Source organism: Rattus rattus, chromosome 17 (assembly GCF_011064425.1).
Source record: "Rattus rattus isolate New Zealand chromosome 17, Rrattus_CSIRO_v1, whole genome shotgun sequence".
In the NCBI taxonomy this organism is placed as follows: domain Eukaryota; kingdom Metazoa; phylum Chordata; class Mammalia; order Rodentia; family Muridae; genus Rattus; species Rattus rattus.
Window position 1 is genome coordinate 26,982,925 of NC_046170.1, and position 131,411 is coordinate 27,114,335.

At 40.8% G+C, this 131,411-nt stretch overlaps 2 protein-coding genes across 2 annotated transcripts in view; one reads left to right on the forward strand and one right to left on the reverse strand.

The window, feature by feature from the left end:
- Positions 1 to 34,553: 34,553 nt before the first annotated feature.
- Nfat5 (nuclear factor of activated T cells 5) lies at positions 34,554 to 115,740 on the forward strand. The gene is made up of 16 exons (XM_032888079.1): positions 34,554 to 34,975; positions 36,648 to 36,701; positions 67,502 to 67,627; positions 81,280 to 81,835; positions 87,322 to 87,514; positions 90,002 to 90,192; positions 94,188 to 94,360; positions 95,895 to 96,029; positions 96,150 to 96,202; positions 98,435 to 98,567; positions 101,827 to 101,907; positions 106,796 to 106,944; positions 107,953 to 110,461; positions 111,518 to 111,761; positions 112,340 to 114,886; positions 115,003 to 115,740. Exons 1-14 carry the CDS (start codon positions 34,903 to 34,905, stop codon positions 111,751 to 111,753), a joined length of 4,662 nt encoding a protein of 1,553 aa, XP_032743970.1. The 5' UTR covers positions 34,554 to 34,902; the 3' UTR covers positions 111,754 to 111,761; positions 112,340 to 114,886; positions 115,003 to 115,740.
- A 14,512-nt stretch (positions 115,741 to 130,252) lies between these two features.
- The window catches only part of Nqo1 (NAD(P)H quinone dehydrogenase 1), a 16,044-nt gene continuing 14,885 nt past the window's right edge, over positions 130,253 to 131,411 (reverse strand). The window contains exon 6 of the mRNA XM_032887917.1: positions 130,253 to 131,092. Within this exon, the coding sequence (XP_032743808.1) occupies positions 130,787 to 131,092 (306 nt within the window). The 3' untranslated portion in view covers positions 130,253 to 130,786. The remainder of the gene's footprint in view (positions 131,093 to 131,411) is intronic.

The window sequence follows — 131,411 nt, forward strand, 5'->3', positions numbered from 1 at the left end:
GAATTTGGGAAGTAGAGACAGGATGGGGGGGCGGGATCGGGAGTTCAAGGTCATCCTTAGATGTGTAGTGAGTTCAGGGCTAGGCTGGGCTGTATAAAACCTTGTATTTTTCTTAAAGGATTAACAAAGCAGCAAACGTGAGCTGTGCATGTAATTGAAAGTGCTCGTTATTAAAGAAAATGCAGATTAGTCATGGCACACAAGCCTGTCTCAGCTTTTCAGAGGCAGAGTCAGGCAGATCTGTGAGTTCAAAGTCTACACACTAAGTTTCAGGCTAGCCAGAGTTACCTAGTGAGACCTTGTCTCAAAGGAAAACAAAAAAAAGAAGAAGAGAGCAAAGGAAAAGACCGGCATGCACTTCGCATATGTTATTTAGATCAACATATTCCAAAGGTTTTCACCGCATCACAATCTATCAACATAAGATGTTCAGTGATATACTTCCTTGTTTGTGCGTCTCAGGTGTGAGATATGTCAGATGCTCAATAACCACGCAGGCTGACGGTTCCCTGGCAGACGGTACAAGTCACTTCGTTTCCTATCTTCTCTTAGTGTTTGCTTGAGTTAAAACCTACGGATGCGTCAGAAAATATCCTTTGGAAAAGACAGCTTTTAGGAGCTACAGTGGCATCCGATGTGATTGTGAGCGCCTATGACTCCATCCCTGGGGAAGCGGAGACAGGAGGGACAGGAGGCGGGAGATGAAGGTCATCCTTAGCTCCAGAGTGAGATCTAGGCCAGTGTGCTACCCCTGTGACCCCCTCCCCCATAACAGTCTACAAAAATCTGTCTGATTTCAAAGGTAATAATATATTTGGTTTCTGTTGGGTGTTTTCTGGGTATTTCCCTGCTCAAGGATATGGCTAGCCACTTCCTGTAGTAGTGGACAAAAATTGGGCATACATAATTCATACTTCTTTATAACTATTCCTTTCATTTTACGATACATTGTGAATGAAGAAAACACCGGTAAAAATGTCAGAGTCAAATTTGAGCCTCTACAGCAGGCGTTCTCAATCTACCGGATGCCTCAACCCTTTAATACTGTTCCTCAGGTTGTGGTGACCCCCTCAACCATGAAATTATCTTCATTGCTACTTCATATCTGTAATTTTGCTGCTGTTCTAAATCACAATGCAAATATCTGTGTTTTCTGATGGTTTTAGGCAACGCCAAAGGGTTGTGGCCCACAGGTTGAGAACCACTGCTCTACAGGAAGCCAAATGTATTCAAATACCTGTTCCCCAGGGGCAGAGTATAATCTTTCCATCCCCCATTGCTCAGATGTAGAAACTGAAGCTCTAGGTTAAGGAGAAAGACTGAATTCTTGGGTTGGGGGTGTAGTTCAGCTGGTAGGCTATGCACGAAGCCCTGGTTTCCTTTGCTAGCACTGCATAAAACCAGGTGTGGAGACGGGTGGAGATGTAGGCCTGTAATCCCAGCCCCCAGAGGTAGAAGCAGGAGGATCAGAAGATCAAGGTCTCTCTGGCTACACAGTGAGTTCAAGGCTAGCCTGGGATACACCAGAACCTGTCTCAAAAGGGGAGAGAAATTAATTCTTGCAAAGTTGGGACTCCATCCAGATCTGATTTTAGCCCCTAAGGCGTTCATTTTTACCATATGGTCTCCTTCTGCAGGGAGGCAGAGAGAGGAGCCAAGATATGCCAAGGAAACACTTTACAAATTAACTTTTGCAGTAGGAGACTCAGGAAATTGGGACTTTCTCTCTCCATAATTTTGCCTAACAACCTCCACAATCACACAGGTGAATCTTTTCTCTCTGGAACCACACGGTTCCTGGGACACAGTCCTTCTCTTCCGATATATATATTTCTTGGTAGGTTGCTTCTCTCAGACTTCTAAGAAAGATTCCCTAAGAAATCTTGAGGACCAGCACACCTGGTATTCACGCCAAATGACCTCTCTCTCTCTCTCTCTCTCTCTCTCTCTCTCTCTCTCCCTCCCTCCCTCTCTCTCTCTCTCCCTCCCTCCCTCCCTCCCTCCCTCCTTCCCTTCCTTCCTTCCTTCCTTCCTTCCTTCCTTCCTTCCTTCCTTCCTTTTTCTCCCCTAAGACAGGATTTCTCTACCTTGGCTGTCTTGGGACTCACTCTGTAGACAAGGCTAGTCTTGAACTCAGAGTTCTGCCTTCATCTGTCTCTCCAGTGCTGTGATTAAAGGTGTGCTCCCCCAGGTCTGACTCATCAGATCGTTTCTTGTTCTGTGCTTTGGAAGATGTTTATCAGCATCCTTGACCTCTGTCTGACGGGTGTCAGAGCAATGTCCCCCCCACACCCCCACCAGGCCAGTTTTGGTTTGGCATTCAAAACTGCAGTTATTGCCAAATGTTCCCTGTGGGGGGCACCCCCTCTAGTAGGGAAGCACTAGTTTTATATAGAAGATACAGGAGACATTTTGGTTTCATTTGCTTGAGATAGGTCTAGCTGTGTACCCATGGCTGGCCAAGTTCTCTGTGTAGCTCAGGGTAGCCTTGTACTTGTAGCAATTCTGCATTGCTAAGTATTAGGACCCAGTCTTTTCTAAACTAGTTATTTGATACTATGCAGGAACGAGACAGGACAATCCCTCCCCATAAGAGATTGCATTGCACACGACTTAGAGCCCATTCCTTCCGTCATTGCGTGTGGGTGTCTGTGCATAGATCTTCCGGGACTGGAGTTACAGCTGCCATGTGGGTACTAGGAATGGAACCTGAGTCCTCTGAGTACCTTGAACCACTGAGCCATCTCTCCAGCCCACTTGGTTTAATCTATCTATCTATCTATATCTATCTATCTATCTATCTATCTATCTATCTATCTATCTATCTATCTATCTAGATATAGGCTCTTTCTTTGAGACCTTGGCTAGCCTAGAACTCCACAAAAATCCTCCTGCCTCACAGGCAGAAACCAACATACCTAGCTTCCACTTTAAAATAGCACTGCAACACAATGAACCCCCCACACACACACACACACATGCACACACTCACTCACACCCCTCCTTAGGTTTCTTTCTTTCTCCCAGATGAAGATCTATCTTTGGAATCCGAAAGAACAAATTCTTTCTTGCTCAACATGCGGACTTTCTAAACTGAATTTTACACCTGGAAACTCCTTCCTCTGATTCAGAAAATAAATCTCCAACATAAACAGAACTGGTCAAATTCCGCTGAATTCAGTCCGGGTTGGCTTTGTAGATACTTGTCTCTCACCCCAAGCCTTTAATCTCCCATTTCCTCACCTTTAAACGGGAGCGATGATACCACCAACTTCAAAGAGGAGTCTTTTAAGGATTAAGTGAGATTATCCATGGAGATTCCTGGCACATATTAGAAGACAATAAAAAGACTTAAGCAGGATTTAAGAGATGGCTCAGCATATAGAGGTACCTGCTGCACAAACCTGGCCACCTAGGTTCGATCCCCGGAACCTGCATAAAGGTGGAAGAGAACTCATCCCACCAAGCTGTCTTCTGACTTTGACACATATGTAGTGGTACACCACCCCATCACACATTAAATAATAGTGAACAAATATTTAAGCTCTGTAGTACAGTTTTCTTTTTCTGGAGTGTGTGTGTGTGTGTGTGTGTGTGTGTGTGTGTGTGTGTGTGTGTGCACGCACGTACATGCACACAAGTGTAACCTTTTGGAGTGCGCTGCCTACATCTGGTTTGGGGAGGGCATGGTCAGAATTTCAGGTTTCTGCAGCAAATGTCTTTACCCACTGAGCCATCTCGTTGGCCCCAGTGTAGTGAAATAGTAATTTGAGAACCTAGCGGGTGAGTATATTTGAGTTTGCCCCACAAAATTCTTTCATCTTGACTGTGTTTAAAATTTTTTATCGTCATCCAACTCTGAGACCGAAAATCTTAATTTTACATTAATTGATACCACGATTTTTATACAAGAATGAATGGGGCAACTATTCAGGAAAGTTAGGTATGAGTGAAACACATTGTATCAAGCTTAAATGTGGACGCTGAGCCAGGTCTGGTGCCTCATCATTGAAATCCCATCTGGTCAGGGGCGGAGGCAGGAAGGCCAGGAGTTCAAGGACATCCTTGACTATATAGGGAGTTCAAGACCAGCTTGGACTACCTGAGACCCAGTCTCAAGAACAAACAAACAACAAAACCCCCTAACAAACAAAAAGTGTAATCTAGGCTTGAGATATGTCATTCAGATCTTTCCTCTTTGAGCGGGGAAACTTTTGTCCAGAACGCATGTGTGTGCTGGGAACAACCTTGAAGTTTTGTTTCGCCATCTGGTCTCAGCATCTGAACCACTATGTGTGAAGATAGCATGCTATGAAATGATTTGGTGAAGGGTTTTTTTTTTTTTTTTTAAGTTTAAAATATACGGTTTGTTTGCAAAGCTGCTTTGAAACAGTTGGCACAAACAGCTGTCTTAAAGTCAAATGCAGACACCTGACTTGCTATCCTTTCTCAACGGGTTTTCGAGTGTGACATTTGGATGCAACAGCTCTCTTTTGGGTGCTCAACTTCCTGGACTGGAAGATGGGGTTGAGCCTATCCCGCGTGAATGTCCAATAAGAACACATAGAGGAAGTTCATGATGTAGAGCGTGACTCAGGCAGCAGGAACCCTTGGAGTAGCCCGGGCACTATCCAGTTTACAATTCTCCTGGTGGGTTCAGAGGTGAGGGATTTTTTTTTTTTTTTTTTTTTTTTTTGATAGGGAGGGTGCTTGTTTGTTTGTCTGGGGGCGGTTCAGTTGAGAAGGTCACAACAGGGCCTAATATCCTGAACTGCCAACCAGCCTGAGGTGGAAACCTTGGACTATTGTCCCTGCTTCCTCCCATTCACTGCCCCTACAAGTGATGGCTGGCTTTATGATTCACCGAGAACCCTCCCCCAAAATTCACTTGGACCCTTTAAGGTGTGAAAATTCCATTCCTGGCAAGCGGTTCACATTTCCTTGAGGAGAGGCCCGAGTGTTATTTTGTGTTGTGAGTTTTGTATTGGTTGAGTTCCGAGGACTCAGTAGGTGTGCCCATCACACGGGTTTGCTGTAACATTTTACAAAATACCAGGGACGGTAAGATGGCTCACAGGTAAAGGCTCTTGCCACCAAGCCTGATGGCCTGAACCCAATTCTTTGAACCTCAATTTAAAGAAAAAAGAAACTAAAAAGAGAAAGAAAGAAAAGAAAGAAAAAGGAAGAATATGACTGTTCATAGTTTGGTGGAGGAAACAGTTTATTATAGATAAAAGGAGCATAGTCAGGGGCAGGGACATCTGGGAGTGAGACCAGAGTGAATATGACACATAGCCAGGCCTTGTGAGGAGATGGGGCATCAGAGAGGGTGAGAGCCAGATCGAAAAGCCAGGAAGGTGAAGGGGAAAAAGGACCAGCATAGCCAAAATGGCTGGATTATATAGGGAAGAGCATTGGGAGGAGGGCAGTACAACCTCTGGGCTGGAGAATTTTAAGGTAGAGAATAGGGTATGCCAGCCACACCCTGTAACAGATAGGGACTGAAGGATGCTGGGAGAGCCTGGCAGCTCTATCGGCTTTGAATTGTTAAATACATACTTCAGTTAGCCTTTTGTCCGGGTTTGAGACCTGACTGAAGCCACATAATAAAAGAGAACTGCTTCCTGCAAGCTGTCCTCTGACCTTTACGTATGCACCTGGGCACACCCTTGTGTTTCCTGATATCTACGTAGTATACCCCTCCCACCCGACGCCTGTGGCAACCTAAAACACATCTAGAATCACATTGATTATTTTCAAGGCAATCACGGCTACTGCCTGCACCTCTTGGCTTAGACTAGAGGAAGAGCGGAAGGCTGACTCTAGTTTGCAAGAGCCTTGTGCCAAGCAAAGGAGTCCCCTACCTCCACGCCCCATCCCAGATTCAGCCCTTCCCAGTATCTAATACGCAGAGTGCATACTGGCCTCTACTCCCCTGCCCCCTAAGCCTGGGGCATCCTGGGAACAGCGTGGACTTTCTGTTTCCTAGCTGTGACTTTGGACTGGTTCCTGAATAGCTCAGTCTTAGTTTCCGCATTTGCTTGCAATACCGTTTTTATACCATTGTTAGATGGGTTTAATGAGGTCTATTATTCTTTATATTCTTATTACATTTACTTATGTACGAGTTTAGGGGCAGAATAGCAAAGCGGAAAGGAGAGGGGTTTTTGTTTAGTTTTGTTTTGTCCTGGTAAGGTTTATTTATTTATGTATTTTATGTATATGGGTGTTTTGTCCCCATGTCCATCTGCACAGCAGAAGAGGGTTTCTGAGCCCAGGGGACTTCGGTCACAGAGAGATGGTTGTGAACCTCTGTGTGGGTGCTGGGAGTCGAAACTGCAGTGTCTGGAAGAGCAGTCACTGCTCACGGCTGCTAAGCCATCTCTCCAGCCACCACAGTGGAGAGTTTTTTAACTTGAGTTTTTTTTAAACTTTAAGCCAAGTGTGGTGGTCTGCTCCTTTAATCCCAGCACTGAGGAAGCAGAAGCACAAGGTCTTTGTAAGTCGGAGTCCAGCCTGGACTCCATAGAAAGTTCCAGTAAATTCTCCTAACCATTGAGCCATCTCTCGAGCCCTTATAAGCACTGCTTATTCGTTTGTATTTTTCTTTCAAAATATTTATTATTTATAATTATATCTGTAATAGCAATACAAAATAACACACCGCACACATGCATACACGCACACATGCACACACATACACACGCGCACACACACACACGCACCCCAATTATACTCTTCATTGCTCCTGGATCCTCTATGTTCATATCTTACATTACATTTGTCAAAACAAAGAAGCCGGCTAAACAAAGCTCATCTATCATCCTAGCACGTAGAAGGATTTCAAGTTCAAGGCCAGCTTAGGCTACCCGGGGAGACCCAACCAACCGACCAAACGGCAACAGAAACAAAAACAACAAAAATAAACAAAACTATACTAAAAAAAACAATAGAGTATATTTTTTTTATTCTTTTTTTCGGAGCTGAGGACCGAACCCAGGGCCTTGCGCTTGCTAGGCAAGCGCTCTACCACTGAGCCAAATCCCCAACCCCAGAGTATATTATTAATCTAATTGAAAATGTCATTGGTTCTTTCCACTAATACCATTTTTCTATTCCTGTGTACCACATTGCATGGGGATCTACTCTGTGTGTGTGTGTGTGTGTGTGTGTGTGTGTAATATATTAAATAATCTATCATATACCATTTTGTTCCCAAAAGGTAAGAAAAGAAACCAGGAGGTTCGAGGATGACCCTGATTTATATAGCTTTGCAACTTTTACTGTAATAGTCAGAACAACATAATCCTATGAGTAAAACAAATTGGGAGGTCAGTCATGTGGCCCCTACCCGCAATCCCGACATTTGAGATCTGGAGACAGAAGGATCAGGGATTGAAAGTTACGATTGGCCAAATGAGATCCTGTCTCAAAAGCAAAATAATAACAAACCGGTGACCAAGGGAAGAGAGCTCTCTCCCAACCAGTTCCAGCGCTTTTCAGAGAGGAAAGGTTATGGAATTTATGCCAGTGTGCAAAAGCGATTTTTTTTTTTTTTTAAAGCCAGCTTTTTCTGTGTAGGCCTGGCTGTTCTGGAACTTGATCTGTAAACAAGGCTGGCATGGAGATCTGCCTGTCTCTGTCTCCCAAGTGCTAGGATTAAAGGCATGTGCCACCACTGCCAGGCTCAGAGGTGATTTTAAAAGAGGATACTTACAATATTAAAATAGATACTGTAGCACCAACAAGGCCCCGTTGGCCTCATTAAGCTAAAAACCTAACCACATCTTCCAACTGGGGACTCCTGACTACCACAGCCACTGGGGATGGAGGTATTTGGGGATCTGGAAGGTCTTTTCCATTCCTCTCCGCTGGCATTCATCCTTGTTAGAGGCTTAGAGGGAGGCTTGAGGGCGTTGGGGAAGTGGGGGTTGGGGAGGAGAGATATCCAAATCTTTTAAGATGCAGCAGATGATAAGTTCTGATTCGTGCTCTCTGTTACTTGTGACCTGCAGCCCTCTGTTGTGGAAGATAGGATCTGAGGCTAGGCTCTGATTTTAACTCGCTGTGTTAGTCTGAAGTTCATGGCACTTTGCCCACACTGTGCCACTTGAGCGAGCTTTAGATAGCAGGGTCTGAGAAGGATAATTACCCTACAAAACCCAGTCTACCGTGCTCGGGGCTGCAGCACATCGAGGTCATGACCTTAGCATATGTGAGGTCTTGTTCAAGCTCCAGCACCAAAACTACACACACACACACACACACACACACACACACACACACACACACACACACACATATCCCTCCAGCCCACCTTCGTTTCCCAAAAGGAACCTGACATCTGACTTCCTTTCCCCGGACTATTGACCTGGTCCTGTTTATTCGGAATTCAGTCAGTGGCAGGCAGGCTTTCTGCCTGTGTTTGGCTAAGAGAGATTATGTTGTCATATCCTCAGGGAAGCTTTCCTCATCTGCCCCTGAAATGGTCATGTGAGACCCTTGGTAAATGTTTTCAAATATCCCTTGTGTTTCGTTTACAGGGGAGAGACTATTGTCTCTTCTGAAGCACTTACTGTTATTTTCTGTCTTTGCTCGTGGGTCTCGATGAAGCCAGTTTTGTACTCCTGGGACTCTTTGGCCAAGTCTGAACAGATTTTTGGTTGTCACAACCAAAATCCAGTTCATTCAGGTTCAGTTCCCAGCACCCAAATTGAGTAGCTCACAACCATCTGTAACTTAAGCTCCTGGAGATCCTCTGTCCTCTTCTGCTAATGCACACCACACACACACACACACACACACACACACACACACACACACACACACACACACACACACACATTAAAATAATATCCGGCAGTGGTGGTACATGCCTTTAATCCCAGCACCAGGGAGGCAAAGGCAGGAAGATCTCTGTGACGTCCAGGCCAGCCCAGTATATAGAGCAAGTTCCAAGATAACCAAGGCCACACAAATAAACAAAACAAAATAAAAAAAAAACAAAAACAAAAACAAAAAAATGTTTTAAAAAGCTATAATTTTGAAAGCTGGTGAGATGGCTCAGTGGGTAAAAGGTACTAGCAAGGAGCAGGCAAATCATCGATTTGAATTTGATCCCTGGGACCCACCTGGTGGAGCGAGAGAACTGATTCCCACAAGTTATCCCCTGTCCTCAACTCAAAAGCGATGGCATGCACATACACACATGCATACCAGCATACAACCAACCAATCAGTCAATCAATAAAGTAAATGTGCGTGCATGTGCACACGTACACACACACACACACACACACACACACACATCTATAGTTTTGAGAAATTCTCTTGAGGATCTTGAAGCTTTGAAGGACAGGTCTAGCTCTGTTTTGTTTAACATAAACTACAGGTGTCTCCTAGCATCTACCACAGAAAAAGCATTTGGTAAGGGACAGAGAAATGACACTTGTGTATAATAAAAACCTGTCCATCAGGGACTTTGATGGCATTGAACTGAATGCCCCTCCCCAAATCTACCTTTTTTTTGAGAGTGTCCCTGTGTAGCCCAGGCTGTCCTCAAGCCCACAGCTCTATGCTGTAGACCACAGAGTGCTGTACCAGTCGAAGTTTGTTGTTTCTCAAGTGCAGTGCTGAACCAGAGCTCAGCATACAGTAAGTAAAGATCCAGGGTGCATGAAGAACTTGTGGATGTCTGAGTGGACACATCCAGTCGCCCAGTCTTTCATCCATCTTTGATCCAAATGGACTCTCATGTAAACAGACAAACAAACACTTCAGCACTGGTCTTTGGAAACCAGCTTCAGTTTTACCACTGCCCAGCTAAGTGATTTTATGAATTTGACAAGTCTTTTTCTGGACCTGAATGCAGTTAGGGAAATATGTATCCAGTCACCAGTTCCCCTATGACAACACAACAAAGACAGACAAGGAGAGAGAAATGACTAACGCCATGCTAGCCAGTAGCTGGTAGTGAGTTCATGGAAGAGCGATGCTACGTCTTTCGGAAGAGTTTAGCATTCACTATCCTGTCCCATATACTGTACCCATATTAAAATAACACCGTGGGAGTTTTTGTCTACATACACAGGCACGGTTCTGCAGCCTGGTTTTTAGTCTACTACACAGAGAGAGGTAATCTGTATGACAGCTTTCAAGCTTTCATTCGAATTGGATAGGATCATTTTGAAATGTTCCTAGCGTAAACAACGCCTCGGGCCTCGGTGACCATCTCTGCTCTTTAGGCTCCTCTCCAACTCCTCTCTAGTGGACTGCTAGGTCATGACGCACATGTAACTTTAATTCCACCGTTTCCTGCTGAAATCATACTCTAATATATCCCAGTTAGAGGAGTGAGCTCCAATGGCTTCTAAGCTTTCTCTGCACAGTGTTAAAAGGCAATCCTTGTGGAACACCAGAGGCTAACTTTAAGCTCTTGGCTTACACCTAGTCTGCAGACACTGCAGTCTCAGACACAGCAGAAACGGCTACTGTCCAGGGTTACCTGTTCCCAGCTCTTCCCTCTCCCAGGTCCCTGGGAGGAGAAAACTTTATAAAAGCATCAGATCAGATGTTCATTTAATCCTCTAAGTAATGAAGTGAATCAAAGATTTTGGCCAGTGGAAAACTCCAGTTATTCGGTTTCAGTAAAATAAATCTGTCACCAGACTTGGAAATCCAAACTTCTCTCAGATAGCTACAAAAGTAAAAAGGTTTCCATGTTATACACACTTCTTCCGACTTCCCCCATGTGACTGGTGTGCGATCATTTTACCCATTCACACCTGCTCTTGGCCAGCTTTATCCACTCAAAGAGTAAGACCACACACGGTAAGAGGAACCCTATGTAATTCCAGTCATTACCTCATTTTGAATTTTAAATATGCCAGTCCTCGTGAGCAGGAACCACAACTCATTGCTTCAGAATGTGAACACGTGGAGGAAAATGTATATTCTATTTCTTGGGACTGAAAGATACAATAGACTTGACATCCTGGCCGTGACTCATGGCCACATGATCTGAATCTCATGAGAGGATTCTAGCTCATTTGTCAGGGGGGAAGAACATTGTTAGGATGGTAATCTATTTAGGTCAGGGAATGGCGACACATGCCATTAATCCCAGCTCTTGGAGGCTGAAGCAGGTGGATTTCTGTGGGTTAAGACTAACCTGGTCTACATAGTGAGTTATAGGTCAGCCAGAGCTACACAGTGAGACTGACCTTGTCTCAAAACAAAACAGCAAACTATCTAATCTATCTATCTATCTATCTATCTATCTATCTATCTATCTATCTATCTATCTATCTATCTCCTCTCTAATCTATCTTCTATCCTTCTATCTTCTATCAATCAATCACCTATCTAATCTATCAATCATCTGTTATCTCTCTCAACTTTCTATCTATCCACCCATCACCTATCCATATTCTATTCACCCACTTTATTGATGGTATCACTCCATTAGTGGGTGCGGGGGGGGGCGTCCTAGACTGCTTACAAAGCAGAAGATGAACAGGCCACAGTGTCCCCTACTCTCATCTCCTTGTGTGCAGACACAATGTGACCATCTACTCTAAGCTCCAGCATTCATCACATCCCTGTCGTGAGGCACTGTGCTCCCAAGTTCAGGCCCCGGTAAATCTTTTCTCCTTTTTGTCAGAGCCGTTAGTCGTAGCTAGAGGAAATGTAATGCACTGACTTCACGGCCTTGTTTGTTTTTTAAAAAACCCTTCTTGGTGGTGGTTGTTTGGACGGACAGTGATGGGTAGTGTGTTTAGCTATGTGGCGTATTGACCCTACCTCGTTTATATCGGAAGACCAGCCAGGTGTGGTGGCTCACAGGAAATGAGAACAGGAAGCCTGGACCTCATACCCCGAATGAGATTATTAAATGAGATGTCAGCATGGCAGGAACACTAGGAAGTCTGTCTGTGCCTCCCTCCTCCCCTCCTGCCACTGAGACCAGTGCAACTGTAGCTCTAACTGCTTATCACGTGACCTTGAGTCATATGCCTGGCCCCTTTGAACCCCCCTTTCTTGTATTTAGGATGCAGATCTCTCTCCCTCCCTCCCTCCCTCCCCCCCCTCCCCTTCTCCCTCCTTCCCTCTCCCTCTCTTCCAATATAATCTTTAAAAAGTAGAAGCATGCAAGTATGCAATATTTCTATCAAATCTGGGTAGCGGGGCAGGGGGAAGACTTGTTTCTCAGTATACTTGAAATAGTTCTCTTCTAAAATAAAAAGAACAGAAAAAACATTACTTAAGGTGAATAAGAGGGCCAGGCGCCTTTGTAAGGATTGGTGTACCATGACCTCTAGCTTATGACCTCTGTGCCATTTCTCTCCTTGGCTAGTTTTGTCTTTTGATCCACCGGCTCACCAAACTGCGTAGTCCACGTTGGATAGTGTGGTTTAATTGGTCTCTAGGGCCTAGAGTGCAAACAGGTAGGCTTTTGCCCTATGCCTTTTTCCTTAAAAAAACAAAACCAAAACCAAAACCCAAAAAACAAACAAAAACAAACTGGGTGTGCTGGGAAGGTGGTAGAGGCAAGCCCAGGTTGAACCCTGAGGCTGAATTTTAAAAAAAGAAAGAAAATTGTATGTGGATTTAATGTGGATTTAGATTAATGTGATGATAATCTCTAATCCAACAGACGGGGCAAGTAAAGCTGCAAATGACAGCAAAAGCATCTCAAACAGGCGTATGACAGAATTTTACCTGGAGAGCTCGGGCCTCTGGGAAGTGTGTCACATTCCGGGCACTGTATGAGGGACTTTTTCTGTTGCTATGACTAAGACCTGCAAAAAACAACTTAAAAGAGGGCTCGCTTGGCTTTGAGGGTGCAGACCACCACGGTGGGTTAGGCACAGCTCTGGGTTCCGTTCGCAGCCAGGCAGCACGACCATGAAGCTACTTTTTGTCGTCTCAGCAGGGGCAAGAAGCCGAGAAAAGAGAAACGATGGAATTTTGCTACTGTCTCCTTTTCCCCTGTCGAATCCGTCTGGGCCCCCAAATAGCGTTCAGGCTAGTCTTTCCCCCTTAGTCAGTCCTCTCTGGAAAGCCTTCACAGACTCGCCCTAAGGTTGCCTCATCCACACCACAGGGGCTGTCTAATCCAATCCGTTTGACAATTGCAACAAGCTCTCCCAGATGCAAATGGACTCAGGTTTAAACCATGCCATCATCTCCCGTTCCCTTTTCCAGTTTCTATATTACACATGACGCTGCAGTAAGCACGTCATCCTGTTCGCGTGGGTGAGAGTTCCTCAGGCCCAGAAATAGACCTGCCGGGTGAAGGAGATAGGCATTTCCAATTTTCCCTGCCACTCACAAATCTCTAGGAAAAGGTGGCTCCTTCGGTTCTTAAAGGTACCACGGCTGTAGTAGTAGTCACATGCGAGATTCCCTATTTACAATTCTTCGAGCATCAAGAATGTATGAACCCGCCTGGAGAAACGGCTCAGCTTTTCCAAAGGACCTGAGTTCGACTCCCAGAATCCAGATGGCTACTCCAGGGAATCTGATGCCACGGTCCTTTGGTCAACTTGGGCACCAGGCATGCATGTCATTTATAGACCACACATGTAGGCAAAATAACCACACATATACAATGATCAATAAATCTTTAAATAGATATATATTTCATATATATATATGAAAGTTTACATTTCTTTTTCTTTCCCCTTATTTTCATTATTGATTTTTTGAGGCAGGATCATGCCACGTTCCAACGTTTTTCTAGGCTATTCTTGAACTTAGTGGTCCTCCTGCCTCAGACTTCCAAGTAGATGAGATTACGCACGCATGTCACTCACTACGTGAAGATCTTGTTTGTCCTTTACACAAAAGATTTATTTTTTTTATTTATGTGTACCTGTATGTGTGCCTGTATGTGTATACCACACGTCTGTGGGTGTCCTTTCAAGCCTGAAGAGGAAGTCAGATGCTCTGGAGATGGAGTTCAGCTGGTCGCTCGCTCGCACCTGAGTTGGTGCTGGAAACTATTCTTGGGTCCTCTGGAAGAGCAGGAAATAATCTTTTTTTTTTTTTTTTTTTTTGTTTTTTTTTTTTGGAGCTGGGGTCCGAACCCAGGGCCTTTCGCTTCCTAGGCAAGCACTCTACCACTGAGCTAAATCCCCAACCCCAGCAGGAAATAATCTTAACTGTGAAACCATCTCTCCAGTCCGAGTCTTCTCATTTTGACAGACGATTTCCATCAACATGAAGACTCAGCTGGTGCAAGCCTGAAGACCTGAGTTCAGACCCAGGGGGCCAGAAGGTAAGGAGAACCAGGTGCCTTCAGGTATGCCCTGGCCCATACCTGTGCACATATAGGCACACATACATTAAATAAAAACCGTAAGAAAAAATAAAAACGGTGTGCATCTAGAGCATTAATCTTTTGTTGGATAAATGAGCTGCAAACGTCAAGCGCATAGGTTAAGTGCTGACAGTTTCTGTGATATCTTTTGTACCGTACATTTTGTGTCTGTATTGTCTTCCGGATGGAGGCATGTTCTTGTATGTGTGCATGCGTGCGGGTGTGCGTGTGTGCATGTGTGTGCGTGTATGTGAGCACGAGTATGTGGGTGAACTGTGTGCTTGTACCAGAGGCCAGAAGTCAACTTGGATGCTGTTCCCCAGGAGACATCTTGTTTCCTGAAACGGGGCCTCTCATTGAAGCCTAATGTTTACCAATTAGCTTAGGCTGTCTGGCAGATGAACCTCTGGGATCCTCCTGTGACCCCCTCCACAGAGCTGGGATTAGGAGGACATGCCTACAAAGGCTTCATGCCTTCAGGCCTGGCTTAAAAAAAAAAAAAGAAAGAAAGAAAGAAAGAAACAAAATAATAACAACCAACAAAAACACATGAGTTCTAGGGCTCAAACTAGGGTCCCAAGGTCGTAATGCTCGCACAGCAAGCGCTCTACGGACCGAGACTTCTGAACACAGATATTCCTAATTTAATGCAGTCAAATCGTTTTCATTGGGTCTGTATTCTTTTTCTTTGAGTCATAGATGGCTCAGGCTGACCTCAAACCTGCTGTGGAGCCAAAGACGAACTTTCCAGTATCACAGCGAGTGGTGTGGAGGATGGATCAGAGGAAGCTCTGGGCGCGCGAGGCGAGCACTTTGCCGACAAGGGTATGCACGAAGTCACTGCTGCTCAAAGTATTTTTCTCTAATCGGATTTCTTTTTTTATCTACAAGTAAGAAACTAATTCATCTAATTTAATTTATTTTTGTTGTTTAAAAGGCTAATAGTTCCAGAACCCCCGCGTTTTTCATCTTTCCCCATTGATTTACAGGGCCATTTCTGTTTTATGGCAGGTTCCCATGTGTATTTAACCTGTCTCTGGCCTATCTGCTCTTTGGGTTATTTGTCTGCCCCTCAACAAATAACTCATTAAAAGAAATAAGACGGTGTATGTGTGTATATGGGGGGTGGGCTGGAGGGAGAGGAGGAGGGAGAAGCTCAATCAGGATGTAAATAAATAACATAATAAAAAATGAAATAAGACTATATGATAACAACATTTAGCTGATGGATGAAATTTTCTCCCACCCCTCAGAATTTTTCTAGCTATTTTTGGTCAATTCATATGAAATTTTTTTTTTTTTTTTTTTCCCGGAGCTGGGGACCGAACCCAGGGCCTTGCGCTTCCTAGGCAAGCGCTCTGCCACTGAGCTACATCCCCAACCCCAATTCATATGAAATTTAAGATTAGTTATCAAGAACTATAAAAGTGCCTTGGGAGTCTCTGCAGTAAAGAGCACCACTGTTCTTCCGGATGACTCCAGGTTTGATTCCAAACGCCCAGACTGTAGCTCACCACTGCAGTTCCAGGGGATCTGACGCCCACTTTTGACCTCCACAGGCACCAGTCACACCCGTGACACACAAGCATACATGCCGCAAAATACCCGTACTAATAAAAATTTTGAAGTGGTTGAGTCCCTTCGGGAGCTGGGCGCAGTGTGGACTGCCTATTACCTCAGCATTTGGGAGGCCAAGGCAGGAAAATCAAGGCCACTTTTGACTCCTTGGCAAAGTCAGTGCTACTGAAACTTTGTCCCTATGTCCATTGGCACTTGTGATGATATTGCAATCCAGTTTTTTTACATTTTGAAAAATTACTTATTTTAAAAGAACTGGGTGGTGGTGGTGCACACCTAGTACCCGGGCACTCTGGAGACAGAGGCATCTGGATCTTCAAGTTTGAGGCCAGCCTGCTCTACAGAGCAAGTTCCAGGATAGCCAGGGCTACACAGAGCAACCTTGTCTCTAAAAACCAAACTAAACCAAACCAACAAAAACAAAAACAAACCCACACAAAACATCATCTTCTCTATTTTTTTTGTTTTTGCCTTTCAAGACAGTAATTTTTGTTGATGTTCTTGTTGTTTGTGGGTTCATCTTTAACTACAAACCCAACACTTACTTTATAAATTCAGGTCACTCTAAGTCTCCACACATGAAAAGTTATATATGACGACGAAATCAGAGAATCAGTCCTCTTTCATCTTGACCCTAGGACAAGCTTTTAGGACGATCCAAGCGTTTGTTTCTATAGGATTTTTATTTGACGATCAGTTTTGCTGAATGCTTTCAGATCACTAAATTCTGCATGGTTTGGATTTGTTTAGCCAGCACAGGGTCTCCCTGTAAATCTGTGGTTCTCAACCTTCCTAATGCTGAGACCCTTTAATACGTGTTCCTCACGTTGTGGTGAACTCCCCCAGCATAAAATTATTATTGTTGCTACTTCCTAACTGTACATTTACTAGTATTAAGAATCGTAATATAAATATCTGTGTTTTCCCAATGGTCTTAGTTGGCCCCTGTAAAAGGGATGTTAGACTCCCAAATGGGGTCTCCACCCACAGGTTGAGAACCACTGCCATAAAGCCAACCTTGAACTTACAGAGGTCTCCCTGCCTTCCTTCTGAGTGCTGGAAAGACAGGTGTATGCCACCACACCTGGCCTTTAAATCATAAAGTTACTTTTTATGATAAAAGTATGGATATCTAGGCTAATCAGAGAACCTGTGTCTTAAAAAATAAAAAAGGTATGTATGTCTGTATGAATATGTCTGTCTGTCTGTATATATGTGCATTTATGTATGTGTGCATGCATACACGCATATATTATGTATGTAGCATGCATATATGCATGTATTATGTACGTGTGTGTGCATGCATGTATGTGTGTATTATTATGTGTGTGTGCATGTATGTATGTATTATGTATGTATGCATGCTTTGAGGCAGGGTCCCATGCATCCAAGCCTGACCTCAAACGCACCATATAGTACAGGAGGGCTTTGCCTACACCTCCCAGACACTAGCATTATTATTTAAGATTTATTTATTTATTTATTTATTTATTTATTATATATAAGTACACGATAGCTGTCTTCAGACACACCAGAAGAGGACATCAGATCCCATCACAGATGGTTGTGAGCCACCATGTGGCTGCTGGGATTTGAACTCAGGACCTCTGGAAAAGCAGTCAGTGCTCTTAATTACTGAGCCATCTCTCCAGCCCCCCACCCCCACCCCCTCGCACATTATCGTTTAAAACATTCCTGGTTTTAAGCAGGCTGGGGATTAAACCTAGGGCCTTCTGAATGCCAGGTAAGCCCTGTCACGTCTGAGTGGCACTCCCAGCCCACCTTGTTAAATCCTTATATTTAGGATTGCGGATATGCTTTTCAATCTTTTGCTAATCTGGGTGTAAGGAAAGGCTGGAATTGTCAATACTTCAACAATAGCAGCACCTGGAGACACCTGTGCCACAGAATTACACTTTCCTGAGAGCTTTCTCACAATTTAGCTTTTTTTTTATTTCCCTCCTTAAGACAGAAAGTCCTGTTATTAAAGCCACTTCTTAGAGGAGGGGATTGGATTTCAGAGTGATGGAGAGATTTGGGGATCGGAGGGGTAACTCAGGGGAAGTAACCTGAGTGGTAACAGATTGCCAGTGTTCAGAGGACGAGGGCAGAGCTTGGTCCTGACACTGAGAGGAGAGAAAGACAGGAGAGGAAGAGAGGGGCTCAAAACTCAGAGGTTTGCCTTTTTCACCACACAGTTTCGATGTATGAGACAGGGTCTTATTCTGGACCTTAGATGCTGGCTTCTTCCAGTGGCAGCTCCAAACGATACTTAACGGCTCGAACTTTCTTGCTGGTGAACTGTGCTCTGCTGACTTCCTCTTAGGCATCCTGTGCTGGTCTGAGTCGGCTACCAAGAGGTAGGGTAGCATCTAAGTTAGCATGAAGTTCTGTGTTCTATGATTTTTTTTTTTTTTTTTTTTTTTTTTTTTAAGTTTTAGCATCAGCGTTTCCGCAATGCTCTGTGGAGAGCTCCCATTTCCAGGTGCTGTGCTATGGAAATAACATTGTTAACTCTGGGTTCTGCTGAGTAAGCCTTGGAACCTGCAAGCCTAATGCATTTTAGGTCCAAACAGCAGCAAAGCTGTGTTGCAAGCTTGCTCCATCCCCATTATTGCATGTGCTGTCCCATCAAGCCTGTGTCTCCTATGCATCCCTGAATGGCCCAGAACTTCCTTGTACGGACTTCCTTCTCTCTGCCTTGTAATTGCTGGGATTGCAGGAACCATTAAGATTAAGCCTGCCTTTCCCGCGTTTCCTATGCATGAGTGTGTGTGTGTGTGTGTGTGTGTGTGTGTGTGTGTGTGTGTTACTAGGATTGAACCCAGGACCCCATACATGCTAAGAAAGTTCTACAAATAATAATAATTTTGATACTATTATTATTAAAATAATAATAAAACATTTATTTTGAGGTAGGTTTCTCATGTATCTCAAGCTGGCCTCAAACTCACTATGTGTGGAAGGCTAGCCTTGAACTAGTGATCCTTTTGCCTTCGCTTCACAAGTGCCAAGATTACAAGCAAAGGCCACCAAGCTTGTGTGTGTAGTTTGGGGGTCAAGCTTCGTGCCTGCCAGGCAAGCACTACTAATTGAGCTATAGCCCAGCTCCTCTTTGGCATTGGGCTTAGCTCTGTAGCCTTCCTATTTCATCTACACACACACACACACACACACACACACACACACACACACCACACACTCACTCACACACATGTACACACACACTCTCATCACTCTCTCTCTCTCTCACACACACACACACTCTCACTCACACACACACACACACTCTCACACACTCACACACACTCACACACACACACACACACACTCACACACACACACACACACACACACACCCACACACACACACACACACACACACACACCACACACACACCACACACACACACTCTCTCACACACACACACACACACTCACACACACACACACACACACACACACACACACACACACACACACACACACACACACACACACACACACACACACACACACACACACACACACACACACACACACACACACACACACACACACACACACACACACACACACACACACACACACACACACACACACATCATACAGACCTGCCAAGGAAGTGGTGTTTAAAAGACCATAAGTACAGATTTAGCTGCAAAGGTGTTCATTCCAGTGGGGTTTACAAAGCAGGTGGTTTGTCGTCATTGTTTGCTTTTGAGTCAGGGACTTTGTGGTGGTTTGAAGTTGTTTGGCCCAGGAAGAGGTACTATTGGGAGCCTCGGCCTTGTTGCCGTAGGTTCATTGTGGCTTTGAGACCCTCCTCCTAGCTGGCTGGAAACAAGATATAAATCTCTCAGCTCCTCCTGCACCATGCCTGCCTGGATGCTACCATGCCTTGATGATAATGGGCTGAACCTCTGGACCTGTAAGCCAACCCCAGTTAAATGTTGTTCTTATAAGAGTTGCCTTATTCACAGCGGTAAGACCCTAACTAAGAGAGCCTCCCTGTGTTCCTTAGCTGGCCTGGAACTCGTTATGTAGACAAGGGTGGCTTTGAACTCACTAAGATCTGCCTGCCTCTGGCTCCCGAATGTTGGGATTAAAGATGTGCAACACTATGCCTAGCTACCTGTCGCTCTTAATTTTTGTTATCACTTGACAATTTCATATACACATATAATATAGGGTCACCGTAATCCCTCTGATCCCACACTCCCACTCCTCCGAACATCTCCCCACACGTTCCCCCCAGCTACTGTTCCACACATCCAGACTTTTATGAAACACTGGTGAACGGCGTGTCACCTGCTGCACTCTGTCGATCTGGGGAGCAGAGAAGAGAAGAAAATGGTTGTGTCCGGAATTTAATTTAGACATAGAAAAACTTCCTGCAGGTAAGACTTTTAATCCATTAAAATAGGAAAGGAAATCACAAGGCGGACTCAGCTGGGCAGTATGAAAGGAACAATAGTGGAGGGGATTTGGAGGTGGAGAATAAGGTTTGCTACCCCGGTGGCTACCCCGGATACAAACTGCCTCGGTATTGACTGAGAGGCAGCCAGTTAACACACACATGAAGACAGGGTTCTGAGGGGAGGAAAGAAATAGAAACTCAGATTTCAATCGTTCATTCATTCATTATTCACGCGTTATCGATTGCTCGTTACAAATCCAGCGCTGTGCAAGGTGTCTGGCTTTGCCTTGACAAGTTGACAGCGCAGTCAGGAGACATGAAACCGGGATACGGAAATCTCTTCAGAAGCCAAGAGTGCCTTCCCCCATAGGTGGAACCCGGCCGTCTGGGACTGAGGAAAATAAACTTCCTGAATCCTGAAGATTGGAGCTTTAAAACTAAAGGAACGGACTTGTGGCCCAGCGGATGGTTCATCGGGGTTACAGCGCTGACGACCTGAGTTCAAGACCCACGTGGTGAATGGTGAAAGCTGACAACCACAGAACTGCCCTCTGACATCACACAACTGCACAGACAGTCGCAGACTAAATAAATAAAAATGTCGTCATCTTTAAAAAAGAGAGGGCTTGGAGAGATGGCTTAGTGGTTAAAAGCACTGGTTAGTCTTTCAGAGGTCCTGAGTTCAATTCCCTACACTAACTCCAGATCCAGTAGATCCGACACCCTCACACAGACATACATGCAGACAAACACCACTATACATTAAACAAAAGTAATGAATTCTTTCAAAAAGAAAAGATGAAAGAGACATACGCACAGGCAGAAACCCATACACATAAAATAATAATAAAAAGTTTAGGGGCTTGAGAGATTGATCAGTGATTAAGAGAATTTGTTATTCTTCCAGGGGTTCTGGGTTTAGCACCTTTATGGTAGCTCACAACCATCTAGAACTCCATTCCGAGGGACCCAACCCTCTCTTCTGACCTCCAAGGGCACCAGGCATACACATGGTACACATATATACGTGTAAGTAAAAACACATACACATAAAATAAATCTTTAATTTTCAAGATGAAAGAAAGGAAGCAGGCATGAAAACACGTTTAATCCTGGTACTCAGAAGGCAGAGGCAGAAGATTCTCTGTGAATTCAAGGCTGCATAGTGAGCTCCAGGACAGCCATGACCAGCTAGAGAGACCCTTTCTCACTAGGAAAGAAAAGAGGGGTGGCTGGAGAGGTGCCTGAGTTATCAGAACTCAGGCTGCTCTTCCAGAAGACCCTAGTTTGATTTCCAGCACCCACACATTTCCTCACAACCTTTTACATAACTCCAGTTCCAGGAGCTCTGATGTCTCCTAGCTTCTAAAGGCACCAGGCACATATGTGACGTTCAGAAATATACATGCAGGCAAAATACCCATACACATCTGTGTTTTAAATTTTTAGAAAAAAGACTAGGGTGGTGGCTCTGCTGTTAAAATGCCTACTGTGCAAGCATGGGGAATCAGAGTTCAAATCCCCAGAACCCATCTAAATGCCAGGTACACATGGTAGTTTATCTGTGATACCAGTCTGAGAAGGTGGAATTTCCAGGGATCTTCTCTTACCTTTCCCTTCTTCCCCAGCAAGCTGGCTACTCAGAGTAGTCAAGAACCTTGAAGGAGGATTACCAGGATCGGTGTTGGGCCACTATATCTGTGCACCTGCATGTGCATCTGCAAGCACACACACACACACACACACACACACACACACACACACACACACACACACAGGAAAGCTCCCACACATGCAAGCTTGTATATATACCTATATGCACATCACACACATGAAATATATACATTCATGCATATCACACACATGAAATATATACATTCATGCATATCACACACACACACACACACACACACACACACACACACACAAATGTACACATGAAAAGAAAAAAAAAGATTTTTAGCCAAGCAAGGTGGTATACACAGTTGATCCCAGTACTTGGGGGACAGAAGCAGGCAGATCTCTGTGAGTTTGAGGTCAGCCTGTTGGGGAATTGGGAGGTGTGGTTTAATTATAGAGCACTTGCCCACTGTCTGCATGACATTCATTTTATTCTGAGTGAGTGAGTGAGCAAGTAATGGAGTAAGCAAGAGAGAGAGAGAGAGAGAGAGAGAGAGAGAGAGAGAGAGAGAGAGAGAGAGAGAGTTAAAATAAAATGAAAACAAGACTATAATCACCAAAATTCAGGAAGGAAGGTACCTCTTATTACTATGCGGCTTTGGCTGAGAGTACAACCATCTACTCAACATCTGTTTTCCCACCTCCTCGCCAACTAATTCCCCATTTTGTTTAGAGCTTGATGCATACTCCTCCCCCCAGCTCCCAGCCATCCTTTTTAGCTGGAATGACTAAATCCTGGCCAATGAGACCGAAATTGAAGTCACTGTGTAGAGCTGTCCCCTTTGTCCCTTGTTCTTTCTGCCTCCTCTTGTCTAGACTGCAGACAGGTGCCCAGAGGCAACAACTGTCTTCTTATGGAAAGAAGGCTGCTTCTAAAGGTGGCACCAGAGAATGCCTGTGTCGGATGGCGTGGTGGAGTTGTGAGACAAATTCTAGACTTGCATGAGAAAAATACAAACCTGTGAGCCACTGGTGTTTGTAATTTACAGCCAAACACAACCCCTGTCTGATAATCTAACCTGCTCACTTCTTTCGTAGAAGAGACCGACCTGATCAAGTTCCATAAACCTCTGGGCAGACTGCATCAAGTTAAGGGGTTTTTGGCTTTTGTTTTGGGGGATATTTGTTGTTGTTGCTGCTGTTTGTTTTGTTTTCCAATCATAGTGCACATACCTGCAATTTCAGCTCTTAGGAAGTGCAGAGGAAGAAAGATCAGGACTTCAAGTCATGCTTGGCTACATCAGGAGTCCAGCCAGGGCTACAGGAGAGCCTGTCTCAACCTCTCTCTGGAAAGAGAAACCCTATGAAAGCAAAGGTACCTGCTCTACGGCTGCTCAGGGCCCTGAGGAGCGAGTTGTAGTGTGCGTGCTGGGCACCTCAGTTTTGTGACATACTGTAATGAAGAGGGAACGGCCATGAGTTGAGGTGTAGAAAAAGAGGAGAATTCTCAAAGTGGTCGGGATTTTCCTGGAATAAAGTTTAATCGTCCTTTCTCTTTTTATACCGGGCTTACATCATGTCTCATGGTGTCAAATGCGTGATGGGGACAGACAATTCTTCAAGGTTAATGATATGGTGATGATATCACTGTAAAGCAAAGTTAGTGCGGGCCACCTTGGCCAGCCATGTTGGTCCCAGCCGGTGTGGGATGGTCTTATGTTTCCTAAGAGCCTATAAATGATTACGTGTTCTAGAAGGTTCAAAATAAAGCAGTGAGCTACTGAGTATGTAACAGAAATCATTCCAACTCTAGGAGTTGACGCTGGGTAACGATGGTTCCAACCTTGAAGGCCCTGAAGGGTTTGGGGTTGACCTGTTCTTTTTTTTTTTTTTCTTTTTCTTTTTCTTTTTTTTGGAGCTGGGGACCGAACCCAGGGCCTTACGGTTGCCTCGGTTGACCTGTTCTTAAGGACAGTGCAGGTGACAACGTGCTCTTTCTCCCAGAGGGAACTTACTGGAGTCACTGTCTCCATGGATCTCTCTTACTCTTTCTTCATTTCTTTTTCCTTTGGTCTGAAGATTGATTCTAGGCCTCACATAGGATAAGCCTAATGTTCCCCTCAGAATTCTCCCCCCCACTTTTTAAAATACCACTCTTGGGTATTTTGGGCTGGGGAAGGAGTTTTCTCAGCAGAATGCTGCCCTAGCATGCACAAAGGCTGTGTGTTCAACAAACCCACATAAAGTGTCATTTCAGGACATGGAGGATCATTAGTTCAAGGTCATCCTTGGCTACACAGTGAATTTGGCTAGCCTGTGCTACTGTGTTTTGCTACTCAAAACAAAACAAAGTTTTAATAGGGACATAGCTCATAGAGATGCTCTGTTCATTCCTCACAACTTTACTTCAGCAGCTCTGGGCTGAGTTCATGGTTTCTCGGCACGTTTTGCACCGTTCTATATACACCAATTCTTGGTCCAGGCTTCCGGAGTCAACCTTAGGTTCACTATTGCCTGGCTTCCCTCGAGGGCTTGCACACTTGTAGATTCTTTTAGAAGCCACCACGGCCCTCTTTTCTTCCTACTGTCTTTCTAACCCTACTTTCCCCAAGACTCATTGGTCTTTAGAATTCCTGTACTTTTTAGGCCCATTCACCTATTAAGAAAAATGGGCATGGGCTGGAGAGGTGGTTCAGTGGTTAAGAGCACTGACTGCTCTTCCAGAGGTCCTGAGTTCAAATCCCAGCAACCACATGGTGGTTCATAGCCATCTGTAATGAGATCTGATGCCCTCTTCTGGTGTGTCTGAAGTGTACTCATATACATAAAAATAAATAAATAAATCTTTAAAAGAAAAATGGGCATGGAGTGGCTTAAACATTAATGCAGGAGTCAGCCTGGTCCAAACACTGGGCGTGCATGTCTGAATATTCTTCTTCCTTATCATCCTATTTCACTTCCTGACTTGCAGCCAGCCATGTTTACTTGGGTTTCCTACTGGTGAGCAGTAGGTCCAAGATCTCTTCTCTTCCCTTTAGTCTTTATCCTCCCAGATAACAAAAGTCTCTTGTAGGAGTCTCCTTCCTTGTTTGCTTTTCTGCTCATTTTCCCGGTAGGGGTGGGAGGTAGGTTAAGCTACTGGATTCCACTGAAGAGAACCCTTAGTTTCTCAGACTTTCTCCCCTCCTTCCCTCTCTCAGCTCATGGGCAGTTACTGGATTATTTCAATATTACTTCTATAATGTCTTGCATATAAAATTTCTTTTTCCCTTCTTTACTCCAGAACCCCATTGGCTCATTTTAAGCCTGAAACTTTGTCCTATAGGGTTACCGCTATTACTTTTTAAAAATGTAACTGTGACCAGTCACTGGTCTCTTGAAAAACCTTCAGGGGCTTCCCCACAGCTTCTAGGATAAGAAACAAAATCCTTGACATGGTGTTCAAGTCTTCTCCTCAGGATCTTTCTCATCTCCTTGCCTTCTTCCAGTCTGGCAATTTCTTACCCAATAGAAATTCATTCTCTCTCTCTCTCTCTCTCTCTCTCTCTCTCTCTCTCTCTCTCTCTCTCTCTCTCTCTCCCCTTCCAAGTCCCCTTACCCCCACCCCGCACACACAGGTCTCATATATCACAGCTAGTCTCAAACTCGACGAGTTCATCAAGGTTGGCCCTGACCTTTCGACGTGATTATGGCTGACCACTTTCCCCAGTTTGGGAGGTGTAGGGATAGAGCCTCTCGGTTTGTGAATGCTAAGCCAGCTCTCTACCAACTGAGCTACATCCCCTGAGCCCGGTACTAAATTCTGGCCAAAATGTCAGCAGATGGCTAGTAGAGGACTTATTTTATTCTGTCAGGGTTCTGAAGCCATGTGCTCACCATAATCTATTTAAGGAAGGGGTTGTCTGACATTACTATTATTATTATTATTATTATTATTATTATTATTATTATTATTTTGATGCTGAGTTTGTCCCAGGACTTCAAGTATGCTAGGCATGTACTCTTCCACTGAGCCCCTCGACCTCACCACCACGATTCACCTATTTTCCTCATCTGAAGGGCGTATGTATGTATGCTGCTATGCCAGCAATTTGAGCCCAGTCTTACTGAAATCCATTAGACAGAACAATTAACATTCTCGAAAGCCAGGCCTGGTAGCTCATACCTATAATCCTAGCATTTTTGAGGCTGAGCGAGAAAGAGGATTTTGTCAAGTTTAAGGCCAGCCTGGGCTAACAATAAGACCTTGTCTCAAGAAAAAAAAAATAATGTGTGTGTGTGTGTGTGTGGTGTGTGTGTGTGTGTGTGTGTGTGTGTGTGTGTGTGTGTTGGCTCAGCAGGTAAATAGAGGTCCTTGCCACACAGACCTGACAACTTGAGTTCAATCTTGAGAGCCCATAAGAAGGTGAAAGGAGAGAACTGACTCCAAAAAATCGTCTTCCTGTGCCATAGCATGTGGGCACATACAAATGTGTGGGGGACGATTGCACGCGCACATGCACACGCACATGCACATGCACACACACACACACAAATAAAATGACTGAGTGTGTTGGCACATGTCTTTAATGCCAGCACTTGGGGAGCAGAGAAAGATGAAGCTCTGTGACATTAAGGCCAGCCTGGTCTACATAGTGAGTTCCAGGTTAGCCAAAGACAACCCTGCCTCAAAAACCAAAATGAATACATAAAAATGCTTTAAATGTTGAAGAGCTCAGGATGGATTTACACAGGATATTTTACTTTAGCTAAACTTTGAGTGCAAAGGGAATTTTTTTTTTTATAGTGGGAGAAAGTGAATTAATGGATAAACAAAGATTCCAGTTTCCTGTTTTATAAGGGAATTCTGCACAATTAACAGATCTCTTGTGAATCTCTTCCCATGTTTGGGGCAGTCTCGGTTTTTTAATTTTTTTACTCAGCCAAAACAAATGCCTCTGAGGCAGAATACGTCATTTCTAAAGTAAGTCCAGTTTATCCAATAACTTCAACTCAGCCCTTAAATTGGGGCTTAGTTGTGGATGACCAGTTCAACTATTTTATCGTTGCATCCTTAACCTGAGCTTTTAGCCCATAATCCTCAGTAAACTGAAACAAAGACACCTGTTGTTTTTCCAACCATCCGCTGACAAAGTCCACTGAAGCTCAGGCATTTCTTTGAATATTTGCATCCACACATCATAGCTCTGGTGCATTACGTTGCCAACAGGAGTGTGCAGGGACTTTGCCCTGCACAAACCTCGCCTTTTCCCACCTCCTTAGAAAGATGCTGTTGGAACGAAGAGATGTGGCTATGCTCGGCGAGAGAGTAGGAGAAGAAACAATGTGGTGTGCAGAGTCCACATTCTTTCCTTTATCCCTTTCTCAAATGGATAGAAAAGCAAACAGATAATTTATTTGCAGATGCCCGTAAGGATTCTTTTCCTGGTACTTATCACAGCATCCGGGTTTGTTTACCGAGTAAACGTCCGGGCTAAGTTTGCTTCTTAGATCTGTCCTCTCCCACCCTGCTATGGCCCTGATAACCCTCCATTTGTGGAACAAAGAGAATAGATTTGGTTCATGTAGAAGAGTTTTTTGTTTTTTTTTTTTTAATATATGTATTTTCTGGATTATATGTCTTTCTCGCAGAAAACTTATGAAGGCTCAACTTTTTTTTTTTTCTTTTCTTTTCTTTTTTTCAGAGCTGGGGACCGAACCCAGGTCCTTTTGCTTGCTAGGCAAGCGCTTTACCACTGAGCTAAATCCCCAACCCCTGTTTGTTTTTAATAAGTTCTTTTCTATCAGAAAAAGATTTATTGTCCTTTTAACCTTTGTTTCTTTCTTTCTTTTTTTTTCTTTCTTTTTTTCAGGAGCTGGGGACCGAACCCGGGGACCGAACCCAGGGCCTTGCGCTTGCTAGGCAAGCGCTCTACCACTGAGCTAAATCCCCAACTCCTTAACCTTTGTTTCTTTTTTTTTTTTTTTTTTTTTTTTTTGTTCTTTTTTTTCGGAGCTGGGGACCGAACCCCGGGCCTTGCGCTTCCTAGGCAAGCGCCCTACCACCGAGCTAAATCCCCAGCCCCTAACCTTTGTTTCTTAAGGGAAGGATGCGTGTATGTACTGAATGAAAAGAAAAGGAAAGAAGGAAGGAAGGAAGGAAAGGGAAGGAGGACATGACTGTACCTAGTTATGGGGGAGAAGATGACTAATTATATATAAAAAGAGAGAGCATAACCAGACGCAGAGACATCAGAGAGAATCTAAAGTGAGCATGACCCTGAGCCCGGTCACTGAGGTGATAGGGGCGCCCGGCTGGGGTGGGGTTCGGGGGGTGGGGCAGATGATGGAGAGGCCAGGAGGGAAAAAGAGCAAACGGGACAGCGGAGCCAAAATGGCTGGATTATATGGGGTAAAGCAGCCCAGTCAGTGCGATGTTGAGTTCAGGGTAGGGGCAGGGTACGCCCCCTACGTAGGGACTGAGGGATGCTGGGAGAACCTAGAGGGTGTGTCGGCTTTGATTTGTTAAAAGAGCACCTGACTTAGCCATTTGCCCTGGGTTTGAGACCTAACAGGGAAAAAGGTTGTAAAAAAAAAAATCACATGCCAGTTTAGAGAGCTGACAAGTTCCCTGAAGTAAACTAGTGGACCTCTGGATAAAACTCATAGTATAAAGGTCAAGAGGAAAAATAGGAAATTGTAAAACCTCAACGAGTTCGTAAGCTTGGTCAAACTATTGTCACTGCTAGCTAGAAGCGGGTACTAGCTAGATTCAGTAATTAGAGGTGGAAAGGCCTTTTCAAAGCCAGTAGTAGGACTAGCAGGCAGTTTGCATATGTTTGACTAGCCTAGAGTTGGGAGGATTTAAAGACATTACTTCCTTTCTTGGTTTAATGGGTCCAGGAGTTTATACTTTCTCATTGAAATTTCTTCCCACTAATCCATCCTTTGTATTGCTAGAGCACTTACTCTTTTTCTCATTGTTCACTTGTCTTTTAGATTCAAGTTGATTGAATTGGATCTCCAGACTCAGAATTAGTCTACTCTAATAGGGCAATACCGCAGGGCAACATGAACAAGGATAGCCCCTACTACAACCCAACATAAGGTCATAAAATTACTTAAAAAATTATAATTTTTTTGCCTTTTTTTGGTAGCTAAATTACACAGGTCCCAAGCGTTAACTTTTTAGAATTATTACTATGTTTTATTTTGAGGCAGGGTCTCACTGTGTATCCTTGGTAGGGCTAAATGTAAATCCAGCTGGCCTTGAACTCGTGGAGACCTGTCTGCCTCTGCCTCTTGAGTGCTGGGAATAAAGGCTTGTGCCACCGCATCTAGCAAAGTTTATTTTATTATTAGTTGTAAGTGTGTAAGGCATCCCTGCGTTTGTTTACATTTGCTTTTGGATACACTTGCACACCAATGTGTGTGTGCTGGCCAGAGATTGGCCTTTTGGATTCTTCTGTTGCATCCCACCGTATTTTTGAGATAGGGTCTCTCAGTGATGTGAGAGCTCACCTTCTTAGCCAGACTGTTGGCCGGTGCATTCTGCAGATCTTTCTGTGTCTGCCACTCAGCACTTCGGTCACTCACACGCATGGTGTTCAGTCTTCAACAGGGCTGTTGAGGATCTGAGCTCAAGCCCTCATGCTTACTTTAGCAACCGTTTCACTCACCGAGACCTCTATTCCCTACCCCTAAACCTCAAGGTTGTAGGTGACGACCTTGTGAGTCACTGTCAAAAGGCTGAACATCCCGGCACAATCTTGAGAGACTTAACTGCCTCTAAAAAAGGCATCAGGTCTAAACTAACTTGGACAAACAAGAAACAGAGGTATTTTATAGAATTAAACGTCTGGTTATAATAAGACAAAGGCACTTTGGAAGATAGGGGAATATTCTAGACCTGATGTAAATAGTACAGTCTAATTTCGCCTTCAGGAATATTTGCTAGAACATGTTTTCAGTGTGATACTGATACATAAACATAACCAAATATAAATTTAATTAGAATTTCAGCACAATGAGGTCATCGCCATTTCCCACCGCTATGGACTCTCTTTTATTATAAAGGACTGTTCCCAGGGCGGGGCCAAAAGAATCTGCAGTCCAAACTTTCTTTGGCCGATTACTTAAATCGCTCTGGAAATTTTCCTTTCAGGTTTTGTGTTTGTTTAGCCAGATTCCTTACAATATATGTGTGACTAAAATCATTTTAACAGCCTTAATTGTATTACAAGGGCAATGGTTCTGTAGGTCTTGTGACAACACATTCTTCTGTATGAGTTCATTTAATTTCTTTTCAGCGGTTGATATTTGAGACTCTTTCATTTACAGTAGATCCGGCTACCACTGTTCATAACAGTGCCTAAGCAGGTCCAGGAGGGGTTAAAGAACGCTGATATAAAAACTGCCACTCTGTTATGTAATCTGTACAACTTGGAGTTGAATCTGGGCTCTGGTGAGATTATCAAATGACTAGGGAATACGGTATTTGATTGGGAAGTAATATAAAACAACCATGCACACTGCTACATCTGTATATCTGTCCCATGAACCTATTGTGATCTTTTTATTTTACAAGAAGCAATCTCCGAATTTAGGATGTTTAAATGATTTAATTTTTGTCGTTCTTCCTTGTCTTCCCTATTTTATGAAGAAGTACTGGCAGTGGGCTGTGTCTAAAATGTGTCATTACAAGAATTACAGAGAAAGGGAACGGAATTGAGACATTCATGAACACACAGGAGAGTACCATGAGAATGAGAAACCACATTTAACTTACAAAGTATATAATGATCAAAAAAAGGGGGTTTTTTGGGGGGAGGGGAAAGAAGGTCTCAATACATAGTCTTGGCTGGCTTAGAACTCACAGAGATCTGCTTGCCTTACCTCTCAAGTATAGGGGGTCAAATGTATAAACCATTTCATCAAGCTGCTTTTGATTTGTAGTGAAGCACGGTTTCATGTAGCTCAGTGTGGTCTTGAACTCCCAAGCATTGGGTCTTGTCTCCCAAGCATTGGGGTGACAGCATATACCTCCATATCTAACTGGGTTTTTGTCTTCTCCTCCTCCTCTTCCTTCTTTCTTTTTTCTTTCTTTCTCCCTTCTCTTCCTCTTCTTCCTCCTCCTCCTCTTCCTCCTTCTCATGCAACCCCCCTTCTTCTTGATACAGGGTCCCATGTACTTGATTCTCCTGCTTTCACCTCCTGAGTGTTGGGGTTACAGACCCGTACCCTGCATTCAGGTCATATCTACTTACTCACTTGTGACTGGAGCTCCTGAATTCTAGGTTAGTGTCACACCGGGCACATAACCAAGGGTGATCTCGAACCTCTGCTCTTCTTGCCTCTACTGAGGTCGTGACACTAACCTATCATCACTTAAGTGTTTGTAGAGCTGGCAACTGAAACCAGGGCTTCATCCATGCCGGGCAAACACTTTACTGAGCCACAGGAGCCTTTCGTTGTTTTGCTTTTGAGACAGAATCTCTTTACATAGCTCAGGCTGGCCTCGAACTCACTGCATAGCCCGAGCCATCTTTGAAAACTTGTCCATGTTCTTGCTTAGCATTCATTACAGGCGTGAGTCACCAATCTTGGCTCATTAAGTCACGGAGTTTGAAAAGAATAAAATGAAAATCTAGTTTTTTTGTTTGTTTGCTTGCTTTTTGTTGTTCTTTGAGGCAAGGTCTCAAACTGTAATCCAAACGTAACCTCCAGTTCACGCTGATTCTCTTGCTTTAGGTGTTTATGCTGTATATGGGCCAGCATGTTTGGTGTAAATCTAGGTTTCTATGTTGCTGCAAATCATGGACATAAAAAAAAAATTCTCCTTCTAAATAGTTTTTCAGGGCCGGTGAGATGCTCAATGATCCTTGAAACTCAATGTAAAGGTAGAAGGAGAGAAGTCATCTCGCAAAGTTTTCCTCTGACTCAAAATGTGCACCAGGGCACATCTGCCCACACTAGGTTTATGAGCATACAGTAGTACATACAATCTAAAGATTCAATTGAAACAGTTCTCTGAAGGATGTTTCTGTGGAAGGTGGGGCAGTGGATTTTCATTCATTTCCTTATAGCAAATGTTTGCTGTGCATGGTGGCTCATGTGTATAATCTCAGCAATCAGAGGCTGAGACAGGAGGATCACTGGATGTTTGAGGATAACCTGATCTACATACTGAATGGTAGGCCAACCTAGGCAACAGAGAGACTCTGAGTCAAAATTTTACACAGAGAGGGAGGGGGAAGCGAAGCGGAGGGGGAGGGAGAGGGAGGGGGAATTTAATGCAGGGCCTGCTGGAGTGGTAGGTGCTGGGCCTATAGAATGTCAGTCTTGAGAATTAACTGTCAAAGCCAAGTCACACTTAGTCACGCTTTGGAGGATCCCTCTTCTTTTTGCTATTCTCTAAGCAGAGGAAATCTGATCAACAAGAAAGCATAATGGAAAAATTCAGTAAAGGTCAGAGAAGAGCTGAGGGAAAGGGGAAGAGGCCTTGTCCCTTCTTGACTTGTTAAGTAGGGTCAGAAAGGGGATTTCCTAGACCCTAAGTGTGTTTCAATTTCATAGGTTTGGCGAAAGGAATATGCTCAGCCACTCGCCCCGCTTCCTCAGTACCAAGGCTCAGCCTGGTACACTGTAATTTCCTCTTCATGTATTATGTAGTGACTAATGGAAGGGCTAGGTCACCAACCAGTGTTGTACTCCAACTCAAAGCTATAGGATTTCAATTGTCCTTAGTGTAGTTGGGCAATAGGAGGCTTGAATCTTCTCTTATCAAATGAGGAGGACTCTTAGCAGTTATGAAGGGACTTCCCTTGGGACTTGTTACAACAGAGTACAGTGGCCATAGAAATTTGAGGGTAGTTTCCTGTTTTGCTCTGCTATGTCTTGGGGTGGCTCTAAAAACCTTTCTTCCCTTGGACAGATGAAAATGCTCACAGGGTTCGTTGTTAATTACCATTAAGAATTCGCTGAAGATGATTGGGCAACCTGTATCAGATGTTCAGATGAAAGGATAGGTGGCTGCTGATGACACAGATGTAAATTCTAGGTCTGCAGGTTAAGCTCTGTCAAGGGCCCACCCCAGGGATGCCTGCACTGGGGCCTCTCTTGCTCAGAGACTCTTCCCCAATACCAGCATTCTGAGTCCAGGTGAAGTGCCCAAATTTACAGAGTCAAAACTTTGTGAAAGATTTATAAATCCGCAGGGTTTTAGGATTCGTGACTAGCTTTGTAGACCCATTACTATAAATCAAGGCATCCCGAATACCTCAAAAACACTGCCCATGTGGCTGCTGGCATCAAAAATCCCACTTAAAATTAAAAATTATTTTCCAAGATGCACACCCTGTGCTCCAATTGATATTTTAATAACTCGATTAAAAATTTCCCAGAAGTCTATTAGAGTCAGGAAACAGTCTGTGGTGTAGGTGAGGATTTGTTTTTGCAACGGAAACTTTTAGCCCCCATGAACAGAGCAGCCAAAAAAACTCATTTACATGTTTTTCCTCCATTCTCCTTTAGTACAGTGCAAAATGAAAACCTGTTTGGAAGAATATGTTTGCTTCTCTCTCTCTCTCTCTCTCTCTCTCTCTCTCTCACACACACACACACACACACACACACACACACACACACACACACACAGAGCCAGGTGGATGCACATGATCCAATTTTCAAATTGTCTTTTGTTTTCCACTCCGGAGTAAATTCGGGCATTCATTATCAGAAACATCATTATATGTAAAATAAAAAAATTAAAGCCAGGCATGGTGGTATGCTCCTGTAATCCCAGCATTCGGAAGGCTGAGTCAGGGGAATTGTCCTAAATTTGAGGCCAATCTAAATCTACCTGGTGAATTGCAGGCCAGCTAGACCTACATCACAAAATCTCGTGTCTAAATAAATAAATACAGTTGCCATGAATGTGGTGTGGGTAACCTGGCAAGCACATCTCTGAGTCTGAGGCCAGCCTGATCTACGTAGTGAGCTCCAAGCCAGAGAGGGCCAACAAAAATAAACAAAAAACACGAACAAGAACAACAAAAAAATTCACAAACAAAACTCAGTAACTCCTGGTGGGGGGTTGGTGGGGGATATTAGAGCATGGTTTGCCCTTTGTTAATTAAAAAGTGAGTCTGATAGTCCTTGGCCAGCTCACTGCAGAAACTGCTATGAAAATCCCCGAAGGGCTGGGTTGCTGTCCAAGCCATGGAACTCTATTCCCCTGTGCGAGCTCAAGCGTGCGGGCTTCGATGGCTGCAAGTCTCTGGAGGTCTTTGCCGCTCCTTGCAGACATCTAGGTCCCCCAGGGTCTGTGTCCTCCTAAGTACAGCACGGTGTAGGGCCGGCCGCCTCAGGCTCGCCGCCACCAGGTCGTGGCAAAACTCTTTTCCCTTCTCAGGGCCCCAGAAGCCAGGCCGCCTCCCTCCTCCCTCCCTGCTGGCGGGGCCCTTTCCCAGCCCGGGATCAGCAGCAGCCGCGGCAGCGACGGCAGGAAGCGAAGCCCTTGTTGATGCTGTTCTGTGGCGCGCCTGTCCGCCCTCCGTCGGCCACCAGGCTCTTCCGGGCTCCCGGACCTCCCCCCTCCGCGCGTGCGCAGTGCCTCACGAGGGGGCGGGGCTCAGATTCCTGTCAGCGGCGGCGGCGGTGGCGGCGGCCGTCAGTGTTCGCTGAGGAGAAGCCCGAAACGGACCGGTTGGCTCTCCCTCTCCCCTTCCCCGTCCGAACCTTCTTCTCTGTGGACTCACGGAGAGTCAGTTTTCCACTCCGCAGAGCTGTTCTCCACTCCGAAGCCCTTCTCGTCGCTCGGCCGGGTGGGAAGTGACTGCCCTCGAGGAGGAGGAGGAGGCAGCGGCTGCCGCCCTCGTCTCACCGCCCCCGGTTCGGTGCCCGCGGATCCCGGAGAGGAGGTGCCGCCGCCACCGCCGCTCCCCCCCTCCCGCTGCCCTCGGGCCGGGCTGGGTCGAGCTGCGATGCCCTCGGACTTCATCTCATTGCTCAGCGCGGACCTAGACCTGGAATCGCCCAAGTCCCTGTACTCGCGAGGTGAGTCAGATGGGGGGTGGGGGGTGGGGCGTGGGGGCGGGGAGCGCGAGCGCGCCGAGTCCCGGGGGGTCCCCGTCGGGGCCGGGTTCTGGCGAGGTTGCCCCTCACGAGAGTCCTGGGCCGGCCGCGAGGGCCAGAGATGATCTCGGAGCTGCGGAGCGGCGCCCCCTCCCCAGCGCAGCGCAGGGTGGCAGGGGGCTCAGGTTCCTCGCTCCCCCGAGTCCTCTGCGGCCCCAGAGGTTCGCAACCTGCCGGTCGGCGGATCCGGACTCCACCACCCTCGGCGGACTGCCGGTCCAGTCCTCCCCCGGCAAGGGAATCACCCCACTGGTCCCGCTCCTGGAGCCGCCCGGGGGGGTCGGGGCGCCGCGGCTCATGTCCCCCCGACTCTCCTCCTTGGCAAAGTTGCCCCACGCCGGGCTGCGTGGCCCCAAGGGGCTTCCGAGCTCAGGGTCACCATTTTTTTCTCCCTTTGGTCTTGTTTGTGCGCGGTCGTCCTACCCCCCCCCCTCCCCGGCCTAGTCCACTCCCTCCCCATGTCGGGACGGCCCCCCTCGGCCAGGCGTTCTTCCTTTCCTCGTCATCTTCTTGCCTGGAAAAGGCCCCGATCTTCTTTCTCTCTTTCCACCTCCGTGACATTCTAATTACTTCTCCTTTTTTTTTTTACAAAGATAGGGATGCCCTCCCTGGATTACTTGTATACCTCTCCCTGGAGTACCAGGCTCAGTCCTGCCCTTTAAGAAAAATTCTCTTCTTTGCTGTTCAAGAGCTTCGTGCAGAGAGAAGGCAATGAACAGAGATTCCCATTAAAAACTACTTTGGCCAAGGCCTGCAGGGGATTCCCAGCATCTAAAACATTAATACTTGAGGTGATCTCTGCTGGGGTTAAATTCCTATACTGGACACCACAAGAATGTGTCAGAACAGGTTTCCTTTGCAAGGGGTATCAAATCAAAAACACCCCCATCTGTGCTCATTGCTACTTCTTATACCAGCGAGAGAAGGCAAAAGACCGTTCTTTTATATTTTTTAAAACTATATCATGGTGAACCCTTTCCCCGAGAAATCCATCATTTCTCCTATTTTTGGTTTTACCAGAAAATTTCATCTCTTCGGGGTGGAGGAGGACTTCAGCCTGGCATTAGTGTATTTATATTAAGTGAATCAGAGGGATATGGTTTACCCTGGAAGGTGCCAGACTTTATAGACTTTTGAATTTGTACACAGAGTCCTATTTAGTAACTGTTAGGCCATTGTCTGTTGCTTTGATGACTTTAGATGGCAGTCACTATCCTGTAGACGTTTTTCAGATATTACCTGAAGTTTAGAAATATTGAAGTTTGAAGTGTCATAAGGAAGAGAAAATATCAAGAGATGATCCTTAGAATAGGGCTAATGCACAATTGGATGCTAAAAATAGTCAAGACAGTAATACCATTTGGGCAGTAATCATCAGATAATTTTCCATGAAACAAATGCTTTATCAAAATCTAAGTTTAGCTTTAGAGACCAGTGTAGAAGCAGCCCAACCTTCCTTTTGCAGAGAACAGACTAAACTAATATGGGCTTAGGCTCTTAAAAATACATAATAGTTATGTAAGAGATGTATGCTATCCTTGGCATTTTTTCTCATTCAGCATAAAAAGTACTTAATGCTTTTTGTGTTTTTCAGATTCTCTGAAGTTACACCCATCACAGAATTTTCATAGAGCTGGACTATTGGAAGGTCAGCAAAGTGGCATTGTACAGCATATTGTGTTAGTGTGCAAAGGCTCTCTCTGATGAAGTGGAAGTGGGAAAGTGGGAAACTTTGCAGACTCACACAATGTAGGTTTTTTGCTAAGGAGCCTGATCCTTCTTTTAGAGCAGCTAAATGTTTCAGTGGATTTCATTGCTGTGCTTGAATTGCTTGTAGGCCGTTGTATCTGCTTTGAGAGGCCTTGGGAAAACCCCTTAGGGTCATTTAAAATTATGTGTTGGGTGTTCTACTTTATAGTATTTCCGTTAAATTGTTCTTAAACACAAACTAAATTTGAAAAGATTGAAACATAAGGATGATAAATTAATAAATACAGCAGTGACACCAAACACATACTTAGTTTGAAAATTCCAAACAGAAAACTTTTGGATGTTGTAAATTTCAAAACAATATATAATGTATTTACCAAGTATTGATGTTATTTCTATTTCATTATATGTAAGGATAAGAAAAGTTACATATAGGAATGGTGCTTAGAAAAAAAAAGGCCCCAGGAAAGTTCTGGGAAAGTTAATAGGACATGTACCTTAAATAGCTGACAATTGCTTAAAAAAAAACAAACAAACCATTTTTTCATTGTAATAAATATTTTAATTCTGCATTGTTTCGATAGATTTATTTTTTAGACTTTACATTTTGAGTTTTAGGGACTTGGTATTAGTTATCAAGGATAGTCATTTAATTTCTCCATTGTATAGAGCTGAGAAACAAGCTGAAAGTAAGAGGCGTGGGGGGAAAGTTCAGCAACATCAGCAGAAACAATGCTTTCTGTGTTATAGTCAGTACTCCTTACACAAAGCCAAGCGCTACTGTGAAATATATGTATCCAGTGACATAACAAGTACTTTATGATCTCTTTGGAAAAGGCTTTAAATATTTTCATAGGACTTCAATATAGCTTTTTTTTCTCCCTTAGAGGTAGGTAGACCTGTAGATACAGTGGAGGAAGTGGGTGTTGTAATTCAGCTTAGGTTTGAATACCAGTTTAGCAACTTCTTCAGTGCTGTGACCTGAGGCAAGTGATTTTACTATTCTAAACTTCATTATTGTTTCTACAAAAGTAGGTATCTCCTTAATGAGCTAATGTGTATTAAAATGCCTAGTTACAGTGTTTGGCTTTATTTATTTATTACTATATTATTGGGCAGATAAGGGATTTACTTATTTACGTATTTTTGGGTTTTGAGACAGGGTTTTACTGTGCATCTCTGACCTGGAACTCCTTATATACCAAACTGGTCTGGAACATAGATCTGCCTGCCTCCTCTTTGAATGCTGAGATTTAGGGGTGTGCTACAATGCCCAGCAGTATTGGGGATTTAACCTGGGGTTTTCAAGAATGGGGCAACTGAGCCTTGGCAGGGGGGTATCATAATCAGATTATCAGGAAGTAGAAAGATACTGAAAATGTGCTATTTAAGAAGGTATTTTATAAATGTAAGGGTTTTTTTTGTTTTTGAGGTTTATTTTTGAGTGTGTGAGTGTTCTGCTTGCCTATATGTCTGTGTAGCATGTGTGTATCTTGTGCTCACAGAGCCCAGAAAGATCTGTGTTGGATCCTCAGAGACTGGAGTTACAGATGGTTATGAGCTGTCATGTATGTACTGGGAATCAAGCTTAAGTTGTCATGTATGTACTGGGAATCAAGCTTAGGTCCTCGAGAAGAGTAGCCAGTGCTCTTAACTACTGAGTCATCTCTCCAGTCCCCTAAAAGTTATTTTTTTTTAACTTTAGCATCAGCTATATTGTTTTAGCAATATGATTTAGAACATATAAAACATCCTCAAACATTTACCAGTTATATTTGTACAGAGAGAGAGAGAGAGAGAGAGAGAGAGAGAGAGAATATATATTAGTATGACGATACTTTTTTAAAAAGTACAATCCAAATAGAAGAGGCATTTTTAGAAGTTTTTTTTATTTTTGTTTTTCAAGACTAATATTTTTGTTATTGCTGTTTGTGGCTATTTTGTTTTGTTCTGTTTGAGACAATCTCACTAGGTGGCCCCTGTTGTCCTAGAACTCACTCTGTAGACTAAGCTGACCTCAAATTCATAGAGATCCACCAGCCTCTGTCTCCCAAGTGCTGGATTAAAGGCATGTAGAAGTATTTCTTTTTTTTTTTTTTTTTTTTTTTGGTTCTTTTTTTTTTTGAGCTGGGGATCAACAGGGCCTTGTGCTTCCTAGGCAAGCGCTCTACCACTGAGCTAAATCCCAACCCTCAAGTATTTCTTATTGAGGGAGATTTTTAGGTTTTGTTCTTATTGTTTATGATGATATGAGACCATATATGTCTGCACTGTTCTATCTTTCCTGGGGAATATCATAATCAGATTATAAGGCAAGATGAAAAAAGGAAAAATGTGTTAATTATTTAAGGAGGTAGGCTTTTTTGTTTTTTTGTTTTTTGTTTTGTTTTGTTTTTGAGACAGGTTTCTCTCTGTAGCCCTGGCTGTTTTAGAATTCATGCCATAGACCAGGCTGGCCTGGAACTCAGAGAGTTCTGTCTCTGCCTTCCAAATGCTAGGGTTGCTGCCACTGTGCCTGCCGTTGCTGCTGCTGCCACCTGATCACTGTCCAACCTTAAGAGATATTTTTAATGAGTTTATAGAAATACAACCATTTAATATGCATATTACATGCATGTACCTATGTGTTAATTTTTAACTTCAGTTGAGAAGATATCTTAGAAAGATCACCCTTTTACAGATAATATTTCATTAACAGCTATATATATTGGATTTTTGACTCAATACATCATGAATTTGATTGTTTAATATTTTAAACAATATTTAACATTTATATTGCCCATCGTTAACTTTAACTTTTTTTTTAATCATCTTTTTTTTTTTTTTTTTTTATCATCTTTTTCTTTTTTTTTTTTTTTTTTTCTTTTTTTCGGGGCTGGGGCCCGAACCCAGGGCCTTCCGCTTGCTAGGTAAGCGCTCTACCACTGAGCTAAATCCCCAACCCAACTTTAACTTTTAATTTAGAAACTTTACATTTATTTGTGTATGTACACGTATATACATGCACTGCCATAGAGGACAATTGTAGGTAATTCTCTCCACTATATGAAATTTTAATTTAACTCGTCTGGCCTTGTGACAGGTACCTTTACCTATAGAGCTATCTTGGCCTGTGAGAAATATATCTTAAATAATGTATAAAAGCAGAGACAACAGAATGCCAGGTCTTGTATGCCCGTTGCCAGGCTTTAACAGTTTTCAGTGTCTTCTTTTTACCTTCTATTTCCCAAATGTACTTTAAAATAAGTGGGTTATTTTAAAATAAATGCCAAATATTGTAATCATTTCATATATAAATACTTCAACATTACGGTGAGTTCTTCCTTTTTAAAAGGTTTTGTTTATTAGTAACATAAAAGATAACAATGTGTATGATTGTCTTGCCTGAGTTTCCACATGGTGTGTGTAGTACTCTCACAGGCAGGATGCGGGCAGCATGAGGAATCCAACCCAGCCCTCTGCAGGAAGAGCAAGTGCTCTTATCCTCAGAGCCTTCTCTCCAACTCCAAGGTTTTATTTATTTTTAAAACATTTTTACTTAAGTGTGCACGAGTAAGCAGATGTACTCGTGGGTCCCTAAGGAGACCAGAAGAGGGCATCACATCTCCTGGAGCTAGAGTTAGAGTTAATCGTGAGCCATGTGAGGTACATGTGTTGTGGATACAAACTCTGCTCCTTTGGAAGAACAGCCAGTACTTCCAGCTGCCGAGCTAGCTCCAACCTCATGGCGACTTTTCTTTTCTCTTTTTTTCTTCTTCCCCCTCTTTTTTACTTTCTTACTCCTCTTTCTTCCTCTTCCTTCCTTTCCCCCTCCTCTTCTTCCTCTTCTTCTTCCTTCTTTGTTGTTTTTTTTTAAAATGGGGGGGTTGTTTTTGTTTTTTTAAAGATTTATTCATTTATTATATATGAGTACACTGTAGCTGTCTTCAGACACACCAGAGGAGGGCATGGGATCCCGTTACAGATGGTTCTGAGCCACTTTGTGGTTGCTGGGAATTGAACTCAGGACCTCTGGAAGAGCAGTCAGTGCTCTTAACCACTGAGCCATCTCTCCGGCCCTAAAATAGGGTTTTACCATGTAGTCTTGGCTGGCCTGGAATTTACTATGTAGACCAAACTGGCTTTGAACTCAAGATACTGGCCTGCTTCTGCCTCCTGAGTGCTGGCCTTAAAGGTATACTCTACCAGCGTTGGCTTCTTGTGTTAATGATTTTGTTTTGGTTTGATTTTTCCAGACAAGGTTTCTCTGTATGGCCTTGGCTGTCCAGGAACTGACTCTGTAGCACAGAGTTCAAGTCTTGCCTTGAACACACAGAGATTTACCTGCCTCTGTCTTGAAATGCTTAGAGGCATGAGCTGCCACCACCCAGCTTTTTATTAATTTTTGAAATACTCTGTTTTATTCTAAGAAATGTATATTCTAGTTCACTTCATTCTTTTGATTCTCCTTTGCTGTCTTTGCAAGATGGACTATTAGGAGGCTGTTGATTCTGGTGTATAAGTATCTTGTAATCTGCACTAAAATTGCAGTCCAAGCAGGCAAGGTGGGTGAGGCAGGAAGGTTGCAGAGATGGAAACAAAGCTAGTGGGCTCCAGGCTGCAGAGTGTGAAATTGTATTAAAAAATATGGTGAGAAAAAAATTGTTGAGCATAAATCTCTGCAGAGTGCTGCATGTTAACAGCTTACCACTGAATTTTTTAAAAACATTTACTTATTTTATATTGTGTAGGCATGTGTTCTATAGTACCTATGTGGGGTTCAGAGAACAGTTTTCATAAATCAGTTCTTGGCTCTCTACCATGTGATTCTAGGGAATCACATCAAGTTGACAGGTTTGGTGGCAAGTGCCTTTACCTGCTAAGCCATTTGCTGGCCCCATGATTCACTGAATTCTTTCTCTGTGTGTGTGCATGTATGTGTATGTATGCATGCATGTGTGTATCTCTGTATAAAGTCCAGAAGTCAGTCTATCCCTACTTTCACTGAACCTAAAATTAACTAGTTTGGCTAGGCCTCTCTGTGCTGAGATTATACACACAGGTAATTTTTTAAGTGGGTGCTAGGTCTTTAAACTTAGGTCTTTATGCTTACATAAAAAGCACTCTTCTTGTAGAGCCAATTCCCTAGCCACCAAACCCACTCATGTTCATTTATTTCTCTCTATAAAATTTCTTTTTAGATTTAATTTGTTTTTATCTTATATGAATGGGTGTTTTGCCTGCATGAATGTCTTGTTCATCACATACATGTAGTGCATGAAGCAGCCAGAGGAGGGTATTGGATCCTCCTCTGGAGCTGGAGTTAGAGATGGCTGTTAGCCACCATATGGTTGCTGGGAATTGAACCTGAGTTTTCTGGAAGAACAGCCAGTAGTACTCTTAACTACTGAGGTTTCTACTCCAGCCTTTCTTTTTGGAGACATGGTCTCATAGCCAAGATTATCTTTGAACTTTTGGTCTTCCTGTCTCATCCTTTTGAGTGCTGAATCCCAATGGACTAGTGGCTTATAGAAGTTGAGATGTTAAGTAACAAGGCCAACCTAAACAACTTCATGAGACATTGTCTCAAATAAAAGTCTGAGAGATGGGGTTGGGGATTTAGCTCAGTGGTAGAGCACTTGCTAGGGCCCTGGGTTCGGTCCCCAGCTCTGGGAAAAAAAAAAAAAAAAAAGAGTCTTGAGAGATGAGCTGGGAGTATACCATTAGTACAGTGTTTTTAAGGCTGTAGGTTTAATGCTCAGTACAAACAAACACCTAAGAAATGAAAGTAAACAGATTAAGAAAGAGGTAAAGGTGGGTGTGATGGCCCACACCTTTGATCCCAGCACTTGGGAGGCTGAGACGAGAGGATCTCTGTAAGTTTGATATCAGCTTGTCTATAGAGTTCCAGGACAGCCAGGGCTGTGGAGAGCAACCCTGTCTCAAAAAACAAACAAACAAAAATAAATAAATAAACAAACAATGAGGTTTTCCTAGTTATATAGTAGAATGGGAAATAATAGAATAAGAAAGGTAGGGATGTATGAAAAATAGAAGTCAGGCTTAGGAGTGAAAAGTAGGAAGGGAAATAAGCAGAAGCTATCTCCTATAGAGACATTCAGGAATGGGAGATGCTTAAGGCACTTGAGTTCTCTCTGTCTGTCTGTCTGTCTCTGTCTCTATCTGCCCCCCCCTCTCTGTTTCACTTTAATTTTATTATTGTCTTCGTGTACGAAGTGTATGGATGCATTGCTCATGGAGACTGGGATACAATTTTCTGGAGTTGACTCTCTTTCCACCTTGGGTTCCAGGGATGGAGCCCACATCACCAAGCTGTTAGTCTTGCTGAGCCAGGGCACTCGATTTCTTTGGCAGAACTTTGACAGCATCATAGGATCTGTTTTTGCTGCTTCTTATTTCTGCTGGTATGTGTCAGAGACAAAATGAAATTGAGAAGAGATGGGCAACAGAATAGAAGCCTCAAAAATTAGTTCTTTCTCTTGCTGGGTTTGCTGGGTCTTTTATTTGTTTCCTGAACCTTCCTGAAAGTTCTCTGAACTCTATTAGAATATTTCAGTTCTAACGCTAGTGTGGCCCTGAGAACCCACCTGAGGGAAATCACAGCGGTTTTCTTCACTATTTCATTTAGGGTACTCTCTTTGGAGCTAAGTTACTTCTCCTTTTCATAAAGGTAAAACAGTATGAAGGGTTTTTGTTTGAAGCAGGATATCTTATAGTCCAGGTTTGATTTGAACTTGTTATGTAGTTGAAGATGACTTTGAACTAACTCTCATTCTCTTGTCTCTACCTCCCAAGTTCTGGGGTTATAGGCTTCTCCCCCAACCCCAGCTACTTTTATGTAGTGCTGGGGAACAAACTCAGAGCCCCATGCAAGCTAAGCACACATTGTACCAACTAGCCTAAATTTTCAGCACAGAATCTGAGTTCTTTGGCTCCTAGTTTTTTTTTTTTTTTTTTTTTTTTTTTTTTTTTGGAGCTGGGGATCAGACCCTTGGGGCCTTCCTTCCCAGGCGGCTCTACCACTGAGCTAAATCCCAACTCCAGTTCTTTGGCTCCTTACATGTGTACTTAAAGTCTTTTGCTTAACTGTATGTAGAAAATTCTGATTTTGAAGAAAATAGAAATTTGATTCATCTATGAATGTCTATCTATGTATCAATCTACCTATCTGTCTATTTATTTTGAGACAGGGTCTCTACATAGCTATGGCTATCTTGGTACTCAACAGCCTTGCCTTAATTCACTGAGATCTAACTGCCTCTGCCTCCCAAGTGCTAGAATTAAAGGAATGCACTCCCATGCCTGTCCATAGAGGCTTTATTACACAAGTATGTTTGTCTTAAAGTTTCATTACGGGCTGGAGAGATGGCTCAGTGGTTAAGGCACTGGCTGCTCTTCAGAGGTCCTGAGTTCAAATCCCAGCAACCACATGGTGGCTCCAGCCATCTGTGGTGAGATCTGATGCCCTCTTCTGGTCTGAAGACAGCTACAATGTACTTACAAATAAATAAATCTTAAAAAAAAAAAAAAAAAAAAATTTAAAGTTTCATTACAGTCATCTCTAAAATTAATAAGATAGGACATGTTTAAGTGTGCCCTGTGGCAGTGGCTGTAAACCAAATGTAGGCTTAAGCTAGCAAGTTGCTGTTCTTTACAATGGGTAATGGCGAGAAGTCTTGGACTATGTTGTTTCTATTTACATTAACTAATTGTTTATATATGTGGGCAGGTGTGCCACAGAATACATGTATGGAAGTAAGAAAGTAACCTGAAGAAACTTACTTGATATTTTATGTTGCTTCATATTGAACCAAAGTCCTCATGTTTGAATGCTCAGTATATACTCTACCACTGAGCTGCACCCTAGGAATTAATCCTTTTAAAAATAAAATGTCAGTCAAATGAAGCAAGCGTTTATCAATACGGAATGAGTAAAGTCTGACTGTTTATTTCGTTGATTAGGGCAACTATTTCTATATAGTAAAGCAAAATCCTACTGGTACTAGTCAGTGCACTTTTTATTTAGGGACACGCTGGCTTTAGTATTAATAAACTACTTATATTTAAGAGCATACTGATGCTCTTGCTTTTCCCCTCTTCTCCCTTTGTCCCCATTCCCTTCCTCCCTCCCCCCTCTCTCTCCACATACTCATGGCCAGCCTCTACTTTTTACTTTCTCTCTCTCTGCCTTTCTCTGCCCCTAGTACCCTCTTAACTCCCTTCCCCATATCCTGAATAAACTCTATTCTATACTTAAAAAAAAGAGCATTCTGATTTTAATAATGTTATTAATAATTAATACATACATGTGAGATGTTCTGCATCATTAACATTGGGAAATAATTTAAACCACCAGAAACAACTTTTACTTCCAAGGATGGCTGTGATCAAAAAGATGAGCCAAGCATTGTGGTACATACTTGTAGTCCCAGTTACACAGGAGATTGAGGTAGGAGGAATTTGGCTATTTCCTCAAAAAGTTAAACATGTTGGGCTGGAGAGGTGTCTTAGTGGTTAAGAGCACTCACTGGCTGCTCTTTCAGAAGACTTGGGTTTGTTTCCCAGCACTGACAAGGCAGCTCACTACCATCTGTAACTCCAGTTAAGGGCATTTGAGACCCTCTTCTGGCCTCCAGGGGTACCAAGTACACGTGTAGTGCAAGCGTGTAGGCAAAACACTCATACATGTGAAGTAAGAATACATCTTTTTGTTTTGTTTTGTTTTTTTGTTTTTCAAGACAGGGTTTCTCTGTGTAACTCTGGCTGTCCTAGAACTTGTTTTGTAGACCAGGACAGAAGAGACGTTCAGAGGATCAGGAAATTAAATAGAAACATGCAGCAAAGGAGCATGGGGAACTGGGATAGCCATTAGAAAGTCCCAGACTCCAGGGAAGTGAGAGGCTTCAGGAGCCAATGGTGATGACTTTAGCTGAAATACCCAACAAAGGGGAGATCCAACCTGTAGAAACCACCTCCAGTAGATAGGCACGTCCTCACAGTAGAGGGATGGGGCCACCCATGCATCTCAAAATTTTTAACCCAGAAATGTTCCTGTCTAGGAAAGACAGGGACAAAAAAATTGAACAGAGACTGAAGGAAAGGCCATCCAGAGACCACCCTACCTAGGGATCCATCCCATATGTAGACACCAAACCCCTACACTATTGCTGATATGGCTGTTCCCTAAGAGTTTCTACCAGCACCTGACAATACAGATGCAGATATTTAACAGCCAACCATCGCTGAGCCCGGGGATCCCAATGGAAGAGGTAGGGGAAGGAATGAAGGAGCTGAAGGGGATTGTAACCCCATAAGAAGAACAATATCAGCTAACTGAACCACCCAGAGCTCCCAGGGACTAAACCACCAACCAAAGAGTACATATGGAGGAAACCCAGGACTCCAGATACATATGTAGCAGAGGATGGCCTTATCTGACATCAATGGGAGGGGAGGGAGGCTTGATGCACCAGCATAGGGGGATGCTAGAGGGGTGAGGCAGGAATGGGTGAATAGGTGGAGGAGCACCCTCATAGAGGCAAAGTGGGGTCAAGGAGGATAGGATGGGAGAGTTGGTGGAGGGGTAACTGGGAAGGGAGATATCATTTGAAAGGTAACTAGAAAGGGGGATATCATTTGAAATGTAAATGAATAAAGTGACTAATAAAAAATCCCCCTAAATAGGTAAATTTGTATCGTATATGAATTATATCACTGCACACATTAGAGTGTGGGAATGTAGACTGATGCAGCTGCTATGTACAACCTACAGTTCAACAGGTTAAGCATCATTCTCAGACAATTCATCTATTCTACTTGTGGTTACATATATGAGAACAGGGATTAAAATAATAGCTAAAATTTATAATAGGTAAAGGATGAAAAGGATGGGAATGTAGCTCAGTGGTAGAGTGCCTGTCAAGCAGACACGAGCCTCTAGTTCATTCACTCACACAGAAGGCCTGGCAGGAGTAGCACATAACCTGTAATCTCAGTAGCTAGAAAATGAATATGAGTTTGAAGCCAATCTGTACTACACAACGAGACTGGCTCAAAATTGAAAATAAAGATGGAAACAACTGATATCTGTGAATACATGTAAGGGCTAAACAAAGTATGTTCCATGAGAGAATAGTAGAGTATTATTCACCCTAAAATAAAGGAAATTTTGATTCTTCCCACAGTGTTTATTAACTTTGAAAACATACAAAGTAAGCCAGTAATGGCTTATGTGTATAAATCCAGCACTTAGGAGGTGGACACAGAAAGAGGGTCAGAAATTCAAGGTTAGCTTTGGATACATAGTGAATTTAGGGGTAGGCTGGGCTACCAGAGATCTTGCCCCAGAAAACCAAAACAAACAGAAACCATAAAGTGAAACAAACCAAACAAAAAGAGACAAAGTATAGCTAAAAGTTACATTTGCATATTAGTGTGAGTTACTTAATGCCATTGAATTGTGCACTTAAAAATGGCTGATAATATAAATTTAATACATATTTTTTACCATAAAAATGTTCATAATCTTTAAGCTTTGAGACATGCTGATCCATCCATCCATCCATCCATCCATCCATCCATCCATCCTTCCTTCCTTCCTTCCTTCCTTCCTTCCTTCCTTCCTTCCTTTCTTTCTTTCTTTCTTTCTTTCTTTCTTTCTCTCTTTCTTTTGAGACTTAGTTTCAGGTAGCTCAGGCTGATCTCAGATTCACTATTTATGAGGATGACTTTAAGCTTTTGGTCCTCCTGAGTCTTGCCTTCTCACTTCTGGGGCTGCAGGCATGAGCCTTGGTTCCTGTACTACATACTTGATAATCAGAACTAAAGTTTGAGAAGCCAGATAGATGTCTTCATGAAAAATCTATGAGTAGGTATATTAGCCTCATTTAGATGGGATAAAGTAATGTTTTTCACCATCTTGTGGTTGATTCATTTTGTTGATTTGTAGAATGCAAATGTTTATATTTATAATAGCAGGAGGATTGCTGTTATCTAATAAATGTCACAGAACTGTGGCAGTGAGCCGGAAAGAAGAAAAGCTACATTAGTGAAGTGAGACATACTTTTGTAGCTATGGAAACGTCAAGCTCTACTGAATCAAAAGGGTGTTCCTGTGCTTGTATTTATATTATTAATTAGACATTGATGTGGTTAATAAGGACCTTGGATAATTGTTAAATTAAATTGAGCTATAATTATATTCATTGAAGGTCTTGGTTAAAGGGCACTACTGTTGGGTGGTTTAATGTTTGTTTTATATGAACAGTAAAATAATTTTCATTAATTTCTATGAGATAATTTTATATGAGGCTTATATGAGTTTTTGTGTTTTTCAGAGACAAGGCCCCAATTTTTAACTCAGGCTGGCCTCTTAACTCATGGTTAAGTCTCCTGAGTACTAAGTTTACAAGCTTGTGCTATTATGTCTGACATAATTTTTTTATATTATGCTAATACCTATAGATATTTTTAAATGAATGTATTTTGCTCTGAGCATTTCAAAGAAAAGTTGATATATTCAAAGGAAATACAATTTGGAGGGTAAGTTATTTTTAGTTAATATTTTTTAACAGAAAAGCCTTTCAAAATTTTAAACTATAAGTAAAGCTATTTTCTGATGATTCCGTTTTTTTTTTTATGCACATTGCTATTTTGTTTGTATGTATATCTGTGTGAGAGTGTTGGATCTCCTGAAACTGGAGTTACAGACAGTTGTGAGTTGCCGCATAGATGCTGGGAATTGAACCAGGGTCTGTTGGAAGAGAAGCCAGTGCTTTTAGCTTCTGAGCCATCTCTCCAGCCTCCAAATTAAAGTTTTAAATGCTGTTATGTGAGTGCTTGGATTTGAACCTTAAATGTGCTAGGCAAATGCTTCTACCACTTATGTTCTCAGCCCCAAGAACATTTTTGTGTGGGGGGCAGAGTATTGCTAGGAATTGAACTTAGGACTTTTCATTTCTATTTCTTGGTACTGGGGGCTGAATTTAGGGCCTCGTGCCTTCTAAGCAGGCTGTCTATCTCTGAGCTATATCTTACCCAGTCCTGCTTTGTTTTTTTTTTTTTTGTTTTGTTTTTTTTTTTTTTTGAGACTGTCCTCCTGCTTCAGCTTCTTAAGTTTTCCATTTTATTTTATTGCAGAAAGATTATGTGAAAATTATAAAGTAGGAGAGACAATATGTAATCCTATCACACAGAAATAACCATTGTTAACATTTTTATGTGATAGTTCATTTTATTCCGTTCTCTTATTTCTGCTCATTAATGGCTGTATACTGATTTAATCTTAAATAACTGAATTCTAAAAGCTTTTTTCCCCCCTTCTTTGTATATTCGAACATCTTCTAGGTTATTAAGGGAGTATAACTTAACTGTACTTTTTACTAAAAGGAAGATATTTATTATAGATCTTTAGATGTGCTGGGCATGCTAGCATATACCTTTAATCCTAGCATTTGGGAGGCAGAGGCAGGCAGATCTCTGAGTTTGAGGCTAGCCTTGTCTATAAAGCAATTGTAGGCCAGCAAGGGTTACATATTGAGAGCCCCGTCTCAATACAAAACAAAACAACCTTTAGACAATGTGAAGATACTAAGAAAAAGGTAAAAAATCTCTTCTCAAATATATTCTTTGGGGGTTGGGGATTTAGCTCAGTGGTAGAGCGCTTGCCTAGCAAGCGCAAGGCCCTGGGTTCGGTCCCCAGCTCCGAAAAAAAGAAAAAAGAAAAAAATATATTCTGTGTGTGTGTGTGTGTGTGTGTGTGTGTGTGTGTGTGTGTGTTATATAAATAGGATTCTTGTTTTATTTTCGAGACAGGATCTCATATTGTCCTGGCTGGCTTGTAATTCACTGTGTAGACCAGGTTGAACTTGAAATTTTAGTGACTCTCCTGACTCTGCCTCCCAAATTACATGTATGTGTGGGAGGTGGAGATATGTGAATGTGTGTACAGGTGTCACTGGGGTCCAGTAGAGAAATTCAGATTCCCTAGGACTGGAGTTAACATGGTTATGAGACACCCAACCAGGGTATTGGGAACTGAAGTTGGTTCTCTGGTAGAGCTGTACATGGTTCAAGTACTCTTTTTTTTTTTTTTTTGGTTCAAGTACTCTTAACCTGGGAGTCATCTTTCCATCCCTAGGGGTTTTTTTGTAATAATTTTACACTGTTTATAGCCCACTTAACTAAACAGAATGTTACAGAGTGGAGATTTGATGTGGTCCAAATCTGTGTTTCTAATGACTGCATTCTATCATGATATGTTTGAGTCATTATTTAACACTCTTGCATTGATGACATTTACATTTAGGGTGTTTCCAGTTCTTTTTATAAACAGTGCTGTAGAGAGCAGTTTTACATGTGTATTTAACTGTATTTTCTCCTTAATTTAACTTTATAAATGGCTAGATCTGGTGGCATAGGTTTGAAATACAGCTGCTCAGGAGACTGAAGGATTAGGATTTAAAGTTGAAAGCCAGCCTGGCCTAACAGTGAGTTCCCTGAGAACCTCAGCTATTGAGTGAGACCATTCAACAAAAAAAAAAAGGGGAGGGGGAGACAATTCCAGGTTCAATAAATACTTTTCTAGTTATATTTTTGCCCAAACCAAACTAATTCTAGATTTTTGATATAATTTGAACATTGTATATGTGTACTTCCTAAATATGAATGCATGAAATAACTGACAAATGTTATTTTTTTAGATCCAATTGATAAGATATAATTGCCCACTTAAACATACAAAGCCTGGTACCATCCATCCCTTAGGAACATTGATAACCTGTAAATACACAGAGCGAGATCTTTATGTCTGCCTCCATTGTCCTGCCACAGCTTCTCTCCTCCTCCCTCTCCTCTCCTTCTTTCCGTTCCAGTCTCCTCCTCTTCCTTCAAACTTCTCTCCCACCCATCCTTCCTTCTCCTCCAATGACAAGGCTCCTATCCTGTACCTGCCCCTCACCTGTATTTTACAATTTCAGTGGGGAGAAGTTTCTGGTGAAGTCACCTGATTCCTGAGTATGTGACTAGGCAGCTGTTCTTGGGGCAGTGGAATTTTATTGATCAACTTTTAAACGTGATCTGTTCTAGTTGTCTCTTCCCATGTTATAGTAAACTACCTGAGGAGGTAGCTGAAATGAAATGACCTTGGCCAAATAGATACCTTGACTCACCACTGTATTGTAGGCACAGCTCCTGGGAACTACTGTGAGTGCTTAGCCCTGACCTATGTGCCACCTCTCCTTTCACTTATTATCCTGAGACAGTCTTAGTGGATTGTCCAGGCTCTTCTAGAACTCACGCTGTGACCCAATCAGGCCTTAAACTTTTGAATACTCCTGTTTCCACCACTAAAGTATCCAGTATTCTAGTAATGCCACCAGTAAATCTGAGAATACAAGACTGGTTTGATCCTAAAACTGGTTAGTATGTAGAATTAGAGGTAAGCTGATAGAAGTTCATTATTGGAAGAAAATGCACCTTTAAATTCTATGTATGGGTGTTTTGCCTGCATGTGAGTCTGTGCACTGTATACTGTATATATATGGTGCCTGCAAGAGTCCAGAAGAAGGCTTCAGATCCTCTGGAACTAGAGTTACAGATGACTATAAGCCACCAGGGTGCTGGGAATTGAACCCAGGTCCTCTGGAAAAACAATTAAGTACTCTTAATTACTGAGCCATCTTTCCAATCGTTAAAACACTTTATATAGATTACGTTTTGTATAGTGAAAGAACACATACTTTCCAACCTTCATGATTCATGCCTATACTCCCAGCAGAGGCAGGAAAATCAGGAGTTCAAGGTTTACCTCAATTACATAGTCAGTTTAAGAGCAGCAGGAGTTGTATGAGATTTTGTCACCAAAAAATGCTCTGAAAAGTAAAATCATTATTGTTGTTATTGTTATCATTATTATTATGTGTATGACGGCAGGAAGAACCTGTGTCATGGCACACATTTGGAAGTCAGATGACAATGTTTTGAAATCAGTTCTTCCCTTCTTTTATTTGACATCTGGAGATCAAACTGAAGTCAGAAATTTTTATTGTTCCCTAGTCCCTTATTAGAACCATTTTTTTCCTTTCTAGATGCTGATTTTAGCTATAATTAATGGGGTACTGAATTTACTTCAGTCTTCCTAGTTGTTCATTAACCTATTTGTACTTGACTACTTTAGCAAGTTCACAGAAATTTATCACTTGTTAGTTGAAACTGCCAGGAGCTGGAATTTGGTTTCTAGTGTATCTGCCAAATTAGTTGATTTTGATTTGAGGAAAGTTACTTTGTATTAACAAGTAGGATTGTTTAGATTAAGATTTCTTAAACTTTTCTACTTATAACTTCGTAGGCTTGAGAAAGTTTTACATGACTTTATACATATATGAAGTCAATATACAGAGCTAACATTTACTGATAATAAATAATAGATTTATCTTTTTTTTTAAAGATTTATTTATTTATTATAGATGAGTACACTGTAGCTGTCTTCAGACGGGCCAGAAGAGGGCATCAGATTCCATTAGAGATGGTTGTGAGCCACCATGTGGTTGCTGGGATTTGAACTCAGGACCTCTGGAAGAGCAGTCAGTGCTCTTAACCGCTGAGCCATCTCTCCAGCCCCTAGATTTCTTTTAAAAACTATTTGGTATATGTCTTATAATTTTACTGTTTATTAAAGACAAAAGCAAATTTGCATACTAATGAGATGAATGTTATTGTCTTTACCTAAGAGTTAAATTTTGGCTGAATTTTGATACCGCAGGGTGTAGAACCCATTCAGTGTTTTTCATAGCTGATTGATATTTTGATTTTGTAATCTTTTTTTTTTTTTTTTTCCGGAGCTGGGGACCGAACCCAGGGCCTTGCGGTTACTAGGCAAGCGCTCTACCACTGAGCTAAATCCCCAACCCCTGATTTTGTAATCTTTAATGCTGAGAATTTACCTTGGCATAATACATAGTACAAAATAGTAAAACTATGTTTATAAACATTTCAAAAATTGTTGGAAATTGTCTTAATCTCAAGCCACGTCTAAAGTCTTTTAATGACTATTAAAATGATGCTCAAAAATTTAATTTTGGGGAAATATAGTTAACACCTCTTTTTTTTTCCTCTTAAGATTTATTTATTTGGTTGGTTGGCTGGTTTGGGTTTTTTGTTTTGTTTTGTTTTGGTTTTGGTTTTTTTTTTTTTTTTTTGAGACAGGGTTTCTCTGTGTAGTCCTGGCTGTTCTGGAACTTTCCAGGTAGATCAGGCTGGCCTTGAACTCAGAGGTCTACTAGTCTCCGCCTCCCTAATGCTGTGCTTCCATGCCCAGCATTTTTATCTTTTTGTTGTTTTGTTAAAATTTAAAATTTTTAATTTTATTTATGTGTGTATGTTTGTCTGTCTGTGGGTATGTGCACATGTATATATATGTCTATAGAGGCCAGAGAAGACAGATCCTTCTGGAACTGGAATAATAGGCTTGACATAGGTGCTGGCAACCAAACTCCAGACCTCTGGAAGAGCAGTGCATACTATCTTTCCAGCCCCAAGGACACTTCTTTGTTATTGATGTGTATGTGTCTGTGTGAATGAATATTCATATGTGTGTGCAAGTGCCAATGGGGACCAAAAGAGGGTGCTAGCTTTAGAGTGATCCTTTACAGCTGGAATTATAGACAGTTGTGAGCCACCCAACATGGGTTCTGGGAACTGAATTCTAGTCCTTTGCAGAGCAGCAAGTGGACTTAACAGCTGAGTAGTTTCTCCAGCCCCAGGTTTTTGTTTTTTTTTTTAATTTAAAAAATTGAATTAACAAATACTGGATTTTCTATAAGTCTCTTTACCATCTACATGTACATACTTTTTCAAAAAAGTATTCTTAAACATATCCTTCTTTAATATATTTTAAAACAAATCTAGACTGGAATGGTAGTACACACCTTTACCACCTTTAGGCACAGCACTTTGGAGGCAGAGACAGGAAGATCCCTGTGAATGTGAGTGGGGTCAGCCTGGTCTGCAAAGCCAGTTCTAGGCTAACCAGAGCTACATAGTAAGATCCTGACATGCCTCAGTGGTTAAGAGCACTGACTGCTCTTCCAGAGGTCCTGAGTTCAAATCCCACAACCACATGGTGGCTCACAACCATCTATAGTGCGATCTGATGCCCTCTTCTGGTATGTGTGAAGACAGCTACATTGTACTTACATATAATAAAAGAAAGAAAGAAAAGAAAGAAAAAAGAAAAGAGCTGAATGGTAGAAGCAGAGGCAGGTGGATCTCTGAGTTCAAGACCAGCCTAGTCTATAAAGCAAGTTATAGGACTACATAGAGAAGCTATGTCTTGAAAAACAAAATGGGAAAAACAAAGAATCAGTGAATGAATGAAAAGGAAAAAGAAAAAAATGTAACTTCCTATAAGATTATTTACTGAATCTCCCCCTTCTTCTCCCCTCTCTCCTTCCCCTTCCACACACAAACACACTATATAGTGTAAAAACTTGCACAGCATATATGAAGTTCTGAGTTTACACTTAGTTAACAAGAGGCAGACAGGACAGATAACTTACCTGTGCTAAATAAGCCTTTATGAAGAGTTCTGACAAGAAGCTCCTGAGGGAAAGTAGAAAAATTCGAGATCAATAGTATTTGGTGGGGCAATAGAGCTGATAAAAGGAATAACAAAAGATAGGGCAGGGCTAGTGGCACAGTATTGCTCTAATCCAGACTCTGCTGGAGTTAGAGGCATGAGAATCCCAAGTTTAATAGTCACATGGTCTATAGATAGAGTTAGCAAGGACAACACACACACACACACACACACACACACACACACACACACACACACACACACACACGGGGGGGGTGCGGTCAGACAGACAGACAGACACAGATCTTGGAATATATCTTTGTGATAGAATACTTGCCTAGCATGTACAAGGTGCTAAATTCAACCCTTAGTGTCTGCAGACAGATAAGCAAATATAAGAAAGTTTTGGCACCCAAGGCAAAAACAAGGATTTGGGATTTAGAGTTGGTGCTTCTCTTGAATTTAAAGGGACGGGTAATGTCATGCATGGATATGCTCACCTTTAATCCCACTGAGGCAGGTGGATCTCTGTGAGTTTGAGGCTAGCCTGGTCTACATAGTGAGTTAGATCAACCAATGTATGGATGATAAAGAGATAGAGATGAGGATAAAGAAGTTTGAGAATTCGTGACCATGGAAAAATGAACTTCCAAGAGTGACAGACACATGGGAGTGGCTTTCAAAGAACCATTGTGAGGAATCGTTAGGAAAGATGACAGGATGACAAGGAATACATTTTTATGTAAGGCTTCTAGGTTGCTTGGAGGAAGGTTATGAGTTCATAGACGTTCTAGTCTGTAATCTTTGATTTCCTGCATCAAAACCTGAAGCTGTGGATTTAGGAATGTTGAAGATGAGTGCTTAGTTTTTCAGGATTGGGCATTATTAACAGGATGAAAAGCAGTATGGACAGAGTAAAGGAGTGTACTTCAGGACACAAGCTTCATTTCATTGTATCCTCAGTTGTTGCCTTCTTTCCCACATTTCTCTACCTCCTTCCCTTTTCCTGTAATGGGGACCGGTTCCGGTTTTGCTTTGCTTTTTTGCAACATTCTCATGACCTTGAGTTCGTGATCCTTGTGCTTTACAACTTCACTATGTTGGCCACTATCCTCAGTTATATATTCTTTTGGAATGAACCAGGCTTCATGCACGTTAAACAAGCACTCTCCCAACTGAGCTGCATTGCCAGCCTGCCTCCCCATCCCTTTCTTCCATCCATCTCCTTTTTGACAGTATTCCCGCTGTAGGCTAAGGTGGCTTCAGAATCAGAAGTTCTCTTGCCTTATTCCTACATCTTGAGAGTAACAGCCGTGATCTACAGTTCTCTTCTGACCACTGATTTTTCTCCCACTTTGAGACTTAATTCATTTTTAATATAATTTACAAATTGCCCTATGAACACTGTTGTTTCCTGTGAAAGGTAATGCTGCTGATCACGCAAGATTTTTCTATGATTATCACTGTTCCTGGACACCTTTTGTTGTGTGTCCTACATTCCTTCTGCTGTTGTACTTTCCAGTGTGTGGTGCTAACTTTTGCTTTTAGCTTTATTTAGGGAAGACCATACATAAGTCAGATAAATTGTATGTTAATAGATAAGACCACACCTAGATCGTTTTTTGATATATTATGGTTTCATGTTTAAGATTTGGAGTTAGAACAGATCTGAATTCAAATTGTTCATCTGTATTTTTAGTTGTATAAATCTAAACTTAAATTTTCTAGTTTAAAGAACATTTAAAGCCTAAGACCTATTTCATTGGGAGAATGTTTATAACTAAGACAAAATAACTGATTTTAAAAGTTTTATTGGACCCACAAAATAGCTCAGCAGGTAAAGACATTTTCTGGGCAGTCCTGGTAATAAGCTCTGGGGCCCATCTAAAGGGGAAAGGAGAGCTGACTCTATAGAGATGTCCTCTGACCTTACGTGTAGTGTGAGCTTGTGTACCACCAGTGCACACTTCATGCATACACCTGTAAAAGTAATAATAATAGCAATAATAATGTTTTATTTAGCTAATTAAAATCCTTCATGGCATAGTTGAATTATTTCTCTAGATTAAGGGAAGAGGACTCTTCACTCTTGTCTTTTATTTAATAAACCTCCATAGATTAAATATTGTGACTATTACAAACAATGTATTTTTTTGGATATGATGATCTATCCGTAATCCCAGCATAAGGCTAGCATCATCTACATATGTAACCAAACCCTTTCACAAGCAAAACTAAATGAACACCATTTATTCAAAGAATATTTAATGATAGAAGAAAATGTTCCTGATTAAATAAGTTTTTAGAAGGAAGATATGAAACTGACTCTGGGCTGCAGTTGTAGTTCAGCATAGAGTTCATTCCCTTGCATAGAATGTGTGAAGACAAACAGAAAACTTAGAATGCTATTTTTATTTTATTTTTCCTTTAAAAAATTATTCATTTATTTTTAATCATGGGTTGGGTGGAGCAATGATGTGAATGCTGGGAATTGAACTACGTTCTCTGAAAAGCAATACATTATTCTAACTGTGGAACTATCTTTCCTGTTAATTAATTTTTTAGACGTGCTTATTTTATGCATATGAATGTTTGCCTTCATGTTTATATATGTGCATGGTGCCTATAGAGGTCAGAAGAGTGTCAGATTCCCTGGATTTGGAGTTTTGATGTTTGTGAGCCGCCATGTTGATCCTGGGATCCAAACCAAGTTCCTTCCAAAAGCAGCAAATGATCTTAACCACCAACCCACCTTTCCAGCTTTGTTTCTCTAAACAAAACAAAAGAAACAAAAAGACCACTAAAAAATTAGCTAAAAAGTTAGAATTCCCAATCCTTGGAAGTTTCTTACACTTAATTTTTTAAAAACCTTTTACTTCGTGTACATATACTGTGTGTATATATGTACATGTATCTCTGTGCATGTAGGACCCAAACTCTGCTCCTCTGAAAGAAAAGTAAGTGCCCTTGACCATTGACCCATTGCTCCAGCCCATTTTAAAAAGATGTATATATTTGTTTAATGTGTATGGGTGTTTTGTGCACACATCAGAAGAAGGCATTGGATTCCATGGGACTACAGTTATAGATGTTATGAGTGTCCATGTGGGCACTAAGAATTTAACTCCGAATCTCTGGAAGAGTAATCTGGTGCTCTTAACCTCCGAGCCATCCCTCTACACCCCTGTAACCATGCACACACCTGCGCCAGTTGTGTGGATGTCAGAAGTTGATACTGGAAACTCTCCTGATCCCTTACCAGTGAACCTTCATTAATTTGTCTGTTTATTCTGAGGACTAAACCCAAGGCCTTGAACATAATGCTAGACAGGTTTTCCTGTGGGATCTATACCCTCAGTTCAGAATGTTGATTTATTATTTCATTCTTTTTTATAGTTGAGTAATTGAGTCATATGAACCTTACCATTTGTTTTGTTGGTATTTGAGTTCCTTTCCTTTGGCTATTGTAAATAATGCTGCTAACCATATGCTTTGAACATGTGTGTACATGTATTTGGGGGCAGGGGGAAGCAGTGCCAAGTATTGAATCTCGGGCCTAGCACCTGTTAGACCAAGTTCTTTACCACTGAGCCACTGAGCTATAGCCCTATCCCTTCTATTTTTTGATGGACTCTTACTAAGTTTTCCAGACAGGTCCTGAATTTGTTATCTTCCTCTTTGGGCTCCTTAGCAGCTGGTATTTTAGACCTGAGCCACCAGACCTAGCTAATTTGAGTACCAAATTTTAATGTTCTTATGTATAAAAAGGGTTTTGTTTTAACTTTTGAAACAGGGTGTCATATATCCTAGGATGAAACTGTCAGTGCACCCAGAGATTACCTTGAACTCCTGATCCTTCTGCCTCTGCTTCCCAAATTCTGAGCTCTGAGCAACCACACTTACTTAGCTTAAAATAAAAAGCCGTCATTAAAATCTTCAAACTCAAGAACCTGATAAGTCTCTGAAAGTTTATTCAGTTTTTAAAAAACAGGAAGCATTTTGTTCTTGTGTTAAAGATAATAGAAACACTTACAGCCCACGGCTATCATAGGCAGTATCTTTTGAGTTTTGCCTATGGCAAAAGGTGTTTAATCAAGAAAATTAAGACCACTCATTTATTCTCTTAGTCTTTAAGCTTGAAAACTTTCTTTAGGGAAGAGATCTTTTGTCTTTCTTTCTCCTATTCCACAAAAAATACCTCAATCTTGTAACCCTGGTGCAGGATTGAAAACTCAGGTGCAAAATGGGCACTAACTGTGTAATACAACTCATTGGGATTGTCTGAGTGGTACTTTTTGCACCTGAACATTCTTTTTTTTTTTTTTTTTTTTTTTTGCACCTGAACATTCTTAAGGGATCAGACAGCTGTCTATGTTTGATTCGGTCAGATCTTGTGGTTTTTTTCAAAAGAGGCCAAAAGTCTGTATTTTTATGTAAAATCTAGTTGTTTGGTATTAACATTTGACAAATAGGCCAAGAGGAACAGTCCTTTTTTAATTAATTTTATTTTTGTGTAAATTGTATGCATGTGGGTGCAGTTTACGTGTGTATGTGAAGATGTGCTTGGCCAAGCCTGAGATTCACATCTGGTACTAATTGTCTATAGCTTTCCACCTTCTTTTTTGAAGTTTCTTTCTGGACCTGGTACTCACCAATTCATTTTGACTGGCTAGCTAGCAAGTCTAGCTAGGAAATCTAGGACCTATAGTGAGCTGTGTTTTAACATGAAATCACAATCATTTGGAATGGACAGAAGATACTAGTTTTACAGTAAAAGAGAATGTCTAAACAGTATCTCAGTAACTACTTATTGCATACCCTTTAGGGGCAGGAACTACAGCTGCCATTTGTTCTAGAAGCTGCATAGTAATAGTTTGGGGTGTCTTTTACATCACTGCTAGCTCTCACAGCTCCTCAAGGCAGATAGGTATCACCACTGTTTTAATTATTTAAAATAAGTCTTCATCTTTTGAGTAACTGGCATAAGGTTACACAGTGCTGCCTACCACTTAATTATTAGAATGATGCTGGTATCCAGCAGTGTCTCCAATTGTCCCAAATCCAGGGTTCCCATCAGGTGGTCGAAACCACTGATAGTGCTGTTTCCTCCATGGTATGTTTTTCCTATATGCACATACCCATGATAAAAGTACTTTATATGACCATGTGTGATGCCATGCCTGGAATTCCAAATGCTTAGGAGTTAGATGCAAGAGGCTTGATCACTCTAAGTTCAAGGACAGCTTGGTCCATGTCATGATTATTTTTTCTTTTAGGTAAGCCTGGGATGCATAGTAGGATTCTGTTTCAAAAAAAAAAAAAAAAAAAAGAAAGGAAGAAAGCAAGAAAGAAAGAAAAAGAAATTTGCAAACTTGTCAGTAAGAGATTAGCAAAAAATAGCTCATAATAAAAGCAGAATAACTAAGAAGTATACTATTAATTTAGTAAAATTGCCATTGTCACTACTCTTACCCACTGGAACCATTAGTAAGTAGAATAAGGGTGGCTTGGTTTCCTGAATAGTTGTGATTCCAATCACATGCCACAGTGGTAGCTTGATTGTGTTTTCTTAAATGAATTTCTTCTTCTCTCTGGTATCTCAGGCTTTTTCTTATTATCTGTTACTTTTCTTTATACCCTCAAGTATGTACAAACTTTAAGTAGATACAAAGTATATGCAATCTTTTTTCACCAAGTAGAATAAAACAAACCTTTCATCTGTAGCCTTGTCTTCTCAAGTATCCTTTGTCTTCTCCTTGGAAAGGTTATGGAATAGTAGTTTATTTTTCACCTTACCCTTCACTTATTTCCTCTGTTCCACCTGGACTTCAGCCCCGCCTTTGGCTTCTTCTGTCTCAGTCTTTCCCTTCTTTGGTAAAAGTAACAGGAAGTACCTTTTTCCACATCAAATAATGGATTCTTTCAGGTTCTTTCTTACTTGAGCTGAGGCATTTTCACATTTGGAAGTCCTCAACATTCTTCTTTCTGACACTTTTTATCTGTGATACTCAATATTCATTATCATTATTTAACTTGTCATGAAACAGAGTCTCTGTAGCCCTGGCTCTCCTGAAGCTTACTATGTAGAACAGGGTGGCCTCAAACTCACAAAGAGCCACCTCCCTCTTTCTAAAAAGTGAGCCTTGCCTACACAGTGAGACCGTCAAAGATTGAGGTGGTCAGGAAGAGCCACTTGGAAGGATCATGAATGGGTTTAAAGGGGATATGGGGGGGGGGGTCTATGTTTCAAGGAAAAACAGAACATTTACAAAGGTAAGAATACATGGATGAAGAATTGAAAATCGTTGTATCTTGATGAGTGGAGGGAAAGGTGAAAATGGAAAAGAAAGAATAGGCATCATAAGTGAATACTCAACAAATATTTAATCAGTACTCACATGTTACTGGATAGCTATATTGCCAACCTAATTATAGAATTTAATAGCCCAATCTTCACTGTTGTTAGGCGCAATCAAAGCAAGGTTTTAGTGTCTTGAGTTCCTTATTTTGCCTACTGCTATATGATTGCCTCCTCCTTCCCTTCTCCCCTCCCTTCTTTCCATTCTTCCTTTTTGTTCCTGGCCTCCAATTCCCTCTGTAGTCATGATTGACTTCAGACTCATGTTCTTCCTACCTTCCCACTCATGTGCCAGGTTTATTATTTTAAACAATTCTTTTTTTAAAAAAATCTGCAATTGTCTAAGTGATTTTTTTTCAATTTTTTTTTTTTTTTTTTTTTTTTTTAGCTGAGGACTGAACCCAGGGCCTTGCGCTTGCTAGGCAAGCGCTTTACCACTGAGCTAAATCCCCAACCCCGTGATTTTTTTTTTATGACTGCCCCAACTCAGTATAGGAGTTAGTTTAATGATGTTTAAGCTATATTCTATCAGATTACAGATAGGAGTAAGGAGGAAATAATACATTTTGAGATAAGCTGAGCCTAAGAATGCTGGCAACAAAGAAATTGATCAAGAAATAATCTATTTTTTATTGTTATGTTTTGCTTGAATGTCTGTGTACCATGTGCGGTACCTGGTACCTGCAGAGGCCAGAATATGGAATCCAATTCATTTTTTTAATTTAATTTTTGTGTGTATGTGTGTGTTCGAGTGTGTGTGTGTGTGTTGCACCCACATAGGTGCATATGCATCTGGATATATATGTATTTGCATCAAAGGTATACAGGTGCCCATGAGTGCCAGAAGATGGCATCTGATCCTGTGGAACTGGAGTTATAGGTGGCTAAAAGCTTCCTGATGGTGGTCACAGGGAACTGAACCTAGGTTGTCTGCAAGAGCAGCAAGTGAACACCACTTTTTTTCTTAAGCTAAAACATTGATACATTTTTCAACCAAAGTATTTGATTTTATAGGATTTGATTTTAGGCAGGTATTGTGACAAAGGAATGAAAGAACAATGTAAGGGCTTTTTGTGGGCATATTTGTATATGTGGGAGCGGAGGACAGAGGTCAACCTTCAGGGTCATCCTCAGGAGCTAGCTGTCTGTCTTGTCTCTTGAGACAAGCTTTCTCAGCAGCACCTAAGGTGCTGATTCTGTTAGGCTATCTGGTCAGTAAGCTGCAATGGATCCACCTTCTCTGCCTTTCCAGAGCTGAGATTACAGTTGTATGCCACTACATCTGACTTTTTCTGTGAGTGCTAGATACCCAAGTGCATCAAGCACTTTACCAAGTGAGTTATCTCTCTGGCCTGTATTATTTTTTAAGGCCAGATGTTCAAATTTGGAGACATTTAAATTTGCTTCCTTTGATTCATTAATTTGCTTTGAAACTGGTTTTCCCTCATCATGTAGCTTAGGTTGGCTCCCTTTGATCTTAATAGTTTGCTTACTTGGTCACTCTTCATGTTATTAGTCTTCCCCCTTCTAACACATTAATTACCCAGCTTGAACACTGTGTCCTCTAATATAGAGGCTCTTAAAACTCAGAGCAAACCTCCTGCTCACCTGTGGGTGCCATTAAACCTTACTTTTATTCTTATTTCTCACTTTGGACAGTCCTATTAGGCATATAGCCGATCTCTGATAATCCCACATGTGCTGTGCTTCTTACACAGATGCCCTCCTCATTCTTCTCAGGATCTATAGTCTTTGATAAATGCTTCTATAATTGCATGTATTATAACTCTCCGTGCTACATTTCACTGCTCTCACATGGGCGCAATCTTCATAGCTCTCAATATTTGAGCAATTTTATTACTGTTTAGGCTCTGGTGCTGTATGTAAGGTACCCCAACATTCATACTTCCTAATGCTGTTCTCTCTCTGATATCCATGCTGGGCTTTTCACACTCAATCCCATATATATCCTTCTCATGCTGCTTAGGCATTTGCTTTACCACCTGGGCCCACTATGTCAATTCCCAGTAGATATTGGAGTCCATCATTTGCATCATCTATAAAGATTCATTCTGCTTGGGTTCTTAACCCACCCCCACTACACATGCTGTCCTCTTACACAGACATTGCCTGTACCCGGATATCTCTCTTTTCCCTGGTGCTTTCTTCTTCTGTCTTAGGCGTTTAAACTGCTGGGATCTCTCTCCCCTAGATACCTTCCTCTCCCTGCTAAGTTTCTGATATCTTTTTCTGGGTCATCTGACCCTTTTCTGGACTCTATGTCACTCTACTTTGGCTTTATTGTTTTTTGAGGGGCAGGGTTGTTCTTTTCTGAGGCAAAGTCTTGCCATATAGCAGTCCTGACTTAGCATCCTTGATTTCCTGCCTCAGCAGGCTGAATGCTGGGATTATAGGCATGTGCTTCCATGTGCAGTTCATACTTTGAATAACCTTACAAAAGTATCTATGCAAAATTTTTAGAAATTATAACTAAGCCTGAAATGTTTCATAAGTCATTTTATGACTCCATTAATTAAGAGTTTTGTTTCTTTTGGTATAAACTTAAATTAAAAAATAATAATAAAAAGGGGCCTGGTGACTTGTGATTGGTAAAGTGCTTTCCACACAAGCATAAAGACATAAGCTTGATCTCCAACATAAAAAGCTAGGTGTGATAGCATGTACCTGTAATCCTAGTAGTACGCCGCAGGCAGAGAAGGTAGACTCCTGGGACTCACTTCTAACCAGCCTAGTGGAATAGGAATCAGTGAGCTCCATGTTAGACGAGTGAAAGATGAAGGATCCAACTAGATGACTCGGCCTAGAAACACCAAGCCTGATAGCCTGAGCTTAATCCTCAGAACCCACAAGGAAGAGGAGATAACTGACTCACAGAAATTGTCCTCTGACTTTCACACACTCATCAAGATGTGTCCACACAAACATACAAAATAAATAGATGTGATAAATAAAAAGATGGAGAGCAAATGAAGAAGACACCCAACATTACCTCTGCCTCCACAGGTTCATAGACACATGTGAACACATACAACTTCTCCCTCACCACCACTTAGTAAAACACACAAAATAAGAGCAGGTTTAAAGTGTAGGTGGGTTTCTTTTTGTTTTTGTTGTTGTTCTAGTCCAGGCTGGCTTAGTACTCCTGAGTCCCCTGCTTCTACTTGCAGAGTGCTGGAATTACCGTGTCACCAAGCCAGGTTTATACTGCCTTGGAGATCGACTGTACCCTAGGCGATTGCTCTACTAACTGAGCTGCATCCCCATCCTAAGATAACAGATAATTAAAAAGCAGGGTAATGTCTATGGAACTCTTCAGTTTTCTAACTCCGCCCACGCAATTGGATAAAGTAAACTATCTTATATTACCTAAATATAACACTAGTATGTTTGGAGAAAACAATATAATCTGGAAAAATAATATGAATAAATACATATTTGATAGCAAATTAGTAAATTGCCTTATACTTAAAACTGAGAATAATTTGTTAAAACAGAGTTCACCTACCAGTTATTCTTGGACTCTATAATCTTCAAGAAACAAAATATCCAGTGAACCTGCAGCCAGTACATTTTTTCCAGTGGAGATGCCAAATATGATGACTGTCAAGGGTGAAGTGTTTCTTGTTTTTAGACAAAATGAATGCTAACTCTTTAGTGTAGAACTAACTGTTGGCACACTGGAGCTGTTAGGACTTTGTCATAGAATGTCTGATAGGAAACTTTAGCTTGGAGCTTCACCTGCTTACTGAGGCAGTGAGCGGAGGAGGGGAAGAGTAAGACATATTTTCTAAGCATTTTTAAGGGGGACATGTTAAGGAAACTTCTTTGCTTAATGGTAGGTAGTTTCATATTTACAAGGATGGCAGATGTGATTTTGTTTTCATACTTAAACAAAATGAAAGTGTTTATAAGTAGGTTTTTTTCAGTGTGGTGTCTATACCTGATGATTAGGCATTTCAGGTGTCATGGCAGTGTCCATACCTGATAATCAACTTCTACTGTGAGAACTTGTATTATTCCTATAGTAGTACCTGCTTGGGGCATTAATTCATGCTTTATTGCTTTTGGGGAGGGGTGTTCTTTTTTTGTTAGTTTGTTTCAAGCCAGGGTCTCTGTGTAGCCTTGGCTGTCTTAGACTAGCCTTGTAGACCAGGCTAGCCTCGAAGTCAGGATCTGTCTGCCTCTGCTTCCTGAGTGCTGGGATTAAAGGCATGTGCCACCACTGCCTGACTTTGCTTTGCTACATTTTTAAAATACATTAAATTTTTTATGTGTATGGGTTTTTGACTGCATGTATGTCTGTACACATGTGTCCTGGTTCCTGAAGAAGCCAGAAGAGAGCATTGGGTCCTCTGGAACTGGAGTTACAGGCTGTTGTGAGCTGCCATGGGGTACTGGAAATTGAACCCTGGTCCTCTGTAAGAACAGCAGTGCTCTTACCCATGGAGGCATCTTAGTCAGATTTTAAAAGTGTTCTCAACCCAAAGTGTCATCTTTCGTGACACAGTAGTGTGCACTCAGGAGGCAGGGGCAGATGGATTTCGATGAGGTCAAGGCCATAGTGGTCTATATAGCCAGTTCTAGGATAGCAAGAACTACATACACAACAGAGAGACCCTGTTTCAAGACAGATTCTCACTTTGTAGCCCTAGTATACAGACCAGGATGACACTTAACTCACAGAGACCTCCCTTTTTCATCCTTTCTACCACAGTGTTTTTATTTAGTTGCTTGCTTTACAATTAAACAAAAATGCTGTGTGTGTGCAAGTATGTGTGCATGCCCTTCTGGTCAGAAATACTTCACAGAAACTGTGCTCCCCCCTTTTCATTTCTTCATAGACATAAATTAATATTAGTTCTGTTCAACTTGATTACCTGAAAGTAAATCAGAGATTCTTGAGAAAAGTTACAGAGGAAATGAACTCTCTCACAATTTTGGAGTTTAGTCTAACCCCAAAGCAGTTGAATTCCTGAGGTCAGTAAAGGGGAAGTGGAGACTAATAAGCCTAGTTCTTAAGAACAGATCTGTTCTGTGATCTGTGCTCCATCCTCACATACAACCTTTATTGTGTGTATTCAATATGATCTCCTGAAAAGAGCACAAATGAGTCTGACTGATCCAGTTTGGGTTTTTTGTTTGTTTGTTTTTTGTTCCTTTGTCCTATCTCCGTGTTTCTTATGAGGAAAACTCTAATGTCCTAGATTTTATCACCATTGCCCCTTATCTCATCACTTATTTATTTATTTATTTATTTATTTATTTTTCTAGACAGGGTCTCTCTGTGTGGCCCTGGCTGTCTTGGAACTTACTCTGTAGACCAAGCTGGCCTTGTACTCAGAGATCCACCTGCCTCTGCCTCCCAAGTGCTGGGCTTAAAGTGTGCATCCCGCAGCTACCAGTACTGCCTGGCTAATCTGTTGTTATCCACCTGTGGTTTGTCTTTCTAAACTCAACTAGAGAGGAGGGAACATAGGGCTTGGAGGCTTGTCTTTTTCTGGAATGAGTGATAACCAACTAAAGCTGTAGGCACAGAATGCCTACATAGGAGGAGAAGTGCACTTGTAAATTACAGATGTTCTTCTACCTAGGAAGGGGAAGTGCACTTGTAAATTACAGATGTTCTCCTTGCAGGGACCTGAGTTCAGGTCACAATACCCGCAAGGTGGCTCATAACCATCTGTAACTCTAGTTCCAGGGACTCCAATGCTCTCTTCTCACTTTGGTGGGCTCTTGTATGCACATGGTACATGGTACACACTTATGCTTGCTCACAAGTATACACACACACACACACACACACACACACACACACACACACCCCTCATTTTACAAACCACAGTTTCAACCAGGCATGGTGGTCCATGCCTTTGATCCCAGCACATAGGCAGGTGGATCTCTGTGAGTTCAAAGTCACCATGGTCTATATCGTGAGTTCCAGGCTATGTAGAGCAATACTGTCTCAACAAACAAACAAAATCACAGTTTTTCTTCCCCTCTTACTGTGTATGCCCCAGGGTAGGATTTCTATTTTGAGCTTGATATGCACTGTGGTGAAAGTTCTTCAACCTCTTCACAGCAGCATTGAAGAAAAAAGAACTGAATTGACCCAGAAATAATCAGTAACAAAAGTGGATCAATTAGAATTTGTAGAACAGGATCAAGCAAACAAGCCAGCCAGCTCATTTTGACATTGTTGCGTTTGTAACTAGAAACATTATTTTCAGTATCTGAAAACGCTGATTTCATTCCTTCTTTCCAGTTGGTCTGGGCCATTACAGCAAATTCTTAGTCTTCTGAATATGCTCCCTGTTCTGCTGATTTTCTTTCCTTGTGCCCTGGTTCCAGTCATCACACTGGGGGGACCTTTTGTTTTTACCTTGATAGAAATCTTAAGTAGGCAAGGAGAAGAAGCACTTTGTGGGCTGAGCTTTGGTGTCCCTGTGTGTGACAGTACTGAGGTGGCAGCCAGCAAGCCAGAACAGTGGTGTTTGGCGCCCTCTAGTGTTAGAGCTCCTGCACAGACCTCCGATGGAGGAGATGAGGGAGCAGATAGGGGAGGCAGGGTTGGGGAAACGGTGGCCAGGGTGTAATAGAAGAAACAATAAATTAATTTTTTAAAAAGATTATATAATAAAAGAACAAATACTTGCTAATAAGTATTTACAGCCTTCATGATGCAGTTATTTTTGTGAAAATACAATTCTCAAAAGAGGAAACATATTCATTTCTTGAACATGTTATTGACTGACTTTCTTCCAAAATTTTTTCTTCCTCCCTACAGAATCTGTCTATGATCTTCTCCCAAAGGAGTTACAGTTACCTCCACCTAGAGAAACATCTGCAGCATCAATGAGTCAGACAAGCGGTGGCGAGGCAGGCTCGCCTCCTCCAGCTGTAGTTGCTGCCGGTATGCATTTCATTTTACTTATTAATGAAAACTAGGGAACTCTCTGGCCAACATGAACAGTCTTGGCAAAGTTCATATCAAAAGGAGTATGATTTGAGGGTTTAAAGATTTTACCCTTTACATTGAAAGGTTTTCAGTGTTTTTTTAAAAATATATATACATGCATACACACATACACATCTTACATTTTGGTCCATTTGTAAATGCTATCACCTAAAGTGGACCTTGTGTTCAAATATGGGACCCAGTTTAAAGTGACCTTGTTGAGTGCACATAAAAAAAGATAATAAATACCAAGCTATGGCTAGAAAATTATATTTGACCTTTTATTTAACAATTTTTAAAAGAATTATTTACTTATTTTATGTATATGAGTACACGGTCACTGTCTTCAGACACACCAAAAGACGACATCAGATCCCATTACAGATGGTTATGAGCCACCATGTGGTTGCTGGGAATTGAACTCAGGACGTCAAGAAGAGTAGTCAGTGCTCTTAACTGCTATTTTCACCAGCCCTTAACAAATATTTTTAAAGACTTGCCCAGAGGGAAAAATGTCACATGATCTAAAAAAAGGACTCAAGTTCTTAAGTCTCCTTTCTCTTTATAGCATGTAGCTATAACCTTTCTCCTACAATTAAAAAAAAATCTGGGGGTTGGGGATTTGGCTCAGTGGTAGAGTGCTTGCCTAGGAAGCGCAAGGCCCTGGGTTCGGTCCCCAGCTCCAAAAAAAAGAATTAAAAAAAAAAAAAAAAATCTGGCACAGTCAGAGCTACATAGTGATGTGATATATATACATATATACACAACCATATATATACACACACACACAGATATGTGTGTGTGTGTATATATATGTGTGTGTATATGTGTGTATGTGTATATATGTGTATGTGTGGGTGTATATATATGTACACACACACACACACACACACACACACACATATATATAGCCTGATACTTATTTTAAATTCCTGAAAAATAGTGACCAAGTTGAATATAATCTTTATGAAATACATTCTATTATAGTCTCTTATAACAATGAAACATATTAAAAATAATGTTTGAAATTTATTAAGTTTATTTTTACTCAGCTCTCAAATCATACACTTTGTAAACACATTAAGTTGGTTTAAACTTTTACTTTGATTAGAATAAAAAATTAACAAACTAATTTTAAAAAGTCTTGATTAGTAATAATTTAGTATGAATGCTTCCCACAATAATAGCTTGCCCAACTATAGTACTTTTTTTTAAAGTTGGGATTATAAGTTACTAAATGTATTTGCTTTAGAAAAATGAATACATTATATCTACTTTTCTGAAGTTTTATCTATCCTGTAAAGGTTTCTTGCCCCATGATACTGATCATTTTTTAAAATGGTATTTAAAGTCCATCAAAACATCATTTCCAGTAAGTTCTTTTAATTTCACCAAGAGAAATAAAAAGAGAAGGCTGGGGGCTGGGGATTTGGCTCAGTGGCAGAGCGCTTGCCTAGGAAGCGCAAGGCCCTGGGTTCGGTCCCCAGCTCCGAAAAAAAGAACCAAAAAAAAAAAAAAAAAACTAGGGAAAAAGAGAAGGCTGTAGTCTAAATGACAGTATTGGTACTGTGTTCTAGTTGCAGGTATTTAATTTCTTATATACATTAATCTTATATACATTATATACCAATTACATGTTAAAGAGTGCAGTATGAAGCCTTCTTGCTCGAGGACAGGAAAACTTTAAACATGGCAAAGAATATTGGCCCTCCTCACTGTTCATGTGTGGCCAGATATTTTCTAACAGCATCTGTGGATTTAACTGTGAATTAGTGATCTTTTTAGTAATCAAATTGATAAGATGATCTGGTTCACCTCATATCTACCAGATTCTAAAGTGGCTCTGAATATTTTTGTGAAATTTGGAGCTTTAAGCCTAGTTTTTAAAGACTTAATCATATAAAATAGAAAATATTTTTAAAAAGTGTTGTTTCACTTTAAATCCACATGTAGAAATTGACTAACTGATTCCTTTTATGTCTTGAGATTGTTTCTGTAAGGACATGTTGAATCTGCATAGAACTACAAGTCTGTTTCTTCTGTGCTTTTTTTTAACATTTGTTTACAGTAGATCCAGTTCCTTTTAAAAGCTGAAAAAAAAATAGCAAAGTTTAGAAAAAGAACACTTTCCTTAAAATAATACCACATGTTTCAGAAATTCTTATGTATAAATATTTAAAGTCTTTGATTTGGGGACACTAATGAAAATTTTTGCTCTTCCTGTATAGTTGAGAAAGTCTTTACAGGTAAATTAGATTAAAAGCTATGAGTTGAAACATGAAAATAGAAAATTTGACCAAAGGAAATGCTCTAAAGCTATCTATATATGTTCATAAATGTATTTACATTTGTGGCTCTGAGGATTTAATTCAAGACCTCACACATGATAGGCAGGTGCTCTACCACCAAGACACATCTGCATCCCAGATTATTATTATTATTGTCTTGATAGCATTAACATTATAAAAATAGTGGAGAGTGAAAAGGCAACTTTTAAAGTTTCCTTCTCACAGAAAGTTTCTGTGACCCTAATAATTAATAATCTTTTAATTTACATATCTACTTTTTAAGTAGCCAACATAGTTTATTCTATTTTCTAATGTCTTATTAATAGAGAAGACTCCTTTACTATATACTGTTACAGATAAAAGTTTAAATTAGAGTAACAGTGTAGGGGCATCAGTATGTATCATTGGAGTCACGTTTTGATTTATCAGAGTGATAGCCTTGGTGATACAACTATCAAAAAGAAAGCTGGGAGTATTCTACCGTGTTTGGCTTCTGGCCAAAAGCTATATAGCTAGGGAAATCCACATTAATTTAAATATCTGATGTTTTTAAAAACAAAAATCTGTAGCATTTGCTGTTTACATGTGAAATGCATAAAAATGATGACTTTTGCTATAGTTAATTCTTCAGAGTTTTGAAGGAGCTGGATTGGCTGCCATCAGGTATGAGGGCCTGGTGGGAACAGACTTCTAGTTCTGCCATAAAGGTTTGTGTCACACATTTTAAATCAGTTTAAATTTTTTAAAAAACAATTTAGAGACTGGGAATATGTATGTTCATGACATTGTTATTTAATTATTAAAAATGTGTTTCTCAAATTCACCAATGTAGTTTTTCTTCTCCTTGCCTCGCACATTACTGAGGACATAAATAAATGTGATGCTGCTGATCCAGAATCCAGAATCCTGCGTAAAAGGATGCTGCTCAGCCCCTTTAAATTGTTAGGATTTGGGTTTTGTACTATTACACCTTTACATACTCTTTCTGCTCTGTGAGTCCCAAGATTAGGATAGAGAAAGATGAGGGCAGGAGGCAGGTTCTCTTGTGTATGAAGACAAGGTCAGAGCCTTTCATTAGCTTGAAATTTGTCCACCTGCATATTTTTTTAAGAATTCTCTTGGGAAAAAAGTTAAGAATTTGAAGTTCAGTATGTCAATGAACGATAGATTCAGAAATAAAAACTTTCTAAACAGTGTTCCAGGCTCTGTAAATAGCTGTGACAGAGGCCATTTTCTTAAAAAATCAAAAACATGTCAATGAATTAATAGTATTAGCAAAATAAGGAGTTGACCAAGAGAAATAAAAGTTAAAGCAATCAAATATTTTAGTTATACGTTTAGAGTTTTTAATCCTGAGATTTACTTGTTTACAGTAATAAATTTACATGGAGATCAGTATTCATCTATTTGAGAAACCAGGTAGTATACTTACAATACCAGCATGTGAGAAGTCAGGAGAAGATTAGTAGTTCAGTTCAGGGTCATCCTCTGCTACACAGTGAATTTGAAGCCAGCATTAGCTACATGAGACCCTGCTCCTCCCCCCAAAAAATCAAATTAACTTGTCTTTTCATTTGAGGATATTTAATTGGCATTATATCTCATAGTTTACTTTTGGGATAGATTGTCTTCAAACTCCAGAGGCTCCTCCTGCCTTTGCCTGTAGGGTACTGGATTAAAGTAGGTATGTGCCATATATCCAGTGAATAATTCATTGTTTAGCTCAAGAATTTGAGTTAAAAATCTATAGAATCTGTGTCTGCCTGCAAGGATGACTGCTAGTTTGAGGACAGCCTTGGGTTACTTAAGAGTGTCTTTGTCTCACAAAAAACCCAAAATAACAACAAAAAGATACCAAAGAATAGATTAAACTGTAGGTTTTATAGTTCAATGGAAGAAACAAAGAATACAGTTCTTTGTTTTTATAAAATTGGTATTTTACTTTGTATAATTAAGTTAGTATTTATTTTGCATTTGTATGTCCAGGATCTTATATATGGAGCCCAGGTGGGCTTTAAATTCTCTACATAGACAAGCCTACCTTGGCCAGATCTTCCTGCATCTGCCTCTCAAGTTCTGGAATTACAAGTTTGTCTTTTTTAGAATCAATATAGCCTCAGTACAGTCATACCTAAAGCAGCTTTTTAAAACATGTATGGGTGGCTACACCCATAAAACATGTACAGTAGAATCTCTTGAGACCCGGGGAGATGGTAAAGTGCTTGAAGACCTGAATTCAGATTTGCAGAACCTGTGGTGCAGTGGTACATTTCTGTAGCCCTGGCCCTGGGGTGTGCAAAGACAGGTGGATTTCTCAGAGGCTCCATGTCTAGCCAATGGAGTCAAAACCAGCAAGTTTCAGGTTCTTTTTTTTTTTTTTTTTTAAAAAAAAAAAAAAAAAAAAAAAAAAAAAAAAGTGAAGTGATTGAGGAAGCTAATCCTATGTCAATGGCTGTTCTCTATACACTCCCACACTAGTGAATGTACTTCCTCCCAGTACATCAGACAAATACAGTCCTTAACAGAGGCCAAAGGTTTTTTATTTGTTTGTTTTTTATATTTGAAATTCTCTTTGACATCCTTGGCTTGGGAAATTCCTAAGCCCTGCAACAACCTCAACCAGCCACTTTATGGGTTCTTACTCCTGGTCAGTTTTGCAGAGGCCTACCCATTTCCCAGGTTTCTTGACATCAACCTTAATCAGGTTTATTTGGTTCTAAGCATAAAGGGCCTCCACCAACTTGGCATACCTAGGTTCATCTCAGTTGTATGTTAGCACAGAGGTGGGCGTTGGCTCTTGTCTTAGGCTTTAAAGGCTTTGACAAATCATGATCTTGTAGATGAGGACAACTTTATCAGTTCCTCTGATGAAGCAATGCTAGCATCCATCACACCCCCAGCCACTCTGTCTTCCTCAGCATAGGTGGGGAGCTGTTGAGGAAGCAGAGTTTTAGGCAGTGTCATGGAAAGGGCCAGTGTGTGTGATTTAGGTTTGTAACTTTATATAACATTTACAATATAAACTTCTTTTGAAAGAACCTTACTAGATAATGATTTGAATTCTATACTGTGGCACTTGATAAATTTCAAGTAGCTAACACATATTTTCTACATTGAAACAACCTGTTGAGTGAGTGTTACCTATACTATAGGACCGGACAATAGAAAATTAAAGGTCTGTAACAGAAGAACAGCTATGCTTTAAATTACTTTAGACCAATTAGTCATCTAAATTAAAACCATAGGAATTTGGGCAGTGGTGAGGCATATCTTTATGGATCTCTGAGTTTGAGTCCAGCCTGGTCAACATGGAGAAATTCTGTCTCAGGGAGAAAAAAAAAGAATTTGTTTAATTAGCCATCTAACATCCTGGCATAAACCTGTAATTGGGAGGAAGAGATAGGAGAATCTCAAATTCAAGCCCAGCTTACATGTAAGACTGTTAAACAATAAAAACAAAAGTTGACATGTAACTCAGTGGTCCAGTTATACCTAATGTACACATGGATCTGAGATCAATATTTAGTACCAAAAATAAAGAACAAAAGAATTAGGAAGGAGGTGGGAAAAATGTTAGAATTGTACTGAACAGTGTGTATATCATTGATTGTAATTACATCTCAATCCTTCTAGCTCCAATTACCTTTTATCTTTCTTGATGAGGTTCTTTTACTCCTTGATGTATGGTAGGACAGAGTTTCTTAAGCTTTTTTCACTCACATCCATGATAGACTGAAGAGAATTTTTTTTTACTCAGCCTTATATAGATACATGAACAGATTATATATACTAAGTGCAAATATTTACTGATAACAACTCAAATTTATTTTAAGGCTATTTTATATTTTAGTTCAGTAGAGGGCTTATTTAGTATGTTTAAGGCCCTGGTTTAATCTCCTGAACCACATAAACTGGGCATAGTGGCGTCCTTTAATCCTACAATTTTGGAGGTGGAGGTCAGTGGATTAGAAATTTTAGGTCACCCTTGGTACACAATGACTTTGAGGCTAGCCTAGGCTACAATAAGATACCTCTCTCTTTTAAAAAAATATGATAGTTTTGCAAAGTTGACTGAACAGTTAAGAAATGTCTTTAAACTATGTTTTATTCACAGAACTGGCAATCTTTGTTTTAGCATTTTTTTAACTATTTACTTTATGTATATGAGTATACTCTAGCTGTCTTCAGACACAGCAGAAGAGGGCATCGGATCCCATTAAGGATGGCTGTGAGCCACCATGTGGTTGCTGGGGGTTGAACTCAGGACCTGTGGAAGTGCTCTTAACCGCTGAGCCATCCCTCCAGTCCCTTCAGCATTAATTTTTGAGTTAGGGTCTTACTATGGCTCTTAGGCTAGCCTTGTCCTAACAGAGGTCTTTGTCTCTTGAACTCTGAATTCCAGTTTTGTTAAGACCCTTCCACACTCTATCAGGCTGGCCTAGAACTCACTTTGTAGTCCAGACTGGGATAAGGAAATAGGTGGCCATTGATGTGACAAAGAAATTAAAGATAGGGATGTTAGGGTGGCTGTTTGTGCTTTGTTTAGAGTTGTTCAGAATCTGTCTCCTCTGTCTTTCTGTGTGGGTAAAGGCACAGCCATACAACAAACACATAAAAGAGGGTATTCTGGCTTATGGATTAGATTGCATTTATAAACAGTAAAATAAATTGGTGAATATGAGTTAACCAATGTTTTGAGTAAAAAGTTTTCTTACATGCATTTATCTGATGTTAATTGAATTTTTAAAGTTTATCTTACATTGATTATTGTAGCATGTAAACTTATTTGGGTGGGAAAAGTAGATGGGGAAATTGAACGTGTTTTAAACATGCAAATTGATCAATCCTACAGTTTTTGGTTTTGGTTTTGTAAAGTAATCTGGGTTGCTTACTTTATATGCTGGGATGCAGTTGTTTTCTATTAATGCACTTAACTTGCATTCTAGCTTCGCCATTCAGAGACAGGCATCGTGTGGTGGGTTGTGTGACAGTGTCTGTCAATAGTGAAGACAAATAGTGCCAGAGACACTTGACCCATCCAATCCCACCCAGGGTCTAGGTCGGTCTCGTTTTCAGACTTCTTCATAAGTCTTATTTTTGTCTTTCTTTCTTCCTTCCTTCCCTTTTTGTTTTTTTGTTTTTTGTTTTTGTTTTTAAATAGTGGGTTGATACTGATTAAAACTAAATCTGTTTGTAAAGTTTTAAACTTTACAGTAGTGTTATAATAAGAAATGTAGAAAATGAAGGTTGGCATGTAAGGTGTTAACAAAGCAGGTTTGCAGCCACTTTGTGTCTTCCATGTTTCAGTCTAGTGACAACTCAAGTGTTGTTCCTAAATTTTTTTTCTGCGTGTCTTTCTTCTATGATCTGAAAATATGTTCTTATATGGTGACTTTTATCAGACAAAAATGTTTAGTTTTGAATTCATTTTTACCAGTAAGACAAATATTACTCCTCATGAAGAACAGCCAAGTCTCGGTATGTTTTAGATCAGAAACTGTACCAAGTGCCTTTGTTGGTTTTTAGGAGTATTTCTGGGCAGGCAGTTGCCTCCTTCTCTGTTCCACTATTGGCTCACATAGTGCACTACAGAAGTTCATGGGCTTTGCTGTAGTGACCTTTTAGACAATTCGACTATTGCACAGATAATTGAAACGTATAAATACATGTGTGCATTTAATTGCTAGTGTCAAATCTGAACTCAGGGTTCATATCATTTATGAAATGTGTTCTAATCAGTGAAACATTCTTATTCGTTTTGAGGACCTTAAAGAATAGTACTGATTTCAGAACTAAGTATTATTAGAACCAGATAAAATGTAAGCTCTTTTTAATGTCATTTTAAGCACAAAAATATTATGGTCATTAAATAACTCGTAGTTGACATCTAGAATTAACGTCTTCATTTTAAAGTATAGTTTAAGCGAGGAATATATAAAATATCCATAGGTTTCTCTATGTGATAAAACTTAAAATCCAGTATTTATTTGTTTTTCCTTTTGTTTGTTTTGTTTTGTTTTGAGGCAGGGACTCATTTATGTAACCCTGGCTGGCCTGGACCTTGCTATGTAGACCAGACTGGCCTCAAACTCACAGAGATCTGCCTGCCTTTGCTTCCCAAGCACAGGGACTAAAGTCATGCACCACCACCTCTGGTTTGGTTTTTATTTATTTATTTTTTTAACAAATTACATATTTGTATATTCTGACATACTATCTGGCAATCTTTTTATCCCAGGTACCTTGAACAGTCATAATGGCTTAGTGATATGTCAATTCTCTTTGTTGTGAAGTGGGATGTGAAGCCAGGGCCTCATGAGTGGTGGGCATTGCTTTGCACTAAGCTATAATCTTAATGCTGCTTCATCAGTAATTAAAAGATGCCGTACAGGGCCAGTGAGATGGTTCAGTAAGCAGCTGACAACTTGAGTTGGATTCACACAATTTGTTATATGCAGTGACATGTGAACATACACATAACATAGACAAAACAAATAAATAGGTAAATAAGTATAGCAAAATGAATCTTAACTTTAAGAAAAATAAGCCTTATGTCCAGTTCATCATGGCTGACATTTAATTTGCAAAGAATAGAATTATAGACATGATGTTGATGATTCCCTTTTTTGTTTAGGTTTTTGTTTTTGGTTGGTTGGTTGGTTGGTTGGTTGGTTGGTTGGTTGTTTTTGTCTTTTGAGAGTCATTCTACATTGCTCTGGCTGTCCTTGAACTCACAGAGATCGACTTGCCTATGCCTCTACCTCTGCCCTCTGCCTGCCAAGTTTTGAGATTAAAGGCATATACTGTTATACCCAGATTCCCTTCATTTCTATATTTTAAAATTAATAAGTCTTCTGATGTTATAAATTTTCACTAGTAACTTACAGACTAGTAAATCAGTTTTCCTATTGATTTGAGATAGTCTTTGTGCTCACAGAAAGTATTATAGAAAATAGTTAGCATATAGAAATTAAGCTAAATTCAAAATAGTTATTTATAAAAGAAAATAAAACATGTTTACATGATACTTAGATGAGAAAATAATTTTCAGAAAAACTTCCATTATAAAAGATGGGTAGGAGACTCAAGGAACAAATAAAATTATATAGTTAATCATGGAAATACCTTATAAATATTTTGCTCTGTAAGAAATAAAAGCAGAGTGCTCTTCTAGGGGACCAGAGTTTGATTCCCAGCACTCACACGGTAGGTTGAAACAATCTGTACCTCCCATTTCACACAATACAGTGCCCTGTTATGGCCTCTGTAGGCACTTCAGGCACATAGTACAATGACATTCAAACAGCCAAAACACCCATTTACAGAAACCCATATACTTAAAATAAAAATAAATATTTTTAAAGGAAATAAAAAATTATTAAAACACTTATTTGGGGGTTTCTGTATTTTTAATATGCAGCAGTTAGTTTAACAGAGACTGAACATTTCTGACAGATAAAAATAGAGACTTTGCACTGAAAATAGGTTAGGGAAGTAGTTACCATGTTTCATTTATACAAACTTATAAATGAATATCCAAGGCCAGGATTGTCGTACACACCTGCAAAATCTTAGCACTCAGGAAAATTCGGCAAGAAGAGTGCTATGAATACAAGGCTAATCTGGACTACATAGCAAGACCCTGCCTAAAAAATAACAAAGCAGTGCGAGGGTGGTAACACGGTCCTATAACCCACCCTGAAGAGGCAGAGCAGGCAGGTCTCTGAGTTCCAGGCCAGCCAGAGATACATATTAACTGCTTCAAACACATCACCACACACCCTAATAAATAAATAAGTATTTATAGGATTCTGTTATCACTTCAGTTCTGTAGAATGACAAGGTGTTTCTTGTGGGATTTTGTGTGTGTGTGTGTGTGTGTGTGTGTGTGTGTGTGTGTGTGTGTGTGTTGTTGTGCGGAGAGGTATGATTTGACAGAAAGAACTTTAAAAGTAACTTAAGTATATTTATAGTATTCCCAGAAATAATTCTGTATTATTTTTCTGGAAATGCTTGAAATTGACAGGTTAGTGTTTAGAAATCTAAAATGTCCTTCATATTGTTTCTATATTTTAATGAAGTAATATTAAGTTATTTTTTCATGGTAAATTTAGGGTTAATGTAAATAAATAATTGTCATACACACGCATATTAGGAAAGACTGCTGTTGCATTCTCTTGAGAGAGGGCAAATCTCTAACCTCTCAGTAGTTCACCTGTATCAGGCACTGCTGCTGTAATGCTGTGCAATCTAAGCATTCACATTTTAATTACTAAATCCTTTTTAAATCTCTAATTATTTGCCAATTTAACTTAATAGAATTCAATATTCATCTGACTGCTTATAATTCAACTTCCCATGATCCCCTCCTTAAGTTCAATTATTTTACTAGTACAGCAACTCATAGAACTCAGCAAACATATTTACTGGTTCATAATAAATAGTATCTTAAAGCATAAGAATGAATAGAGCCTCATCCTCCAGAGGGAGTTTGACTGTGCCTCTTTATTGGCATGTGGTGGTTTTGTTCACCTTCCTAGACACCTGAATTAAGTTTGTTTGAATTTTTATATAGAAAAAATTTTTTAAAGAGGCTTCATTATATAGAGATGATTGATTAAATCATTGGCTGTTGTTTATCAACCTAAACTCCAGCTCCTCTCCTCCTTGGAAGAGGCAGATGGAGCTGTGCGTGCGAACCCTTTGCGGACATGGTTGATTCTTGTAGCAACCAGCCCTCTTCCCCCATCCGTGTTCTCTAACAACTTCACCCAAACTTCCTTATTAATACAGTCTCAGATGGTTGAAATATGCTTGTTAGAAATTAAAACCAAAAAATAAGAAAGACCCTGTCCAAAATAAATAAATAAATAAAACCCGTCCTTCACCTTATCACTATGAAGCAGAAGACCAAAATTTTAACCACAAACACTTATTGCTCTATTCCACTTAGGAAGTTGCTGGAAACTGTAAGCTAAGAACCTTGAATCAAAAAAAAAAATTTATATTAAACTACCATAACTACATAATTTGTTCTTGACTTCATTATGACATATACTTTTTCTCTGTCATTGACAGGGATCCCTGACATGTTTGTAGTCTGCATTCTCATATGTATGGTACTTAGACTCAGAAAGGAGGGATTAGGAAAGTACTTTATAAAAGTAAAAGTTCAGGGTTGGGGATTTAGCTCCGTGGTAAGCGCTTGCCTAGCAAGCACAAGGCCCTGGGTTCGGTCCCCAGCTCCGAAAAAAAGAAAAGAAAAAAAAAAAAAAAAGTTCACAGCATTCATTCTGCATGCTTTGTGTGATCCACTGCTATCTACTAGTATTTCTCTGAAAATCAAGAATACACACACACACACACACACACACACACACACACACACACACACACACATATTTTAGTTTCATTTTGGCCAATAGTTGGAACAGATGGAGGAATATTAGCTATACCTTTCCTATTTTGCCCAAAATGATCATTGTAGTGTTTTCAAAACAAAAGAAAGAAAAAAAACTATATTAAAACCCAAAGTGGCTACAAATCAGCTCCTAAACTGTCATTGACATTAGCATCTAGATTTTATAGTTTTTACAGATCTTTACAAATATTTATTTAGTAAGAAAACATTGCATTAATGCATGATACAAATTTGATAAATTTTTCTTTAAATTGGAATGCAGTTTAAAAGTGACTGAATTTTCTACTTTCAGCTACTGCATTTGACAAGGATACAAACTAAAAGTGGAACTGGTATTGTCTACTCCCTCAGGCTCTTTGACTTATGGTAGTTAGAAAAGTTTAGAGTGTGGCTTTACATAGATCACATTATGGGTGGCTAACATGACTGCTCTTAAACCTTGGCAACAATGAGAATTTTTTTGTTATTTCAAGTAATTTACATGTTTTGATACATGCCTTCAGTTGGGTTCAATTAATTTATAGCATAGCTTTTTATTATCCAAATACAGACTTTCTTACATTTGAGCTCTATAATTGACCATATTATGATTTCAATAATTTAAATGTTTATTGTGCAGTTTTAAAACTGTGGCATAAATGGTACAAATTAATTTAAGCATTACCAATTTTACTTATATGTACATTATATCTTGAACATGATAAAATATTTGTGAAATCACAGATAACTTCAGCCTAAACAATGTTGTGTGACTGAGTGACGATGCATCTAGGGACTGAAGCAGCAGTGTTCTCAGCTGTTGCTACTGCTCGTTCGCTGCAGTCTGGTCTACAGAGATTTATTTAAATCTGCTTTTTTTTTCTGCTTGCTAAATGATTTAATTTAAAATATTTTTATAGTAATTTTGACATTCTAGAGAATTTAGTGCTTACTTTTTTGTCAGACTTGGATAGTAAACTTACTGTTCACTACCATACTGGGAAATGACCTGAGAGTCACAATTAAGCAAGCCTTTTAGAAAGAGAAGTAGTGAGCAGGAATAGCCAAGTTTTGAGCACATGAGAACTTGATAGGAAAAGTCCACCCTAGTAGCCACCCTGTTTTTGCTTTTTATTCATTTGTAAAGGATGGATTCTTTGTTACTTGTGGATTTGATCTGCTATTTCCAACTTTGAGATTCTCAGTGGCCAACCATAATCCACACCAAGCCTTTCTCATCTGTATTCTTGTGGATTTTATAATCAGTTCTAGTGATGGTACCAGTTCCATTTTGCCTCCACTTTAGTTAATTATCTATATTTTTTCTCTATTTTTCATTTTATAATTGGTATCTGGAATAATCAGCAGCTCTTTTCTCATTTATTTTCTCATATTTTTATTCCAGGATTTGCCTCTGAAGCAGGGAGTGTCTGCATTAAAAATGACCTGTAGTTCTCTGCTTCATAGGTTAGAAACTTATTTTAATATTTTGTGGCTAAGCACAGTCCCACTTTTCAAATTCTATAATGAATTATTTAATTGGCATTGAATGTGGACCACAAACATATGTTTCATATTGGGGTTTTCTGTATTACTTTAAATGATTAAAATTCAACAGAACATTCAGCTGAGGCAATAAGAGCTTTATTCTTGCTTTACAGCTTAAAACACTAAATTAGATTTTTCAAAAATCTATCAATTATATAGCAAAAGTAAAATAACACTATTTGGGCATTTTCCAAAAATTCTATTTCTAGGCTTTGTATTGCTTAAAGCATTTATATTCTAAAACGTAACCAAATTCCAATTATTCATTTTGGGGAAAACAATCAGTTCACAAATCACGTTTTCATTGGGACTGCTAGCCAGCCTAGGTGAAAGCATGTGTAGTGTATTTACTCTTGGATTGTACACCGCAGATGCTTCTTCAGCTCCCTCCTCCTCCATGGGCGGTGCTTGCAGCTCCTTTACCACCTCTTCCAGCCCTACCATTTATTCTACCTCAGTCACCGACAGCAAGGCTATGCAAGTGGAGAGCTGCTCCTCAGCCGTGGGGGTAAGTAACAGAGGGGTAAGTGAAAAGCAGTTAACCGGTAACACAGTTCAGCAGCATCCATCAACCCCGAAGAGGCACACAGTTTTGTACATCTCACCACCACCTGAGGACTTGCTGGATAACAGTCGGATGTCCTGCCAGGATGAGGGGTGTGGATTGGAATCTGAGCAGAGCTGCAGTATGTGGATGGAGGATTCCCCCTCCAACTTCAGTAACATGAGCACCAGTTCCTACAATGATAACACTGAGGTACCTCGTAAATCACGAAAACGAAATCCAAAGCAGAGGCCGGGGGTCAAACGACGAGATTGTGAAGAATCTAATATGGATATATTTGATGCCGACAGTGCCAAAGCACCTCACTATGTGCTTTCTCAGCTTACCACGGACAACAAAGGCAACTCAAAAGCTGGAAATGGGTTGGTATCCACATTTTTAAAGTTCTATCACCATTATGCAAAACAAAAAAGTAAATCATTCCCAAATTTTCTTAATTCTCAGTTCAAGTTTGCATATAAAGCAAAAAATGCTAATTTTATCCTTGAAGTACGTGAGAAATTTAACTTAAAATAATCAAATTTTACTAGAAAAATAATACAAAAATAGCAGTAGATTATAACAAAGGAATCTTTTATGGGTATGGTTAGGTGTAGTAGAAAAAAGATAATCTGTTTCAAATAACTTAAACTTCAAATGAAGTTATATTTTAAAAATATTTTAAAATACCTTTACCTGCAGAAACAAGGAACAGTATAATGATGCTAGCTAACACCTTAAGTGCTCTCCGGAAGCTGCTCTCTTCTTCCACCAGTTTGTTTCATGGGCCATTCCCTTAGATCTTTCAGAGAATTTTACATTTTATTTTTGTTTTTCATCTTTACTTGATGAAATCAAGAAAACAAAAAAGATGACTCAGTTCTCATTTAGATTCATGTGCTTGAAACTTTTTTTTCCTACACTGTGCCAGTTTAGGACTTTTAAAAAAATTATTACTCTTTTTTTTCTCCTTCTGATTCTGTTTCTTATTTGAAGGACAACGAAACAGGGTTGTGGCACACATTGAGCTTCCTGTTCATCTGCGCCATTGGCGCGCTAGTCCATGCTAAAAATAATCTGCTATAGCTTTAGGATTCCTTTACGTTTTTTTTGGTGGTTTTGTGGGGGTTCCCCCCCTTTTTTTTTTTCTTTTTTTAGGGGTTTTGGGTTTTTTTGTTTTTTTTTTTTTTTTGAGTTAGGGTTTTTCTGTACAGCCCTGTCTGTTCTGGAACTTGCTTTTTAGACCAGGCTGGCCTCTCAAACTCAGAGATCCACCTACCTCTGCCTCACAAGTGCTGGGATTAAAAGTGTGCACCACCACTGCCTGGCTTAGGATTCCTATAGTATTTTAATTGTAATATTTAGTTGCTAGACTTTTGAAAATAAAATTTTCTACAATATATTCAATAAAATTTAACTCACTAGATTTTGAGAATTAGTTTTTGAGGAGGCACTGAGTGTGACTCTTTAGGTGATCCAGGGTCATTTATAATTTCTTCCTGTCACAAAAAGAAATAGTCTGAGAGCTTAGATTGGTGTAATTTGTGATGAAATCTTTGATTTGTTACATTAAAATTCCAACTCAGTATTCTGTTTATTATAATAAAGATTAAATGTGTCCTTAAATATTTCTTGTGGACATTTCAAATTAGTAAGTCTATACTCAAATCTATAATAAAACTCATGTTCTTATAGTCGAACCTGAAAATTTGAAAAAAATTAGCCTACTTTTTTTCTTTATACTTTCATCAAAACTTCTTTAGAATGCTATAGTTAAATAATTTAAATGCTTTAAAGTTTCAGAAAGTCTAGATTAAGGTAATTTCCAAAAGAAAACAAGATTCAGCCTTTCCTAATATGTTACAGCTCCACATTCAGGAACGCTAGAGAGGAGTATTTATTCAAAGATAAAATTAAGACTCAGAAATGTTGTAGACACTCCAAGTCACATAAAGAAGTGTGACTGATAGGATAGATCTGAAAGGTGCATGCATGGCAGTAGATATATGTAGCTGCAGTGAAAAAGGTCTTTTTTTATCAAGTTACAGTAAAAGATATTTTCCTATTTGTACTGAAGTAGTTATTAAAGTTTCCAGTTAAGAACAGTAAAGTTTTGACTTGGGAATAGTCAAACACTGATTTACTGTTGCTGATTAAAGAGATTTCTTGACCTACATCTTTTCTGCTTCTGCTTTTGTATGATAGATATATCTTAGAAATGATTTGAGGTTACCAGGGAAAGTAGAATGACATTGGTCAAGACAAAACTTTCATGAAATAATTCATGAAGCAGAAACTCCATCAAGCAGCAGAAGAAATACCCATCTTCTTAGGTAATGGAAAATTATTTAACAATAGTATATGGAAATGATAAAGAAATTTAAAATTTGAATTCATACGATATATTGAGGATGGCTCAGTGGTTAAGAGCACTGACTGCTCTTCCAGAGGTCCTGAGTTCAAATCCCAGCAACCACATGGTGGCTCACAACCATCTATAATGGGATCTGATGCCCTCTTCTGGTGTGTCTGAGGACAACTGCAGTGTACTCATATAAATAAATAAATCTTTAAAAAAACAAAAACAAAAAAGATACATTGAGGAAAAGATGAAACCAAATGTAAAATATGTGGGCAGCCAGCCTTCCTTACATAGCCTCAGCTGCAGCTAACTGCCTCTTTTTTTTTTTTTTTAATGATGAGAAAGGTGCTAGAAACAAGAAATTTTGAAATGTTTTGAGAGATGAGTTTTAAAGTCTTCAATATGATGTGACACAACTTGAAGTTTATATAATGCTAAATATTAAGTGAGCTTGCAATGTGTTGCATATAGCAAGCAGTTCATTTATCTTCATGATGCTTGAAGCCTTGATAACTGATGAACGGGAAAGATGATTATTTTTACAACTAAAAGTTCCTTGTTAAAGAACCATCTTTTTTAAAGCCTCTTTGTATGTCAGTATTGGTGATTATGCCAATCTTAAATTCCTCTCTGGTGACCTGGGAACCAGCAGCCCTATTTCCTTTAAAGTTCCGGAAGGTTAGATATGATACCATATGGATAGGAAAGTCATTTTAAGCCTTTCTCTAGTTAAAATTATTTTTTTGACAGAAAACCTGGAGGAATATCTAGTACAAAATACCATGAATGTCATTCTAAGACTTCTAAGTAGAATATGCCATAATACATTGTCTCTGGTAGTTGTCATTTAGATATAAGACTACAGTGACGGAGTCCCTTTCTAACCCAAGGAAGCCCTGGCTTTGATACCCAACCCTGCAAAAATAAATCAGTTAATCCCCATGTAATGAATTGCTATTTTCTTGCTTTTTCTGAGGCTGTTTTACCTTAACAGTTTATCAATTGAATTACTACTTTTCTAAGAATTAGTTGATTTCATTGTTTTACTTGTCTGTAGATATAAGTATATATTTTTCCACTTTTACATTTAATCTTAGAGAATAAAGAGATTTTTAGAATATAGTTTCAGAACCAGGTATGGTGGGTGGTAAATTCATGTAAGCCCAGCACTTGGGAAGCTGAGGCTATGGGTTTATGAGAGGGAGATCAGCCTGACCTGTAGTGAGTTCAAGACCAGTTTGGGCTATGTGGTAAGAATCCTCCACCAAAAAAAACCCAGCAGGAACATTTTCAATATTTTAGAAATTATTTAATTTCCTGTGGTCTTTTTAGTGTGTGTATATATATCATATATATATGTGTGTGTGTAAAATGTATATATGATATATATCATATATATATTATATGTGAATATATATATGTATATTAACTCACTCAACAAAATTTTATTCCAAATAAGATACTTGTTTTACAGGAATCATTTTGATTTACTCTCAAAATATTAGATTGATTAGTATAAATGAATATATAAAAGGCTCACCTGATGAAATAGGTTATGTCATTCAAGTTTTCTTAGTACTTCAGTTTCAAATTTTTTATTTTTATTATGCTCAATACATATGAATTATAAGTATCTGGAAAAATACAAGAAAGGAAGTAAATAGCCCATAATCTAGTCACTCGTGTAAACTGCTATTATCATTACACTATAGTTTCTTTTAATTCCTGTATATATACATGTGGAAGATATTTATACTCTTTTTTGCTTTGGTAATAAGATGAATACAAACCAGATGGTTATAGAATCTCATGTATAAGAAATTGTACACTCTTCAACCCTAACATTTAAATTTACTCAGTATGCTAAAAGAAAAACGTCATTTCCCCCATTATTCTACTTCAGCCTGATACTTTTGTTAATGGATTTAGTGCGCTAGTACCTTTAAAATGACTTACACATACAGGTTACCTCTGACTGAACTATTTGTCAGACTTACGTGAATGATGTTTCTTGTCCAAGTAAGGTCTGGTCCTGCCCTTCTTACCATTATAAAAACTCCCGTTCCTCCTTGCTTTCTCATCTGTCCTTCCTGGTTGTCTTCATCAGCAAATATCTCGTATGACCTTGCCCTGTCCATCCCACTGGATTCCCATGTCAGTTATCAGTGCTGTCCTCTCCCCCATCCCCATTCTTCTGCCCCTTTCCTGGGGAGTCATTTCAGCTGAGTGACTACCACCTTCCCTTTGTTCTAATGGTTGAGGCAACAACTTGGGCACAACTGCATTGGTAAATTTTAAGGCCAGGTTTAAAGCTGTTCTTCTGTTTTTAAAATCATAATATTCCTCTGGGGATTTGGTTACCTTGCTGTGAATAAAAAAGCATGGTAGGCCCTGGCTTTTCAAGAACATACATGGATAATTTTAAATCTATTTCATGTTACTGGGAGGGATATATTGCTTATTTTTATAAGGTATTTTCATTACATTAGCTACTTTATAGAAGTCCTAAACACTATTTTGGATACTGTATTATAAACAAAGAAATGCTTAAATTAACACATCTTAGATGTTGCTTAGGTAGGTGGGACAGTGGGAGGATCTGCACCTCAAGGCCATCCACAGCTATACAGCAGGTTGAAGACAGCCTCGGGTATATGAGACCCTGTCTCCAAGAAACAACAAAACAAAACTTCCACTATTGAAAAAACAAAACCAAGTAGAATTACCAGTACTATGGAGCTCAGGTTATAAGATTTTTTTTTACTTTAATCATTTAACCTGTCACAGATAAAGGTAATCTTTAAAAAAAAAAAAATACTCATTATTTACTAAACCTTATTTCCCAATAAAAATTGAATCACTGATTTTTTATTATAAATTTCTCATCTTTATTTACCGAGAAAGCAGTCCAAAAGAATATACTACATGTACCTTCACTGTTGAATCTTTAGGTAGTTTCAGCTAATTCCTTTTTGTGCTGATTTGGTTGTTTTTGCTAATTCCTTTTTTCCTTTGGTTTTGCAAGTCTGATTAAAAAGTAATCGTAATTAGTCTTTTAGTTTTATGTGACTGATATGTGTAACTTTTATACCTTATTTTAACTGAATTGCAGTGAGAAAACAATTATTGCACTGTCTTTTCTCCTGCCACCCAACTGTATTTTTTCTGTTCCCTGTCCAGCTTTCTTTTTCATGGCATGTAGTTACACTTGGTTCAAAAATATTTTAAAGGGTTGGGGATTTAGCTCAGTGGTAGAGCGTTTGCCTAGCAACCGCAAGGCCCTGGGTTCGGTCCCCAGCTCTGAAAAAAAAATATATATATATATATTTTTTAAAGGTACTTTAGTTATAAAGGATGTTTCTTCCTCCTCTAGGCTGTGTTCTATTTTATCCGTAGACTAAGCAGTTGTTTTCAGTATTATTGCCTTCTGTTTCTTCCTTTATCTAAGATAGCTTTTAGAGAAGACTGTTTTTGATATTTCCTTCATGTTGTGCTTTGGATTCTCAGAACATTGGACAGCCAAAAGGGAACTGGAGTAAAGAAGAGTCCTATGTTGTGTGGACAGTATCCGGTTAAAAGTGAGGGGAAGGAGCTGAAGATAGTGGTACAGCCTGAAACCCAACACCGAGCCCGGTACCTGACAGAGGGCAGCCGAGGCTCCGTAAAAGATAGAACACAGCAAGGCTTTCCTACAGTGAAGGTACTCATTTTATTTAGTAATGTATGAAGACTGGCCCATGAGGGGACTTTGTAGGTGAAGGTTTATCCCCAGAACCTGGTCAATGCTGGGATAAGAAACTGGCCCTACATGGTTATCCTGACCTCCACAGCAACCACACCATGGCACACACATGCCCCACATACATGTTCCCCATGCATAACCATCAAATACATGTAAAAGTAATACTTATCCATGTGGTGATTTCCTTCAATTATTTTAAACTCAGGGAAAGCTTCCTAAAATAGAAGGGTAGAATTATTAGCTCAGTATAATAGAAAACAAATGATAATTGAGCCATAAGTCAAGTGATACTTAGATAACATTTGAATTGTTTCTTTAGCTGGTTGACTTTGTTTTTCTGAGATATGTTTCACTGTAACTCAGTCTAACCAGGAACTCAATATGTAGTCCACGCCAGCCTTGAATTCATGGCAAGACTCCTGAGTGCTTAAATTATAGATGTGAACCAGCATGCCTGGGTAAATTTTAGTTTGAGAGATTAGAGTATGTTCTGAAAAGAAAAAAATATCTGCAGGTCATTAATTATCGTCCTCCTTTGTTTAATAGTGTTAGTAAATTCATCCAAAATGCTTTATTTAAGAAAAAAATTTAAAGTAAATGCAAAGAAACATAGTAGAAATTATTAAGAACTTCACCAGGCATGTTGGCACATGCTTTTAACTCCAGCATTTAGGAGTCAGAGACAGGTAGCTCTAATATAAGTTAGAAGCCAAGCATAGTCTTCATAGAGAGCATAGAGAATTCCAGGTTAGCCAGAACTACACGGTGAGTACTTGTCTCAAAATATAAGAACATGAAAATAAGGGTTTTTTTTCTTTTGGTTTTTTGAGACAGGGTTGCCCTGGCTGCCCTGGAACTTACTTGTAGACCAGGCAGGCCTCAAACTCAGAGTCACCTCCCAAGTGCTAGGATTGAAGGTGTGTGTCACTACTGTTCAGCTTGGAAAATAAGATTCTTAAAATTATTAGAATTACCTTTTCAGAACTCTGACTTAAAGTAAAATTTTATCACTTGGTACTTTTATTATAAAGAGTATTATTTGAAAATAGAAAAAATAAGCAAACATGAACTGCCATTCATTTCATACTTGAATGAAATCATTATTGATTGGGAAATGTGTCTTTGAGCATTTGTCCCCATCTTACCACACTAATCCATCTGCAACCAATCCCTCAAGTCCAGTAACAGACTCAAGTAACAGGCGAGAGAGAAATTCAAGTTTTGTTTTACATATATTTAGCTGGATATTTTTATAGTTTAGTCAATATTTTTAATCTGATTACCTGCCTTTAAGCTCTGCTTGGTTTAAGTACTTAAACATTAACCTATATTATTGATTGATTGCCTGACTATGATAGGGAATGAAATGACAGCCCTCAACAGTTCATTTGTTCATTCACTCAGCAGACACTTGGTCCCCTTTAAGTGCTGAGACGGGTCTTGGTACTGCCAACTAGTTCTGTAGTAACTACATTTCCATTAAAACTTTACATGTTCTCTGCTAAACTATAACATAATCCATTTGTAGAAGGAGGCCACAATGGATATACACTTTCTTATTTCTTTAATTATTTGCCTGATTACCATAATTACTGCACAAATATGCTAATATAATGGGATAGAAAAGATGTGACTTTTTTGTAATTTTTTTCTTGCATCCTTTGTCAACAACTGAATATGCATTTATTGTAAGATATATATCAAGATCAAAATTAAAAACATTTTCTCTTATAAATATTATTCTGAATATGAACCGTCATTTATTTATGAGAGTTTTGTTGGAGGTCCATAATATCACATATCTTACTTTAAGCAAGCACTTCTGACCATAGATGATGTTCTGGCCCTGGATTAATGATCCAGTCTTTGAACTCCATTTTCCCATCATCAGTATAGCTGCATACTTTTTCCTCAAACCGCTTAAGTTGTAAAATGTATCATATATTCTCGTTGATGCTGAAGATGTCGCCATTAACAATCCAGTGGTGGTAGCAGACCCTGAGTAATCTGTATACTGTCTGGGCAATCGTGTGTCCATTCCCAATCCCTAAACAAACAGGTTATGTGACAGTTTAGCATTAGAACATCTAAATTAATTAAAATGTAGTTATTGTAGAACTAATACAGTAGTTTTCTGTGAAGTTTTTCTTTAATTTTTGTTGTAAGCCTAGCCTTTAACTAAGCCATCTCTGCAGTGCTCCCCAAGCCCCCACTCCTTTTTCATTTCTTAGGGTTGGTTGTTTGCTTGCTGGCTTGTTTTTCGAGACAGGACCATATTGTCCTGGAACTCACAGATCTACCCGTCTCTGCTGTGGTTAGGGGTGCATGCCACGCACCTACCTGACTTGTTTTTCTTCATACGAAAGTGTTTGGCCTAGGTGTGTGGCGTGGGTAGAATACCGGCCTGGCTGACTAGTGTCTATGGTGCGTGTCATCTGTTTCCAGCTGGAAGGTCATAATGAGCCAGTGGTGTTGCAGGTGTTTGTGGGCAATGACTCTGGTCGAGTAAAGCCACACGGATTCTATCAGGCCTGCAGAGTGACCGGGCGAAACACAACTCCATGCAAAGAAGTGGACATCGAAGGCACCACTGTGATAGAGGTTGGCCTCGACCCTAGCAGCAACATGACGCTGGCGTAAGTGCTTAATAACCTACCCCTTCTTGTTTATTTAAGATGTAAGTACTGTGTATACAGCGTTCTGCCTGCATAAATGCCTGCAGGCCAGAAGAGGGCACCAGATCTCAGGACCTCTGGAAGAACAGCCAGCCTGTTAATCACTGAGCCATCTCTCCACTCCACCCCACCCCCTTTTTGAGACAGTATTTTATCTGTTACTCTGACCAGCCTAGGACCCTCTGTGTAGACCAGGCTGGCCTCCAATTCACAGAGCCCTGCCACCTGAATGCTAGAGTTAAAGATGTGGGCCACTGTGCCTGGCAACATTTTATATTTCATTTATTTATATTTATTTGTTTATTGAGTTTTTGTTGTTTTGGGGGGAGGTTGTTTGCTTATTTGTTTCGTTTTGGGTTTTGTTTTTGTTTTTTATAGATAGGCTCTTTCTACATTGCCCTGGCTGTCCTGGAACTACTGTGTAGACCACTGGACCACACTCTGCCTTTCTGAGTCCTGGGATTTAAGATGTGCATCACCACACCTGACTCTTGGCAAATTTTAAAATAGATTTATTTTACTTATGTGTATGTGGGTATCCTACGTGGGTTTCTGTGTATTATGTGTGTGCAATTGCCCTTAGAGAAAAGAGGAAGATATCTGGTCTCCTGGAACTAGAATAACCAAGCTGTATAGCTGCTAGGAACCCAGCCAAGCAGCAAGTGCTCTTAGCCTCTGAACTTTATTATATTATACATTTATGATAATCATGAAAATATTTCTAGTTCTAGAAAATAGAAATTTTTTAGAGCTGTGTGTGTTTGTGTGTGCGTGCATATGGTAATTTTGTTTTGTTTTGGAGACAAGGTTTCTCTGTATAGTCCTAGCTGTCCTGTAACTCACTCTGTAGACTAGGCTAGACCTGCCCCTGCCTTCTGAGTGCTGGGATTAACGGTGTGCACCACCACTACAGGTTTTTTTTTTTTTTTTTTTTTGAGGGCCTTATTAAATGTTTTAAATAGAACATCTTTTATAAAGGTTCCTACAGGACGATAGAGATGGCTCAGCTATTAAGGGCTAGAATCACTCCAAAACGTCAAAAGGTGTTCTTCCAGAATGGTGATGGACTAAGTTGTATTCATGATTTGCTTTCCTAAAGAATTCCCAAGGGGCTGGAGAGACGGCTAGTGGTTAAGAGCACTGACTGCTCTTCCAGAGGTCCTGAGTTCAAATCCCAGCAGCCACATGGTGGCTCAATACCATCTGTAATGAGATCTGATGCCCTCTTCTGGTGTGTCTGAGGACAGGTATATAGAGTGTACTTATATATAATAAATAAATAAATCTAATAAATAAATAAATAATTCCCAAGGCAGGGAAATGAAGGCCAAAGAAAATGCTGGCTTTTTTGGAAGCTAACATCAAGACTGACTTATTGAAATTTTTAATATAGTACTAAAAATAAAAATTACATAGTTGAGGACCTGGGGTATAGTTTGGTTGGTATAGTACTTGTCTAGGATGAGTAAAGCCCTAGGTTGGACCCCAGTACTGTATGACCTATGTATGATGGTGCATGTCTATAGCCCAAGCATCCTGAGGTGGAGACAAGAGAGCCAGAAGTTAAAGGTTATACTTGACTATATAATAAGTTTGGGACCCTGTTTCTAAAAGAAAACAGAAAAAATATACCCTTCAAAATTTGACCTGAGGCTAGAGAGATGGCTCAGAGAGTAAAGGCACCTGCCACCAAGCCTGATGACCTGGTTTTGATACTAGGACCCGAATGGTAGGAGAGTACTGAGTCACAAAAAGTTTTCTTCTGAGCCCCACACATACCTTGCTCTACATGCCCCCAACAATGGATGAATAAATGATGTTTTAAAAATTCTACAAATAATAGCCATTATATTTGTTTGTTTGTTTTGAAACAGGCTTTCAAGGAAGGAAGGAAGGAAGGAAGGAAGGAAGGAAGAAAGGAAGGAAGGAAGGAAGGAAGGAAAGAAAAAAGGAAGGAAGGAAGGAAGGAAGAAGACACATAGACAGACAGACAGACAGTCAGGGTCTCTCTGTCGTTCTGGCTATCCTGGGTTTCTCTGTGTAGACTGCAGCCTTGAACTCACAGAGATCTTTCTGCCTCTACCTTCTGAGTGTTGGGATTAAAGGTGGTGTGCACTGTCATAACCAGCAAACTACCATTTTAATGTTTATCTTTCCAGGTTTTTGTTCGGTTTTGTTTTTGACAAATTGAGATATTAATTATTTTGTAATCTGCTTTTTAGTTAATTTAGGAATGTTTTACAAGTTCATTAGCTGTTAATACTTTTTAATACCTATCTAATATTCTAATGCAGGAGCTAGTTGTTAATTTAAAAAAAATAAAGCATGGGTTGGGGATTTAGCTCAGCGGTAGAGCACTTGCCTAGCAAGCGCAAGGCCCTGGGTTCGGTCCCCAGCTCCGAAAAACATAAAAAAATAAAAAATAAAAAAAATTAAAAAAAATAAAGCATAACCCATTCTGGTTTTTTTTTAAACATTTTTTTTCTTTTTTTTTTAGGAACCTAGCAAGCACTCTACCACTGAGCTAAATCCCCAACCCCTTTTTAAAACATTTTGCTATATGTGTATAGAAGTTTTGCCTGTATGTCTGTGCACCTCTTGCATGCCTGGTGCCCACAGAGGTTAGAAGAGGGCATCACATCCTCTGGAACTAGAGTTATAGACAGTTGTGAGCATTCATGCAGGTGCTAGAAACCGAGCCAAGGCCCTCTGTAAGAGCAACCAGTGCTCTTAACTGCTGAGCCATCTCTCCACCCCTTCATTCTTGTTTAATACCTGAATTAGCTGCATGAAGAAAGTCTTTTTTTTTTTTTAGGCACCAGAATACAGAACAGGGGCTAGAGAGATAGTGTATCAGTTAAGAGCGCTTGTGACTGTCCCAGAAGACAAAGGTTTTAGCTCCCAGCATCTACGTGGCAGCTTACAGTTGGCTTTAACTCTAGTTCCAAGAGATCTGATGCCCTTCTCTAGGTCCAGGGACACCAGATACACATGTGGTGCACCGACACACGTGCAAGAAAATATACACGTAAAATTAATCAATTAACTAGTTAATTAATATATGATAAATACATATAGTATGTCCTTTTTTTTTTTTCAAGACAGTCTTACTATGTAACTGGGGTGTCCTGGAACTCACTATGTTGATCAGGTTAGCCTCAAAATTCAGATCCTCATGCCTTTGCCTCCTGAGTGCTAGGATTAAAGGCATGCAACACCATGCCTATCAAAAATAAATATTTTTTAAAAGCACAGAATAAGTCTTATTCTTATATTTATATCATAGGCCATTACTGTGTTCATATTTTAAAAATAATTTTGCTTACTGATTTTTTTGTATCCTAAACAGAAAATTAACAAGATTAGGGGCTTTGAATATTTAAAATTTATTCTTTGGTAATTTGGGAGTTTGGAACCTTAAGACTATTACATATTTAAAGAATTAATAAGAACCAGCCCTTTTTTTTTTTTTTTTTTTTTTTTTTTTTTTTTTTTGAGACAGGATTTCTGTGTGTAACAGCCCTGACTATCCTGGAACTCACTGGTGGACTTGAACTCACAGAGATCAACCTGCCTCTGCCTCCTGAGTACTGAGATTAAAGGTGTGCACCACCAATGTCTGGCCAAGAGTCAGCCTTTTTTTTTTTTTTTTTCGGAGCTGGGGACCGAACCTAGGGCCTTGCACTTGCTAGGCAAGCGCTCTACCACTGAGCTAAATCCCCAACCCCAAGAGTCAGCCTTTTTAAAAAAGAAACTTGTCATAAAATGTTGACCATTGCCAGGTGATGGCCTTTAATCCCAGTACTCAGGAAGCAGAGGTGGGTGGATCTCTGTTTGAAGCAGCATGGTGTACAGAACAAGTTCCAGAACAAGACCATACAATCCCTGTTTCGGGGCAGAAATCATTATTCTACTGTTTGTACAACAGTACCACTGGTATATTTTTTCTGTTTTAGGGTGGACTGCGTAGGAATACTGAAGCTGAGGAATGCTGATGTTGAGGCCAGAATTGGAATTGCTGGTTCTAAGAAAAAGAGCACGCGTGCCAGATTGGTTTTTCGAGTTAATATCACGAGGAAAGATGGCTCTACTCTGACATTGCAGACACCTTCTTCCCCAATTTTATGCAGTAAGTAAGAAAATATGAAGATGCTAGCTATATGAAGAGTTAAGTTTATCATGTCAATTTTTCAGATATCTGTAAAGTTTAATGTTATACTTCGGGTTACGTAGTCATGTTTAAGTTGAAGTATTTTAAAAGCTGCACGAAGGCAGCACGAGTGGCAAGCACTTATGCTCCTAGCCACTTGGAATGCTAAGACATGGAGATAATGTGAACCCAGGCGTCAAAGTCTAGGCTGGGGAAAAGAGCAAATCTCGGTCTCTTTGACCAAAAATAAAGTTGTAGTAAGCTGGGAGTACTGGCACAAACTATACTTGTAGAGACTAGGAGTAGAAATAAGAAAACTGCCATGAGTGTAGGCCAGCCTACTCTGAAAGACAAAATCTGTCTCAGAAAAAACTAACAAAAATTAGTTGTGTTATTTTTTAGGCAAAACTAAAAGTGATCTTGGGAGGTAAAAGGATCAGGAGTGCACTTCATCCTTAGCTACATGGTGAGGTTAAGGACAGTCTGGGCTACTGGAAATCTATCTCAGAATATAAAGATATTAAAATACATTGGAAAGATACTAGCTATTTATAGTTTCCTATTATCATACACTGATTTTAAAAGTAATTTAAGGGCTGGAGAGATGTCTCATAGGTTAAGAACACTGGTTGATCTTCTAGAGGACCTAAATTTGATTCCTAGCACCCACAGGGCAGCTTCCGACTGTCTGTAATCCCAGTTCTGGGGAATCTGATGCCCTATTCCATCTCCATGGTCACTGCAAACATGTAGTACACAGATACACATTCAAGCAAAACACATACAATTACATTTTAAAAACATTTAAGTAATTCGAGGGCTGTCGAGATGGCTCACAAAATTAAAGCACTCTTTGCCAAACCTGATGATCTGAGTTGGATCCTTGGAACCCACATGGCAGAGGGAACTGACTCCCACAGGCGTAATGCACATATACTGAATAAATAAACCTTAATGCAATTTTAAAAATACTTTATGTAATTTGACCTGGAAATTGTAACACTTAAAGTGGCCTGGATTGGTTTCCAAGCAATGTCCCCCAAGTAAGTCATTTAAATAGAATGCTAGAAGTGAGTTGCCAAGCTCTAAGGTTTCCAAGCATCTCTACCATGTTGGAACACTAAAGTAAAACGAGGAGAAACTTTGTAAAGAATGGCATGTTACATTTCTTGTTAAAGTTGTGGTTGTACAGCACAATGCATGTGAACTGCTGTGTGGGTGCTGGGAATTAAACCTGACAATTTGAGTTTTATACTCTGGACCCACATAGTGGAAGTGAAGAACTGACTCCCACAGTTTGTTCTGTGACCACCCACCCACTGTGGTGTGTGTACATACCCACATACTCACAGAGAGAGGTGATCTAAAATAAATAAAATTTAGTGATAAAACAAAAATTAATGATCTACAAAAACAACTCATAAAAGTGGACTCATGATTACAAGTTGTTTTCAGATAAGAATTAAGGGGTTGGTGGCTCTTCTATGGAAAACTTACATGTGTATATCCACAGCTCAGCCAGCAGGAGTTCCTGAGATCTTAAAGAAAAGCTTGCATAGCTGTTCAGTGAAAGGAGAGGAAGAAGTGTTTTTAATTGGGAAGAACTTTCTGAAAGGAACTAAAGTTATTTTCCAGGAAAATGTTTCTGGTAAGTAGGCATATAAGTGGTAGAGAGTGTTCCATGTTTCATTTGTAATAAAAATAGAGTCATAACTACAAAATGAAAAAGTTAAAAAAATGTATAAGTCACTGTTTTTATTTCTATCAGATGAAAACTCTTGGAAATCAGAAGCTGAAATTGACATGGAATTGTTCCATCAGGTACAATTTAAACTTTTTAATAATTTTGTTGTTTACTCAGCAGTTAATTCATTTTTGTTCAGATAACTTAGCTCAGTTATTTGAGATTCCTTCCAGTCCTGAGACTTTATTTATTTCTTCAAATAATGCATGAGAGCAGTCATGGCCTCTAGAGCACTGTTGTCAGTCAGACCCCAGTACCAAGCTTGTGAAGATGCCCATCGAAGGCTGCCAGCTTACTCCATTCTCGCTGAGGGGGAAAGGAACTCTGATCTCAACTCTGTTCTTTTGGGGTCCTTAAGCAACCCGTAGTTTTAATTTACTTCTTATGTACCTGTTTTCACTACCGATTGAAGCCTTATTACTTTTGTGTGCTGTGAACGTGCTTTAATCTCTCTTTATTTTAGTCTTCTCTTCCCCTTATCGTCCTTTCCATATCCCCTTCCTTCCCTTATATCCATTTGTCTATTCTTCTGAGGAATAGGATGTTACCTACCCCCATGTCCTTTCTTTTCTTTTGATGTAAGGTCTGATGTAGTCTAGGCTGGTTGCAAACTTGCTATACAGCCGAGGATGACCGTGAATTTCTGCCTCTGCTTCCCAAGTGCTGGGATCACAAACATGTATCATTAACCTGGTTTCTACAATACTGAGGATTAAACCCAGGGATTCATGCATGCTAACCAAGCATACTACCAATTGAACTATGTCCATCTTTAGTCCAATAATTAAATAATAATTAAAAATTAAATTTATAATGTTATACTTATAAATAATATATTTAAAAGATAATGATGAATAATTAAATAGTAAAAAAGTTTAAATTTACTATTATATATTATGTGTATGTGTAGGCATACATGACATGTAGTATGTAAATCATGTCAGATTTATGAACTCTTGACTCTGTTCTTCACCATGTGATCCAGGAATCAAATTCAAGTCATCAGGTTTATGTGACAAGTGCGATGCTAGATTGTCCTTAGAGGGTTGGATTTGTTTGTTTACTGTATAGGGTATAGATGGGTGTGGTGTATGTGTGCAGTGGCAGTCAGAGGACAACTCTGTGTAGTCAGTTCTCCTTCCACCTTTATATAGGTTCCAGGATCACATTAAATCAGGCTTTTTCAGCAAGCATTTTTACCTAGTGAGCCATCTCAGCCCAGACTTGGACATTTTGTTTGCAAATGAGTTTATAAACAAACTAAATCATAGCATGATAGGTCATTGGTTCTGTGGTTTTGTTCATATTTAAATTTTATTTTTTTCAAAGAGAGAGGAATGAGTTAAGTGCATTTTGAGAACTGACCTAGAGCTCATAATAAATGGAAAACAGAAGTGAAATATTACAGAGAGGAAAAGGTGTTGGAATAAACAAAACTTTGGAGTTGGGCATGGTGGCGCGCGCGCGCGCGCGCGCGCACACACACACACACACACACACACACACACACACACACACACACACACACACACCTGTAAAACCCAGCATTTAGAGGTTGAAGCAGGAGTAAGACTTTGAGGCCCAGTTGGTAAGAATTCACAGATGACATCTGAATACATTTGTGTATGGTACTATTATCTTGACAGATTGTGGGATAGACAGCCTAGATCTTTGTGGAGCTTCTATTTTTGTTGTTCAAGAGAGAAAAAAAAAGCTGTCAGTAATTTCAAGTGGTTAAAAAGTACTGTTATGAAAATAAATGTGACCAGTTGAAGAAGAATAGTACTTTAAAAGAGTGGACAGGGAATGGAAGACTTCTGAGAAGGCGGCATTTATTTATGAGAGCTGGGCATGGGTAAGGAACTTGCCATCTGGGAAGATGAAAATACTATAGTTGGACAGAACAGCTGAGATAAAGCTGAGGTTAGTAATTAAAAGGACCATGGTGAGAGTGGGAATGGATGAGGTTGGCTCAGCAGGAACCTTGTGGACTGTTGTGAGCATTGGGGCTTTACCATGAACGACAGGCATGCTGAGATGAATGGCATGCATGTGTCAACCTGAGCTTTAAAGCATCCTTTTCTGTTTGGTGTAGTGACCCACACCTAATCCCGGCCTGAGAGTAGCATGAAGCAGGAAAAGCTGGAGATTGAGGCAGGTCTGAGCTCCATAGCAAGACTGACTCAAAAAATCTAATGTATTGTTTTCTAATCAAACTTCTAAATTATACAGATAACAGGAAATTTACTTAAAATTTTTTGGCTTAAATATTGACTTCCTTTCTGATTCTTACACTTTTCCTTGATTAGAACCATCTTATCGTGAAAGTTCCTCCATATCATGACCAACATATAACTTTGCCTGTATCAGTGGGAATATATGTTGTGACCAATGCTGGAAGATCTCATGATGTTCAGCCATTTACTTACACTCCAGATCCAGGTATGTCAAAATGCACAATTCTGAACTAAAGTGAGTAATTAAATTCTATTTCTTTGAAAAAATTTGAAGTCCAGACAGCCAAAACATAAATTCCTATTAATTTGGAGATGAGTAATACTTTATAAAAAGACAGCTACCAAATACTACTGTTACTCTGAGAATCATTTCCACTTGTTCTCTCATAAGAGAGCTGTGAGTGCTTAAGCTCTGATGCTCCAGAGTTAGCCCAGGTCACTCTCTAGTGATTATCACTGTTACTGAGTGCCTTTTAAATGCGGGAAGGTGAAACTCAAAACTGGAAAACTGCTAAAGTTTGGCTGGTTTGTGGGGCTGTCCTCCAACACCCTGTCATCATGTTGGGATTGATTCCAGGGCTTTGTGTATGCTAGCCACATGCTTGACCACTGACTGTATACCTCTGGTCCTAGTAGACATTGTGAAACAGGTAAAAAAGAGGAAGTTGCAGTGATAAATGATAACATAATTGCAGTGATAAATGATAACATAAAACTATCAGACTGATGATAAATTTTTGGTGCCCCCCCTTTGTTTGTTTGTTTTTGAGACAAGGTTTCTCTGTATAGATGTAGCTGTCCTGGAACTTGCTCTTTAGACCAGGCTAGCCTCAAACTCAGATCTGATTGCCTCTGCCTCCTTAGTGCTGGGATTAAAGATGTGTGCCACCATTGCCCAGAAATGATAAATGTTTTAAATATAATTTTAAGCATTTAGTGATTTAGAAATACACCACAAAAGCAACTGAAATGTTTAAAGTTTATTTATTTAGGCAAAATGTGACTGCTGAGTTATTTGCCTATTTTGTTTAGTTACCTGCAGAATTAACAAAGCTCTGACAAAATGGGAAGAACGCTTTGGAAATGAACATTGTTGGCTTGTTGCATTGCCAGGAGGCTCAGTCTCTGCTGTAGCTGTTATTGGTTCAGTTTGTCTAACGTGAGGACTAGTTCAGAATTAGCAGTTCTACTTCTGCAGTTTATTGATAATGTGATCCCCACATACTTCAGAACCCAGTGAAACAGAAGGTGAGGAAAAGTGATTAAGAAAGAAAGCTCCTGCACCAAAAAAAAAAAAAAAAAAAAAAAGAGGGCAGAACTGAGGAGATAGCTCAGGCAGGAAAGTGCTTGCCTCACAAGGATTGATTGATTCCCAGAATCCACATAAAAAGCCAGACATACTCTTGTGAGCCCAGTTCTGGGGAGGCAGTTACAAGTAGGTCATTAGCGCTTTCTGTCCTGGGTGTGGAGTCCCCTGGAATTGGAGTTCTAGACAGTAGGTTGGGAGTGGCCATGTAGATGGTGGGAACTGAATGTGAGTACTTTGTGAGAGCAGGAAATGCTCTTAATAAGTCATCTCTCCAGCCCCGAACTTTGTCTTTTTATTCAATTAGAAATAACCATCTCAATACTTTTAGGAGAAATAATGCATTAAAAGTAAACCAGCTCAGATCCATCTTGGATATGTTTATGAATGCAAAGTAAATAAGTTGAGGACCATGGCTTACTCACTCCCACACTAATAATTTTTTTTAATGCTTAAAACACTGAAAGCCAGGCTGAGTGATTCCAGTTTGTCACCTCAGCAGTCAAGAGCCTGATATATTAAGGTTACCAGATTGAGGACATCCTGGGCCACTTCATAACAAAACAAATGTAACAGGCTAGATTCAGCAAGATTGCTCAGTGTGGTTAAGACACAGCAGCCTGAGTTCAGTTCCTGAGTCCCATGTGGTAGAAGAGAACCAATTTGACCCCCACATATGTGCTGTTGTACTTGTGTATGCATGCACATAAACAATAAGTAAATGTAATCTTATGACCAAAATGCAAGTTGGAGAGAAAAGGACTTATTTGGCTTACACTTCCACATTGCTGTTCATCATCAAAGGATGTCAGGACAGGAACTCACACAGGGCAGGAACCTGGAGGCAGGAGCTGATGCAGAGGCCATGGAAGAATGAATGCTGCTTACTGGCTCACTTCCTCTGGCTTGCTCAGCCTGCTCTCTTATAGAACTCAGGACAACCAATTGGGCTGAACCCTCTCCCATCAATCATAATTAAGAAGATGCTTTACATCTGGATCTTACGGAGGCATCTTCTCGATTGAGGTTTGTTTCTTTTAGGTAACTCTAGTTTTGTGTCAAGTTGACATAAGACTAGCCAGCTCAGTGGTTAAGAGCACTTGTTGTTCCTGCAGAGAACCCAGGTTCAGTTCCCAACACACACATTGTGGTTCACACAGATACAGTGGTAATCACAGCACTGGGGAGATGGAGGCAGGAGGACCTCTGAGGCTGACTAGCCAGCCAGGTTGACTAAATCTATGACCTTCTGCTTGGACTAGGTCACAGCGTTCTCGACATTCCTAACGCTGCAACCCTCTAATACACTTCCTCAAGTTGTGTGACCCCAAACTATAAAATTATTTTGCTGCTAGTTCTTAACTGTAATTTTGCTACTGTTATGAATCATAATGTAAATATTTGATATACAGAATATTTTATTATGACCCCTGTGGAGGTCCCTACCCATAGACTGAGAGCCACCAGGCTTAGGAAACCTTGTCTCAAAAAAACAAGGTGGGGGGGAATCCAGGAAATTTAAAATATGACAATAATAAAACAATGGCCATTTGAAGCAGAACCTATTCATTTGCAGTTTAACATTATTATTTAGAAATGACCTCTGTTCTTCAGCACCTTAAGTCAAGAGCTGTTATGGAAGATTACTCAATATGACTAGGTTATATTATATTATATTATGCAGTTCTCTGTTAGTGCTAGCAAAAATATTTTTCTAAGTTTTACTGGAAGAATAGTCATAATATTATAGACCTAGTATGTTCATCATGTGTGTTCTCATTCACTTTAAATATGAACAAGTGTTTTCCAGTTGGTACTTTTTAATAAATGTATATAGGTAAATGATAGCCTTTTTTTCTTGCTAGTGCTCTGATGTAGCTGTTCAGTGTTAAATGTCTGATATTTGTGTCAGTCTTCCATTCATGTGTTAAAAGGATTCTTAAAGTTTTCTGTCCTGGTAAGTGATTATATATTTTATCTACTTGGAGATGAGTATATTTTAGAGGGTAGTCTGCTGGTTATAAAAAATTAACCTAGGGTTCTAATAAACAAGTCAATGATGTGCTGAGAAATTATTCCAATTAAAGAGTATTAGAATATGTATTTTACCAAGATGAATATATTGAACAAAATATATGACTTTTGCTTTTAATATCAGCAGCTGGTGCTTTGAGTGTAAATGTGAAAAAGGAGATATCTAGTCCAGCAAGACCTTGCTCTTTTGAAGAAGCCTTGAAAGGTATCAATTTGATTGTTCTCATTTGGTCCTCTTTGGTGTTTACTAGCAAAACCTTAATGCTTTGTTTTCTCTGATGTAATATGACACTTAGCAAGGTGTTTTCCAAACTATAAAGTAAATATTTAAAACTTTACTGATGCAGAGACTTATTGTTCAACTTGATGTTTCCTTTCATCTAGCATATAGGTATACTTTAAAAAAAAAAAAAAAAGCCATAATAGACCAGACATTATGGTGCTTACTTGTAATCCTAGCACTTGGGAGGCAAGGGGACCATGAATTCAGGATCACCGAGGGCTACATAGCAAGACCGTATCTCAAAATAACAATATGTTTGAGTAGAGGAGTTTGTTTTCTTCAGTTTCTTCAGTTTAACCCTTATGGGCCTTCAAGATGGCTCAGTGGATAAGGTACTTGCCACCAGTCCTGATGACAGGGGTTTAATCCCTAAAACAAACATGGGAATTGTGGAATAAGGGAACCAGCTCCCACAAGTCGTTGACCATCACATGTACCATGACACTTGGGTACCCACACAAGATAAACATATAAATAGAAAAAAACAAACAAACAAAATAAAGCCCAAATCCCGTAAAAGTAATGAGAATAAGTCATACAAAAAAAGGGAAGCAGAGATTATGATGCTTCCTTCTTTAAAGGTTTGTACTTGTCATGAGACTGAAATATGGACTGTAGGTGTTCGAAGAATTACCTAATGGTTAGGATCTAACCATTCTTTTTTTTTTTTTTTTTTTTTTTTTTTTTTTTTTTTTTTTGGACTGGGAACTGAACCCAGGGCCTTGCGTTTGCTAGGCGAGCGCTCTACCACTGAGCTAAATCCCCAACCCCGATCTAACCATTCTTAAATCTGATATATTTATTTACTTCCCTACCAATTTAAAAAACAACAAAACACTGAAGACTAGGAGTGATAACACATGCCTACAGTTTTGATACTGTGGTGTCTGAGACAGGAATTTCATGAGCTCAGGACCTATCCATCCTTTATACTAAGACTATCTCAAAAAGCCCAAGTATAAAAGAAGCGATGGTGACAAACTGACTTAGGTTTGTTACAGTGTGGTAAGGCAGATTATAGTCCACAGCTGAAGTATGTGGTGATGGTGCTTTTATGCCTTTATCTATGAAGATACAGATTACATAATGGTACAGTTCCTTGAGTCATGAGTCGGTCTCCTCCAGAGATGGCAATAGTGGATCCCAATGCATCACTCATTGGGACTACACAACAGCAAGTCAGCCTCTCTGTACTGATGGTGCATGCAGGCTCAGTATTTCCTTACTCTTACCCAGCCCAGCAGCTCCTAGCACTCCACCTAAGTAGAGCATCAAAGCTAGGAATCTTACAGCTCTCCTCCTACTGACAAAAGCCCAGTCTAAGCTGATCAGAGCCAGGGGTGGAAGCCCATGCACACTTTTTTTTTTTTTTTTTTCGAGCTGGGGACCAACAGGGCCTTGCGCTTCCTAGGCAAGCGCTCTACCACTGAGCTAAATCCCCAACCCCCATGCACACACTTTTTAATGCCAGTACTTGTAAGGCAGAGGCAGGTGGATCTTTGTGAATTGCCTAATCTACATAGTAAGTTCCAAGACAGCCAGGGCTATGACGAGACCTCAATTAAAAACACAAATAAAAATGTCAGCCTAGTGTCAGAAAACCAACTAGACATGAGTATCCCAGTTTGTCACACATACCTAGAGGTAACAGAGGCAGCCCATGCAGATGATTCTCTACCCTAATAACACCAGCAGTGATAGATTAGAAAGCTGTTGGCACTGTGATACCAAAGAAACATTCAGGAAAAATGCTTTCCTCACTTCACCAAAGACACCAACAGCCCAGGGAAGCACTTTCCACTAGGTAGGCACTATCAAGCACAGATCAGGTAGTTAGGAATAGCCAGACCAGATAACCCAAAATAGAACTAAGTCGTCACTGAAACTACAGTGTACTTAGGTAATCTGAGCAAATTAAAAAAATGAGCACATTAAACATGCTTAAAGTAGTTTAAGTGTAACTACATCTCTTAACACAAAATCCAACATGGCCTTGAAATAATTTTTTAAATCATTTGTTAATTAGGAACCAAGAGGGGTTGGGGATTTAGCTCAGTGGTAGAGCGCTTGCCTAGGAAGGGCAAGGCCCTGGGTTCGATCCCCAGCTCCAAAAAAAAAAGGTTTAAATTAGGAACCAAGAAAAAAATCACAGTTTGAATGAGAAAAGATAACTGATATGAATTATTAAGAAAGGTGTTGGAACTATCTAACAAAATAATAGCTAGACCATGAAATTAATGCAATGGATAATTCTAAATTTCTTGAAAATTGAAATTAAAAATAGAAAATTTTAGTAAAGAAGGGGAGATATTTTTAAAAGAACCAAATAGAAATTACAGAACAGAAAACTACAAATTTTTTATTGTTGCTAGTTATATTTTATTGAAGCTGGGGGAAATTATGTCTTCCAATTTACAATGGAATCAAATAAGAAATGAGCAATAAAGGTAGAGAAAGGAGGATCTGAGTGAGGTTGAGGGCACTCTGGTCTAATAGTGAGTTCCAGAACTACATAGGCCCTGTCTCAAGGGAAGGGGAGAAGGGTGAAAAAAAAAAGAAATCAGCAATAAAGAAAATAGGAAAATCTTCACATTAAGAGAAAGTTTTGGGGGTTGGGGATTTAGCTCAGTGGTAGAGCACTTGCCTAGCAAGCGCAGGCCCTGGGTTCGGTCCCCAGCTCCGAAAAAAAGAATAAAAAAAAAGAGAAAGTTTTGAGCCTGGTGGTGGTGGTAGTGGTGGTGGTGGTGGTGGTGGTAGTAGTGATGGTGGTGGCAGTGGCGGCGGTGGCGGCGGCGGCGGCGGCGGCAGCACACGGCTTTAATCCCATCGCTCAGAAAGCAGAGGCAAAAGAAAATTTTGAGCTGAGAATGTGGCTTATAGTAAGCAAGTGCCTGCTAACAGCATGAGGCCCTGGGTTGGCTCTCTAGCATTGCGGAAACCAGGTGTGATGTTGATCCCAGTGTTTGAAGAGTAAAGGCAGGAGTATCAAAGTTGTCTTTGGCTTTGAGTTTAAGCCACACTGGGAAACATGAGAGTATCTCAACGAAGAGTGCAGATGGCCGGAGAGGTGGCTTAGTGATTAAGAGCACTTGTTGCTCCTGCAGAGGATCCAGGTTCCATTCCACCACCCATGGCAGCTCACAATCATGTGTTCAAGGGATCCAATGCCCTCTCTTTACATGGTTGCATGGTGTGTTTACCTGTTAGCAGGCAGAACATCATATGAATAAAGTTAAAAAATGAATAAATATTTGTTAAAGAGAACAGAGGTATCAAAAGGAAATCTGGAAATAAACTGAATAAAGATGAAAATGATGGCATTTGAAGTTGGTGAGGCACTAGGCGCAGTGGTATGTGAACTGGAATGCTGGCACCCTGGAGGCTGAGGGAGGAAGACGCAGTGTCTGAGACCAGCATGAGCTGTGCAACAGCAAAACCCCATCATAGGAGTCTGTGCTTCTTTCCGTAGTCTCACAGTAATAAGAATTTGAGCCTCACACTTGTCCGTCAGTCAGGCTTTAGCTGCATGAGCAGTTTGGCTCCATAAAGTACCAGTGGCAAACTCAAGTAAAAGTTAAAAAGAAGAAAGAAAAAGAGTCAAAGGGAGGATGGGGGCTAAGTGGAAAGGTAGTAATTGGCTCTTCTAACTGTAAGTTGATAGATAGCTTTTGAATGTGGAAGTGAAATGGTTTAGAAATACATTTAATGTACCACCTTAAATAATCGTTCAAGTTTGTAAAACATTGGTTCAGAGAGAAAAATGTAAATTACTTTATATGTGCTTGAATTCTTTTTTTTTTTTTTTTAAAGATTTTTTTATTTATTATATATAAATACACTTTAGCTGTCTTCAGATACACCAGAAGAGGGCATCAGATGGTTGTGAGCCACCATGTGGTTGCTGGGAATTGAACTCATGACCTCTGGAAGAGCAGTCGGGTGCTCTTAACCGCTGAGCCATCTCTCCAGCCCATGTGCTTGAATTCTTGCTGAAAAATATGTCAGTAATCTCAGTCTTCAAAAGGTTGGAATGCTGGATTATACCTATTTAACCTCTTAGAGATTACCAATCTCTGTGTGCTAAATACTCTTAAGACATAATCCCTGTTGCATTGGTGTATAGCTCCAGACACTTAGATGTGGCTTGTGGGATACAGCCGATAGCTGAACCAATTCGGTTTAGTACTTGACCTACAAGCTGTAGATATTTCTTGAGTGGTGGAGCTCTCCTCTGGATTGCAGGTGACACTAGACTTCATTCCCCAACGTGGTACCACATAAATAAGCCTGCCTTCTCAGTCCATAACAAGAATCTCCAAGCCAATCACACTTCAATAAAGGGAGGTTAGGTAGGAGTACGGATGTAGCAGAGTGGGCAGAATGCCTGCGTAGGATGCATTAAGCCCTGGGCTCGGTAGTTGTCTGCATATATCAGGCATAGTGGCCCACACATGTAATTCCAAGTAAAGACAGGAGGATTGAAAATTTGAGGTCATCCTAGGTTACATATCTTACATATCTAGTTTGAGGCTAGCATGGACTACATGAGAGTTTCTCAAAAATGGGGTAGGAGTAAATGTATCATGCATTATAATCATGATATAATCTATCCAGAATAGACATTTAACCCAGGTACGGTGGTATAGCACACCTATACTTTGAGCTCTTAGGGGATGAGGTAGGAAGATGACAAGTTTAAGGCCCGCCTAGGCTGCGTAGAGACTACGTCAAACAAACTAGATTTAAACCATGGCATTCAGTAAATAGATTGTTTCTTACAGTTTACAACTCTTCTTTTTTATATGTGTAGCAATGAAAACGACTGGATGTAACGTAGATAAGGTAACTATCCTTCCTAATGCCCTGATCACTCCACTCATATCGAGCAGCATGATTAAGACTGAAGATGTTACTCCAATGGAAGTAACATCAGAGAAAAGATCTTCCCCAATTTTTCAGGTGAGTTTTGTAACAAATGCCCTCTATCTATCCCACATACGAAAAATTGCTATATTCCCCTTTATTGTTTTTTCCATTCCAGATACGGTTAATGAATTTTGCTTTTCAGAGCAAATGCTTTATAGGTCAGTAAAATTGCTCACAAAGTAACTTCAGTCACATTTTGGCAAGAGGAGGAATTCATCCTTATGAAATGAGGTGTATTTATAAAAGGACTACAAGTTGGTTTTGGGACTGAGGAATCAAAGATGTAAGATTAAGGCCAACGTGGGCTACAGAGACAGACCTTGCCCCCAAAAATTAATTGATTTAATTAAAGCACCAATTTTAGCATTTTCAGAAGTAGAAACATTTTGATTGTGGTTCCTTCCCTACCATCTTTTTAATTCTCCTCTTCACTTGTTTTCCCCATTGCAATGTCACTGATGATCCACAATATGGAAGTGTCTTGAACTTGGTTACACACAAACTATCAGATGAATGTTCTCTTATTATTTTTAATTTGGCTAACCATGTCAATAACTGATTATTCTGCTTGTTTGACTATCTTTACAATACTGAAAGTCAGACATTGTCATAAAGAATCAGTCTTACACTGACTTCTATTTTTTTTAAGTGACAAGTCAGAGTAAGATCTGATAGAATTGGATATGCTCAATTCTCACGAGAAGAGAGAGGGAAGGGAAGCTACTTTTTTTAAAAAGATTTATTTATTTTATGTATATGAGTACACTGTAGCTGTCTCCAGACACACCAGAAGAGGGCATCAGATCCCATCACAGATGGTTGTGAACCACCATGTGGTTGCTGGGAATTGAACTCAGGACCTCTGGAAGAGCAGTTGGTGCTCTTAACAGCTGAGCCATCTCTCCAGCCCCACTGATTTCTACTGATATTGTAGAGTAGAAAACTTATTCTGCATGTGTCCTTAGAAATAATTTTTGGAGTAATATATGTGGTTATTTAATATTTATATATACATATTATTTGTGGCTTTTTATTTTTTAGGCTACAAAGACAGTCGGATCAACGCAGCAAACTTTAGAAACTATTTCTAACATAGCGGGAAATGCATCCTTTTCATCACCATCATCTTCTCACTTATCTCCTGAAAATGAAAATCAGCAGCAGCTTCAGCCCAAGGCATACAACCCGGAGACTCTGACAACTATCCAAACGCAAGACATCTCACAGCCAGGGACTTTTCCAGCGGTTTCTGCTTCTAGTCAGCTGCCCAGCAGCGATGCACTGCTGCAGCAGGCGGCACAGTTTCAGACAAGAGACGCTCAGTCCAGAGACACAATGCAGTCAGACTCGGTGGTTAACTTGTCACAGTTGACTGAGGCACCACAGCAGCAGCAGTCCCCACTACAAGAACAAGCACAGACGTTACAGCAGCAGATACCATCAAATATTTTTCCGTCGCCAAATAGTGTAAGCCAGCTCCAGAGTACGATTCAGCAGCTGCAAGCAGGAAGTTTTACAGGCAGCACTGCTGGCGGCAGCAATGGAAGTGTTGACTTGGTCCAGCAGGTTTTAGAGGCACAACAACAGTTATCGTCTGTTCTGTTTTCTACTCCAGATGGTAATGAGAATGTTCAAGAACAGCTGAATGCAGACATTTTCCAAGTCAGTCAAATTCAAAATAGTGTAAGCCCTGGAATGTTTTCCTCAACAGAGTCTGCAGTTCACACCAGACCAGATAACTTACTACCTGGGAGGGCCGACAGCGTCCATCAGCAGACTGAAAACACACTGTCCAGTCAGCAGCAGCAGCAGCAGCAGCAGCAGCAGCAACAGCAGCAGCAAGTGATAGAGTCTTCAGCTGCCATGGTGATGGAGATGCAGCAGAGCATTTGCCAAGCAGCAGCCCAGATTCAGTCAGAACTCTTTCCTTCAGCTGCTTCAGCAAATGGAAGCCTTCAGCAGTCTCCAGTTTACCAGCAGCCTTCTCACATGATGAGTGCCCTGCCTACCAGCGAGGACATGCAAATGCAGTGTGAATTGTTCTCTTCTCCCCCTGCGGTTTCTGGAAATGAAACGTCCACCACCACCACACCGCAGGTGGCAACCCCCGGCTCTACTATGTTTCAGACGCCAAATTCAGGCGATGGAGAAGAAACCGGAGCACAAGCAAAACAGATTCAGAACAGTGTCTTTCAGACAATGGTCCAGATGCAGCACAGTGGGGACAGCCAACCTCAAGTAAACCTCTTTTCATCTACAAAAAACATAATGAGTGTTCAGAATAATGGTACCCAGCAACAAGGGAATAGCTTGTTCCAGCAGGGGAGCGAGATGCTGTCACTTCAGTCTGGGAACTTCTTGCAGCAGTCCTCTCATTCCCAGACTCAGCTCTTCCATCCTCAGAACCCTATTGCTGATGCTCAGAGCCTTTCCCAGGAAACTCAAGGTCCAATGTTTCATAACGCCAATCCCATCGTCCACAGTCAGACTTCCACAGCATCCTCTGAACAGCTGCAGCCTTCCATGTTTCACTCGCAGAGTACCATTGCTGTATTACAGGGCTCTTCAGTCCCTCAGGACCAGCAGTCACCCAACATATTTCTTTCCCAAAGTTCCATCAGTAATCTTCAAACTAACACAGTAGCCCAAGAAGAGCAGATTTCATTTTTTTCAGCACAGAACTCAATTTCTCCACTTCAGTCAACATCAAACACTGAGCAGCAAGCTGCTTTTCAACAGCAGCCTCCAATCTCGCACATCCAGACCCCTCTTCTTTCCCAGGAACAGGCACAGCCCTCTCAGCAAGGTTTATTTCAGCCTCAGGTGGCCCTGGGCTCCCTTCCTGCTAATCCAATGCCTCAGAACCAGCAAGGCCCAATTTTCCAGACACAGCGCCCAATAGTTGGCATGCAGAGTAACTCTCCATCCCAGGAGCAGCAGCAGCAGCAACAGCAGCAGCAACAACAACAGCAGCAGCAGCAGCAGCAGAGCATTTTATTTAGTAATCAGAATGCCATGGCTACAATGGCCTCCCAGAAGCAGCCACCACCAAACATGATATTTAGCCCAAACCAGAACCCGATGGCTAGTCAAGAGCAGCAGAACCAGTCAATTTTTCACCAGCAAAGTAATATGGCCCCAATGAACCAAGAGCAGCAGCCCATGCAATTTCAGAATCAGCCTACGGTTTCCTCACTTCAGAACCCAGGTCCTACGCAATCTGAGTCACCACAGACCTCCTTGTTCCATAGTTCTCCTCAGATCCAGTTGGTTCAAGGGTCACCTAGTTCTCAAGAGCAACAAGTAACACTCTTCCTCTCTCCAGCATCCATGTCTGCATTACAAACCAGTATAAACCAACCAGACATGCAGCAGTCTCCTCTTTACTCCCCGCAGAACAACATCCCTGGAATCCAAGGAAGCACTTCTTCACCCCAGCCACAGGCTGCTTTATTTCACAACACTACAGGAGGCACAATAAACCAACTACAAAATTCTCCTGGCTCATCTCAGCAGACTTCAGGAATGTTCTTATTTGGCATTCAAAATAGTAAGGAACTCAAATTTCTCAGTGCTCAGTTGAAATATTCAGATCATTATGAGGAAGCACAAGGCACAGCAGTTTCAAAGCAGAGTGGAATTCCACCAGCTAAAGACTGAGGCCTTTATAGGCATAAATTTCCATATTTTCAAAAGTAATCATTTTAGACTGGTCATAATGGTCCATGCCTGTAGTCCTAGCCCTTGAGAGGTATAGGCAGGAGGATCGGGAATTCAAGTCATCTGTGGCTCCATAGTGTGTTTGAGGCCAGCCTAGGGTACATGAGACTTTATTTCAGAAACAGAAACCAAAAAAAAAAAAAAAAAGTGATAGTTTTATACCTCACAAAGATGTTAAGATGTTAAATGAAATGATGTGCAAAATTATGACATTAATTTGAAAAGAAAATGAAGAGTGACAGAAAATAACTTAGCCAAATAAATTGTTTCTAAAGATCTAGACACCCGGGGGCTGGAGAGATGGCTCAGCTGTTAAGAGCACTGACTGCTCTTCCAGAGAGGTCCTGAGTTGAATTCCCAGTAACCACATGGTGGCTCACAACCATCTGTAATGGGATCTGATGCCGTCTTCTGGCACGTCTGAAGACAGCTACAGTGTACTCATCTATAATAAATAAATAAAATCTTTAAAAAAAAAAAAAGATCTAGACACCCATTTTTCATCTGTTATGTCAAGTAATTAGTGATACTTTTATTTGTATTATGTATTTAGAGGTAAGGTCTCACTATTTAGTTGTGGTTGTTCTGGAACTCACTGTGTAGACCAACTGGCCTTGAACTGACAAGGTTCACCTCCTCTACTTCCCAATGCTGAGATTAAAGGTGTGCCCTACCATGCCCAATCTCAGTAGTACCTTTGTATATGTTTAGAGGAATCCCAAGATAGACTCCAGTGTTGTCCCGTGAAAACCATTTTGTTAGACTGTCAAGTACTTTAGTTTTATTAATGTAGCTCAGCATAGTAATACATTTCTCCTGGCCACTAAAAAGTGTTAGTTTAGAAATCTTAACTAATCAGCTGTTTCTGATCTCGCTGTCTTTTCAGATTGTAGTCAGCTGTTAACCTCTGGGCCAGCTACATTGCCAGAGCAGCTGATGGCCATAAATCAGCCGGGCCAACCACAAAATGAGGGCCAATCTTCTGTGACAACACTTCTTTCTCAGCAAATGCCAGAATCTGCCCCACTGGCCTCCTCGGTGAACAACAGTCAGAACATGGAAAAGATCGATTTGCTTGTTTCGTTGCAAAGCCAAGGGAACAATTTAACCGGCTCCTTTTAGTGAGATATGTAAGTATTACATTTTGGTCTCTTAGTGAAAAGCATTACTAAATTTTATTCAATTTTAATAACACTGTTTAGCCTTTACAGTTAATTAAGAAAGGACTTTCACGGGGGGAGGAAGGGGATGTTTGCCGAAACCGGAAAGGGAATAACACTTTCGAAATGTACATAAGAAATACTCAAGTTAATAAAAAAAAAAAAAAAAAAAAGGACTTTCACTCTGAATGATAGCTTAGGTTAGGTAGGAAATACTGGGGATTCCTTCTGGCTGAGAGCTTCTTTCCTTTAGAGTGACAGAACATCAGTGTAGCCTATAAGGCCCTAGATCCAATCATAGTAGAAAAAGAAAACAAGAAAGAGAAAATTCTATAAAATAATAAATCTTATAATCTGGAACTAAATCTCAGTTGGGTACTTGCCCAGCATATTCGATGCCCTAGGTTCAGTAGGCAGCACCACCAAAAAAGCGAGGAAGATTGAATATGGTGATGTCCCCTACATAGGACAGTTGGAGTCATTCATGGTGACAGACACTTTACAAAATTTTTTTCCCTAATGAGATAACTGATTTTTTTTTTCTTCAGAAATTCCCTGAAGAAAGTAATGGTGATTCCAAGATGTCCTGAGAACTTGTGGCTCCATGAAGATTATTAGACCATTATGAAGAACGACATCTGAGTAAATGGATAGATTTCCTGTGTAAGAATACACCCATGCTGCCTGTTGCAGTGATTTGCCACCAATGTGCTTTTCGTTTCTAATAACAGTGATGACTGAGAGTCTGTGATTTTCCAGCTGACAGAGTTGTTGCTTTTGTCCTCTGTTTTTAAATGCAAGGCTGGCCTCTCAGTTATTCTTGCTATTAGGAAATCATATTTGTCATGTTTACTTACATTCTTACTTCCCTTCCTGCATTATTTTAGTCAAGTAGTGGCTTAGGACAAAGTAAAGTTCAGTATGACTAAGGCTGTGCTTTTGTTGATGTAAAATAAAAACATGGCTGTTGGCCAAAGTGAAGAATTTCTTTCAGTTTTCATGGAGAAGCTGAAGCAGTAATTGACTGAAAAGAAGCTGTATTAAGAACTCTGCAGATACGAGGACTCCTCCTCATACACACAGGCAGATGACATGCTTACAGCCTGGGTACAGCTGGTGTGTTACTGAGTTCATTGTTCAGAGAGGTGTTAGTTCTCTGTATTTCTACTAAGGGATTTAGCCATAACTGCATAAAAATATTTTGTTCTATGAAAATGAAGGGGGTGATGTGTGACGTGTTACATTCGCATATTCTCCTCCGGCAGTTTAAACTGACAGTACTTCAGTCTGTTTTCTTACCCAGCGTTAGGCTAGTATTCCCTTCTTATATGCCTCACCTGTACTGTTGTTCTCATTTTTTTCTTTTTAGCTTTGTTATTATTCTACTGGCTTTATGACCCTGTAGTAATTAGAGAAGGCAGCCTCGTTGACCCAGTGACCTGGCAGTCAGCAGCACAGGGCCAGGAATGCTCCTTCAGGAGTTATTGGGATTTGGTTCCCGGGAAAAAACAGTTCTCTTTTTTCTTCCATGAACGGTGCTGTTCTGAAGTCTCCAAAATTCTCGCTTTGATGATAAATAGTACAAATTTTAATTTTACAGACAAGACAGACAAACATTTCTCAAACTCTGACTTCTCCCTGAGCCGCAGTGACCATTCACAGGTCACCTCAGTGCTTTACAGTTGAAGTGGTCACTGACTTGATGGTTTCCACAGCCTTGGGCTTTACAGGGTCATATCATTGATTTCACAGGAAGAATTTACTTGTGTTACATCTACAGAGAGCAAAATTACACACTCCAGAACTTGCATTTGTAGCATTAGCTGTAGAGTTTTGGGTGTGCTGCCACCCATGGGGTGCCTGCTTCTCACTCCCACCCACACCCGGACACGTGCTTAGGTCTCCTCTATCTTTGGCATGTGCAAAGTGTCAATGCAGCATTAGGTCGTCATGTATGCAGCTTCTGTATGTCGGTATGTTTTGGTTTCCTGTTTAATTCTTTTACTTTCTAAGCTTTTAAAAATTACCAGCTCATGGTTGTTGCCTTTTTCCTTAGTTTTCCTTTTTTTTTTTTTTTTTTTTCTCCCCCCCCACATGTGGTGTGGAGCTGTGGTGTTGGTTTAGTTTATATAGCCAGATCCCCCTTTGTGACTCTTCCTTTGTTATTTGTCTGTGGTTCTTGTCATTTGCTTTCTCTTTGTCCTTCTCCCTCTGCCCTGGCCCTTCCTTTCTCTCTCTGAGAGGCATTGGATTACGTTTTCAGTAGTACAGGCTTCTTGCCAATATGAAGGGAACTTTCCAGAAAGAGACCTACTCTGGTCATTTAATTTTGAAAACAGTTTTCAATCGTTCAAGTTTTGGATGGTTTATATCTAATGTGTGTTTCATTTTTTTGGAAAGCTATATTTTATATTTAGGAAATGGTATACTATTTTGCTACTTGTACTAAGTGAGTACATTGGCATAAATATAGAAATTTATATATATATATATATACATATATAAACTATTCTTTTTTGCCACACATTTTTGTGGTAAATTTGTGAGTTTGTCTGATGTTCTACCACAACGTGGCGTCTGATAACAGTGAGGGGGGTTTGTTATGTCTTTCTTGAGTATTTAAGCACCTTTTGAAGTAAATGGCCTGTTTATCTGTAGCCATTCCATCAGGCAGTTCCTCGATGTTACTAGGGAGCTGAAGGCGACTTACTGTGTGTTTGCTGGATCTTTCACTCAGTGAGATGTTAAAGAGCACGGAAATTCATTTGAGGCAGTGTGTCAAATGGTGTTTGACAAGAATGAGCCACTCTGTCTTCGTTCACTATATATTTAATATTTTATTATTGTTGTTGTTGTTAATTGGCTTTCTGTATCCTATGCCTTTTATTTATAAAGACACTAAAAAAACCATGTTTGTAATTTTAATAACATCTCCCCATCTTTTAATATCCAGAGCTACTTTATAAATTCTCTAAGCCAAAAGTATTTTCCTCGATATCTTCCTTCTCCCCCAGTTCCTATAGGGAAAAATCACCCAACATAGTTCGGGTTACAGTAAGAGTCAGCCACACAATTCAGTGCTTCAGTTTGAAAAGGTAAAGTGGGGTTGGGGATTTAGCTCAGTGGTAGAGCGCTTGCCTAGGAAGCGCAAGGCCCTGGGTTCGATCCCCAGCTCCGAAAAAAAGAAACAAAAAAAAAAAAAAAAGAAAAGGTAAAGTGGATGCCAGAGTGTTGTCTGGAGCGTCATAGAGAGCAGACCTAGCAGACGTTAGGAAAACAGAAGTCAAAGTTTAAAACCATTTACTTCTGAGTTTTCCGAATTATTTTCTGAGATCATGTAGGTGACTCAGGAAATCTGTTTGTTCACCAAGATCAAATTAAAATGTTTGATACTACCATGCTGTAGATGAAGTGGCAGCAAGAAGTCTGGCTTGTGTGGTGGCTTCTGTTCGTTGTATACTCGCAGCTTATCCTTATAAAATGCTGATTGGCAATGCCAAGTCACCGGGACCAATTTCTGTTTTATAATGTTTAAGTTTAGAACAGAACATCACCTGAACTGTAGTGCTTTGAGTGGATGGAGGTAGAAACCCCCACTTCAGTCTCATCACTTGTGTGGTTATTTATACAAGGGCTGTGCTGTGCTACCTATTCCTGCTCAATACGATGGAGTTTGTTTTCTTACATTGTTGATTGTTCCTTGCCCCTAAAGGTCCATGTTAAGTACAATGTTCTGAATATATGATTTGGTTACAAAAAGTATTTGTCTTCTTATTGAAGAGTTAGCTCAGTGGTTGATATTTGTGCTAAGAATGCAGCTTCCCAGTTACTGTTACAAGTTACAGCTGCCAATGGGAAGACTCAGTGAGCCAACAAAGGCCTTGGAAATCATGATTTATTAAATTTATATCTGGCAGAAGGACCTAAATAAACTGTGAACTACATTTTATTCCTTTGTTACATTTGGCTCTTGCTTTCAGCAATTCACAGAAATGCTTGGAGCTTTCTCTCTCTCTCTCTCTCTCTCTCTCTCTCTCTCTCTCTCTCTCTCTCTCTCTCTCTCTCTCTCTCTCTCTCTCTTCTCTCTCTCCCTCCTTCTCTCTCTCCTCTCCTCTTCTCTCTCTTCTCTCTATCTCTCTCTCTCCCTCCCTCTCTCCTTTCTCTTCTAATCTCCCTCTCTCCCTCCTTCTCTTCCTTCATCCACACACACACCTGTGTGTGTGTCTTGTCATTTCACACCAAGGAGAAGACATTAGACACTTTGTTCCTAAGCTTTGCTGTGGGCTTTTCTGATTCTAGCATCATATTGTTATTTGGTATTTAGCCAATGTAGTCCTACCTGTCTTACACCATCTCCTTAGACCAAGTGTTTAAAGGGCTTTATTAGAGAAGCAGTATTAACAGGAGGCCTCTTCCCCTCCCTCCCATTCTCCCATCCTTCCTTGCCCCCTCTTTCTATAATATTGTGTTATAGTTTATAATTGCATTATCGTAGATTTATTGCTTATCAGAATTTTGACTAATGTACCCAGAAAAAAATAGAAGGAAGAAATTGTGCATATGTCCCTTCAGAATGAAAGGGATAATTCCTTTTGACCATTTTGAATGTCTGTTTTTATTTTTTTCGGCAAAGTTGCACTATGCTGCCCAAGTCCTGGGCCTGCTGGTATGAAGCACCTTACCTGGACCCCTTTTTAAACCAGTATAAATGCTTGTTTTGGGAAAATGAAACTTGTCAGCAAATAAGAACCACAACTGAATAATTCTCTCTTTTAAATTATTTTTGTATTTTTTCTGTCACTCTCTTCAGACACACCAGAAAAGGGCACCAGATCCCATTACAGATGGTTGTGAACCATGTGGTTGCTGGGAATTAAACTCAGAACCTCTGGAAGAGCAGTCAGTGCTCTTAACCACTGAGCCATCTCATCAGCCCCTGAATAATTCTTAAATTCAGCAGAGTTATACTTATTTACAGGTGTTAGCCTAAGAATTTTTCATTTCCTAATAAAATTTTTTGTTACCCTATTTTCTTACTTTTAATTAGTTGAAAGTTGTGGAAGACTTGGTGACTTTACTTTGCATCTCTACACAGGCTCCATCTCTAACCGAGATGGCCGTTTTATGTCTGCATGCTTTTGGTTACCTGGAGGGGCTCAGTGAAAAGAAAAACTGTAATTCAGTAGACATATTAGAGAAATAACCCAGGCCGGGGGTGTGGCACAGAGGTAGAGAGTTTACATAGCATGTGCAAGGCCCTGAGTTTGATCCCCAGCACCACCAAAAAGGGAGGGAGGGAGGAAGGGGGGAGAGAGAGAGAGAGAGAGAGAGAGAGAGAGAGAGAGAGAGAGAGAGAGAGAAGTCCTTGGGCATACACACTAGCAAGAGGAGTAGCACTTATACATCCATCACACAGACTGAGAGCTTTCCCCTTCTGCTTGCTTTTGTCATTAGAACTAAACTGTGGAGGTGACATTCATGATACAGGAGATTGACTCTCTACAGTATCATTTTCAAATTGTCCCAATGCCCTAATTACTTTTTAACTATTTTCTTGTCATTCTAAGCCTCATATATTAATAAAATTCTGTTTTTACTGCTCTTGCTTTTTCAGGCAAATTTTTACATTAATATTTTATATGTAGATGAAATGTTATGGAAAAGTGCCTTTTTACCATGCCAGTGCCCCCTTCTTAAAACTCCACCTTCCACTGTTGCCAAAAGTATGCAAACAACTGGTTTTATCAGGTCCTAACTTGTACTTTTCCCGTGTGGCCATTCTTTTCTTCATTTCTTGGTCACCATAGAAGATGGCTTTGTCATTCCTTTGACTTAAAAGTAACAGAGAAAGTGCTTTGGCAGAGTTGCTTGGGTAAGCAAGTGCATACTGTTTAGGCTTGTATGAATCAAGTCTCATTCTCTCATCCCAACAAATTATAGATGGGTCTCACCTGAATAAAAATAAAAATGTGTCTGTCTGCAAGATTTCATGCACAAAAATGTGTGTTAAATGTTATGAAGGCACTACTCACAGCTCTTCTCTGATCCTAATTAGCTGGGGGGAAGAGCAGTATCTAAAACATAGGTTTTATAAGGCCTGGGGGTGACATTGATTTTTTTTTCCCTAATTAAATGTGGCAAAGTAGTTTATTTCTTGTCCATCAGAACTTAATTGACTTTGGAAAACCTAATGTCACAAAACCCTCAGAAGTCATTTGAGTTGAGGGAAAGCTAAGGTCTTGGTGTCAGATACCACTGGGTTTTATCCATTGTGTTTCTGATCTAGCTCTTTATGTTGGTGCTTGAAGAAAGGAACATCAGTGACAAAGGACAGTAGTAACTTAAACTCTGGGCAGAGCTGTGCTCCCCATGCAAGTATGTTTATAGCTGTTGGTGGGCTGAAGATGGCACGCTTAGGCAGTGTTTTTCATACTCTACTGTGCACTTTAATCATTCCAAAAAAAAAACCAAAAAACAAAACAAGAGTACATCTTAACTATTCAGAATACTGCACATTTATTCCAGATAGATGGCTTGGTGTGTAAGGTGCCTGCTTATTTAAAGTAACTTACAGTAAGTGTGAAATTGCTATTTTCTAAAGGACTTAAGACCTTGAAATGTGGGGTTGGGGATTTGGCTCAGTGGTACAGCCCTTGCTAGGAAGCGCAAGGCCCTGGGTTCGGTCCCCAGCTCCGAAAAAAGAACAAAAAAAAAAAAAGACCTTGAAATGTAGCTGTAGGAAATGACTACATTTTGCAGACCATTTTAGAAATAGTAAAGTGACTGACTGATGAGTGTGTTGGAGAGCTACTTAGAACCATTCCCCTTTCTGTGTATTTTATGTCCCTTATATAAGAATGCTATAGTGTATAGTTTCTACTTGTGTGGTTTATGCAAACTAATATGGTCCTCCACCCCACAGCTAGCATCACTATGAACAGGAAACTAGTTAGACGTGCACGTTCTTGGGTGTTAGCCTAGGCATACTAAATTGGATCTGAAGTGAGGCCCTGCAATCTGTCTGCCCTAAGTCCCAGGGGAGGCCAATGCACCCCTAGTTTCAGAGTCACTGATCTGAGCTCTTATCTAGTGAAAGCTAGGGAATTTCTTCCCTGCTCTTAAGATAATTATTTCTTCTTTATGTATGTTCAGCCTTACCTGGTTATCTGTGGTCATTTATCAACAATAATTTATTCACAGTACTGCCTAAGAAATGCATGTGTTTTATGTATATACAGTATAGTTATTAATAATTCATTTAACTTCATTTGGCATTTCCCTGCCACTGACTAAAAAGTTTACACATTAACTGACTGATTTCAATATATAGGTGCAATGTTCTGAATTTCTTTAATTGTTGTGACATTTACTTAGCTAAAAATAATTGATGGGTGCTACAGTCTCCTGTTTATGCATAACATGGGTACATTGTGGGCAGTATAATACAAGCTTTCTCTTTGTTGCCTCTTAATTTACCAGCAGACCACGGTTTTGCTCTGGCCAGACCAGTTCTCAGAACAGAATTGCCATTCCATACCATTTTTCTTGTATCTGAGATCTCAGATAGATGGCTGGCCAGACCAACATAGCACCTTGTTTATTTTCTTCTCTTAATAGAAAGGATTCTTTTCAAATAGCTTACTTGGCATTTGAACACTGCAGTCAAGTGATGGTTCTTCTTGGAACTCACACTCCAGGTGAAGTACTTAACAAAATAAATTTATAATGTGGGCGTCTCCCTTCTCAGTTGTGTGCATCTTAAGTACAAGCAAGCAGGGTTGTTTGTCTCCTTTACAGTTCAGCACTTCCATCTTTGATCTTCTTCCACTGTTTACAATCACTGAGTTAACTCATGAAAGAAAGATCCACTTTTCAGAATTAAACTCAATGAATACTTGCTTTCTGAGAATCACTGCTGTCTGTCCCACACTAGCAGTGCTAAGTGGCTTACTCTACACACTGGTGCTGGAAAGTAAGTAGGCAGGCTGTTGGGACGCTGTGGAGACCCTCCCTTCCCCTTCTGTCACTGGATCCAGAGCATTCTACACAATTTATTAACCCAGGTTTGCAATACCACCTTTAAAGATCCTGCATTCAACCCACTCACCCCTGCCTGCCCTCTCTCATTGGCCCTTCTCCTACCCAGCACCCACCCACCCAGCAGTAATAATATGCATGGTGTGTAGGGGTAGCCTATTGTTATTTTAGCTAGCGAGCCTCAGAAAGCTTACACTCACACATAACCCCAGATGCTTGAGAGTGAGTTTAGAATCAAACTTCTGTGACAGATAAAAACCTGTCCTGCTGAAGTAAGAGCTCAGTGATAGGCCTTCGTATACACAAGGCCCAAGGTAGATGCAGTCCCCGGAACCAGAGAAAAGTGGGGAGGGGGGGTCTGCAGTGCAGTTGAACTGACTCCTTGTATCTAGTGAATGTACCTGTTCACCTTGTTCCCTCTAAGGATGCGCTCCAAGTGATCGCTGCTTTCCTGACAACTTGACTGAGTTTCACTCTCTTCTTTTCCTCCCTTTTTAATGAGTAACTTGGAATATTTCATTAACGTGTTCTCAAGTGATTTAGCTGCCATTCTGCCATTTTGAGTTTTTGTTTAATTTTATCTGCTTGAGCACACTGATCAACCACTGACCTGCCTTCTTGCATTGTCTTGCAATGACGTAAGAGTGACATTGTGTATATGGCTTTATAGTTGGAATTTCAGAGCACTGACACCAGATATTCTCAGTTTGTTCTCTGGGGGAATTTCATTTGCATCTATGTTTTTAGCTATCTGTGATAACTTGTTAAATATTAAAAAGATATTTTGCTTCTATTGGAACATTTGTATACTCGCAATTATATTTCTGTAAACAGCTGCAGTCAAAAATAAAACATTGAAAGTTTTCATTTCGCAGTGAGTGTCGATCTTTTTTCCTCAGACTTTGGCCTGAATGTATCAGCAATGTGGGGAAATATCGGAGACTGGAGACAACTAGGGAAGAGATAGGAAGGAACCGTGAGTGAGGGCCCAGCCTGGAGCCTCTGATTAGAGTACTCACGCAGCAGGGGCTAAGCCCTGGGTTCAGGTCACAACATCTCAAAAAGAGTATGTCTACCAACCAGATGTGGGAATCGGTGAATCAAAGGAAAACAGTAAGTTAGTAATACAGGTGTTACAAGGACATTATGAGCAGAAGTGGGCAGAGCTCTGCGATTTCAAGGCAAGCCAGAAAGAAGCGTGGGTGTCAACAAAGATGAAAACCTTCCTTGAGATCCCACCACCTCAGAGAGAGTCAGATGTGCTGGGCACCTGTCCTCAGCCCTGGGGAGGTGGGAACAGGACTTCCCAGGAGCTCACTGACCAGCCGGCCAGCCTCGCTGAATCTCTGAGCTCCAGCTTCTGTGGAGAACCTGATAATAAGGGATTGAGGTGCAAAGCAATCCAAACAGACCTGAAGTCAACCTCTGCCCTCCACACACAAACATAGGTGCACCTGCATATACACGAGCACACACAGATGTACAAACACCACACATGTGCACCTAAGATCAGGAAATGTAAACATTTGTCATTAATAAGCTTAAGAAGCATGGAAAAGGTATAATAACCAAGATGAAAAGGCGGCTGGAAAGTTGGTTCGGCAGTCAGGAGCTCATACTTCTTTGCACAGGACCTGAGTTTAGTTCCTGCCCCATATCAGGCAGCTCACAGCTGCCAGTAACTCCAGTTCTATGCAGAGACACCCTTTTCTGACCTCTGCAGGCGCTTCTGAGCGTGCATACATATGTAGGCATACATTTTCTGCAACCTACTTTTAATAAGGGTTCAACCTCTCCTTTAGCCCACTACTCAGCCTAAGTAATGGAAAACTTAGAATGTGGGGGAAGTGGACCTGTTCAGCAATAGTTCTTCCAGGACAAGCTCGATCTTCCTTGGCAGCCGTTCCGTCCCATAGCAAACACCAAATACAAGTCAGCAACTGCAGACCGGTCCTCTAGGCAGGTAGACACCACACCAGAGCCTGCTGCTTCAATCCATACCTCTAAGCAAGTAGACACCAGGTATGAGCCAGCAGCTGTAGTTCAATCCTGAAGAAACCCCAAGGCTCGCCAAGTGGCCTGAGGGGAGGCTGCAGAAGTGACAAAGTGCTGCAGGCAGTTCTTGGGCGAGTTTCTCTCAATAGTGGCGTTACCACAAGTTGAGCTCAACAACGCTATGCAAGGCAAACCAATACATGCATGTTGTTAGCGAAGAATAGTGAGGTGGAGCAAACAACCAATGCTCAGTGCCTGTCTTCACTATCTGGGGTCATATACTTCCTTCATCCCTGGTCCTTTCATGTATTTGCTGTATCTGAACATCCTCCTGTGTCTGTTCCAACAAAAAGTTCTTTCACCTGTGTGCCCAGCAAAAACATCATTTGACATAACCAACTTTCCAAAGAAACTAGAGGTTTCCAACTCACACATACACATAAAGTTAGTCTTTCAAAACCGAAAATATGGACCACCATGATGGTTTGTCTGGTAAAGGTTCTTGTCTCATAAGCCTGATAATCTGAATTCTGAACCCAGGAAAACATGGAAAGAGAGAACTGACTCTGTACAGTTACCCTCTAACCTCCAGAAATGCACCGTGGCATGCGTGCACACAACACAAATGTCAAGACAAAAGCAGGGGCTCCAGAGTTTGCTCCTGCGTGGAGCCTTGACTTGCACATTTTGCAACCATACACCAGTTGGTATGTACACAAATACTTCTCCTGTAAAGGAGGCTGTCCCCTTAGGGCTGTCACCAGAGCTAAGCCAGTAATGAGTGTATTAATTTACTTAAGTTCCTGGTTCACAGTAAGTACACCAGTATTAGCATTACTAGCTTTGATGCCACCCTGCTCTATTGTCCCATACACTAGGTACCGTTTTCCAGTCCCACAATATGGAAACCATGAACTCACAGCAGCTAAGATTATCTGCACAAAATCAGGCCAGCCAAAGTTCTAGCATAGATGGGGGGAGGTACTCTTCAGACCTCACCCCTTACTGTGTTGCTATTAGCTTTTAGGGTGTTTCCCTGGTAGATACTTTGTGTTCCAGTGGAAGGCTCCACACCCATGCAAAAACAGCACTAGTTGGACTTAGTGGTTTATCACAAAAATGGAATAAGGCAGGAAATTATGTGGGGGCGGATTTGTTGGGTGTCATAGGGAGGGAGTTGGAGGGTGGAAATTGGAGTGGGTGTGATATTTCATTGTATGTGTGTATGAAATTCTCAAGAATAAGGTTAATTTGTTAAAAGAGATAGAGTCCTTTAATTATCCTTAGCGCCAAGGCTGTTGTCTCATTGGTGTGCAATTTTCTTAAAACATCAGGAAAAGAATTCCTGGCCCTGACCCTAACCCTCAGAAACCAAGTTCTGTTTGGTCCTATTACTGTCATAAAACACCAGACCAAAAGTAACTTAAGGAGGGAAGGGTTTATTTCAGCTTACAGTTTATAATGCATCACTGAGGAAAGTCCAGGGCAGGAACTCAAGCAGGCAAGAACCTAGAGGCAGGAGCTGATGCAGAGGCAATGGGAGGGTGCTGCTTACCAACTTGCTCAGCCTACTTTCTTATAGAACCCAGGACCATCAGCCTAGGGGATGGCACCACCCATGGTGGACTGGGTCCCTCACATCAATCACTAAGAAAATGCACCACGTGTTTCCTGCCTGGCCATTCTGGTGGTATTTTCTGTTGCAGTTTCCTCTTTCAGATGACAATAACCTGTGGTAAGAAGACCTAAGAACTAGGCAGCACAGCCTCCGTTCTGAGTCCTGACTCAGGTGGAACTTTTGCGTATGCTTTCCTTCTGCCTGTTTCTCCTGGAGCCTAGCCATACATATTTCCCTAATACTCCAGCTTCCTTACTGTCTCTGAAGTTCCCCCTCCCATTTGCCATTCAGCTCAAATCAGAGCTTGACTACCATGCATGACTCAAATGGTATGGCTGTTTCTCTCCCCTCATCTAGAAATCTATAACAGACTTCTCTAAATCAAAAATAAATAATAAAATCCCCTCCCTTGGTGAGATGTTAACAATGCACAATCCTTCCCCTGAGTTCCCAGCATACGTGAGTCCCTGGGGGTTTACTAAGGGAAATCAATGTGTTTATGAGACTTACTTACAGAGCAGTGGATCACGGGGGCAGTATAGGTGACTGTAAAGTAGCCATTTTGGAAGGTCTGCACCACTTACCCCAGGGCTGCATAGATGAATTCAACCCTCCCCCTCATTCTTGCTCCCCCACCCCCTGCCCCTGGTCTGCAACCTGTAGCCTCTCCAGGTCCACATGCAGGTAAGTCGGAATCATTTACAGTTGTGTGGGAGGGGCGGTTCAGGTGAGGTCCCATGACTCCTCTTAGCCTTCCTATGAAAGAAGGTAGCCCACAAGCCTGCTTGTGAGGCTCTCTTGTGAGCCGGCCCAGCAGAACTGAAGATGGTGATAGTTTGGCCTGGAAGATAGTCTGGTCCAACATTAGATGAGTGATTCTCTTTGGTCACAGATGTTCTGTGTAGTCTTCATTTTCTCTATCTCCTTGAACCTACCTGGCATATGTCATTCCACTCTACTGAAATAGCCTTTGTCCAAATCTCCAAGGAGTAGCCAAGTCTGCTGGTCGGTCCTCAGACCTCACTGACTTGGCATTTGACACACTCGATGCCTCTGTCCTTGACACTTTCTTCACTTGGCTCTCAGGACAGCCTAAATCTGCTTTTCTGCTTCCCCCATGGGAAGAAGAATTCCTGTGTCTACCGAGGCTGTCTGAAGAAGTCCCGTGTCTACCCAGGCTGTCTGAAGAAGTCCCGTGCCTACCCAGGCTGTCTGAAGAAGTCCCGTGCCTACCCAGGCTGTCTGAAGAAGTCCCGTGCCTACCCAGGCTGTCTGAAGAAGTCCCGTGCCTACCCAGGCTGTCTGAAGAAGTCCCGTGCCTACCCAGGCTGTCTGAAGAAGTCCCGTGTCTACCCAGGCTGTCTGAAGAAGTCCCGTGTCTACCCAGGCTGTCTGAAGAAGTCCCGTGTCTACCCAGGCTGTCTGAAGAAGTCCCGTGTCTACCCAGGCTGTCTGAAGAATTCCTGTGTCTACCCAGGCTGTCTGAAGAATTCCTTGTCTACCCAGGCTGTCTGAAGAATTCCTTGTCTACCCAGGCTGTCTGAAGAATTCCCGTGTCTACCCAGGCTGTCTGAAGAATTCCCATGTCTACCCAGGCTGTCTGAAGAATTCCCATGTCTACCGAGCCTGTCTGAAGAATTCCCGTTTCTACCCAGGCTGTCTGAAGAATTCCTTGTCTACCCAGGCTGTCTGAAGAATTCCCGTGTCTACCCAGGCTGTCTAAGAATTCCTTGTCACCCAGGCTGTCTGAAGAAGTCCTGTGTCTACCCAGGCTGTCTGAAGAATTCCTGTGTCTACCCAGGCTGTCTGAAGAATTCCCGTGTCTACCCAGGCTGTCTGAAGAAGTCCCGTGTCTACCCAGGCTGTCTGAAGAATTCCCGTGTCTACCCAGGCTGTCTGAAGAAGTCCTGTGTCTACCCAGGCTGTCTGAAGAAGTCCCGTGTCTACCCAGGCTGTCTGAAGAAGTCCTGTGTCTACCCAGGCTGTCTGAAGACAAACCTCAGTGACTGTCAGAGACTGGTACAGGCTGGGAACCCAATCAGAGTTTCTCTTGGACTATCTTCAGCTCCCTAAAAAGCCATTCCTTACCCACCTCTTGTCAGATGAAACGTCCTGATAGCAAATGCCTGGGTTTGCTTGCTTTCTGTTGCTGGGATACAACACCACAACTAAGAACAAATTGGGGCAGAAAGGGTTAATTTCGCTTTACACTTGTAAGTGAAAAGCAGAGACCCTGAAGGCGGGATGAGGTGCTTACTGGCTTGCTCAGACACCTTTCTTAAATGACCCAGGACTACCTGCCCAAGTGTGGAATCGCCCTCAGTGAGCTGGGCCCCCTCTCACACCAATCGTCACACAAAACGTTCACTGCCTCCCTACCCCACCCCCAAGTTTCCTAGAGTGCAGTCTGCAGGAGGCAACTCCTCAACTGAATACCCTCTTCCCAGATGACTCTAGCTTGTGTCAGGTTGACAAAAAACTAACTGGCACACAGATTTAACAACAACAACATTTGGAATGTATGAACGCTATTATCCACCAACCTTAGGGCTAAAACAGCATCTGAGGCCTACAGTTGAGATCCCTCTGCCTGGCTGTGATCTACCTCCCTCATGTTTTTTTTTTTTTTTTTTTTTTTTTTTTTTTTTTTTTCCGGAGCTGGGGACCGAACCCAGGGCCTTGCTTCCCTAGGCAAGCGCTCTACCACTGAGCTAAATCCCCAACCCCTCCCTCATGTTTCTACCAGTGTATATTTGAGATGCCTCGATCTATAACCTGTTCTGTTACCGTAAAAACTTTAGAACTTGACGTAAGTGTATTGGAACAGGGAGTCTGAGATACCCTTAATCCAATCAAATTTGGCTCTAGAATAAACTTGAGGGAGAGCTGTGTTTTGTGCAAACCTCTTCTCAAACTCATCCTGACCTCAAGTATTGAAGAACCTTGGAGAGCAGTCAGCGGGTCTCCGAACACAGCTCTAGAGCTCCCCAGTGTGCACTCTTTAGGACCATCTCTGTAGAAGATGACATGTGTGCCACTAACTAGTAAATTCCTTAACTGCTACATATGTTGCTGGGATCCTCCTCTCTGTGTGTCAGCTTCAGCTGTCTTAGCAGACACCTCAAACATAACATGAGGGAAGCCAAATGCTAGTCCCACCGCTGTCCCTCCCCATCCGCGTCCCAAATGCCCCTTCCAGATCCTTCTTCACTGCAGCAAATGGAATCTCTGCCCTTCCGATTGCGTGGCCAATCGACCTCTGCAGGGGTTAGACTGCACCCACTTCTGATTCATCACCAAACCCTGGTAAGCCTAACCTTTGGTCTGGTCAAACACACCTGGTCCCTTTACTGTTGTAACAGCATCCTGGGAGGGAAAGCCCACCCTCCTCTCTCAGACTCCATTGCCCACAGATCAACAGATTCCCCTTTTCAAACAAGCCTTAGTGCACCTCTGCTCAACGTCTCCAGGGTCTATCATGAGAGCAGTGACTCCACAGCCCCATTTGTCTGACCCGGCAGTCTCCCAGCTTCTTTGCTGTAGCCCTGCTTCCTAATTTTCCTATCCTTGAACTTACTTCAAGGCATCCCAGTGCCTGGCGTGTTCATCCTCCTGATAACCTGATAACTTGGACTCTCTGACATGTCTGAGCTTAATGGACAGTTTCTGGATTGGCCTGTACGAAATCAACCTTGGTGCCAAGTCTGTCCCTTTAATCTTTCTGCTTCCTGGCATTTTCTAACACCCAGCATAGGTGTCTGTAACTGCTATTTTTCACAAATGATACAATTCTTCAAGGGTACATGCTTCCCATAGTGATGTGTGCCCGGCACTTGGAAGAGTGGCCCATTGGTTAGGTATGTCAGAGTCAGCACTGCCCCACCCCCACTCAGGTATCTATAGCTCAGCTTTCTCTGCGTCCTGTAGTTTTTTTGTTTGTTTGTTTGTTTTGTTTTGTTTTGTTTTGTTTTTCCGGAGCTGGGGACCGAACCCAGGGCCTTGTGCTTGCTAGGCAAGCACTCTACCACTGAGCTAAATCCCCAACCCCCGTCCTGTAGTTTTATACCGCTTTCTTTCCCAGTGCTCTTAAAACGTCTCGCTGCATTATGTATCTGTGTGTTTGCACGTGGGTGTGTACACTCTCTCAAGCACATACACCATGGTACGTGTGTGGTCAGAGCATCGCTGTCAGGAGTCATTTCTCTCCTTCCAGCATGTAGGTACCAGGGATAGGAGCTTTAATATGAAGCAGCCCTGCTGGGCTAGCTCAGGCTACCAACTCCTGGTTATCATTTGTTACTGAATCTCTAAACTGGTCTCCCAGGGGATTCTCCTTCAGCCTGTGTGGCATCTGGAATTAACTAAAGCCCATGTAGTTGCTGGGATTTGAACCCAGGACCTCTGGAAGAGCAGTCAGTGTTTTTTTGTTTTTGTTTTTTTTGTTTTGTTTTGTTTTTTTTTTCCGGAGCTGGGGACCGAACCCAGGGCCTTGCGCTTGCTAGGCAAGTGCTCTACCACTGAGCTAAATCCCCAACCCCAGAAGACCCCTTTTTAATCCAGGTCTTTGACAGGGAGATCCATCCTCCTAGGCCACACCTTCTGCTGGCAGCCACATAAAGGACACAGAGGAGGAAGGTTGCTTTCTTTTCTGCCTGCCTTCACTCTCATTGGCAAATCCATTCCTTCCCTGGAGTTCTGCTGTACACCGAAGATTAGCTGAGACGCTGTGAGAGCCAAAATTATGTTTTAACTTACTGTTCCTAAGAGATCAATGAAACAGAAATGCCTCTAACCTTTATTTAATTAAAGCTTGCCTTAAATTTGGCTAGAAGATCGTGACAGTGGTCTTATTCTCAACCTGTGGGACTAACAATATCTAATGTCACGGACAAAAATTCAGTTATTGTTGGAGAAGCTGGGCCACAGCCTGCAAACCAACCTAGTACATCCCTTTTCTGTCTGTCTGTCCGTCCGTCCATCCATCCATCCATTTATATTCATTCTATGGATATGAGCATTCTGTCTTCACACACACCAGGAGAGGGAACCGGCTTCCCTTATTACAGATGGCTGTGAGCCACCATGTGGTTGCTGGGAACTGAACTCAGGACCTCTGGAAGAGCAGTCAGTGCTCTTAACCGCTGAGCCATCTCTCCAGCCCCTAGATTCATTCTATAAATTCTGTTCCTCTAAATAATCCTGACTTGATCACCCTGTTACCAGACGAAGTGAGTTGGTTTGCTAAAATAAATTCCAAAGCCATCAGCATTGTCAGGTCTGCAAATTTCCTGGCCACCTAATTTTGTATATTTTCTTCCCATTTGCCACAAGAGGGCGCAGTATTGTCATCTCCTTGAATTGCACCCAGGTTGGAAAGAGATACCCTTCAAGGTTTGTTTGTAGAAAAAGGTCTCATAGAGCCCAAGATAGCCTCAAACTCACTATGTAGCTCAGGATGACCTTAAATGTCTGATGATAGTCATGTGCCACCAGCATTCCCAGCAAGCATTTCAAGAAATTCAATCGAGCGGCTAGAGAGGTGGCCCAGCATTTAAAAGCCCTTGCTGTTCTAGCAGAGGACCAAGTGCAGTTCAATTCTGAGCACTCACGGGGCTTACAACTGCCTGTAACTCCAGCCAGGAGATGTGACTCTGCCTTCTAGTCTCTACAGGCATGCCACACTCACGTGTGCACACACACCTAAATAGCACTTAATTTTATGCCAAAATTGGGAACGCAGAATGTAGTTCAACAGTAGGATGCTAGCTTCACATTCGTAAGACTATTCATTAGACACCAACACACACACAGTCTTAAAATTATTTACTGTAGATAATAAGACCTATATGAGGGCTGGAGAGATGGCTCAGTGGTTAAGAGCACTGACTGCTCTTCCAGAGAGGTCCTGAGTTCAATTCCCAGCAACCACATGGTGGCTCACAACCATCTGTAATGGGATTTGATGTGTTTGAAGACAGTATGCTTGTATACATAGAATAAATATTAAAAAAAAAAAAAGACCTACATGATATCTGCATATTTCCTTAAACTGAATGTAATCATCAGGGCTGGGGAGATGGTTTCATAGCTAAGAGCAGCCACTTGTAACTCCAGCTCTGGGTGCTGGAAAGCCTTCTTCAGGAGTCTGTGAGCACTTGTACACACATATTCATAAACCCTCAGGCACGCGCGCGCGCGCATGTGCGCGCGCACCCCCCCACCCACAGAATTAAAATAAAACAGCTCTCTTTTTTCTTTTCTTTTTTCTTTTTCTTTTTTTTCGGAGCTGGGGACCGAACCCAGGGCCTTGCGCTTGCTGGGCAAGTGCTCTACCACTGAGCTAAATCCCCAACCCCAAAACAGATCTTTAAAATAAGAAAGGAATGTCATTGATCTCACAATATTACAGAAAAACCTTCCAGACGTTTGTTTTGCTTTGGTAGAAGGCTACTGGTTTTCATTTTGGCGTTCAGGATTTATTTGTATGTGTCTACCCATTTTTCAGCTCGCGTGTTGTCTGTGCACCGCCTGCATGCAGTGCCTGAAGAAACCAGGAGAGGGCGCTGGGTTCTTTAGAACTGGAGTTAGAAACAGCAGTTAGCCTTTAGGTGGGTTTCCTGCAAGAGCTCAAGGGCTCTTAGCTGCTGAGTCATCGCGCCAGCTCAGGAGGGGGCTGTTGTTAAGTATTGAAGGGCTCAAACGCACGCACCGCCCTCTGACTTGTGAAATATCCATTTATTTCCACACACACACACACACACACACACACACACACACACACACACACACACAAAGAAAGAATAGCAAGAATGAGACCTGTTTTTGTATTCATTTCCCAGGACCTGGGTGTGCTGTGTGCAAGGCAGAGAAGAGCTGGAGAGCAATCCCCCGAGGCTTGTCAGTCACTGCACAGTAATTGAAACCAGGATGGATCATAAACAGGCTCTAGCTAAGTGCTAAACAAGTCAGTCCCTCAGCCATTGTTTGAGCAATTCCCTCCTGCCCTAAACACAGAGAGGTAACTAATAGCAACAAGTGGAGGGAGGATTGGATGCCATCTAGCCGGGGCTAGCCCGAAGAAAAAAGCTTATAGTGTATAAAAGACCTAGAAGAGTATTTTCCCCGCTCGCTGCTACACCTCTCCCTGATTCATATCCCAGGCCACCTGAGGCCCCTAATCTGACCTCGTTCATTTCGCTGTCACAGCCGTGGCGGAACTATCCAAAAATGCATGAGGCGAGCCTCCTCCTTTTCCTATCCTTGTGGAACAAAGGCAAAAACTGAAAGCAAGCCAGGCAAACTGGGGCAAAAGAAACCTGGGTCTAACTACATGGTAGGGAAAACCTTATTTTCTAGCTTTGATCTGATTGTCGGCTGGAATGGACTTGCCCAAGTGATGGCCCACAGAAAGGCCAAACTTGTTCTTTTTTTGCTCCTCTTGAACCTCTTTTTTCAGTAAGAATCCTGCCTGGAAGTTTAGGTCAAACAAGCTGCTTGGAGCAAAGTAGAGTGGGGACTCCTCCCAGACAGTCTCCAGACGCTTCTTCCACCCTTCCAGGACCTGCACGCGGGCATCCGGTGGGGTGTGGCCGATGCTGTACACCAGTTGAGGTTCTAAGACCTGGAAGCCACAGAAGCGCAGAATGCCACTCTGGAGAGACACGGAACACAGAGGTAAGGCACGGGAGTGAGTCTGCACTGTAAGCAGGCACCAGAAGTTGATCTGGGGCTAGAGAGCTGGCTCAATGGTTAAGATTTTCTGTTCTTTCAGAGAACCCAGCTTGGTGCCCAGCACCCATACGGAGGGGTTCACGTGTCACTGCAGTTCTAAGGGATTGGATGACCTTTTCTAACCTCTGAGGGCACACACATAAATGTAGTATACACACGGAGAGCAATAAAATAAATAGAAATCTTTAAAAAAGAGGGGGGGGGGCTGGAGAGATGGCTCAGTGGTTAAGAGCACTGAC

Coding starts and splice junctions, on each gene's coding strand:
- Nfat5 (XM_032888079.1), top strand. CDS start 34,903: ATGCCCTCGGACTTCATCTCATTGCTCAGCGCGGACCTAGACCTGGAA. Junction 67,628..81,279: donor TCCAGCTGTAGTTGCTGCCG/GTATGCATTTCA, acceptor TGTACACCGCAG/ATGCTTCTTCAGCTCCCTCC. Junction 110,462..111,517: donor CTTATTTGGCATTCAAAATA/GTAAGGAACTCA, acceptor CTGTCTTTTCAG/ATTGTAGTCAGCTGTTAACC.